General features: G+C 45.7%; 2 protein-coding genes across 4 annotated transcripts; both read right to left on the reverse strand.

Annotated features, from left to right (window-relative positions):
• Positions 1 to 40472: 40472 nt before the first annotated feature.
• On the reverse strand, positions 40473 to 97166 carry LOC147666257 (uncharacterized). Of its 3 annotated transcripts, none has more exons than XR_015304854.1 (3): positions 97052 to 97166; positions 41711 to 43329; positions 40473 to 41258 (listed from the first exon to the last, which is right to left on the reverse strand). XR_015304854.1 is itself a non-coding variant. In XM_086949189.1 (3 exons), the coding sequence occupies exon 3, from the start codon at positions 42624 to 42626 to the stop codon at positions 41877 to 41879; it is 750 nt and encodes a 249-aa protein (XP_086805315.1). In that variant the 5' UTR covers positions 42627 to 43329; positions 93570 to 93707; positions 97052 to 97146; the 3' UTR covers positions 40473 to 41876. The 3 variants fall into 3 exon arrangements, 2 of the variants coding, with proteins under 2 accessions (XP_086805315.1, XP_086805314.1); XM_086949189.1 differs by adding an exon at positions 93570 to 93707 and having other exon boundaries at positions 40473 to 43329; positions 97052 to 97146; XM_086949188.1 differs by having other exon boundaries at positions 40473 to 43329.
• Positions 97167 to 131142: 33976 nt separating this feature from the next.
• On the reverse strand, positions 131143 to 135362 carry LOC147666258 (uncharacterized). The gene is made up of 3 exons (XM_086949190.1): positions 134743 to 135362; positions 133991 to 134206; positions 131143 to 131427 (listed from the first exon to the last, which is right to left on the reverse strand). Exons 1-3 carry the CDS (start codon positions 135178 to 135180, stop codon positions 131143 to 131145), a joined length of 939 nt encoding a protein of 312 aa, XP_086805316.1. The 5' UTR covers positions 135181 to 135362.
• Between the last annotated feature and the right edge of the window lie 8817 nt (positions 135363 to 144179).

A 144179-nucleotide genomic window follows, 5' to 3' on the forward strand; every position in this document is an offset into this window, starting at 1 on the left:
GTAGAGAGATGGATCAGGGTGTTTAAAGAGGGTCTCCAATTAGCCTTACGCAGTGGTGGTGATTGTAAACAAACCATAAGTGAGATTCTGTGGTGCTACAGAAACACTCCTAGAAGCATGGGTGATCTCTCTCCTTTTGAAAAGATGAGAGGGAGGAGGAGTGTCTCCAACATGAGCCAACCTTGAATGAGATTGCTTGATTCAAAAAAGGCAATAGATAGTGATTGTTCCTCAAGCAATAATTCTTCACTGTTTAGTGTCAATGATTGGGTGCGTGTTAAGAAGAGCAGACTTGTCCGGTCAGGGGAGTCACGATGTTCAGATCCTTTGATGGTCAAGCGTGTTGGTCGTCAGGTTGTTGAACTTTCAGATGGTAATGTGTGGAATATGTCCAAGGTGGTAAAAATTCCCAAGTGGTTGTGGCCTAAGGAAGCAGCTCCAGACTCCAGTATTCCATCCAACTCAAGGTCCTCCAACAGTGCTAGCAATTGGAGGAAGTTCTCTGGTTTAACGTCACTTCACGATGTTCCTGAAAATAAGTTCGCCTGTATTCCTGTCTCTGATACTGTTCAACGAACACAGAGGAAATGTCTCACCCCTGTGCGGTTTAAGGATTATCATCTCTATAGATAATCTGTTTTGTTTCTCTTACAATGAATTTTCTTATGCTTGATGATTTTGTTTTCATATTCTGTAATCTAAATATGTTTTGTATATCAATTTCTGTTTTTCCATGTTTAGTTTAAGCTGTTTCTTTATTTCTCTTTACGAAGGGGAATGTGTGGTATTGCCGTGTCATGCCTGGAATCGGGAACTCTGCTGGGTTCCAGATTCCAGGAAGGACAGTTTAGACCCAGGCTCGTCGTAATGACTGCATCTCCTTTCTGTGAATAAACAACCCTTCTTTAAATGAATATTCTTCGATGAATCATCATTTCACTATCACTTTCGGAAGGCTCCTGTTGAGATGAACCACTGCTTGATTGTGATCTATTCTCTCTATTCTTTTGTTTTTTTATTAGCCCATTTCTTCTTGGCGGAATCAGGTGCTTGGTTAGAGTTGTCCATTTCAGGGCCACCAGGGCCGGACTGGGAACCAAAACCGGCCATGGCAAACTGCTCAGCCGGCCCCCAGTAGTGGGGGATGGGGGATGCGGCCGAGCTGTTTGCTAGGTCCAGTTTCAGCTGATTTTGTTACAGGCAGACGATATTGCCCGCCCCCAGTAACAAAAACGTCCCCCAGGGGCTCAAAATTGCCCCCCCCCCACCCTGGCGGCCCCCAGGGGAAATGCCCAGAGCCTGCTACGGTGAGTCCCACTCTGAGGACCACCAATGAGTTGAGATTTTGTTGCTCTACCTCCCAAACTATCTTGACCTAATTCGGCATAGGTATTTTCCATAATTTACAGTAATTCATGTGCCTGTTGTAAAGGAGTGAAATCCCTCAGGTATTGGCATATTGCCACTGCTGTTGCCTCCCCTTTTATGCTTGCTAATGTAAGAATTGATACCTGGGCACATTTTCCTAACAATTTCATCCCTAAGTTCAGAGCATGTTCTGTTCCATACTCATTCTGTATTTGTCTCAATACATCTGATATTACTTCTATTGAAGGGATACCATGGGTTCCGGTATATATGGCAGCAAAAACTGCACCCCAGGAGGTACAATCCTCTATCTGGGGAGCAATTCCCATTGGCAAGCAGATTGTTAGCATTCTGTGTTTTTCTTGGGGGCTTCTGTGTGGCAACACTGCCTCTAACTGTGTGATTTTCCAAGCTATCCAGAATGGCATTTGCTCATGTCAAGTGGGCATTTTACCCAGAACTGTGAGTAGCGTTCGTGGAGTTATTTTAGATGCAGACCCCGGAATTTATCCTGCTTGTGTAGCCCTTGTTGGCTGAAGTGTGAGTGTTCTCATCACGAATTGTGTCAGGTTTCTATAGATGTATTATTTCTTTGTGGAGCAGATGTAAGTCAGCTACGTGTAAGGTGCCAGGGCCAGCCAGGCCACTCCGTCTTTGCCGAGCGGATCAGGTCTTATTTTATCTCTTGTGAGTGGGAATGCGCCTTTAAACTAGTTTATGTGCTTCTGGTAGATGAGCGGAACTTCAATGTCCTTTTATGGACAGTATTCCTCTGGTGTTTCATCTTCAGTCTAAGATTGAAATGTATTTGTGATGCGCATCTGCTCGTGGGAATTTAACCCATTAATAGAATACCTCAATTCTATATGATGTGTGCCTCAATCATAAATGTTACTTCTGTCCCACCTCCAGCTGTGACTTCATAGTCTGCTAGTTTTAAAGTTAGTTAGTGACTCCGTCACTAGCCCCTGTCCGCACTACCGTTGGCAGAGATCCGTCCGCCTGCTTATAAACCAAAATTCAAATAATAATTATCAAATTTTCCAATTTTAGTAGATATTTTTCTTTTTATTATTCTTTTCAAAAGTTTTTGTTTTTCCTCATTTCAATGATGAATATTACATGATAATTTTTCCTTTTTACAGATAATTCATTCTCTGTTTAGAAGAACATCATACATTGTACTGCAGGGTACACATTTTTTCTGTCCCAATGCATTTCGGGAAGAATCCCTTCATCAGGGAAACTGTAAAAAGTAATAAAACATAATCATGAATATTTATGTCTTAATCAACACACGAAAGTTTCAACAGTTATTTCATAGTGAGATCATAGTGTCTTTCTACTATCATAAGACAATTACAAGCATACACATGATTGGTTCTGATAGTCTACCTTATGTACAAGAGACTCAGAATTAGAACTTGCTGTGGATAGCATCTGATTTTGGAACTCACCCTTAGATATGCTGCTTTATACGGTTAAATAGTGTCGATTCTGTTATACAATCAATGTATCAATAGGACCTTTAGGTGGAAAAAAGGATAGGATTATAAATATGTCTATGACTGATTACGTCTTAGTGAATGCGATGACGCTGATTCTGAATACCTTATTAGAAAATCTCATTGAATTTTCCAGATGTATACGTTTCAAACATAGGGAGCTTTCTCTGTTCAAAACGATGCTCCTATCAACAGACAATTGGATTGAATTTAGTACGTGGTAAATATATACATAAAAGATAGCTAATTCTAATCAATAGCTGCACTTGGTTTACCTTCACGGATGTTTCCGTGTGGGAGAGATACGAGATACTCTTTTGCGTGGGCCCAGGAGGTTGACAAAATAAGTAGCTAAAGAAGTGAATACAAAAAATATTCTGAAAAAATACTGTGACAATATATCCTGCTAAGATTCTGTATCTGTGTGAAGACAAACACCAATAAAGATTATGCGGAAAAATATTATTTAAAAAATGTGCTGGTTTAAACAGACGGATAACAAGACAGGAAACGTCACGGAATTCACACTCCAATGTTTAAGGAATTAACTAGCACTGACCAGTGACTTAGTGGGTTTGTATGGTTATATTTACCGATATGAAGAGGTCTAAGGTGGCGTGGTCTGGGCGGGTGCTCGTGTTTACAAACGCTGGATCCCTTAGTGAGTACGATTGTAATATCTATATGATAAACCGGAAGATTTCCGTTAGGCTGAATAATTTAACAGATGAAAAATGCAACTTTATAAGTTAATGATTAAATACTTTCCATAGAAAGTTGCCACGTGCTCTCGGCGTTCTCGGGCTCAGAGGCTGGAGAAGGTTTAACATCTGTGGTGATGACATGAATAAAGTTGAACAAATAGAACCTAACGGTGAAGCACGAATTAGTACGACGCAATGCTCGAGTTACCTGGAGAGACACCGATTGTGTTTTATCCGTTTAGAACAAGTAGCCACGGAGCTGGATGCGACGCAGGGTTTTTCCCAAAATAGAGGTTAAGATGGAAAAAGGAATGAGGAAGTTACTTAACGTACAGCGAGAATGGACATGGAAAAGTTACTTAATGGTTGCGTGCATACGAGTCGGGGTATGTAGCTAGAAAATCAATAAATGTAGATGCGAGCAATAGAGATCTATGCCTAATAATACTAATGGTGAAAAAACAAAGTGTTGGAAAAAAGAGTCGTGATCCATGGAAAAGTGGAACCATAGAAAGTGAAAAAATATACTGCTGGGTCTGCATGAATGGCCCGAAAGGTGCAACTTAGAGAATAAGTGCTTGTAAATGAAAACAAGGTACATGGAAGGAAGTACTCATTCTGACACTGAGTGTAAACTTAGAATGGATGAAAAAAGAGCTGTATGTGTATATAAATACCTCTAAATATATAGTAAATTCATCAATGAGAGTTCTAACTCAAAACCAATTAGACATATAAATGCATACCAAGTTATAAACATTTGACAAGGTATTTTGGTAACAGAAATCAAGACTTATCAATTTTATGCAACTATTTTTACAGAAAGCACGACATATCTATTTTGTCATTCAAACCTTTCGGTGTATGAGTTTGCAAAAAGTCTATCCACCATATTTCTCTTTGTGAGAGCCAAATTTCATTATTTCGATCTGGTTTAGTGTCTATTTGTTCTAGAACTTGGAATTTTTGTTGAGGAATGGTATGTTTCATTTCTGTCCAATGGGTGACTAAACTCGATGTTAGGCTTTTGTTCCGGATTCGACTCTTATGTTCTGTTATTCTGATTTATATTTTTCTCTCTGTTTTCCCTACATATAATTTCCTGCAGGGACATTTTATGCAGTATATCACATACATCGAGTTGCAATCAGTCCGTTGTCTGAGAGTGATTTTTTTGCCTGTTTGAGGATGTTGTATGTAAGGACCTTCCATTACGTTGTTACAATGGGTACAATTATAACATTTTTTCATTCCTTTGATGGTGCCAGTAATGCTTGTATCCTTCTTGGTGTGTGTAACTATATCATGAATGTTGTGGTGTCTGGTGTGAGCAAACAAAGGTTTATTCGCAATAATACCACGAAAATCTTCCTCTTTTTGTAATAGTTCCCATCCTGTATTGATGATTCTCTTGATCAAGTTTGTTTGTGTTGAGTATTTAGTTACAAACACTTGGCGATCTGTTTTGGATTTAGGTTTGGTTTGTAACAATTGTTCTCGTTGGATTTTAGCAATTTTCTTTTCTGCTTCTGATATGACTTCATTCGGATATCCTTTAGCTTCAAATCTATTTCTTTGAGTAATGATTTCTATACCCAAATTTTCTGTGGTGGATGCAATTCTTTTACAACGGATGAGTTGTGAATATGGTAGATTCCGCAGGAGATTTCTTGGATGAAAGCTATTGTAGGACAAAGTGTTATTTCGGTCTGTCGGTTTGTGATATACCGAGGTTTCTATGATGTTGTTTTTGATTTGTACTAGCACATCCAAATATGGTATTTCATGTTTATTGATTGTGTAAGTGAACTGTATTCTTGGGTTTCTATGGTTGAGCTCTGTGATTTTTTCAAGTAATATTGACTCTGGTCCATTCCACAGTAAAAAGATATCATCTATGAATCGCTTATAGAACATAGTATAGGTTTTCCAAATGTTTTCCGTTAAAATGAAATCGTTTTCAAATTTGGCCATGAAGGTATTGGCAAAAGACGGAGCTCCTGAAAAACCCATTGAGGTTCCACTAATTTGTAGATAATATTCGTTGTTCCATCTAAAGTAAGAATGTTGTAAACAAAATTGAAGAAGTTCAAGGATAAATACTTTGTTTGCTTTTAAGTTGGGTGATTGTAGTAGTGCCCATTTGCAAGCTTCCAAGCCTTCATCTAGAGGGATTGAAGTGTATAGTGATGTTACATCTATAGTACATAGTAGGATGTTGTTGTCTCCTGTTGCTGTATCATTCAGTAGTTGAAGAAAGTGACTTGTGTCTTTTATATAGGATTTCCATCCTTGTACGAAAATCCGGAGAAACTCATCAATGTATACTCCCAAGGGTTCAAACAATGCCCCACAGCCGCTGACTATGGCTCTCATTGGTGGATCCGTGGCATTTTTGTGTATCTTGGGAAGCATATAAAGTTCAGGACAACGTGGATGTTTGACAGTCAAATATTTTTTAGTATTCTCAGTTATCCATTCCATTTCCAATGCTTTGTCTAAGATTCCTTCTAGAGTTTTAGCAATTTCTTGCGTGGGATTCTGTTGTAGTTTTAAATAAGTGGTGTTGTCTTGGATGTGAGTTTCTACTTTGGCGTTATAGAAAGAAGTGTCCATGATAATTAAAGCTCCTCCTTTGTCTGCTCTTTTAAGTGTAATTGAGAGATCCTCTGACAACTTTTTTAAAATGTCAATTTCGTGTTTATTCAAGTTTGTTCTCTGATGTTGATGCCAATTATTTTGTTGTAGATCCTGTTTCACTAATGTTTCAAACATGTCCAAAACTTTATGTGACATTGGTGCCATATATGTGCTGGGTTCTTTAAATTCTTTGTACTCAGTTTCTTCTCTCGATTGACTAAATTCTGGCATGGATAGTACTATGTTTTCGAAGAAGTGTCTTAGTCTTAGTACTCTCATAAATTTGAAGAAAGCTACCTCTGTTTCTAATTTGGTGCTGTGGTAAGTTGGTACAAATCCTGTTCCTTTTTCCAAAACATTGAGTTGTTGTTTGGTGAATTTTTTAGATGATATATTTATCACTAAACTTTCGGGTTTTTGCTTCTCAAGTTCTGACTGATTGTGTCCTTTTCCACGGCGGGTCTTGCGTTTTCTGATGTTTCTGGAGGTTTCCCAGTTTGGGGTCCCTTGTTTAAAAAACTCTGTTGTTTAGTTGTTGTGCTTGTTGAAGCCAATTCAGATTGAGTTGTACTCCCTGAGACTGTTGTGGTTACTGGTTGCCGGGTTGTGGATAGATCTTTGTCTGAAACTACACTTTCCTGAGATGATGATACAAATTTTGATGGTGGTTTTCTCCTGGCGTATATTTCTGCCCAAGTGTAGACTTCATTTAATTTGTAATCTATCGTGTCCCTCTTGTATTTCCGTAATTTCATTTCTTGTGTGTCCTTTTCATATTTGTCTAGTTTGTCATTGAGGTCTTTCAAGGTTGCCGCTAGTTCTTCCTGTTCCATTTGTTTGGAGATTTCTTGTTTGAGAACATCAATCTCCTCCTCTAGCTCTTTGATGGTTTTTGCTAGTTCCTCTACCAAGAGTAGTATTAAATCCAGAGAACATTTGTTCAGTATAGAGTACCATTTATCCATGAAGTGCTTATTGTATTGAAACTTGTAGAGCATAGGTTTGATTGAAAGCCTTAATCCTCGGGGAATCCTCTGTACTTTATGATATTGTATTAGGGTTGAGGCATGAAGTTTTTGGTTAAGTACTCTCCTAGATATAAATTCCAATTGTCTCAATTGTTGAGTTACTGATCCTCTTCGTGTGTTGAAAGATCGGATATCTATAATCAAAGAATATATATCTGAGGCTTGTGCTGCGGTATATGTTTTGGTTTGTGCCTTGTTGTCCGTTATATTTGAGATCGCGTCAAAAGAAATTTTTTCTTGGGTGGTGGGTGCTGCTTCACCGTTGGCTTTGAGTAGTTGACAATTGTGGGTGGATGTGAAGTGCACACCTGTTTTTCAATTTTTCATCTGTCAGAAAAAGTTTTTCCTTTTGTTTAGGTTGTGGTGTGCTGGGTGGGAAGGAGCGGCCAGTCTCTTTGTTGATTCAACCAATAGTATGCTAGTGACTCCGTCACTAGCCCCTGTCCGCACTACCGTTGGCAGAGATCCGTCCGCCTGCTTATAAACCAAAATTCAAATAATAATTATCAAATTTTCCAATTTTAGTAGATATTTTTCTTTTTATTATTCTTTTCAAAAGTTTTTGTTTTTCCTCATTTCAATGATGAATATTACATGATAATTTTTCCTTTTTACAGATAATTCATTCTCTGTTTAGAAGAACATCATACATTGTACTGCAGGGTACAAATTTTTTCTGTCCCAATGCACTTCGGGAAGAATCCCTTCATCAGGGGAACTGTAAAAATTAATAAAACATAATCATGAATATTTATGTCTTAATCAACACACGAAAGTTTCAACAGTTATTTCATAGTGAGATCATAGTGTCTTTCTACTATCATAAGACAATTACAAGCATACACATGATTGGTTCTGATAGTATACCTTATGTACAAGAGACTCAGAATTAGAACTTACTGTGGATAGCATCTGATTTTGGAACTCACCCTTAGATATGCTGCTTTATACGGTTGAATAGTGTCGATTCTGTTATACAATCAATGTATCAATAGGACCTTTAGGTGGAAAAAAGGATAGGATTATAAATATGTCTATGACTGATTACGTCTTAGTGAATGCGATGATGCTGATTCTGAATACCTTATTAGAAATTCTCATTGAATTTTCCAGATGTATACGTTTCAAACATAGGGAGCTTTCTCTGTTCAAAACGATGCTCCTATCAACAGACAATTGGATTGAATTTAGTACGTGGTTAATATATACATAAAGATAGCTAATTCTAATCAATAGCTGCACTTGTTTTACCTTCACGGATGTTTCCGTGTGGGAGAGATACGGTATAATCTTTTGCGTGGGCCCAGGAGGTTGACAAAATAAGTAGCTAAAGAAGTGAATACAAAAAATATTCTGAAAAAATACTGTGACAATATATCCTGCTAAGATTCTGTATCTGTGTGAAGACAAACACCAATAAAGATTATGCGGAAAAATATTATTTAAAAAGTGTACTGGTTTAAACAGACGGATAACAAGACAGGAAACGTTACGGAATTCACACTCCAATGTTTAAGGAATTAACTAGCACTGACCAGTGACTTAGTGGGTTTGCATGGTTATATTTACCGATATGAAGAGGTCTAAGGTGGCGTGGTCTGGGCGGGATGACATCCGGGGGCAGAGTCAGCACAAGCGGCGAAGGTTCCGACACACGCGGCTCTGGGCCTCCCCGAGGAAAGTTTTAGACTCTGAAAACCGGGGTTATAGCCTAGAGTGGCTAATGTTGACCCTCCACCAAATCAACCCTCAAACACCACACAAATAGTGTGAGTAGATTCTCTTTGTTTGTTTGTCCTCTCCTGTCGAAAGCCCCACAGACTCCGTTGAGCCAAAGGGGGCTGAAACATGTCGACACCCCTTGGAAATACATACTTCTAGATCCAGTAACTCGATCTAGGACAAGTACTCACTTAATTTTAATATAAGTTCATCACCACTTTATTAAAAACTTTGCAGGTGCTGATCTTATTTTACTTGCTTTTCATTTTTTGCACTAATCCCACCTTTTCATCTCTGGACACTGCAACCTAGACCAGAGGAGCCTCTGGATGAGGCAGGCACCCACACTCTCTATGGTATCCGATGATAACTGCCGAAAACCACAATGTAGGGGCGGATGAAAGAAATATACCGCAACACCAACACACATTGGGTCTTTTGAGGATACCATAGTTTTTCTAACCAATGTTTAGTATTGTTACAAGTGTCCATTTCTCCCACTTGATTACCTCTGCTCATTTAGACACCATAGACTGTGGGATTGGTTTCCAGGCTGATTTGAGACGCCCCCACTGGGTACGTTTGGCTATATACCAGCTAGCTCACAGTGCTAATGTAAAACTCCTCTTACCAAGGAGAGAATAGTTCTTGAAAACTATCGAACATGACAACCCTTTCCCATCAGGGATCGTGGAAACAGTGCAGTACTTTTTGCTCGGTCACTTGTGCTTACTTTGTCTCGGAAAAATACACAGAATAAATGATGGGGACATTTTTCAATAAGCATTTATTGAACCAGCGTCATTCTAGTGTAAAATTAACATAGGTGGGCTAAAACAATCATACGACAGAAACAGATATAAATGTTTATAAGCACCAATAGGGTAAATGGATGGTATAGAGAAGAGAGATCAATGACTTTTGACATATTGTGCATCCTCCCCTACCCCAAAGTACTCACTGCAGAGAGACACACCCACCTACCTCCAGTTCTTCTCCAGGCATTGGCAGTGGCACACTATGACAGTTATCCTTCCCAGTTCTGGCCTTCTTCACTATTGGCAAGCAAGAGGATAACATTGCAATATGCTCTATTTGCCACGCTAGTGTTTGTTGAGGTAAGCCTGGTTCACGCTGTGGTACTGGAGGCTAAACAACCCATAAGAAAAAGCATCAAACAATCAAGTGGGAGGAACATCTTAAAAAGATTGCTGGTGTGGTAGTGTTGGTGAGAGAGGAATCAGCTTCGATCACAGTGGAGATGATGAAGAAGTAGTGTATGACAACTTTACAGCACCAAGCAGCCCAGCCCCCAGCAGTGCGCCAGCATCAGCTACCTCCAAATGATAAAAAACTCAGATGCAGACGCCAATGCATACAGTGATGATTCCCCAAGACGCACATTGAGTCTCCCACCTCCTGGTTCAACTTCTGTACAGAAGTCTCCTGTGCGAGTAGCACCATAAATGAAAAAAATATTCCAGGCTATTATTAAGGGCCTGTTCAGCCAGAAGGGACCCTATAAACGCAACCATCCAATGGCATGTTTGTACAAAAGGAAGCTGGCTAAAATGTTAGTGCTGCAGCTCCCCTCAATCTTACTTTTGTGGAAGGAGTTTGATTTTTAGACATTGCAACTGCCATCTGCCTGAAATGGAAGGTTCCCAGCTGCATCCATTTTGCAAGAGTTTCTGTTCCAGGGCTCCATCATGGCATGCTGCAATTTGCAGCAGAGTGCTGTTCACACTATCCACTTGACGAGAGAGCTGGGGAGCACTTGTCAAGCATCTGATTACATGTGTATTACTGCACACTTGAGCATTTTTGTGGGGGTCAGGCAACAGTTGTCTGCAGGTTTCAGCACTGAAGAACGTTTTAACCCCTTCGATGCTGGTGACGGAACCATTCCGTCATCAGTCACGGTTGAGCTGTGCTGATGACGGAATGGTTCCGTCACGACCACACCCTGTTCTGCATTGTCCAGCACAGGGGGGCAATTCAAGCAGCAGCCAAGGTGTTAAGGGCATTTGGTGGCATGCAACAGTAGCTAGGTTCGCCATGGAAAAATCCCTTACCACTGCAAACATCTTGGAGGACTTTAACCGCAAGGTGTTTGAATGGCTGTGACCCAGTGGTCTTAGAATTGGATTTGTTGGCATGGAAAATGGGAGTAATATAGTCAAGGCCATGGCTGATGGTGGATATTTCAGGGTCTGTGTTTGGCGCATTGTATCCACCTGATTGCTCAGGATTAAAAAAAAATGATGTAGTCAGCAACATACTGATGGTAACCTACAGCAGAATCTGCACTCATTTCAGAGCTTCTTTTAAAGCCCAAAAACATTTGAGGGTAATTCAGTGTGCTAATTGAGTACCAGTTAACGCCCTCATACAGGAGGTGCTAGCACTTGGGAACTCGACTGACTACTTGTTGCAACGTATGTTTGAGCAGCACACACCGATCAATGATGGTGTCCTTCAAAGAGGTGGGGATGCAACTGGGATAAGCATAACCATACAGGTGGACAAATGGGGGTTAGTCAAATGCCTGACACAAATGCTAATTCCATTTGAGGCTTTCACATGGGAAGTCGGCAAGGAGGATGGTATGGTGGGGCAAACTATTCTGTTGTTGCATCTCCTACAAGACCAGTTAAATAATATGTTGCAAAGGCTCGCCTGTGTGAACCAAGAAGCCTATTGGTTGGTTGATAGCTGAATCCATCGCTTGCCTGTTGATCCAAGAGAGATTGTGTCCTCCAAAGTGTACATCTGTGCCACAATACTTGATCCAAGATACACAAAACTTTTGCACACTTGTGTCCCTTTTTTTTTTTTAGAAGTGAATGTGTTAATCTACAAGAGGTGGATTGTTCAGCAATCGAGGGACCTGGAAGAAGAATGGCTGAACATTAGGGTCCTGGTCAGAAGTTCTGGGATGCAGCCTTCAATCTTTAAGTCCAGTAAGCGCAGTGCTGTTGTTGCTCATCAGCCAACACCAGGAACAACAACACAGGCAACAGCAATACCAGCAACAGAAGATTTGGACCCAAGCTTTGCAATGGCTTGGTTTAAGTAGCAGGGCTTAAATCAGTCGAGTTCAGAGGCAAAGGCAACAGAGGTGGTGCAAGTAGCAGAACCAACGACCATGCAGAGGATGGTCAAAGACTATCTGGATGACTCAAAAGAAGTCTAAGTGGACTGAAACAAATTGGTCTACAGGTATGAGACGATGCACCAATGACTAGAGATCAGCAGGCTGGCCATAACGTTTATATCTTGTCTGGTAGCCTGTGTATCTGTGAAGCATGTGGTCAGTGCAGCTGGAACAGTTGTCACAGTCTGAAGGACCAGTCTCTCTCCTCAAAACATAGAGTAATTGAACATGATTAAAATGAGCCAACATTTCATCCCACCCAATTACACTGCTCTTGAAACACCACAGGAGGAGGAAGATGAGGGTGATTGGTCAGACTCAAGTGCGTTAGGTGACCAACTTCTGGGTGAACTACCCCTGAGTATGAGGGCGAACTCTACTTCCCTGACTGAGTGGGCCACCCTAGACATTTTCAATTATAGTCAAACTACTTTGCCAAAAAAAATGGATCTACCCAGAAGGGTAATATATATTTTGTGTCTGACTTATGCAGCCCACCATTTATTCACATGTATGGCCGGATTGAGTTGGACCAGAGTGAAATGACGAAGCCTCCCCATTCCCTTCAAGGAAATTGGAGACAATGCCTGCCTCCGTCCCATGCTTATCCTTCTTTTTTCAATTCCTAGCAGGACTACCCCAGTAAAGATAATTTAATTTACAAAACTGCCAATGTGTTGCTTCAATGGAAAAAGAGGAGATACAATGCAATGATTGTGTACCACTGTACTTGGATTGGAACAGGTAACTGTTGCACCAATGAGTGACATATATTATTGAGTGAGTGTGAGTGATGAGTCATGATTGATGATTAAGTAGAGATCTATGTATTAAATTGCATAATTCTTTATATAGACCACATAAACTCCTCCCCAAGAGATACTCAAATAAAAATGGAATGAAGATGCCCTATTTTGACTTAAACACTCCAGATGTTTAGTAAGTTCAGGCATGTCTTGAGCCAGCCTAAGCACGTTGTGCTGCGGGAGTGGCTGTACAGCAGCTTGATTCGTTCCTATCACAAAATCCATAGGGAGGCAAAACGTGGCTCCTAAAGGGTTATGATCTTTAAAACCTGAAACCAGTATGTCACACTTTACCCAATACTGTGACAGACCACGGGTTACAAATGTATAATCAATTCTAGGAGCACACCCTCTCCAATGAAGCGTAGGAATTCAAGGCTCAATGTCATAACTAAACTCATGGGTATTTATGAGATCAAGAGTCTAGAGATAGAGGCCTAGTTCAACACCTCTACAATCAGAGAATATATTGAAAATGTATAAAAATGAGACGAGTAAAAGCCAACTTCATTTGTTGGAAGATTACGTTTAGCATTAAAATATCCACAAAGCAGAATATTCCACTTTCTGCCTTGTCACGAGTTATCAATTATCCTAAATAAGGGGAAAAATCTTATTAGTGGAACAAGAAAAGTTATTATTGAATGAATAATAAACAGCTCCAAACTGTGTGAACCAACCATGTACAGTACTTGAAACTCAGGACTATTGAAATCCAGGGAAACTTACTTTCGCTTTGGCCCCTCGCTTTATCCGGACGGATGCACTTCCTTTATGCTGCCCAGAAGTAAGATTGAGTGACAAGAGCAGCAAGTATACACAAGTGGGCAGTAGCACAATTTTCTTGCATAATTCCACATCAAACTGATCAGCCAGAGAGGGCGTGGCCTGGCAAGATGGCTGCCTATAAGAGAAGCACAGGTAGGTAGCAGTGTTCCCTATGAGGGAAAGAACCGCACATCAATAAGGACAACGTGTCTGTCACTGAAAACATTGAGCGTCAATAATTTTGTTGCTGTAATTACAGCGGGGTGCTAAAATAGCCTCGTACACCTACTACCTAAAGGTGCTATCAGCATGTTACGAAATAACAAGCATGTCAATACACAAAAAAAAGAAGCTAGTTCAGCACACGCATTACTATGTATACCAATCCAAAAACAATATTGGACAAATAATAAACTCAGTATGCAAACCAATATATTCTTAAGCAGACGTAGGCAGTTAAATTCGACAAGTAATATGTTGAGCATTCAAATTAGTCCAGAAACGTCAACAATTGATGAGTCCTTTTCTTTTTATTAATTGCTTAAGGTTTCCCAGCACACGATTTAGCCGGCACGTGTTTCATCTGTACTCAAACTTTTTCAAGGCAAAATGGGAATAATGAAGTATAGTAATCCAAATTAGCGCTGATAAACAGGTACGTCCAGTAGCATATTCCGAAGCCCAAAGATGGCTGCCTAGAAGTGTTTCCAAGAAGCTCCATGGGCACTCAAAAATACTCCAATATCCATAACTGCCAACGACACTGTTCGCAAGGACCCCCAGATCGGCCCCACATGTTAGTGGAGTAAGGAAACTGTGGGACCACAAGAGGAAGGAGTAGGGCGACAGCCGGTCCTGACGTCCAGAGCTCGACGGGCGACTTGATGGATGAGCCCCAGGTTGTCTCTGCAAGCTCCTGGATCACGAAGTAGTGTGAACTGGCGGGGCTGGAGAGTGGGCCGCTGTGGGCTGGCCACGCAGTTGTTCAGGAGGTGCAAGCAGCATCATCACGGAGGCCTGAGGGACAGGAGACATGCTGTCTGGGGCCTGCCTGGGACAAAGTGAGCTATAGCCCTGGATTGTGGGATAATATTGACACGCACATCTGCTCAGCAGAGGGAGCAGGGACCACAAGATTGGATGGTATTGGGTGAGTCCCCATGGTGATGCTCCTAAGCCATGAAGAGGGGCTCTGACGGTTCCCCATAGTCACCTAAGGTACTGTGCCTCTCGCCTCTGAGGTGCCTGACCCAGGGAGGCTGAATAGGGTCCCTTGAGAATGATTTCATTGATTGGTGGTAGAATTTGCACTGGGGCCATCGTCCTAGGAAGCCCACATGGCCAAGGACAAGGACAAACCATCAAAGCCAATCCAAACTAACAAAATTGATAATTATGCCCAGCCCCTGCTGGTGGTCATTCAAAGCCGCCCCCTTGGGAGAGCAGGGAGCACTCACAGTGGCAGAGATCAGGGATTCCAGAGTGATCACCCTTGCAAAAATCGATATGGTGGCGCTTGAAGTAGGTTTGCTGCCCGCGGATTTCCGCAAAATGTCAGAGAGGGTCTTCGAGGCAAAGGGTAATGTACAGTTGCTGCAAACTGAAGTGGTTACCAAGAAAAAGACAGTGTCTGAGCTACAGACTTTATCAACCTTGAATGGATGATAGCCTTGAAGATGCAGAATGGTGCTCCAGGAGGAACAGCCTTCACTTTGTGGGGTTCCCTGAGAGACAATAAGTGTTATCACGAACACCATGAGGCCAAAAAGACTTTCTAAATTCTTCACAATTAAACGGACTCATTGAGCACTGGCTAACCAATCCAAGCCGGGTGCACCACAGCGTGCCATTAAATCGCGCTTGTTCAATTTTAGAGATAGAGACAGGATCCTGCAACATGTTCGGGTCCACGGAGCTCCCTGATTTGAAGGCCTGAACATAATGGTATTTTTCGATTACACTCACAAGGTGCAGGACCTTTGCAGAGACTTTATGTCAAATATAAACGGGTATGCGACAAGGGTCTCCGCTGAAGTTTCATGTTTTCTATGAAACTCAGGGTGCAACATGAGGGGAAAGTGTATTTCTTTGTCACTCCTGCGAGGCCAATGACTGACTGCCCTAAGAGGACCCCCCCCGCACCGCATTAGAGCTGGAAATGGCGCCAAACATCGGAAACCTAGAACTCACAGGCACTCGCGGACTCCCTGCCACGCTCTGGCGTCCGTTGTACTTGGTGAATTTTGGTATTACCTGATGGAACTTTAATAGACTCGAACTGTGTGCATGACACCCATGAATCCTTCACTTCACACAGACGTCAGAGATTGCTGGAGGGATGCCTCAGATCAGGAGCGGGGATGATGGCGTGGGCATTGTGCACGTGCATGCACATGGATTCTCCAGTTGATTGAGCATATGTGTTGTTGCAAATCTTTCCCAGTATCTCCACAGCATTCATACCCGAGCTGGAGTGCACTGGTTTGGAAATTGCTCCTGCCATTCTATGGTTAGAGGTGTGATGTTGTTTTGATTTTCTTTTTCGCAATATGCCACAAGCCAATGTTGGGAGCATTGTAAATGTGCTAGCAGGAGGTCACAGTCGGCCAGGGTCCTATGGGGCAGGGTGGGAGCCTCCGGTCTCGCCGGCATGGTGGGATGCTTGGTCCTTTGCTCTAAGCGTGTTACTCAATTGACGCGGTTGCCTCTATATGGGGGGGGGGCATGAGTTTTATCCATGGTGGGATAGGCTATCAAAGTTTGGACTCAAAGCCTCTGTGTGGGGGGAGTTACTGGTTGTTATGGGCTCAAGTGTTCGTTTGGGGGATTGAGGGAGTCTGGCTCTACAATAAAACCTATACATATACGTCACACTGTATTTTTCGAGGGGGTGGGTGAGGTGAGTGTGGTGCGACATTGGTGCAACAGGTTTTAGCTCCATATGACTGGATGGAAATTTGTGACCTGGAATGTCCATGGACTGTGCCAACAAAGCAAACATCATAGGATCTACTCCTATCTCCTTCGATATTTGGTCTCCGAGACCCACACATTGGGAACTGGTATTCCCTACCTGGAATGCAGGTGGCAGAGACACATCTTTTCAACATCACACTCAAGCTATGCGAGATGGACTTTGATTTATGCCTGGTGCTCCTTTTGTGGCGAAGGAGGTGAAAATAGATCCCGAGGGTCGCTATGTGATAGTATCTGAATACTGGATGCTCAAGGTGGTTGATTGGTGAATGTATATGCTCCCAACATTTATCATTCCGATTTTTGGGGGGGCTGTATTGAATGAGGCCATTGAGCATATGGATTCAGCAATAATTCTGGCTGGCGCCCTTCATTGTGTTCTAATGGCGAGAGAGATAGTCTCCCCCCAAAGGTATACACAAAGCCAGCAATGACGAGCGCTCTTCGGGAATTGATGGGGGGACAGGCATTGCATGATGTATGCAGGGTGCACTACCCACAGACCAGAACGTACTATTGCTATGTACCTACTGCCAGGACGCACAACCGTATTGACTACTGTTTGCTATCAGGAGCTTTGCTGTAGTGTGTGTAAAATACTTCCTATTTGTCACACTATCTGTCGGACCATTCACCAATGCTGGTCTCGTTCTGAATGAATAAGGAGGCAACTTGGGTTCCGTTATGGGATGAGTGTGGTCGCGCGGTCAGACCAGTTGTTTGCAGGAATGGTGACAGAAGTCATTGATCACTATTTAGCTGAAAACTGGGGTAGCGTGACCACAAGAGCTTTGGAATGGGAAGCAATGAAGGTGGTGCTGTGTGGTGAATGTATGAAGGTCACAAATGATATCAAGAAAAAACAAACCTGGTCCTTGGATGAGCTTGAGCGGCACCTTGAAATCCTGGGACATGAGGTGTTGAGTGACCCCTTCGACTGCCTGAATGGAAGGAGTCTAAACAGGAGCTGCTAGACAGTTGGGACAGGTTGGTATATTTGGACGCTCCAATTATAGACAGTGTCTCTACGTGGAAGGGGACAAAGCCAGTAGGATGCTTTCCACTCTCACTCGATGCAAAACTCTCTGATCGCCCATACTGGGAGTACGCAACCCTCAGTGGCGCATGGTGAATTCACAGCAGAGCTTCAGAGAAGCATTTGCATCGCATCGCAGGGTGTATAGAGCACTTCTGGATGGTGGCACTCGGGCAAGGGTTAATTACTTAGCCAATATACAAATGATCACTCTATCCCGGGAGGAGAGGGACAGTTTGGTTATCCCCATCACTAAGAAAGAAATTATGGCAGCAATAAGGACTTTGAAGGCAGCCAAGGTTCTAGGAAGGGACGGCTTGCCAGATGAATTTTATCAAAGTTGGGTGGGGGAAATAGCAGATTGTAAGAAGTTGGGCTGGTATATGCTGTCCACTAATTAAAGTGGGCACCTTGCACCAGTCTAAACGACCCTTATGGTGACTAAGTTAAAGATAACCTTTATGAAATCTATCCTAGTGGTAGCTATGGAAAGCTGCCTTCAGGCTTAATCTTGAAAGAATGTAAAGCAGCTTGTTTTACCAATTGATAACCTCCTGAATGATGAAATGAAAGGAGAACCACACAGTATATATGTAAAATATGTATTTATTACTAAAACACTCTCTACTAATCTCGACACGAGATTAAAACATAGCATACAATATTTAATCAAAGGAACAGTTGTAAATAGCACAATACAAAGTGGGCTCCAGGGGGAGACCGAACAATATACTAAAAAAATGGTATAAGAACCACAACTTCAATAGTCACAGGGCCCGATTCACAGAATGAATTTAAGACTCAATCCTAAACTTACTACTATGTTGGTATTCACAGAATGCATTTACTACTTTTGGCATTCACAGAATGAATTTACTACTTTTGGTATTCACAGAAGTTAGGATTTTGTCTTAAGTCTGTCTTAAGTTTGTCTTAAGACAAACTTAAGACAAAATCCTAACTCGCTGAGAGGGCAGATCTACCTCGAGGACATTAGGGAACCTACCTCCTGTGTTGCAGGAATCTTCAGAGTCCACAGGAACACTGGAGATGCAAGCTGGTCAGTTGCACTTGGGGAGATTCTTCTGTCATCCAGCGAAGTGTATACCGTCAAAGTACTTGGTTTCTGAGCAGAGTCTTATCCAGGTATAATCTAAAGCCCAGGTTTCCCACTTTATACCCAAGGGAAAGGGTTGGACGGCCCTGTGGACCCTCCTAGGGGAGGTGGAGGACAGAAGGGGGCTAAACCTGTTATTTGTCCAGTTTTTCACCAGTGCAGGAGCCAAAGGCTCCCAGTACTGGTTCTAGCTGGACTATGCAGGGGGACACCAAATGTGCCCCCAGCGCAGACTTTCTGGCACTCTACGAGTGCACCCACCCAGCTGCCCCAATACACTAAAGCCTGTCTGGGAGGTGGTCTTCCCCCCCTGTGACAGGAAACCTATTGTCCGGCCTTCCTCAGCTCAATTTGGCTCAGCAGCAGGAGGGCAGACTAGTGTCTGTGGCTGGCAGCATCCATTTTGTGCTGCCCAGGTTGAGAAAGGTGCTACAGGGTAGACTGGTGACCCATAGTAGGTAGCTGTACAAGGGTGGAATCATACCTCCGCCGCCAGTACTGGTGGGGAGGTATGATTCCAAGGTGTTTGACACCAATCAGGACATGTTTCTAAGCAGCCATTTTAAAGTTAGCATTTACCGTGGGTTATACTGCACTTAAGTATATATGGTTTGGCTGCATCACAGACAACCCCGGAGAATGGATTCCGAAGGCTGCAGAGGGGCCTAAATCATGCAGGAGCACCCTCGCACATAAAACCCAGCACCCTGCCTTCAGAATTCCTACCATAGGGGTGACTTATAGGTTTATATGTGAAGTGAATTAGAACAAATGTAGTGAACCTATATCTGAAGTAATACCCAGGCTGCAGCAGCAGACCTGGTGTGTCATTTTGAATGGCCTCTCAGGGGTGGCATAATACACGTTTCAGCCCCTGGGAGGCCTCTGGGGTACCTATGCCCTTGGTACATAGTGTACCATATACTAGGGACTTATAAGCATACCCCAGTATCCAATCTGGAGTGTAGCTAAGTACATTAAACAACCAATTTAGGGAGAAAGCAGATAGACTGGGGTCCTGAATAGCAGGATCCTAGTCAGACTAGTCGAAAACAAGCAACACAGCAGGAAAAAAGCAGGGGTAACCATGTAGTCAGATTCCACCTCCTTAAATCGATTGGCTACTGGAGGTTTAGAACGAAGCCTATGGAAAGGGTATACTCCCAGCCTCCATGAGGGAGGTGCTTATAGTTAGGCTCCCCAAGCCTGACAGGGATAGTACAGTGGTGACCTTTTACTGCCCTTTGTCGATGCTCAATGTAGATGTGAAAATTTGAAGTAAATTTTAACCCCAGGATTATTAGAGTACCTGCCTCAATTGATTGCAGAAGATCAATGCAGGTTCATCCCACGCAGGAATACCCTTTTCTAACTTTTGGATACTATTGTTGGTGATGCACTCACCGTTCCTACAGGATGACCAGTTTGCGCTCACACTGCTGGACACTGAGCAAGCATTTGATTCCCTGTCATGGGAGTTTTTATGGGAGATGCTGTGGAAAGCTGGCATTGGAGGGACCTGCATTAAATGGGCGCAGCTGTTATATTGTACCTCCGACGATGGGTGCGGGTGGGGCGTATGGTCTTGACGAGCTTTGCTCTGAGTCGGGGGACCCAAAAGGTGTGCCCCCTGTCTATCCTGCTCTTTGTCTTGCCAATGGAGCCCTTGACTTGCTGATTGCAGGCTGTGTTGCAGGGATACGGATCGGGGACCACACAAGTGGTTTCTTTAAATGCCTATGATGCTTTGCTATACTTGTACAGTCCATCATATTCGGGCCATATCATGTTGGTGGTCCTGGTTGAGGTTGGCAAACTCACCGGGCTACATGTGAATCACACTAAATCCCAACTCTTCCCAATGGGGAGGCTGGCGGGAAGGCCGGTGCAGGACTTGCTGCAGCAGGACCTCCAGTGAGAGACCGATATGGTAAGATACATGGGGATATGGGTTACACATGGGGCTAGGGAGTTTGAAGCAGCGAATATAGGTAGAGTGATAGATGGATTAAAGCCCACAGTAAAATTTTAGAATACACTTCACCTCTCCTTGATGGGGAAGCTGGCATTGGTAAAGAGGATACTGCTACCTGCTCCCTGTATATTTTCCAAGGAATCCTTTTTGAAATCCCCAGGAAGTTCTTTCTGGACCGTGACAGGTTGATAATGGAATTACTATGGGTCAATGGGAGACAAAGAGTTAGCTTGGCCACTCTGAAGCACTCCTGGCGTAAGGGAGGGCTTTACTATTTTGCTGCACAACTGCAGCACATGGTCCACTGGTCGGATGGCCAAGAAAACTGGAAAAGCCTACTGCCAAGGGCTACCTGTACTGGGGTTCCCTTGTTGGAGTTGCTGATGATGGGGCTAGAGCCCCAGCAACCCTACCTTATGTGGGCAGGTAGGTGTGTGGGGCAGGGAGAGGGCGGTCAGGATAGTGGTGAAAGAGCTCTCTTTGCACCCCAAATGAACATCTGGGCAGAGAATCCCTTTAAATGTATTAAACAATCGATGTCCGTAGAGAAATGGCGGGCTAGCAGTGTAGACTAATACCCAAATGACAGGTATATTACCGTTGCAGATACCACGGATATGTTTCTGCTTGGAACAGAACAATTCCTTCGGCCTGCTACAATAGAGGCGCCTGAACACAGGATTTGGCCGTCTTTCCTGAGATCCCACAGACTTACCACTCCTTAGAGACTCAGTTGACTATGGCAGGTGGTAGGAGGCTGATCTCCCAAATATGCAGGGCTCTGAGGGAGGACGCTCATTTTGGCTGAGCTCTCAGTACAGCACAAATGGCAAGAGATTCTGGAGGCGCCCCTCTCGACAAAAGATTGAGAGAGAATACATCAGGGAGTGAAATCCATGTCACCCAACACGCGATTTAAAGTGCTGCAATATAACGTGATACATCAGGTTTACCACACCCTTAGTAGGTTACATGTTATATACCTGCTCATTTTCAATAGAGGAACATTTGCTACCAGTCAATATATCTAGATTTACGGATGTAATCCCACAAAATGTTTCACCTGCAATAACACCCTCCACTGAGCTAACTTCCTGAGCGCCCCTACTGGGCATATGCCTAGCCCCTCATTGATCTGGTAGTCATTCACATCCAGACACACCTTTCAAAGCAGCAAATTTATCAGCAAAAGGCAACCCAGCACAAGCAGACAAGGGATGTGTTGTAGGCCTGGAGGTGGGAGAAAATACAGTGTCTGCAATAAACGAGGATACATTGGGAGAGGGTTTATCATACTAAGTTGGTGGGGGAGTATTTGAGAGCGCCCAGAGGTGGAAAAGCTGGTCGGGCCAGAAGATGGCCCACAATACTTGGATCCTTAAGTTCACAACAGTCCAATCACAGGGCAATACTTTGGGGGAAGATCTAATCCAGTTGACCACTCTAGCCATAAGTATCTGATTGTTAAGCGTGGTGCGAAAACCCAAATAGCGCATTGAAGATGCGGCCCCTCCACCAGCAGACAAACCAATACTCTGGGACTTATAGTTCCTTTACTAGGCAGCTGCAGTGGTTTGGCGTCCAGCACTTCGGATCAAAGTCCAGCGCTATATAGCGTGTAGATGATGCAGCCCCTCTTCCTCCACCAGCAGACAAACAGATATCCTTGGATTAGTAGTCCTTTTAGCAGGCAGTCTGTTGACAGTGCAAGTAGCTCTTTGTTGATAATCAATGCTTTGCACAACAGGGTGCTCTCCAGGCCAGGCTGAACGGGGCTTATCATATGGTCAGTCATAGCTCCGATCCTGTGCTTTCCTGTCTCCTCTGATTCCGTACTCTTGCATGGACACGTACGGACTTGATTGTTACTACTTTGGCCCTTTACCATAGGAGAGCAGAGCCACAGAAAGCACAGTCCCTAGGGGCGATAGCCAGGCTAAGGCGTCAAGCACAGGAAATACATGCCTACTAAGAAACACTTTGCTTCGGGGGGCTTCCCACTACTGGTCCAAGGGTTCATTTGCTATCAGTCCACTCTCTCAACGCAGATGCATTTTACCGCACCTTTAGTACTACAGCTGCCTCCAGGCCTCCTTTCTGTCACGCTGGTTCTCTAATGTACCCACATAATACCCACCTAAGTGTCTTTTCAGAAACTAAAAGCCTCACTTATATTAGAGACAGCATTACTCCACCACTGTGACGTATAGTCATACTGCTGTCCTTGTTCAGAAATAAAGACTTGATAATAATATTGTGTTCGTTGGAAGACTGAGGACATTATCCTGAAAATAAATGTATATTTTAAATAAAGGTATACTTATCTACACTAATGGTAGGCTGAGAACTTAATGCAATATTTAATGATACACAATATTGAGACTCTCATTGATTCAGCACACATATTGTCAATTAAATGAATCTATTAGAAACAGGTATAGGATTTCTCTTTTAGCAGAGTTAAAACAAATTATCTAGAAGTTAGGAGTAGGAATTCATTTTTAAGACCCAAAGATCTCTTTATTTTCTGAGATAAAATAACAAAATTAAACAGTTCCGTTTAGTAGAACTAGTATCTTTACTCTACAGAGTTAGTGGATATTTAGGGATTGGGTAAATGTATATTATTGTTTAAGTAAATTGCTTTATGGAGAATTATTAAATATGAATGGCTATATATTTAACAGAGACAAATCCTGTGACTTAACTTTTAGTGTCATTTTTTACTCAGAAAATAATTAAATTAAATGTGCAGAGGTTTAAAAGAAAGTAAGTAAGTGAGCAATATAATCTTGTGGAAATGTATTGTGAATTTATACCATATATTTGCGATGTCATTTTTATTTACAATTGTTTTGATATCTCGAATGATTTATGTTCTTTTTTGAGTTATAATAGACATTTTGACTATAAAATGTTTTGCTTGTGTATTTATTATTGTCTTGAAGAGACAGTCTAATGAGAAGCAAGGTGAAACATATGATAAGTGTTTGTCTATATCTTTTTTGGATAGAAGATATTGCTTATGATAACCCAATAATCATGTAAACAATATTGTTGTATCGCATAAACTAGGGCTCTGGCCTAGCTCAGTAGGCTTTGGCTTTCCCACCCACAGGTTCCAGGAATAAGTTCAGTGCTCCATCGCTAAAACAGAATTCCAAGTTATTGTACCCCCACACAACCCCACTGGGCATACCCCAACATTTTTTCTTTAGAATAGCACTCACAAGTACAAGGAAAATACACCATCTATGTTTAAAAGTGTTTGATTCAACCGTCTAATCCTGTTGCTTAGTACAGGAGTAATAACCACACAGAATATAATTCAAACAGCACTCATGTATGTTACTAGCAGCAATAATAATAATATGAACATTTCTAACAAGAGTAGGATGTTCCTAGTCGCTTAGCAACTGGAAGACTACTTCTTTGTGCTACGCTATGAGGAGTTTGGAGTAGCTAACTTGCCTCTAGAGTTTCTTGGGACTTAGCACACTGCATACCTGTTCACATTGGAGAAGCTGTGACTGCCAGACTTAAGTTGAGAAAGAGTGTTCCCTTGGAAGAAAAACACACATCAGCTGGCTTAGCTCTGCTCCTCTCTAATCAGCTCTCAACATAGGAACAGATGCTGCAGCCATCTGGCAGGAGCTCTTGCGATAAACTGGGGCGAAGACCTCTCTAATTCAGTGGTCAAATCATGAGGTACATATAGTATTAACCAATGACTTTTACTCTACATTGCAGGACTTTCCATTAATCCCCTCCCATGCCTGGCCACGCTTCTCCTCCCTGCTCCTCGCCGTCTCATGTCCTCCTGAATCCTTCTCCATTGAAAAAACCACTACGTTGGAAGTCTTGCGAGTTAATTTCTATGGGGGACGCAAGAAGAGCAGAAAGGAGAGCGGCCAGGCAGGGAGGCAGCAGAAACACAGGTAAGTGTCTCTTTTTTAATCCTTTTACAGCATTTGGGAGGGAGCCGCTAACTCCGCTCTGCCACGAAAGTAGATTTTTTGCCTATTATGCATTCGAGATGGAACGTGGAGTAGGCAAATCTCGGCAAACTCCGCTGGCGGAGTGGAGTTACCCGTCCAGGGTTAGACAATACATATAAAAGATTTGAACCACTATCCACAAAATTAAAGATAGTAGACTTAGGGCCCGATGTAGGTAACCAAATACCGGTCGGTAATGGCCGAAAATACCGAATTTCAGCCGTTTCCGACCGGTATTAGGTGTTTGAGATGTAGGGGCGACAAAAACGTCAGATTCGGTAAATTTACCGATTGGGTAAATAAGAAATGGTAAAAAGGACTATTGAGATGTAAGTAACCTCTAAAATACCGAATTTGCTTGAAATGATGTATTTAAGAGTCTGTATTTACCATGGATTGAAATCAGGTGGTAACCAGGTGCAGGCAAAAAAAAAGGGCCCAAAATGCAACAGTTTGACCAGAATGGCGGCATTCTACGTGATTGTGAGGCGGCTACAGGCAGAAGGAGAGAGGGTCTGGAGAAGGGAGGAGCAGGTCTACAGGCAGAGAATCACCCTATTCCAACTGACTGAGCCAGAGATCCTACAAAGGTACAGGCTACACCCCTAAACCATCCTGGAGCTGATCAGGTACCTCCACCCACTTTTGGAGCACCCAACCCCAAGGGCGCACGCCATCCCACCCCATTTGCAGGTGCTGTGTAGCCTACACCTGCTTGCCTCTGGGAGTTACCAGATTGTGGTTGCTGCAGTAGGTGGGGTGTCCCAGAGGTGCCTGTCCCTTTTTTTAGGAAATTCCTAAAGGCCATGATGCAGATAATGCATTATTACATCAGCTTCCCTGCAACGCACGCATAACTGCTCAGGACCAAGACAGTTTTATCAAATGGCACATTTCCCCAATGGCATTGGCTGTATTGATGGCACCCACATACCAATAAGCCCACCTGCTGCCACAGAGTACATTTATAGGAACAGGAAGTCTACCCACACCATAATTGTACAGGTGATCTGTGATGCAAAGTACATCATCACGGACATAGTTGCCAAGTTTCCTGGAAGTACCCACGACTCATACATCTTTCAAAACAGTATGATCTACACACTCCTGATAGAGAAAGAATTTGGAGAAGGAAACCTGCTAGATAAAACACTGTGTGACACTCCCTTGATACATATTGCAGATCTATGTGTATGTGTGCATGTGAGTAATGTCTTTCTTTTACAAATACGGGGATAGTGCTTATGGGGTCGGGTCTTTCATCCTTACTCCCTACCTCAATCCTTCAACCCCCAGCCAGAGGAGAAACAACAGGGCACACAAATCTACCAGTAACATTGTGGAGCGCACCTTTGGGATGTGGAAAAGCAGGTTACGCTGCCTCCACAAAAGTGGAGGTGCACGCCAGTATACACCAGTCACCTGCTGCCAGATGATTGCAACCTGTGCAATGTTGCACAACCTTGCTATGAAGATGGGCACCGAGGTGGAATTATCTGATTATGAGGACCATGATGACGAACAAGCACTGCCTGAACCCAACACAGCTGGAGTTGCGACACCGACAGATGGCAGACACAGACGGGAAGAGATCACACGCAACTACTCTTAAGTAAGTAAGGAGACACAGACAGGTGGAGTATGCACCCAAAGTAGTTTAATATTTGTCACTACGCAGGTGGTCAAAAGCACAAATGTGCAACATAAATGTCATCCAGGCAATAATGGTAGTCCTGGATCACTTCCCCATTAACTGAACAAGTCATTTACGCCCACGCCTACTGTTAGAAATGGGATCCCTGGCTGGCCACGGCTTGCGCCAATGTCAATCAGAGACCACCACTTCCACGTCAGGGCAAGGGAGTTACACACCAAGATAACCCCTGCTCACCCCCTTGGTAACGTGACACGAGCAGTAAGGCTAAACTCGGAGGCAATGGGAGTTAAGTGTTTGCGCGCGCACCCAGCAACAACACCCAAGGCCCACCACAAAGGAAACTCCACACAAGGTTATGTATAAAAATAGCCTTTGTATTACACCAAAACACATTAGATAAAAACACACTTTACAATGTGCCAACAGGCACGGGCAGAATTTACAGGGGATATGTAGAAGACATGGCCACATGGATCACTGTCAGGAATATGCACTTTTAGACTTAGTACTTGGTATAATTAGCACTTGTAGGAATAGTAATTAGCACATAGAACACTTGTAGAACCAAATAGGAAATGTAGCACAAAATATAACAAAGTACACAACCAGTAACCACTGGTAACCGGTAGGTACCACCTACGCAACCCTAACCACCTTAGGAAAATAACACGCAGGGAACCAGGACCTCACTAGCAACACCTGTACTAGAAAGAAGAACCACCCAAGTATCACCAAACATTTAGGGGTATATTCATGAACATATTACACATGATGCATCACAACATTCAGAGGTGTAAGAACAAGGCTCATGACGCATCAAAACACATTCAGAGGAGCAGGGAAGGAAAACACATGATGCCTAAAAACATTTAGCGGTGTAAGAACAATTGCGCAGCACTCCCATAAGTCACCACCTGTGACTGTCCCTAGGCCGACTGGCCGCTCTGGGGCAAGGACGCCCTGTGTCCCAAAGTCAGGGGGGCCTAAACGTGGCAGCTGCCCACTAAGTGCTGGGCAGCTGTAGATAAAATGATGGGGCCAACGTTTGAGCCTCACAGGCTCTGAACAAAGTATGCCCCTGGAGCCCTCGTGGCTCTAATACAGTGTGGGTGTTAGACGGGACCTGGAGGGTCGGCCGAGGACAAGGGGAGAGGTCTCCGGGGAGAGCCGTCTCCAGCGATCGTACAGACAAGTAACTTCCCCCCCCCCACAGATGGACACCACACAAAGCTAAGGTTTAACGTTCTTTATAAGCAATCTTGAAGTACGGTAGAATGGTACAAGGAGGTCAGGACTCGGGGTCCCCTCGATTCTAGTCTCTTGGATGGGAAAGGGGGTAGCGGGACAGTCTTGTTACCAATCTGGTAGATGCGGTGAAAAGATGGTTAGCTCACAATCCTCGAGCTCGGCGTTCTAGGAGGACGGGCCGCGGCAGCGCCAGCAGGTCCCATGATGATCGTAGGTAGCAATGGTCCGCGGCAGCGCCAGCAGGTCCCGACGAAGGTGGTAGTTACAACGGTGCGCGGCAGCGCCAGCAGGTCCTGACGAGGATGAAGGTTGCAGAAGGCTGCGGCAGCGCCAGCAGGCAGGACGACAGTTCACAAGGCAGGGCTGCGGCAGCGCCAGCAGTCCGTCAAGGATGAGTTCTTCACGGTGTCTCTCGACTCCAGGATACAACTGCCTTCCTGCTCTGGAGCTGCCCCAGTTATAGGGCTGGTGCCCTTTGATGTCCGGACCCTCGCACTTGGAGGTCGGGAGGTCCGGGATGAGGGAGTCCAGACACCCAGCAGGGGGGTGGAGCCAGCGCCCGGGGGAGCTGGGGGCGATCGGCACCTGGAGGGGGAGAGCCATCGAAACTCCTCTCTCCCATTGACCTGCCAAGTGGTCCGCTCACCTCCCGGGTGGATGGTGTTGCCGGGCTGTCGGGGCCTGGCCAGGCCCAGGGTCGAGTTGAGGCCACGCGGCCTCGTGGTGCATGGTCCAAGATGGCGGCTGGGCCCGGGCGATGGTGTCGGTGGAGGCCCAGGCCGGTGTTACGGAGATGTTCAGGCCAGGTGTCCCGTGTGGGACGGGTTACGGGTTACTGCTGGGGGTGGCGTCTGGAGTGCCGGTGTCCGGGCTCTGTCATGCGGGGAGGGAGCGAGCCGCCTTCTGGGGCCTGTCCAACAGTGGGGCAAGGTGGGAGCGGCCTGCTGCCTTCCGGGGCCGCTCTACCACTGAAGAAAGGTGCCCCCTGAGCCTCTCGGGGCTCTGGAAACAACTGTGCCGCCTTGAGCCTCTTGGGGCTCTGGAAACAACTGTGGCGCTGAAATCGTAGGAGTCCCCCCTTGGGGACTCGGAGAAAGGATGCCCCTGGAACCCTGGTAGGCTCGGAATCGAAGCAAAGTTTTTAGGGGTGAACCTGCCAGAAGGGCCAAGTCCAACACAACCCCCTTCCAGCCAAAACGCAGGGCAGACCAATTACCACCGTGATGGGCTTCCCTGCTTGGGGCGACAGAACACAGACGTGGGCCGCAACTGCAGGGACACCCTCCTGTTCTACGCCACTGTGAACCCAGCGGGTTCCTTCTAGAAACACTATCTGGACCAACTGTGCTACCCCATTGGTACTCCCAAGCTGTCCGCGGCCAGGACAAGGCCCTGGGCCACCCAGGTGCCACCGGTCCTTGCCTATTCACAGAGTGGGGGGTAGGAACCCCTGGTACATAGTTTGCCATTCTTCACTCCTCCGGTCTGCAAGACAGGACTAGACTGCCACTGGTTCTCCAGCCTAGGGTCTACAACCTCAGGCGGACCAGGAGTCTCAGGGGAGGCTCTCCTCCCCCTACCTCTTCTTCTAGGGTTCTTCCACCTCCTGCGAGGGGTATTTATTTATTTATTTTATTAATGGAATTTTTATTGCGCATACAAATACCCGAAGGTGTCTCGGCGCATGTGGGGGCTAGCAGGACCGAAACAGCAGAATTCACTGGTTAAACAACCATGTCTTTAAGAGCCTACAGAAGCTCATCAAATTGGGGGCGTTTTTGATAGTAAGTGGCAGAAGGTTCCAAAGCTTTGGCGTAGCAACCAGAAAATGTCTGTCTCCCCAAGTTGCTGTTCTTGTGCGAGGTACCGATAGGAGGCAGGTGTTGGCAGATCTCAGCAGCCTCTTAGGGGTGTACAACTGAAATGCATCAGTCAGAAACTTGGGTCCGACGCCATGCACTGCCTTATAGGCAATGCAGAGGGCCTTGAATTTAATTCAGCCCTCTACTCTAAGCCAATGAAGCTGGCGAATGGCGAGAGTAGTAGGCTGGCGGCGAGGAATGTCTAAAAGAATTCTAGCAGCCGCGTTCTGTATGGACTGCAGCTTAGACAGAACGAGTTTGAGAGTTAAGAAATAGGGCATTTCCGTAATCAATTTTGGAAAACACTAGGGTGGTAACTAGGGTCTTCCCAGCTGAGATAGGGAGGTAAGGCAGCAATTTATTAATTTTCTTTAGAATAAAGAAGGCATATGACACAACCTTGTTGACGTGAAGGTTGAAAGTCAGCTTGCTGTCAAAAATAACTCCCAGGTTTCTCGCCTTTTCAACTGGGACAGGTGGAGAGCCCAGCTGGTTGGGCCACCAAATGGAGGACCATTCTGGGGAGAGTTTGCCAAAGGTCATAACCTCGGTTTTGTCCGAGTTGAGCCTCAGACAATTGGAAGACATCCAAGTACTGACGGCGAGCATGGCCCCTTGGAAATTGGCTGCCACCACTGGGCCGTCCTTGTGGATCGCCAGCACCAGTTGGGTGTCGTCTGCATAAGATGTCAATCGCACCCCGTGGGCCTTTATTACCCTCGCTAAGTCCGCTACGTAGATGTTAAATAGCGTAGGACTTCGCGAGGAGCCCTGTGGAACTCCACAAGGTAGTGCAGAGACGGGAGAGTAGAAATTACCCAACTTGACTGTCTGGGTACGGTCGGCCAGAAAGGATGAAATGAGATCTCTGGCCGTGCCGTTTATCCCCAGGGCTGTGACACGGTCGACCAAAATAGCATGGTCGACCGTGTCAAATGCTGCGGACAGGTCCAGAAGAATCAGAACGGCCACACCTCCCTGGTCCATAATGGCTCTGATCTCATCTGAGGCTTTAATTAAAGCGGTCTCGGTTCCATGCCCTTTCCCGAAGCCAAACTGTGTTTCGTCTAGAAGTTGGTGAGTATCGACGAACTCGATATTTTGGCAGGAAAGGGGAGACACGCAATAGGTCTATAACTGGCCAGAGCAGTGGGATCCAGGGAGGGTTTTTTCAAAAGGGGTTTAATCACTGCCTTCTTCCACGGGGCAGGATAGTGGCCAGTTTGAAATGCGGTGTTACAAATTTCCATAAGTGGGCAAGAGATCACCTCACTTAAATTGGCCATCACTGAGGGGGGGACAGGGGTCCAAGGGGGGGCCAGACTTGGTGGTGGAGATAAGTCTGCTGATTTGGTCTTGTGTGGTGGGGACAAACGAAGAGAAGGGATCATGGTCAGTGACAGGTTCTTCCTTACTGCTGACACCTAGAACGCCATTCCAAACCAGGGTTTAACCCCTCAGGTTGCACCGGGGTCAGAGGTGGGCTCTCCTACCGTCTGCACCCCCTTCCAGAGTCCTGCTCCCTACCAACTGGGGTGGTACCTCTGGACGAGGAACCGGTCAGGACACTGATTACAGTCGTCCTTCCCTCCAGGTCAGGCGGATCCTGAACCTGGCCTTCCAACCTCTGGTCTAGAACCTTTGGTGGAATAATTGCCTGGCCCTCCAGGACTTCTGGGGATTTACACACCATCCTCCTGAGGCTAACAAATGGCACATATGTTGTGTGACTGTCTGTCTGGCGCAGATTTCCCGTACCCTGTCCACCTGACTGTGCGCAAAGATACCCCAGAACAGAAGTGGTGTCACCATGGTCACTACAAGGGACCCTTGCCCAACAGGGTAGTCCCTGACCCACTGGTTCTTCCACTGGGGAACTCCTCCCCCAATCACTCCTCACGCTGGACTCCTGTACCATCCCTACCGGAGCGGTACTGCCAGACTCTAGAACCACAGGAGCTCTGTTTACAGACGCTCCAGGTCCTCTACTCACTAGGAGATCTTCCTCAAATGAAGTAACAGGACAGCCTAGGTCCCCAACCTGGTGTTCCCTACAGAAACCATCCAAGTCCTGAGGCAGGGCTTTGTGCGTCTGGGGACCCTCGGCCACCCACTTACTCCTGCTCCACTGAGCCAGGCAGTAGGCCCCTACACCCTCCTCGCTATCCTTTGACCTAGCTGGGCTACACTGAGCCTCTTCCACCATGCTGGGCTGGAAGATACCTGAACCACTACTTTTGGAATCACTCCCTAATGACTCTAGAGAACCTCTAGCACTTTCCCAGAGCTCTGCTTCCTCAGCAAGCTTCCAAGGGCAAAAGTATCCAAACTTCAATAGGTGCTGGCGCAACTCTGGACAACAAATACTGAGCAACTGCTCTTTGAGAAACATATTCACTACTCCGTCCCTCTCATCATCCGGGTTAGCCGCCAGCCATTCCTCCATTGAATCAGAACAGTCATCCACAAAATACCCCCACCCCTGGTAAGGTGGTTTCCTAAGGTTCCTGAACTTCAACCTGTTCCCTTCCTCTTGGGAAACATGTTCCATACTCGGGGAACTAGGAATGGGACTGCTCGCATGGGACTCTATATAGCTGCCACCACCGGACTCAACCCGCCCTGGGGAGTCCAGAAAAGTAAAACTGCGCGCAGGGGATAGTCTACCCTCTAGAGGTATTTTCTCTCTGGTGGAGGCCCTCCCTATCCTCTCCGTCGCTAAGACCCTCTCGGTCTCTGGCTGTTGCTTCCGAATGCCCAGCTGTGCCATAGCCTGGGCATGCTCTAACCTGAGCTTCTCTAAGGCCAGCTGGTGCTCCCCTTCTTTCCTCCTATCCTCCCACTCCTCTGGGGACAGGGAAAGGGATGAGGCGCTGCCTCCTACGCTGAACCCAGCAAGGGACTACCTACCTATGGGGTCTTCCCTCTCTACTGGCGTCCAGGTACTGACTTCTTCCTTCTCTTCTGAATCTTCAGGGCTCCCCACAGACCCACCACCCTCATGGTGTGAGGCCCAGGCCCTTTCCTCACTGCGCTCAAGATCCCATTGATCCTTTTGCCATTGGACCAGGAGATCCTTCAGTATGTAACCGTTTGACTCACCCCTCCCTAGGTCTCTCTTCACAGAACCTTACCAGCTCCCACGTACTGTATGTACATAGATCATTGAAATCAAAAGCAGGCTCCATTTGGCGGACGTTCTAGAGAAAAGATTACACAGGGAACCTAGGGGTCTGTGCTTAACACAGGAGTACACAATTCACAAAGGTATTCAGCAAGTTCCCTATCCCAGAGAACTCACCCTCACTTGTCCAGTGCAACACACCATTCATCCACACACAACCCCCCCTCGGACTGGTAAGGCAGTTTCTACCACCCCTGATTCCTCAACCTGACCACACGTGACACAGGTACCAACTCTGGGCGCAGGGCGGGGAACAAATGTACTGGACACAATTACACAATGATACCTTCAGGAGAAGAAATATGGAACTTCAAAAAAATAATAATCCCCAAAATGTGGTCATCTAAAATGCAGAGTTTTATAGTGCTGCCAGTTACCACACGGAAACACAAATCCAGATCCCTTACGCTGCCAGCCAATGTTAGAAATGGGATCCCTGGCTGGCCAGGGCTTGCGCCAAAATCAGTCAGAGACCACCACTTCCACGTCAGGGCAAGGGAGTTACACACCAAGATAACCCCTGCTCACCCCCTTGGTAACGTGACACGAGCAGTAAGACTAAACTCGGAGGCAATGTGAGTTAAGTGTTTGCGCGCGCACCCAGCAACAACACCCAAGGCCCACCACAAATGAAACTCCACACAAGGTTATGTATAAAAATAGCCTTTGTATTACACCAAAACACATTAGATAAAAACACACTTTACAATGTGCCAACAGGCACGGGCAGAATTTACAGGGGATATGTACAAGATAGGGCCACATGGATCACTGTCAGGAATATGCACTTTTAGAACTTAGCACTAGATAGAATTAGCACTTGTTGGAATAGTAATTAGCACATAGAACACTTGTAGAACCAAATAGGAAATGTAGCACAAAATATAACAAAGTACACAACCAGTAACCACTGGTAACCAGTAAGTACCACCTGCGCAACCCTAACCACCTTAGGAAAATATCACGCAGGGAACCAGGACCTCACTAGCAACACCTGTACTAGGAAGAAGAACTACCTAAGTATCACCATACATTTAGGGGTATAAGCATGAACATATTACAAATGATGCATCACAACATTCAGAAATGTAAAAACAAGGCTCATGACGCATCAAAACACATTGGGAGGTGCAGGGAAGGAAAACACATGATGCCTAAAAACATTCAGCGGTGTAAGAACAATTGCGCAGCACTCACATAAGTCACCACCTGTGACTGTCCCTAAGCCGACTGGCCTCTCTGGGGCAAGGATGCCCTGTGTCCCAAAGTCAGGGGGGCCTAAACGTGGCAGCTGCCCACTAAGTGCTTGTCAGCTGTAGATGAAATGATGGGGCCAACGTTGGAGCCTCACAGGCTCTGAACAAAGTATGCCCCTGGAACCCTCGTGGCTCTAATACAGTGTGGGGCAAGGTGGGAGTGGCCCGCTGCCTTCCGGGGCCGCTCTACCAATGAAGAACGGTGCCCCCTGAGCCTCTCGGGGCTCTGGAAACAACTGTGGCGCTGAAATCATAGGAGTCCCCCCTTGGGGACTCATAGAAAGGATGCCCCTGGAACTCTGGTAGGCTCGGAACCGCACCGCGCCCTCTGAGCCTTGTGGCTCCGTTTTCACAAATCGCCGCTACGATGGAGCCCCCCTCCTGGGGGCTCGAAATAGGTTTCTGGCACTGAGAGCCTCCGTGGCTCTAGAGAAGGATGGTGCCTGCGGGTGGAGTCCCCCCTCCCCGGGGGCTCGAGAGCACTCTCTTGCACTTGGGTGCGCTGTGCGTTGAGGCCGGAACGCCTCGTAGCGCTTCTGTGCGCCTAGTAGGATCACCGGCACAGGAGCCTACCGAGTCTCACGCATCCCGCGTGAGACGCGTACTCCGGTCACTGCAGGCTTTGTGCGCTGCCAAAGGACCAAGGCGGTACGTCTCACAAGGGAGAAAAGCAAAGGCTGGTGCGTTTTTGTACACCTCAGGCGTACGTTCGTGGCGTACTGGGGCCGTACCCTGGTGTACGCTTCTGGCGGCCGACGCCTTTGTTCGAGGCGTACCTCTGTCCCTGGAAGCGGCTTGAAAGCAGCAGAGTGCGGCATGGGCAGCCGGGGGAGAGCAATCCAGTGGGGCAAATGCCAGGTGGGCACAGGCTGAGAAAGTGCGGCAATGAGCAGAGTGGGCACCCGCGCTGCTCCGCTCCGCTCCGCTCCACCGCACAGCACGCAAGGAATGCCGGGTGGGCCCCGGCCTTAGCAAATAAAGCGCTAGCGGACAGAAAAGTGCTCCCAGGCGCTAGTGAAAAATAAGGCGCTCTCAAGTCAAGTGTTTCCAGGCGCTATAGGGCAACACAAAATCCAGCAAAATGCAGCAGGATTGGGGGGCAGGGGGTGGCAAGGCTGGGCCCAGGGCCAGCTCACTGGTCCCTCCAGGCAGGAAGGTGGTCCTAGTGGCGATCTCTCCTGGCACCCAGCAGCAGCAGGCCCCTCCTCCAGCCAAGATCAGGAACAGACATTTGTAAGGGGACACAGCCCCTTTTTATTCTATGAAATCCTTTGTCTGGCTTCAGGGTGAGGGGGAAAAACCAGCCGCAGCTGGTTTGTGAGCACTCTTGATGTGCTCAGCCCCTCACTCTATTCACTGGCAGGGCTAGGGTCATTAGATGCACCACAGGGGGCGGAGCCAGCATTGTGTGGGGAAAGCCCAGCCCTATTCAGGACCCAGGGGCACTCCTCCCTCACATCACTCAAGCTAATCTCCACACTCACCACCGGGGCAGACCCACCCAGACTACTGGAGCCTGGCTCACCAGCCAGCTCCAGCCAATCACGTGCCAGCACACTCACACCCATGTCCAGAAGTGGCACTTCCACACTAGGCACATTCACGCCGCACACATCATTGTGCAGCATTCAATCACACGAGTCCGCACATACCAAACTCGAGCCTGCACACCTCATGCATCAGGAACTACCAGGGACACAGACATTCCCCATGCATTCCTATGGCAGGGCAGGCCAACCTTACTCCACGCACTCAGAGTGCACACGCACTTTCCACTAGGACACAGTGAAAGTGCGCAGAAACCAAAAATCACTACCACCAATTCACATCCAGAAGCAAAACGTTTTAGGGGTGAACCAGCCTGAAGGGCCAAGTCCAACACTTACCAGTGCTAGATGTAAGGGGCTGGCTCTCTTCACTGTGCGTTTGGGCTGCTGGCTCACCATGGCACCTGCTGCTCCTCCGTGTCTCCACAACAAGGGGGCTTGTCATGCTGCTTCTACTGGTGCTTTCCTCACTTTCCGGTGCATCCAGAGCAGCAGTTTGTGCTGTCTGAGAATTAATCAGCACCTCTACAGCACTTGTCAAACTAGCAATGCTCCTAGACACCTCATTGTTGTTGTGTTAGAGTACATCCTGCATGTTAATGCATCTTCTGCATAGCAGGGAAGTGGCTGTGGCCAGGTGGTAAATAGCTTTATTTTGCTGCCTCTCCTTGCGCCTAGCTGCCATGTCCTGGTCCCGTTTGGTGGACAGAAGCTGCACCGACTCATCTCTTTGTTCACATCTACCAGTTCTCTAATGCCCTTCTCTATTCCTTCCATATGTGTGTTTAGGTTACTCATCTGGCGTTGCACAGACTGGATGGCCTTACCCATGGATCCTCTGGTTTTTGACCATGCTCCCCTCAAGGCCACGGAAGACACTGGGACCCTGAACATGTGCTGGTACAATGCTTTGTCTGTGCCTGCAGCGTCTGGTAGCTGTACGGGCATCCTCTGCAGTGGGCTGCTGTGTTGCAGGGCTACCTTCACCTGCCATGCTTTGTGTGTCATCCACCTCCATGTCACCTGCTGATAACTCCATTTAAACTAGTGGGGCAACTACATGCCTCCTGCTCTTTTGTGTCAGAGGCAGTGATGCAGGCAGTTCAGGTGAGGACAGTAGCAGAGGGGATCCTGAACATTCTGGGGACGCATGCAGTTGTGGAGCCATTTCTGTGTCTTGGGATGGTGGCTGTGTAGTTGGTGCACCTGTGTCCTCTGTGACATTCCCTGCACTTGGTCCTGGATCCTGGCTGTCATCCCTCTCTGGTGCCGTGCCTTCTGTCTCCCTGATGTACTTGCGAGATGTCTCGCCTGTGGACATCTAAACGAACATTAGCTCAGTGCTACTGCCTCACAACCACTACAATTACATTTTTCACACTTTAACACTTTATATGTTGCCTGCGCTTCCTTATGTCTGACATGACTTGCCTGACTTTTTGCTTGCTGGGCTGAATGACATGGTCTTTCATTTACGGACTACCTGTCCCATGATGCATTGCTCCTGTCTAGTGCAACCTCTACTGGACTGGGGTTAACTATGCCACATGGGGAAAAGGGAAGGCTGATGGGGTGGGGGTGATTGCTGTGCATGCATCTTACCTTTTTTGGTTGCAGCTCTGGCTGAGCTGTCTGCATCTCCCAGTCCACTCTCAGGTTCAATGGTGGCCCCACCAGCTCCTCCAGGTCAGTCAGGGGGGTGCACGGTTCTTCCCTCCTCCAGTTTTGTTTGCCTGTTTGTGGATTTCAGAGAGTTTTTTCTTGGTCAGGCTCCTGAGGTCATACCACCTCCTCTTCAGGTCCTCTATGTCCCTTGGAGTCACTCCAACAGCATTAACCTTTGTTTGAATGTGCAGCCAAATCTTTCTCTTGGCAGATTCAGGTACAGCTTGCCAAATACATTCTGTTGTTCCTTCACCACCACGTCCAGAAGGACCTGTAGCTCCATGGAGCTAAATTTTAGTTTCCTCTTACTCTCTGACTGCTCCTTTTCACTGCTGCTTGCCATTTTCACAATTTAAAAGTGCAAAACTCTTTCTGTGGCTCCTGCACTCAGCTCAGCTCCAACTGCCTCTCCAGAACCTTCGAATTACTTGCAGCTGCCTGTGTAGCCACTTCCTGGTAGGCAGGGGGAGGGTGGTAGCACCTGATTGGCTGCCTGATTCAGTTTCGGTTTTACTTGGTTTCCGATTCGGTAAATTCCGAATGACAGATACCGAATCGGTAAAAAATACTGATTTTTTATCTACATAGCATTTACCGATTCTAAAATACCGAATCGGTAAAATTCCGTATTTTAAAGTCGGTAAATTACATTTAAAGAAATTAGGACTTTCCATCATTGACACTGGGAACACCTGGATTTTGAAAGACTGGAGATTATCATTGTGCTATTTTAAAGCTGCTTATTAACAGAAGAAGCATGAACAATTGGTTTGCAATGGAAAGTTTTGAAAGTGGAAACTGAAAGCAATTAGCAGCTCTCAGAATGTTCTGTTATTGCAAACGCTTAGGAAGCCATGGCAGACCTAAGGAATGACCAAATGAAACAGGTTCTATCAATTCTAGATTGTTTCATGGACCACGTAACCCATCTGGAAACAGGAGCAGAGGATACAGGACAATGAAGTTTCCTATAGTAAATAAGGATTTGAGGATCAAGCGTTCTGAGACAGATGTTCAAACTTCCTATTCTTTAAGACATCTAGCTACATAGAGATTTGGCCACTCAGGAAAGGCAGGATAATCCACTGCTGTTAAAAATGTTTTGTACAGCTGGAAATTGAGAACAGAATTTTAGGAGAACACTGCCTAGCTGAAACATACATAAGACTGCGGTCTGAAACACAAAATCATAGTCATTTTTGCTAATAGACATATCAGAGAGAGATCGGGATTCTCAGGACAGGCTTTTAACCCAATAAAGACTATGTTACTATATCATAACATTTGATAATTCAACAAAGGAGGTCTACTTATCCTTATTCCTTTTTTAATAGTCAAATTAAGGGATGCTCCCCCACAGGTTTCCCATCAACAAAGTGAGGTGCATAGAATGGTCAACCTATATTTGCTCACTATTCTGCAAGATGTACATGAAGACGCTAGGTAGCTTAAGATAATTGCCACAATAGCGACAGAGCCACAGCATTTAATTTAACTTTTCATTGTGACCTGTAACATTTTAATAACACATTATTAGTGAATGCTCCAGCACCTCTGTATGCAGCTCCTGCGTCGCATAATGATGGCGACAAACAGAGAGAGTCCATGGTAGAAGGTGGACACTATGACGCTTGCAGTCAACAGCAAACAGATAGAATCTCAGATAGAAGGTGGACACTATGACACCGCAGTCGGCAGCAAGCTTATAGAGACACAATGGTTTTACATACGTCTTTATGCAGCCGAAGAGGGCTGCACACTATTTCTACACATAATCTGATTCAACAGCACAGCCACCAAAGGTGGCACACTGCTTTTATACAACATTTGATGCACAGTACAGCTTTGGAGAACGGCACACTAGTTTTACACAACATCAGACACAAAGTTGCAAACTTCCAACCAAGGTTTCTAAGGAAGAATGGATTATAAAAATAAATTGGAGAATTTTGGAAGTTGGTGAGAAGAATCTGTCACTATTCCCCTCTGTTTGAACTGAGGTCAGAACCTCAGGAACCCTCACAACAATGATCGACATAGCTGGGGCAGTTGGTGTACGTACATCAGACCATTCGTCCTACTTATGGTAGGCATTCTGACCTACTTGCTTTTCTTCAGGAACATTATGTAAAGACTAACTGTCTGAAACAGAAAAAAACTAGGAAAAAATGACCCAGACTTCCTTGTAGAAAGTTCTCAGTGTATCAAGTACATTATTATTGATTTTACAAAAAGCAAAAGCAAACTCTCACTTTAGGAGTAAAACAAAAAAGTCTGTTGGTCACCCATGTGAAATATGGCACTTAGCACACTTAGGTGCTTTTGGAGGAGCTCCTGTTGCTCCTCTGAAGACACAGGGATAGCCAGATTGGTGGAGATCGCTAAATATGGTGCACGGTAGTCCAACGTGGTAGTGGAAGCTGTTACGCCTGCTCCTCTGACAGACCGTGAACCATCTGTCAAACTATAAAGGAAAGGAACAGTCTTCAAATGTAACCCAAAATAGAAAAATCACTAAAGAAAGACGGGCTGGATTCAGGGTATGTTGGACAGGGCACTCTAACAAAAATGCAACAAAACATTATACCAGCCACACCAACGGTCGTCCCACCGGTCCTGTTTAGAGTTTGATAGATTGTCAGCCTTTCATAGGAATTCCCACTGGGTCTGTTGATGGCAAACTTCTTCGAAGGAGAAAGGGCTCTCGAAGAAAACCCATCAGACATTATTAGATATAGCAGAACTATATAAGAACCTTAAAAAAAAGTACATTTTGTATTTGACAAATTCATGTTTCAATCCTGGTGTTGCACACTGCTTTCAAGTGCTCAACCTTCTGTGGTATTTTCATGGATTATTAACAAGAGTAGTGCCAGGATACAGACATGTTTTTAGCTTTCCTAAACAAATCAGGTATGGATTGGGTAGAACTGAATTATGTAACCAAAACAGGAGTGAAGCCCAGATCTCAGTATTACAGGTAGCACTTCTCTCTTCATTAACACAGACGGAGAGGTATTACCATCTCAAGCAAAGAACCGCCTCTCACTCAGAGAAGGCACACTGGCGAGAAACGTCCACTCTGATTCCACCTGCGCCAGAATCACAGCTGAAAGCAGTCACGCTATTGAGATTTGACCCCTCTATTGCCAAATAAACTAGGCTCCTTGTTGACATCACAAATTATCTTTAAAATTTAGGGAGTAAATCACATTTAAGATCTCCTATACAATCAGCAGTCAAATACCATGAATTCAAATACATTTGTTGTTTTATTACATATCTAAAAACATACATTTCATATTAATATGTAAAATCTAGTCATCATTGTGTACATTTCATAGCCTCGTGATTGTTTCTGCTGTATCATAATTTAGTTCATGTTAATGTTAAAGTAAATAGAGTTTAAGCCTGATACACACCTCTGTAGTGTGGTTTTTAAAGGCTCTTGGATGTCCATACATGGGTGGTGTTTGGATGTTTGGTTATGTATCATTCATACAGATTTATAAAGTATGGGGTTTCAAATGTATTATGCCACAGATGGCTGTACAAACCACTTGTTCCTAAATATAATTTGTTCAGTTTAGAACTTGTAGCTGATAACGTGTAAGGCAAGTGAGTTTGACCCTGAAGCAAACCCCTGTAGTGTGTTAAGTATAAGGATGGGTGTGCTGAAGAGCAGGCTCGTTCCTGTTCCTGACTGGCAGTGTGGTTGGGTGGTGTGGTGATTATGATGATGGTCGGCAGCAGGAAGAACTTCCCGGACTCAGCACTTTGTTAAAATGAACTCGGTGGAAAGCATTAGTTTCTACTATCTTTGGCTACTGAAGATGTAGCCTTTCTTCTGATGTACATATTATATCGAACAACTCCTTCCTCTAGGCAAGGCTGGTGTATGAGAACACTGTTTATTTGGCCGCTCCAGCAACACAAAAGCACCTTACAGATCATTCAGAATACTATGATCTAGTGTGTGTTCACTGATGTCTCCGCAGAATTGATAACATACTAAAGCTCTTCATACATTCCTGGCACTCTAAAAACATACATTTCACATTAATATGTAAAATCTAGTCATCATTGTGTACATTTCATAGCCTCGTGATTGTTTCTGTTGTATCATAATTTGTGGAAAGGAGTGGTGTGGCTCACTGGTTAGAGGCGGCTGAATGGAAGCAGAGAACAGCCCAGGACCAGGGTTCAATTCCCGACGCGGCAGGGTCGTGGACCAGGGTCAGCGGACTCGATAATTCTTGCCTCGGTGCCTACTCTAACCAGGGATCACACTCGGCAACTCTGGGCATTAGCTTGCCTCATCTCTACAACGGCCCCCCATATTCGCCGGGGATGCCTGGTTTCACCTTGGAGATACCCAGAAGGGACCATCTCACAGGGATAGCCAGGACGGGTTCCCCAGCAGTCTATAGCGCCACAACGCCTCAGGGCAGCAGTGCGCTTTACAAGAACACATACATTACATTACATTACATGGCGTTTCCCCTATGTGTGTTCGCTGATGATTTCTGAGATTTGAGGAATCACTAAAACTGCTTCCACATTCATTGCAATGCTATGGTTTTTCCCCAGTGTGTGTTCGAATATGTTTTTGTATGTCTGATGACCCACTAAAGCGCTTCACACATTCTCTGCAATGCTATGGTTTTTCTTCTGAGTGTTTTAGCTGATGTATTGTGAAGTTTGAAAACTGACTGAAGCTCTTCTCACATTCAGTGCAATGATATGGTTTTTCCCCTGTGTGTGTTCGCAGATGTATTTTGAGGTGTGATAACCGTCTGAAGCTCTTCACACATTCAGTGCAATGGTATGGTTTTTCTCCTGTGTGTGTTTGCAGATGATTCCTGAGAGTTGAGGAATCACAAAAAATACTTCCACATTCATTGCAATGGTATGGTTTTTCCCCAGTGTGTGTTCGCTGATGTATTTTGAGGTGTGCTAACAGACTGAAGCTCTTCACACAGTCAGTGCAATGGTACGGTTTTTCCCCTGTGTGTGTTCGCTGATGTCTTTTGAGGTTTGGTAACTGACTGAAGCTCTTCATACAGTCAGTGCAATGGTATGGTTTTTCCCCTGTGTGTGTTCGCTGATGTATTTGGAGTAGTGATAAGCGACTGAAGCTCTTCACACATTCAGTGCAATGGTATGGTTTTCCCCCCACATGGGTTCGCTGATGATCTTTTAGGAGTGCTAACTGACTAAAGTTCTTCACACATTCATTGCAATTGCATGTTGCTTCTCCTGTGTGTGTGTGCTGATGGCTCTTTAGTAGTGATGATAAACTAAAGCTCTTGCTGCTTGTGTATGATTTCTCTTTCTTAGTTAGAGTCTCTGGGTCAGGTTTATAATTATCTGCATCCAATGACTGGGTTTCCCGAGGAGCTAACATGGTTGATAAAGCACTTGTGTTATTCTCACATTCCTTGTATGTGTGTGGTATTTTGGATGGTTGATTTCAGATTTCACAATGAAATACAAGACTCACCAACTACACATATGATAACTGTGGCAAGTAAAGCTTCTTTGTAGGTGGTTATGTCTTTAGATTGAGGAATGGTTTTGCATGTTTATAAGTGAAGATTAGTCTTCCTTCTGGTCGAAGCAAATTTGGACAGTCTCAGAGACCCGCTTTCCTTTGCCCTTAGTTGTCTGGCTCCACTCCCTTGGGCTTTTCTCTTGCTCCTGTGGTTTGGCCAGGAAGAGTTTACAATACACCTAGCATGCTCAATGGTGGGTCTGTCATCATCACAGGAAGTAGAGCAATGCTGTATCCACCTCATACCGAACACATTATCAAAGCTGGTGGTGGAGGCCTGTTAATACAGGAAGTGGTTTGTCAGTGTTGTTGCCTTAATTTTCTAGAGGTCATTTCTTAGTCCTGTTGCGTGGAGGTGCACAGCTCAGACTCTTACATCCACTGAATTGCTCTTGACTGCCTCTTCGAGGATCTATCAGTTTATGTTCAGGTTTCTCAGTCTCTGACTGTGCAGATCTTTTCCTGAATATTGGAGCTCATTTTTTTTTTACCACTTTTCAGATTTGCACGATTACGGTCATTATTCACGATCATTTGTGCATTCAAGGCTGGTTTCCTATTGGATGTAAAAGAGATTTAAAATCACTAAATGGAAATGTAAGAGCATGTGAATACACAATATTTAACTAGTTGTAAAAAACCATTTATGAAAGTCACCAAGAGATATTTCCCCATACACAGATATTTAACTAAATGTTCTATTGAACATGTACATCTTACTTAATTCAGAAAAGGAGGTGATTTTCCAGTGTTCACAGAGTAACTTAGTACAGAAAGAGCACACATGGAACGCCCACTTGCTAGAAGTACAGCTTTACGAAGACACACATGGTTAAGATTTCATTTAAACAAGAAGGTATTGTGTCAGAAGAGATGGACCAGGATGTGCTGCTGTCACTTCAGTTTCAGGAAGTGTATGACAACAGTAACCCTTTCAAGACTAAATGACCAAGAAAACTCTTCATGAAGTTTATAATAAATGTAACACATCAGGAAGTATATAATAAAGCTAATGCTCCAGGAAGTATATAATAAACGTAACGCTTCAGGAAGTATATAACAAATGTAGCTCCATTCACACTCTTCTTGACAGTACTTCACAGTTTATACTGGAGGAGCTGCAGTTCTAACTTCTGTCTTTACTTTTCTGTTTGTTGTTATTTTTGCCACATTCCTAGGGATGGTTAAAGCACTTGTTGGAAGATTGCACCATTTATTACAGTGATTCCATCACAACTAATAATATACCTGCGATATCTCTGCTGCCAGTACATGTCTGCTTTTTATCTTTTTCTGCCTTTACCGGGGTATCTAACTAAATGTCTTCCGTTTGGTGCCAGCATGCTTCTCGGTCAGTGGATGGAGCATTGGAAGAGTAAGACAAGATGTCCATTGCTTGAGGGTGAGTGCAGCACTTACACCTCTGGATATTTCTTACATTCAGCTCCCTTATGGCTGCATACTCGCTCAGCAGGGTTCATTGACCACTAAAGCAGGGGAGTGACACAATGAACACAGCAGACATCAGGTAATGAAGTAATAGACAAACGCCATGATAGCGTAGAAGGATCAAAAGCATCTTTAGAGAAGCTTGCCGGGGACATAAAAACGGAGGAAGTGCACAGGTAGCTACTTATGAGGTACAAACAGGGGAGACGAACATGTAGGTACATACTCCATTTTGGGTCTATTTCAGGCTTTTACTGAGCTGGGAATTGGGGTGCACTGTATCTTAATCCTGTGGCTGATAAAGGCACTTGCTGCAAGGGTGTTACCACTTTGACCCTTTACAAGAGGGGAGCCGAGCCTTAGAAAGCACAACACCTGAAGGTGAGGGTCCAGGTGTCAGAAAATATCAGCAAGAGACATGAAAGGATCCTAATAAACACAGCCCCAGAGAGGCGAAATCGTCAGCCTAGATGGAGAAGAGCTGGGTCCTCCACTGTTTCCGGAACAGTAAGCGATATTGAATCTTTCTAAGGTTAGGAGGCATAGAATTTCATTTGGGTTGGAGCTAAGACATGGAAGGAGAAACCTTTTGTTCTGTCTCTCCTGTGACGAGGGATGTGGGCAAGGTTTAGATTGGATGGAGCGTAGCGTTCTGGCGGGCATGTAAAGTTGCATCCAGGCAGCTAGGCTGGTTGCTCCTTAGAGCTCTGTTTGTTTAATTAAGTTTTAAACAGTTGTCATGCATACATTTGGCCAACGCTGATACAGTTTTTAGATTTGACACAAAAGCCAGTCGACTCTGCCGATAGTGAAATAATTAGCTGAGTGTCATCAGCACACAACACTAGTGAGATATTCCAAAATATTTCACTACCTCTGCCAGAGGTCTGATGTCAATATTAACAAGCATTTGCAATGCAAATAGGTCTCGCATTTGACAGTTAGAGCTATTGATGTTGTGAATGCCAATTATTTTTTACCTACACATTTTATTTTTAGAGTGAATGTATGTAGTGTGCAAAATACGTTCGAAAGGTCCTGCACTTCGTAATAAATATATTGAAAAAGACACAAGGTGTGTCAACAAATGCTTGGCAAGTACCTCATGGGTGAAGTGTCGCCACACATTTACACCGTGGTGCTTTACTAATGAGAAACTCATTAATAAAAGTAGTGCTTACAGACTAACCAACGCGATCGGAGCATGTGAATCCGTTTCCCGGCTTCTCTTTCATTTTCTAGACTATTTGACTCACTCTTTTGCGTCTTGGTTATCCCACAAACACTTGGAGGCAATGAGGTTTGCCAAGGGGATTGGGGTAGGGGGGTTTTGGGGGTACATGAAAATGTAGTCATTGCCTAGTTGTCAAAGTTAGCCCAGTGCTATTAGTTAAAAGTGTGCAGATATCATTAAGATTACTTTACTCGCATCTATGAGAAAATCAACATTATTTATACAAAATGCCAGAATGCGTGTCAGCTTTCACAGTGTTGGTTGATTAGTTTGATTGCATACATTTTTGTATTTAATCTTTTACATAGCATCCTAGGCAGGTTACCTAACCCCAAAGTCCCAAGTTGTTACATGACCCATAGTAGGGAGTGTTTTACAGTTGAGCAAATGTGTCCAAATGTAATTTTGGTAGTGCCATGGAATGATCAGCCAATGAGGTACTCTATGAGCAGGTATTTAACGACAAGTTCAAAATGTTCAAAATGTACGGTATTGTGGCTGTTTGTTTGTACACAACCACCTCTCTGAAGGTGTTTATTAACACAGAGCTCCATCTACCGGACATTGCTCACAGAGGGGCGACTAAAGCACAGAACAAAATGTATTCATTTATCCTGAGTGTGAAGGCACCCGGAATGTTTAGGTGCCCGCCCTGAGAGACTAGGGATCCCTGCGCTTCTACAGACTCTGCCGTGCTCCTCTGCAACAGCAGGGCACAGCTCAGAATCTGCTGCTTCTGCTAAGAATAGGTGAAGGGGATGAGGTTGGAGCTTGCAGGACTTTCCGGCAGATTTCCAGGTTCTTGAAAGTGATGATTCTGACGGGTGGCACCAGTCTACTTCTCTACCATCTCCCTTCCTAGTTTCGTGCACACGGTCTCGAAGGAGCATGCGCTGAATTTTGAGCTAAAGCCCTTGCGCCAGCTCTGTACCGTACACACTGTGGTTGGGATACATTTTCCCCACACCACGAGATTCCTTTACGGTCTATGCCACAGCCTCAACCTCAATATCCCATTGGACGCGAAGCGAAGGCTTCCGTTGCGGAAATCCTTTAACAATTGGAATATTAGGGAGGTGATTGAAACATGTGTGTCACCGATGAATAACTCTTTTTACTGTGACGAAGCCTGACGGATGGTATCATTTGGTATTGAATTACCGGCATTTAAACTAGCATTGCCATACCTGTGCAGTACAGAATACACACGGCTCTGCCTTAGTGGATAGTCTTGTGCGTAAGCGGTTTAAAACCACGCTTCACATATCAAACGGTTTTTATGCCCACTATTTGGATGGTCTAAGTTCCCAATGGACCAGTTTTACATGCTGGGGCGAACAAAAACAGTTCAAATGTTTACCAATGGGCTACAAGAATAGTCCAGGCGTATTTGCTGCCCGCATAGTCTCTCTCTTGGAGAGAGTAGACCCAGATGCGTGTTCGTATGTGGATGACATTTATCTCACAGACGAACTTTGGGCGCATCTGTGTCGCGTTGACCGCATAATTTGTAGCTTTGCAGACTTCGGCTACAAATTCAACTTTGCAAAGTCTCACATTGCAGAGTACACAGTGTTGTTCCTGGGCTACGAGCTCAACAATGAAGGACTAGGATTGGCTCCTCACTTCTTGGAGGAATGCGCACAACTGCGCGCTTCGACAACTCTGAAAAAATTACAGTCTTTGCTGGGATTTTTTAATTTCGGGCGAACTTACATTGCTAAATATGCCCAGCGTATCAAGCCTTTGTATGCTTTGATACAACCTACTTTTACCAAATCGTGCTGGATGCCAGAACACTCAGCTATTCTGCAATCTTTGCAGGCTGATCTGCTGGAATCTAAATTCTTACTGACTCGTGATAACCACACCAACCTGGTGATAAAAATCATCCCTGTGGCGGTGGGTTTCACATACCTGACTTTTAACGAAAGGGACACAGTACCTATTGCTTACAAGTCACACTTGTACACTTCCGCTGAAATGCAATTTTCCACTGTGGATAAAGTTGACAGCAGTGCAGATGGTGATTCTTAAAGAACATGCTCTGTCATAGGGAAAAAGTATGTTGGTTGTTACCCAGTTTCCTGCGTTCGAGGCAGTTACGAAAGCTAGTGTACCAAATTCTAAAGCTTTGCACCCCCGGTGGATACAATGGGCAGCATCATTGACATCTCCGGATGTCACCTTTATTTTTGATGCCTCCTTACAGTCGCAGGAGTTTTTGCAATATGAATGTGTTCATCCTGCAAATTTGGCTATGCGGCCTCTGGAGGATTTCCATTGCATCATATACACTGATGGTTCAGCGCAGGTTGCGCATGGTCTAAGCACACATGCGTTTCCGCTTGCGCCATTGTGGTAGGTCCATGGTGAATGATGAGTTCAAGTCCAGAGTTGTCCACACGCAGACTCTAGGGGACTGCACCGCACAATTGGCAGAGTTACGTGCTCTGATGCTTGCATTGGAGTACGCTGATCCTAGTGTGATGACTCTTATTGTAAGTGATTCGTATTACTGTGTCCAGTCTTACAATGAAAACCTGTTCTTTTGGATTCAGAATGATTTTCGTGATTCCAAGGGATAGCACAATAAAACATAACATTATCTGGGTCCGAGTGGCTGAGCTTAAGGAGTAGTTGCCACTCGTGTTTGTAATTCATACTCTTGGTCATCAGCGCGTGGGAGTCCACGCTGTTGGCAATTCGCTTGCCGAAGAGGCAGCAAAATCAGCAGTATCGACATATTTGGTTGCAGCAGTTACACGTTCCAAAAGTAAGATTGATGATGATATCTTGGCAGCTGTTGCTACGACTGAGAGGGGAGTGTAGGAAGGTGGATATCTGACTATGGTTACCCCCAAACTTTTTGCCTGGTGTTTAGCTGGTTTTTGACATAGTTGGCCTGGGAACCTGCTATTCAGGGCCCCAGGCTGATTGCTCTCTCCTTAAAATGGATTCCATGTACCTTAGGTGCATACACAATTGGAACTGGTTCACCTTATTGGCCCCTGCAACAGTGTACCCTAGGTACCCAGGGCATAGGTGTTTCCAAGGCCTACCAGGGGCTGCAGCATGTATTGTGCCACCCCTGGCCTGGCCTCCATCTTTGACACAACTGGCTGATCACTCAGCTGGGGTAAGTTGGTGTAATCACCTCTTGCTTAGATATAGTATCCCTATATCTAACCTTAACTGGACACATGTTAACCTATAAGCCATTCCTATGGAAGGCCCCTGCAATCCTGGGGGTAGAGTGCGTGGTTTCATGTGAGATGGTGCTCTAGCATGAGCTGAGCCTGTCTGCAGCTGTCGGGAACAACTCCCTTAGCTGTTCCGGGATATTGCCATACCATATACTCTTAAGTGCATTATAATCCTCGCAGTTATATGCTAACTTTGTTTTGGCTTTATCAAAACATGTCGAGTAAGGTGTCATACGATTTGGAATACTATCCCCTCGACAGTTATGTCGACGGGGATAGCATTCCACCCTTCTAGAGGGACACAACATGTACATAGCCTTAACCCCGGTTAAAGTTAACCAGAGCCTCAGCATCACAAAATGGATGCTGCCACCACAGACACGAGTCTGACCTCCTGCTGCTGGGAGTCCTTCCAGCGAGGGAGGCTTGGACAAAGGGTTTCCTGCCTTGGGAGGTGCGAGCACCACCCCAAACAGGGTTTTGTGTATTGGGTAGGACAGGGCTGGATAGAAACAGACATGCCCGGGGCACACAAGGTGTCCCCGTGCATAAGCCAGTCCAAACCGGTCCTGGGACTTTCCAGACCCAGGCCTGGCGAGGAGCTGGACAAAGGAAAGGGGGTGTAACCACCCCCCTTCCTGGTCCCACCCAGAGGAGGGACCCAGCAGGTGATCCACCCCTCAGATTGGGAATAAGAGTGGGAGCAGTGCCATAGCACCTCAGATCATCCTGAATCAACTTGAAACTAAGACGACGACTGGACTTCGACATTCTGCTGCACAGAAGACTGAAGAGCATCTCCCTTGTGGCCTAGGAGTGACCAGTGCCACCCTGTGAACACAGGCACCATCCAGCAACTCGACGTCTGCTTTGCCGCCGCCCGCCGGAGCCCGAGCCCAGAGCCTGACCAGACCCAGACTTCTCGCAGCCCGATCCACAGTCCCTGCAAAGAAGGGACCCGTGGAGGCACCGGGACACGTGGGACCGGACCTCTTAAAAGACCCCTGAAGAGCTGACTGCGCAGCATCCGAGGCACCCTCGACTTTGTGCTTTGGGGTCTGAGAAGCCCCACCACCGAGCAGCCCTTGCACCGAAGATCAGCCCCCCAGCATCTCCACGATCTGCGTGGGGCCCTTTTGCATTGTGCCACTCGACGCGCCATCCCGGCCACTTGCCACGTGGTCAGTGGCCATCTTGGCGACGAAACCTACAAACTACACTGCGAGTCTGGATGCTCCAGACTTGCCCTCGCTCCTATAAAAAGGGAGCACCCGCTCTGACCTTGCTGGTCCGAGTGATAAGCCTTTTTCGATTCCTGCGTGGCTTGCATTAGCCAAAGCCTGTTTGCTCCAATCAAGCTGCCGACACCGCCAACAGCGAGAAGCCTGCGTGGGACAGCTCGTGATCGACTCCTAGACGTCCTCGACCTCTTCGTGTCCACGTGGCTGCAGAGAGAAGCTACACCTCATCCCCTGTTTGCACCCGACATCGCCTGGTTCCAATCTGGTTCCACGGTAGTCACTGGCTAGTGACTTTGAACATTGTCCCCTCTGCTTTCAGGTCTTCACAACATCAGATCCACCCTTGGATCCACCGGAACTATTCACATCGAGCCGCCTGCAGCATCTTCAGCTCCAAGCACCATCGACCAGCGTGACGAAACCAGACACTACTTCGACCCTATGCACCCGCGTCCTGTGGGTGAGGTAACTCAGCAACGCCGGTGTTCCCACACTGGTACACACCTCTAGTGTCTGTGTCTTAAGTTTCACTCCTCTAGGTCACTCGGAAGGTTCCTAAATAACTAACGTTATAACTTTTATGCACCATAGACATTGCATTGGAGAGTGCGTGCACTTTAAACACTGCACCCGAGTCCGCGGGCCTTTCCCGACTTAGTCACTGCTAGTCCCGATCAGCTCCAGCGATTCCCAAGGCCCTAGGCCTATTTCCTTTTCAATTGGTATCTCTTATACCACTTTCTTAGTATATGGTTTAGGTGGCCCCTAGGGCTCATCCATATTGTGCAACTTTTGTGTATTTCAACTGTGTTTTGTTTTAACGCTTGTGCTTCTGTGCTCATAAAGAGTATAGGGGATATTTGTAGTTAATAAATATATATATATTTTCAATATATATCTGTGTGGTGTCCTTTCATTAGGTATTCAAGGAGGTTGTATATGGTAAAACAGCTTGCTTCACATGCCTTTCAGAGTTTAGCCTAAGACTGCTTTGTCCACGCTACCACTAGGATAGCTGGTCTATAAGGTTGACTTACAACCAATCATCATAAGGGTTGCTTGGCATGGTACAAGGTGATCACTAGAACTAGTGAGCATCATATACCAGGCCAACTTCTCACAGGGAGGTAAATATCCTAAGGGGTTCCCTTTGAAGTGTTCATACCACTTAAGTCCAGAGAAGGCTCCTTATGTGAAAATACCAGACGTTGGAGAGAGATTGATTCCCAACGTAGGTCGCAGGCACACATTGCTCACAGCGGCCCATGAAGGGGTTGCGTCTGAGCATGCTGGCCTTTCAGCCACTGTGGCTCAGTTACAACAGCGTTTCTGGTGGCGGGGACTGTACAAACAGACGCGTGATTATGTCCTTCAATGTGACATTTGCCAGCAGATTAAGCCTTCAACTGCTGCACGTCCGCCCCAGACACAATTATTCATTTCTAATAAACCACTTGGTTGTGTTAATTTAGATCACTGCTGTCCTTTTTTCTTCTGATATTGCGTATAAGTTTATCTTAGTAGCAGTTGATTCATGCACACGCTTTGTGTGGGTATGGCCTCACCACAGCGCTGATTCACGGACTGTCATAAGAGATTTGCGTGTCTTTGTAGGGATTTTTGCCTGTGGTACCTTCCATTCGGATCAGGGTCCTGCTTTCTCCTCTAAGGCGTATAAGGATGCCATGGCTCCGTTGGGGGTCCAAGTCAAGTTTTCGTCTCCATGCAGACCGGAGGGTAATAGTGTTGTGGAACGAATGAACCGTGACTTAAAGCAATCTTTGACAGCACGAGTTATAGGCACTGGCAGGAACTGGCTGGCCCACCTCAATGGCGTTCAGCGTGCACTTAATAACCTCCCTAGAAGGTCTCTGGGTAGGGGGACCCGATACGAAATGCTCTTTGGTATCAAGATGTATGTACCGGACCTTGACGGTCTAGACTTGCCGGCTGTTGCTGCCTCCTTTGACGTAGATGAACATTGCAATGTTTTACAGACTCTACAAGAGAGGAGAGACAGTCCTGCAAAGGAACACTTGCCCTCCACCTCGGATGATGCGTTCCAGATCCCGGTAGTTGGCTGGCTACCCCAAGTTGGAGAATTGGTTCAGGAGAAGATCGAAAACAAGAAAGAATTTGGTCCCTCTTATCGAGCTCCAGTTCCAGTGCTTGGTGTGAAGGGCACAAGAACAGTCATTTTACCACCACTTCCAGGTCGTAAGGAAAATAGGCATATCTCCATTGACAATGTCAAGATACACAGAGTGGCCGATTCTTCTTAGTAGGACACCGGCAGTCTCATGTCCTTAGATTGTGAGAAATTCTGTATTGGCCACGGCTTCGATTCCTGAGCCTGAGGTTGCCTTCGAGATGCCTGCAATTTCTAGTCCTTTATTGAGTACATTGCCTGGTACTCAACTTGATGAAACTGACTACACTTACCCAACTGACTTATCAATGCCTGAATTACAAACTCGCTTGGCCACAGAATCCAGATTTTCATTTGACACCGTTTCACACAAATCAAGAAAGCCTTCACAGATTACTGTTTATACAAGATTATTTAAATAACATTTTTGATTCCCCCGTGGACATATATTTGGCTAGTGCTTTTTTCGATTTACCTTTTTATGTCAATTGGTTTTGGGTTTTATTTTTTTCGTATCGTCAATGGACACTATGTCGAAGAGAGAACATGCATTCAACATCTTAATGGAACATTGGCACCTCATTCCTCCTCGCATACTGCACACAGATTGAAGAGAGACTTGGCTTTTGTTAACATCACAGCTTGGCCTGTCCTGGATGAGATTGTATGGAATGCTGTTAAATTTCAAATCCATGGCCCCACTGAGGTTATAAATGTCCCTAATGTGCTTACAGTTAACATGGGGGATGTAGTTAAACAAAATATACGTTCTGATGATTGGGATGTTCAGGCCGTAGAAGCATGGTTTTCTGATTTGAAATATTATGCTGCTTTTGATGCTGAAGATTTGTATTTAGAATCTGCTAATTACGGTGATTTATTTTGTTACCAACATTTTGGCAACCACTACCTACATAAAACTAATACTAGGAAGAGCAATGTGAATTACACACAATGGGAACATTGTCCAGCTCCTATACAAGGCAGTTCTAGTGCCTTTTTGAAAAAATACACTTATTTTACTGGTTTTAATCAGTCCAATCCCAAAGCATTTTATTTTAAAATGACCGAAAAGTCCATATCCAAGGTTAGACTTACTGATACTAAAGTTGCAAACTCTGTTGCTAAATTCTTCTTTTAACATATCCAGTTTGGATCCGAATGGCTAGTTGCTCTGGCACAGAAGTGCTGACTCGTACCAACATTGTTTTCTGGGTTTGGCCCAAGGCTTTACACAGGTCAGGGTGGATCCCTGTTTTGAAAGTGACCATTCTGTAACTACCTATTCTGTAGGCAAATTAAGTCAGAATTGGCTCAAACATTCCACCTTGGCGTCAGTTAAACAGCATTTATCTAAACTGACTGACGATGTTGATCTGAATGATTTTATAACAGGCCCGACTGACGATGTTGATCTGAATGATTTCATAAAGATTTCATTATAAACAGCATGGATATATGCTGTTTATAATGAATTCAGGAAAACATCCCAGATTGAGGCGGCTACCCGCCTTAGGGCTATAGATCAGGCTAATTTAGAAAAGGTGCTAGCAGTGGTAGATAATAGCATTAACACGCTTTCTTCCCGCATTTACACATTGGATAATATTGTGTCATCTGTTGTTGATATTGTGCAAGATGAAGTGCCTGTATAGTACCATGGTCAAAATCAATTGCGTTCTCTTATGCAATTTGCTTGGACCCTGCAGACGCTCAAGGCCGGAAAAGTGCCATGGCATTACATGAATACCTCTTCCCTATTTGCCCAGTTTAATTTGACTGATAAGCAACATTTACTTTCAATGAAGGATGCTTCTTTAGGTCTCGCCTGTCGATGCGCATGCGCATCGAGCAAGCGAGAGTATTGGCACTTATCCACTCTTTATCCGCACTGCAAGGAATCGTGGCGATTCCTTGCAGTGCCCGTGACTTTTAAGCTCAATGCGCATGCGCATTGAGCTTAAAAGCGCGTGCACGTCCGTCTTTGTTTACCCGCTCCGCCCCCTCCCCTTCCCGCCGTCTCGCATTTCCCCTGTCGCATTTCTCCTCCCCCCTCCCCTCTCTTCCCTCCGTCTTGTTTATTGTACCCGCTCCGCCCCCTCCCCTTCCCGCCGTGTCGCATTTCTCCTCCCCCCTCCGTCTTGTTGTGTTTGCAGCAAGAAGCTTCTTCCTGAGCGTTCAAAGTAGCGGTTTGTCCGTGGGTGTCAGAGGTATATTCTTCTTATGCGTTATCTTTGATTACATGTAATGTATGCCACCTGTCTTTGGATTGAGTGTGGGCCTTGTTAATTTGGTGTTTTCGTTTGTGTGTGGGCGGTAGGCATTGTTTTGAGTCATTAAGGCCAATCACTTCATTCCTTTGACTTTTGAACCTGGGATCATCTTCTATCTCTTGTTGAACTCCGGCCCTGGAGTTACCTACCACATTCTGTTGCATTCTGGGTGTTGTATTCCTGATTCACGTAGCCTTTGACATGTCACTCTGCACCAGCGGTTTGTTCGAATACACTTTGTTGTTGGCTCACATGGCCCTGTGGACTCACGTCAGTATCCAAGCATCGCATTCCATGTTGCGGTACTTGCCCACTGGGGCTGCCTGTATTTTTTTTAATGTGACGAGGCTATCGAGCTGTACGTCACGTGGGAAACTTCCCTGAATGCTGCGCACGATGCACGTGATAGGAATTGCATTTGGCTGCTTTAATGTAGCCCGGCAACATGTAATGCAATGTTTGGATATTGACACGAGTTTGCGCGAGCCGTGAACGGGAGGATTTTCTCTATGCCCTCTGATTCAGTGAGCCTCATGGCGGCAATTGATTCTTATGTATAATGTCTTCATTTTTCTTACATGTTTTATATATGGAATGATGAACATTTTTGTTTCGAGTGTTTGTTTGTTTTATTTTCGGATTTATACTTAAAACGGATGGACACGAGAAGAACGATGTTTTCTATGTCTATACCTTGCTGGGTATTTACTTTCTATTGTGATTGTTACCTTGAGAAAGGATCAATCCTGCAGAACCCCCCCCCGTGAAATTCAAGCTCAATGCGCATGCGCATTGAGCTTAAAAGCGCGTGCACATGCCCCCAGCTGCCTGCCTTGCATGTATTTTCCCTCAGGCGCACTCCTCCCACACCCCCGCTCTGCCCCCTCCCCTGCCTGCCGTGTCGCATTTCTCCTCCCCCTCCCCTTCTGTGCCTTCCCTCCGTCTTGTCTCTTTTGGCCCCCCTCCTCCTACTCTCCTCCCCCCTCCTCCTCCTACTCTCCTCCCCACTCTCTCTCTCACAGCCTCCCCAGCTCCGCCCCCTCACTTCTTGGTTGCACGGCCGCTAGGCCGTGCCTCCCCTACTCTCCTCCCCCCTCCTCCTCCTACTCTCCTCCCCCCTCCTCCTCCTACTCTCCTCCCCTCTCTCTCTCCCAGCACAACCTTGTTCTATCTCACTTTTTCTCACCCAAGATGGCGCCCCTTTACGCCTAGTTTGCGGTATAGTGCACAATCACGATCGTGTATAGACACAGACGGCACACACACACCCCGTCAGTCGGGTTGATCGCTTGAGGCATACTGCGGCTTATCTGGTAAGCGTTCGTTGTTGTTGGCCCCCGAGAATTCCGTGAGGTTTTAACCAGTAATTGACCCTTCCTTATATGGCTTGCTTGTTTTTGCAGTGTATCAGCACACTGCGTGTGACCGTCTAGCAACATGAAGCATACAGTTCAGAATGGCATTGTTACACCGCTCCATTGAGAACAGTAACTCCTTATCTTGAAGCTTTAAATTGAGCGCACACTCGCAATTCTTCTGCGTTCATTTTATTCACTTAACTTCCACAAGGTAAATGCCTAACCTTGAATTTTTACCCCCTTCTTAGTGCCTGCACTAGTCCTCACTTTGAATGTGGCGCAGCACTGATTGACGAGTGCTGTTTGTAATTCCCGCCACTTTTGCCTGATACCTCCAAGTAATTGCGTACCGGTCTTCAGGTCTCTGTGAAGACCGGTTCAGTGACACGTTTCCATTGTTTTGCGGTCCGCCCACTGCCCGAGGTTTGTGCTCCATCCAGAATCCTTTACGCATGGTTGTCTACCACAGCACTGCCCGAACTCTCCTTGACACCAGCTCTTGCACATTTGTAACAATTTCTTGGCGTTATAAAGCGAACATTAGATCACTATCCTTTCACCACTCGCAGCGGCAAGTTACCTTCACTCCTCATTCTACAGTTGTAAACAGTTTTTAAACCAACATCATCTCTTCACCACTCGCATCGGCTGGTTAACTACTGGCCTTGCAATTCGCGTATCACAGACTTGCCCAATTGAGCACTCAGTCTAACACTCTTCCCTAGACATTGTTGAGTCCTCACGCATGACACTAAGTGTGGCATGGCATAGATGTTTTTGTCGCCACAATGCCAATCTAACGTTGTCTTCCTTAACCTCTCCCTTCCCCCACCCACATCCACCACCACATCCACCACATCCACCGCATCCACCACCACCACCGCATCCACCACCACATCCACCACCACATCCACCATCACCTCCACATCCACCACCACATCCACCACCACATCCACCACCACCACATGCACCACCACCGCATCCACCACCACATCCACCACCACATCATCCACCACCACATCCACCACCAGGTGCAAATGCAATGTTCTTGGATTTTCGTCACAATAAAATACACTGAACATAATCTTCACAAAATTAATTTACAAACGTTTAAGCTATTGCCATTATAAATTACAATAAATTTTATTTAAGTATTAATTATTTACAAAATGAAAAGCCATTGTTATTTGCAATATCAATACATCTAAGTCACGTAAAGACAACACACATTGCATTACAAATGCTATAGGTGTCACATTTGCGAAAGTTAAAACTATTGACATTGTAACTGACAAAGCTATTATTTTTGCTATTTTCAAAACCAACACATAAATAAAAAAAGTGTCCTTTACAATACCAATTGCTCAAACTTTCCTATTGCGAGACCTATTGCATTTCCAATGCTTGTTTTCCATGTTACACATTGAACGATTAGAGTCCTTACCATTTTCTGTGGCAGAGGCCACTACTGAAACGTGGCTTATCCACGGATTAATAACTCTACCGTTTCCTCTGTTCGAGTTTAAAAATTGTATAAAGTATTTTGCCATTGGTAGATACGAGCCTCTTGGTAGTTCCTATCTCCATAAAGCCTGGTCGCTTCCATTTACATATAGATGCCTTAGGGAGGGCAAGGAAGTTTATCTGAATGGTGAAGAATGCACTGAAACACCGGATCACTCATTAATGTGTAGACATGGGAAACTGGATGTTTCCATCTGGCCGAGGATTCCGACCTTGAAAGCAGAGTTCAATAAGATGAGTCGCATAAGAGCTCTATTGTCCCTAAAATAAGTTGCCCTCACATCTGCTCGTGAAACATTTGTCCTTCACGTAGCTAACACCTGCCCAGAGGTGCATGCTTTGTAAATACTGACTTGCCATTACATTATGGTGAATTAATTAATTCAATCTTTAATGCATCCTCCACAACTGGGCTGGCGCACTTTTTCAAAGTTGTTAGCAGCGGCCTTGTGACATCGTTTGAAAGTATATTTGGGGTCTTTCCTGCTTTCTTTCATTCGATCTTTTCCAGCCTGTTTGGTGGATTTCCCATTTTACTGGCGCTGGCTGCCAGCTTTCTTTTGCTGTTTTGTTTCAATCAAAATTGATGCACATCCTGTGTTTCACGACGAGCAGTCACGACTGGCTCTGTTTCATAACAGAATGCTTGAATACTATGGAGTGCTGCCACTCGCCACCTTAAGTGCAGTTTATGGATTATCGTTTCGATTTTCCTATTTTACATGTGTGCAGCCTGTCTTTCATTGCCAGAGTTGTGATTTCGACTGGGTCCTGGATTTGTGTCTCTGCAATACGGTGTCTCCTGATGTGGATTATAACCAGCTCATGAGTCCCTCAGTTGCTCATGAATTGCTTTGTTCTGTCAGAGGGATTATGGCCTTTGCAGCGATGCATGGAATACTGTGTCGTTGGAATGTTTTCGCAGCGGCGCAAGATTTCTTGGCACACCGCTTCATTGAGAACCCACCGAGTTGCCCTCTGATGGTGCTAAACTCTCCGGTAATTGAAGAGCATGTATGTTCTTTCCCACTATTAAATTGGATGGCTGAACTATTTTCGGATGAGAACAGTCGGTTCCTATTGGAAGCTGTTGCTGAGTATTTAGCATATTCAATGTTAGAATGAAGTATTTCTTCACCATTAGTTGGACATTTAACTTTTTTTTATACATTATTTTTATTTTTTCTGGCATATGACAATTTTCTCTGCCCCAGGCCTATTGACTTTGCCCAAGCCAATGACTAAACTTTCTTGCTTATGAGATTTTTGTGAGTGAAAGTTTTTACTTTTTTCACATGCGCAAATTTGAGCTGACTGTCGTTCTTGGACTCTGCTTTCAAAAGTTTGCCCCTTATCTTATTTCTTCTTGTGTTATCCGTGCTCGGATCAAAGGGAGGGTGTTATATTGATATGCTTTGTCTTCGCACTGTGTTAAGTTAGCATGAGCTTATTAGGAGTTTAAACGCCATTTTACCTTTCTGCTGGTTCTGCACCCGGCACATATTGTTATTAGAGCCTTTAGCCTAGTAGGATATTTTGCTTCACACGAGAATAATATGTTTTGCTATTAGTACCAGCTTTGCTTGTTAAGCTATATCTGTACAGTGAGTGCCGAGGCCTTCAAGGTTAGTTCAACACAGTGGTTGTTGTGAGGTTTGATCTTCGCACGTTCTAGACATAACACATATGCAGCTGCAGCCAAATTCTGGCTTTAGGCGCGTTTAATATTGCACTACACAGAGCATTAACACACACTTGATAATGCTTTGCATGCAGAGAACTGGTGGAAGATGATGTGATCCCTTACCACTAGGATCAGAGGTATGGGGTCACCCTGCTAAAACCCAAAGAGACCTTCTTAGATATAATATAATATACTAGCAAGGGAGGGTGAGAAATAGGTGTCTTTTAGCCTTCTTCCCTCTAGCATTTTAACATGTTTTCACCCTTTGTATTCTATGGACTAGTAACTATGCTGATTACTTTGTTTCTTATAATATGTTTACTTGTATTAGCTAAAATACTGCGCTTGAGAACACTGCATTAGAAAATAAACATTTGAGAAACGTTGGGGCAGTAATGATTCTGTTGCTTATATTAATGTATGTATTACTGTGTACTTTGCTGTGGATGCTCTATAATTTATGAAGCTATAGCATATTTATTTTTGTATTTAGTTTTCATTGTCTGTCTGCTGGTGTAAAAACTCAATAAAAAAAAGAAAATAAACATTTCAAATGTGCACGCGTCCTCATTTACTCCTCGTTCTGGATTGATATGATTGTATAACGAAAGAGTGTTCATGTGTTCCACGTTACCTGAGGTGTTCTAAGTCCAAGTTCTGGGTTGTCTAAACATTGGGAGTTTGTAAGAACCAATGAGACACTGATTGCTAGTCTGGTAGGGGATTTTGGGTACTAAGCGGAGTTTTGGCACAGCCTAATTCACTGAGGTTCCAAGTCTCTATGCACAGTTCTGTGTAGGAGCAGAATCCCTGCGACAATCGCTGCCTGCTCCCTTCTATGCAGATGATGCAGTTTTGATGGCCAGGACACCCCTGGCCCTACACCGCTTGATTGGGTCTCATTCAACTTTCAATGCTGAACTGGGTCTGCTTGTTAACAAATCAACAACCTTCCTTATGATAGCGGGACTGGGAAGGAAAAAGTCTACTTCATTCCATCTAGATAGGTTTTCTCTGGAACGGGCACAGTCCTTTATTAGGTCGAGCCTGAGCCAGCATGAGGGCACTGCTCAGAGAAGATCTGTGGTAGTTCAGTACGGTACGGAGAGAAACTTTGCTCACTCCCCCGACCTTATTTTTGATTGGCTTGTGTCTTTGTCCTTCCTAAATGCTGACGTCTGATTCATTATGAGGCTTATTAGTCCCTCCTTAGAAAGGGCATATCCCCATTTGTATTCTGCCGTGGCTACCCGCACCATTTCATAGTTGTTACATGGTGTGTGCTCTATTTTCTGTAATGAGTTTTTCCTACAGCAAGCACGACGACATACCCAGCCGGGACAATGGCGTAGCCAATTTTCCAAGCGCTGCAATTACATTTTATTTGCAGTTTCAAAGCTGCTTCGGCTCCTCCTCCAGCCCCACCCACGTCTTCATCAGCGGCAAAAGCCTGTTCCGGTCATAGTGATCAGCCACTGAGCTGGGCTCAGAAAGGCCCGCCTCCCGTACTCCCCTGCAACAGCTGACCAGCAGCCCATGTGGCTGCAAGGAACGCAATGCACTCCAGTACTGATTTTGTTAAATGTAAAATATCAGCTTACTTCCTAGCATAGATTCGCAAATGGTACACTTATGCCATCTACACTGCGTGTACACGTTAGTTCTCCGAAATGCATCCCAACTAAAATGCTTCCAAGTTAGACATAAAAACATAATTATAAAGCTTCAGTTTTCAATAAAGGTTGTGGAAAACAATGGGCAAGAGCTCTCTTGCAACCAACCTTGTTAATCTCCCCCCACCTCTGAAGCTATTTTGGCCAATCAGCAAGAAGATTGTTGTCCTGCAACCAGCAATCGTGTTGCTCGTTCCACATGTGCAGGTCATGCTGGGAACATGAAAGTAATGGCTGCCTCCTATTGCTCCAACACATAACTGCAACAGCTCTGGACCCCGGGGCTCGTGGATTCCGGAGAACTGGTCGCTTTGCAATCTGGCCTCCCTCTCTCCCGTGCTGTTCCGAAGGGCTGTCAACATGATAGATAGCTGCAAAAACAACAGCAGCACCACCAGCAGCAGGACTTTCAGGACATCTGTACCTGCTGAGGATTTCGAAGCAGTCATGAAAGACAAGTAATGCCTTGATCTGAACAGCCAGAAAAGTCTGAAGGAGGGGCAGTGAGTCTGGACGGGGCGTGAGGGCAAGCCATGCAGATATGACTTAGGCTTGGGCTGAAAATCCTGTGCATGAGGCGGTGTCCGTCTGCCCCTGCTGCACATTCCTGTCCGCAGTGTACACATCCCACCCCTGCCCAGACCTATGCAGATCAACCAGCCACACCCGGGTCCTATGTCAGCAGCCAGGGGGCGCGTAAATGTTTTCTGTAAAACCACAGAAAAAACATGCCCTTCTCAAAACATTTCACATTATAGTTGCTCTTCTGTGCACACACACACACACACACACACACACACACACACGAATACACAAATCCGAGGGCTGTCCAAAAAATCTTTTGCTTTGTGAGGTAAAATCTATCCATACTATGAATTAATTACTATAGTCATCATCTGTTGTAAACAAAGTAGTCACCATATGACTGCCCATGTGATGAGAGAGAGCAGTCTGTGAACCATTTTAAACACACGCCGTATGGGGATTCACTGAATAGAGTTATTATAGCTAAAGATATGAAATATGCCCAAGACGTAAATGCGGTTACTTCTTCCCAGATTCCCAGATTCCAACATATGTGGGTCCTCAATTCTAGATCATATTTTAATTTGTAAAGATCTAGACCAATTCTTTAAGAACTATGTAGTGAGGGCAAGGTACATGAGTGACCACAATCCCTTTCATACCTCTACATTTGCCTTTGGCAAAAATACGGGATAAAAAAAACACAAAGTGTGAAGTTGTGTATAATAGGAGCAAGGGGATTAATATCAAATGGGTAAAGATCGATAAGTCTGCATTCCTGGAAGATCTTATGACAAACAATAAGCTGGAGATAGTCACAGTTCAGATACTGCCACCCCAGTGGACATTATATCTGCCTTCTCAAATATAAATGGCCTTATGGCAGACAAATTACCGAAATGCCATAGGAAATGCCAGTAAACCCGAGATGGTTCAATAAGAGTAGTTCTGAAGCCCATAAGTAGCTATGGGTGGCACTTAAAGAAACCAGAGGAACAAGGATGAAATAACTAGAGTAAGGAAAGACTATAAGAAGGTAATCGAGGATAGGAAACGGTCCCTGAAGGAAAAGGCCTGGGAAGATTTAAAAGCTGCATCAGCTCGGAAAGACTCTTGTGATTTCTGGGAGGTGGTTAATTCAGTTTCTACTTCCGGCACCAAGGTGCACAAAATTGATACTATAGTTCCAGCTGAAGCGTGGGTTACCCATTTCTCAAAAATGTTCTCCCCGCAGCCTAGGACAGTAAATTTACCCTTTGTAATGGAAGCTCCTTTTGACATGGGTTTAGCCCAGGGCTTAAGTAACTCCATAGAGGTGAGTGAGGTACTTTTAGCCATAGAACAAAGCCACCCAGAGAAAGCTCCTGGTCCAGAGAGAATCCCCGTGGATCTATACAAGCACTTACCATATTTCTGGGCACCACTGATTACAAATGTCTTAAAAGCTGTAATAGTAGGCCCATTAGTCAAGACCCGGCAGGAGGGAATTATAGTGCTGATTTAAAAAAAAAGGTGATAAAACGCAACCCTGCTGCTATCGCCCAATTTCCCTTCTTGATAGCTCAGTAAAAATATTTGGTGGGGTAATTCTGGCGAAATTGGAACTCTGGGCATCGAAATGTGGGGCACTCTCAATTTACCAGTTTGTTCCACAGTTCCAAGCCCAGGTCGGAACTCAATCTATTAATTCATCATTAATTTTTCAAAAGTATACTAAGGCTGTGTTCACCTAGCTTTTATGGACCTAACCTGCGCTTTTGACACAGTTAACCGTAGTCAGTTGTGGTCCATAATGTCAGAAATGGGGATTGACAAACCAATTATTATGTTGTTTAGTGGACTTCATGAACACGCCACAGCCATAGTCCGTTACAGCTGTGAGGGAGATCTGACGGAAGGCTTTCCCTCTGAAATGGGTATAAGGCAGGGGTGTGTCTTGGCCCCATTTCTCTTTTTATTATATATTAAAGGGCTGGGAGATCAACTGTGTAAGGTGGGAAAGGATATTCCAAGATGTAATAACGGTCCAATTCCCACGCTCTTATATGCGGACAATGCTGTCCTGATAGCCAGGAAAGCAAATGCACTAGAAATACTGCTAGATTCCTTTAATGTTTTTTATGAACAACCTGGGGTTAAAAGTGAATCGCACTAAATCATTTGTCATGAAATGTGCACCTAAAAACGTTAAAACCAGAACATTTTTATAGGGGGAGAAGTAATTGAGAAAGTTACTTGCTTTACCTACTTAGGGATACCATTCAATGTTAACTTTAATTGGAAACATGCCTTAGATATTAGGATTATGCAATTTCAAAAGTCGATTGATGCAATCTTTAGATTTGCTAAAAGGCTAGGAGGCTAACCAACTAAGGAGATTTATGTATCTACAAGAGCAAAAGCCTTTCTGTTGCAACTTTTAGGGCTGGGGATATGTAAATTGTAAATCATTGCAAATAGTAGAGAATAAGTTTCTATTTTATTCGGTCACGAGGAAGTAAGTCTGAATTATCTGAAAGACTGTTTTGCGATTCAACCCCTGTTGCTCTGACAAAAAAATTGGAAAAACCCTGAGGCTGCTCTTTGTAGAACAATATTGACAGACTGCATGAATTTGGACAATAGTTTAGACATACCTTGGCTTAAGTATGTCATAAGTGTTTTTTCCAAAATGGGTGTTCCAGAATATTATACAAACCCCGACACATTACAAAATGTATCCTCTGCTACTATAAAGTCACTGTTTCTCAAAAGCTACACCCAGGCTGGCCTCACAAGTAGAGAGACCAATCAGTTAGAGTGTCATGCGCAACCATGAAGAGAACCTGCCTTGTACCTTCGAATCGATCTAAATAAAAGGACATTTTTGTTGACAAGGCTGGGGCTAAAAATACACTTCTTAGTTGCCTTCCCTATTCAAGGCTTGTGGTTTCCCTCACTCCCAGTTTGTCCATGTGATAACTTCTCATTTCAAAGCAATATGCACTTTATTCTTTTCTGTAGATTTTCCCTCAGAGAAAGCAGTTTATTTGTCCATTATTACTTGCTGCAGGGATTGCGAATCATAATATGGCAGAGTTTTTATTTTGCCTAGGTACAGTTGAGCTAATGCACTGTATTTTAAATTATCTTTTTATTTCTTTTAAAATTCGAAGCAAATACTAATTGTTTTTAAAACTTTAATTATTGATCGCGTTGAAATAGTGTTTTATTATAAAAATGAAATTATGTGTGTACAAACTTTTATGGCTCTTTTGGAGTCTAAATAAAGTATTTCTGACTGACTGACTAGCAATGCTATATAAATTGGGTGGTTGCTTTATCCTTTCACAAACTTGTTGTGTTTTACATATAATGCTAAGGTGGCATAATTTGTCTTCCAGTTTCCACCACGTCTAATTAAATGGCTCCTTCATCTGAAGTGATTATTGTTTTGGGATTCTGTACTAGCAGCTGTGATTAAAAATCTGTCCCAAACAAGCGTAGTCTAATGTGCGCGAGTCAATAAATCAGCATTATATTCTGTTTTCTCCTGGTGAATATCCTTTTGCTAATTTGTAATATCGGTTACTTTGTTTTTGCAGGAAGTGTTATGCTGTATCCGGTGCCACCTTGCAGCACTCTAGTTTCTGTCGGTTCTCTGCTGTTGAAGAGCTTGGAAACACAAAAATCTGTACGGTGTGGTTAAGCATTAAAGGGGCCATTCGGTGAATTATGTTACACTGGATATCCACACCTAAACTGATTTCTTCGAACAAAGGAACATTCTGGAAGGCCTATTGATGAAGATGTAGAATTGGGCAAAGTGAACCTTTTTTAACTCACACTGGATGGCCTCTTTAAATACATTTAGAGTGAAGGCTCAAAGCTCGGTTCGAGTCTCAGCAGGGATGCTCAACATCCTGTGATTCTGGGCAAATCACTTGATCTCCCCATGCATAACAAAAACAACAACAATTAAGGTGTCTGTCTGTAAGCAACTGGTGCTCATGTAAGGGGCTCCGATACCTTCAGGTCTAGTTTGAGCTATATTGAGCTCCCCCAAAAAAGTCAAGCATATTTTTGAGAACCCGCAACTATCTGTTCTAGAAATTGGATATTTTACTTGGGCTACAGACTTTCAAAAACAACTTTCTTCTTGAAAAATTAGTATTTAAGAAGCAAACACTCTTAATCCTTTTCAATCTTGGCGGTATTTTATATAAAACTGCAAATAATATCATTATAAGTTCGTACACCCCACTCTGGGCTCTATGTCTGAATATCGTAATGAAAAATAATGTCTGACAAATATTTTGTCCTAAATATAGTTTACAAAAATATTGTCCCATTGGGGTAGACTTCATGTTATTACTCCAGTGTAGCAATGGATTTGAATCAACAGGGCACAATATTAACATCCGACAATATTACAACCAGTTTTCTGGCACCATACCCACTCGGGAAGAATAAAGGAATTCACAAATAGTGTTTTTTGTTAATTTAATTTTTTTGATAGTTTGTTAGTCTTCCTGCACCTTGCATTTCTGCTGGATTTTTGTTTTCGGTTTCCTCAAAATGTCCATACTTGTTTAAGAATAACAGTGTGTATCAAAATGCTTAGCAAAGGGTGCACTACTTCATACCCTCTGGGACTGCCCATTCATAACTGAATACTGGCGACAGGTGATGCGCACTATTTCACAAACACTTAAGGTCTCCCTGACACCAGAGCCACGCAAATGTATTTTGAATATTTTGGGATCCGAATGATTTATCCAGATGTGGCCAAATATGGGGTACATTGGCTATAATGGTAGCAAAGAGAGATATAGCGCAAAAGTGGGGCGCAGCAGAACTACCCACCTTGGCGCAGTGGAGCAGAAACATGGATCTACTAATGTTGACAGAACGGGCGGTGTATATCACTAGGGTGTGTCCTCGCAAATGGAACAAAGTGTGGACTTCGTGGAATGTATATAGAGGAGAAATATGTGACCCGTTGCCGGAGGAGGACGTTACAAGCTCCGACGAGGAAGAAGATCTAGAATAAGATACGTCTTGGGGGGCTAATGACCTGCATAAAATGAATAGTGGTATATCATGCTTGCTACAATACCTTGACATTTTGTAAATGTGTACCCGTGGATTTCAGTATACATACTACCGTGGTCGTATTAAATGTCAACGTGTATGTTTATTACGCTGAAAATAATAAAAATTGTTTAAAAAAAATGCTTAGCAAACACCCATGGCTTGCTTGTGGAATATGCTGTTATTAATTTCCTGTTGATCAGTAGCGGCCGGTGGTGGGAGTGCAGCCGGGTGCTGACGTGTGCCGGGGGAGGGACAGGGTGGGGGGTAGTAAACTGCGGATTATTGCCGATTACATGTAAGAAAACATAAATAAACACAAATTGTTTTGAGCACGCTTCTTCGCATTTGGCGTTGCAGCGTGCGCAATGAATTTTGTTTTATTTATTTAAATTCGTATTCAGTTGGGAAATCTGGTAACTTTCAACGTGATTGGTTTGTATGTAAATTGAATACTGGACATGCACTGAGCCCATATATAAGCATAGACTACTAATCTCCTGCATTTGGTTCAACTTCTGGATAGGAATGTGCTATTGACCACAAATAATATGGAGTTGGCAGTGCCTTTCCCAGTAAGTCCAAGAGCTCTTCCATTAATCTAACAATATACTTTTTCTGCTTCTTAACCTTGAAAAAAATGCCCCACCCTCCATATTCAGTCCAGGAAGCTGAAAATAGCAAATGTGTTACACGTCATCTGTATTAAAGCCACATAACCGTTTGTTTTCAAAAGCCGGTTTTATTTACAACACACACCACCACCACCACCACCACCAGTACCAATACCACCACTTCAGTGCCTCTCGCTCACTAGTAATAGCAGGGGCTCGGTACGAGGCCGGAGCTGTAGCAGATCCTTCCCTCCCTCCCTCCATACCTGCCATAAAGCACAGCCCGCCCTGCACCAGGAGGTGAAGCCAGGGCCCAGCTGGAGTGTTTTTTATTAGGCCAAAGATAGCAATGACATTACGCAATACCACACTGCACACTCAAATCACGGAGAGGTCAGGAAATAGCCACCCCCTGCTCTTCCTCCTGAGGCACGACAGTGTAATCATAGAGCGAAAGGCGTAGGAGCGCTTAGTTAGTGTTTATAGCTCGGACCATATGTAACTCTCACTTCACACTTTGTATGTGTAATTTACAACATTTACAAATCTTCTTCACTGCACTATTTATCACTACTTTGAAGACATCGCAGGTCGGTCGCATCCTCCGATATTTACAATCTAACAAGTGGCTGAAAAGGCCTTTATTGCAATGCAAAAGGTCTTGCTAGAGCTTAAGCTATTAGTATTGTAAATGACAATGCCTTTTATTTAGGTTTTATAACTCAAAACATAAATAAAAGGCATTGTCATTTACATTGCCAATAGCTTAAACTTGCATGAATGCAAAACCTATTGCATTGCAAATGCTTGTGTTCTAGTCCTTTTCTTCGATTCAAAACTTGACTGGTCTGCTATGGTAGGAAACAGAATTATTTATTGCAAAGAAGCATAGCTGCTCTGTGGAAATTTGCCTCTAAACTGGGTAAAAAATAAATTAGGGAAATGGTATAAGTTTATTTGGCAAACTCCTTAGCCATAGCCCCTTACAGAGCAGAAATATGGGGCACAGCTGAAGTGGGTGTTCTGCATTAAGTGGAGGCTATGTATGTTAACAAGCTGCTTTCAGTTACTCTGGCTTGCTCGAATCGGATTGCCCACAAAGAACTTGACCTCCCTTTTATTACTGACTTGATCAAAATGACCCGCGCCTCTTATGGCTGGAAACTTGGTTATGTTGAATCAAGCTGTAATAAAGATATAATCAACATGGAACGAGCCATTAGTATTCCTTGGCTAGGAAATGTCAAGAAGTCTTTCACAGATTTGGGCCTAGCTTTTGTGTACACAACACCCTCTAAATGCGTATCTTTCTCCAAAATTGAGTTAAGAGAGGCTTTAGTTAATAAATGTGAGTTAAAAGACTCGTACTCGCAAGCGTGAGGAAGTTGTGAAAGTTGCACATACCCTCACTTTACATAAAGTTACTAACTATCGCCAAGCAGACGGAGGTTACCTTTTTACTTGAGAAACCGATTGCGCATGGGGCGTTGCTTCAATCGGTGAAACGCCGTGAAACACCTTTTCCATAATACAGCGCGCGTTACGATTTGCCGCTGAGTACTTCTGATTACCAGAATGTTTTTAACAAACAGAGATTGGATGTACTTTCAGCACGAACAAAGCGCGATGTTTCACGCACCTCTTTGGTATCTTTTTCAGAAACATTTACAAAAACTGCATTAAAAGCCGCATTCTGTACAACGTTATCGGATCACAGTGGACCCAGGAGGCCGCTTTCAGAAGCAATTAAGTGAGTAACATAAAAAACGCCCTTCCTCTACCAAGGACATCTCACTTGATTATGACCACTTATAGCCCCCTTCTCCATCCTTCCTTCACAGCTCCCTGACAGACAAGGCTTCAGTAGAAGAAAAGGTACGATCTGAGTGTTTGCTGGACTGAATGTTTAAGTTGAGAGTTGCCCAAGAATATGACTGACAGTATGGTTTTTGAATTTATGTCTTTCAGATTGATTGTCACACGGTCCTGAGGAGAATCACATGATTCTAGGGGATTCGAAACGCGTGGACCTTGTTTACCTTAATGTTTAGGCCAATCACTTGTAACTTTGTTGTTCAAATGAAAAAATTGCTGATGGTCTAATTGTTGATTGTATAGAAAATATCTTTCCCAATTTAGTGGAGTTGGTTTCACCTGCCATTTTAAATAGGACCAGTGCAGGGCCATCACACTTCAACACACCTTCTTTTCTCTCTTTCCCTCACTTTTTGTTTGTCTGAATGTAATTTTGTGTGTATCAGTTGAATGTTTTGAATCGAGTCACGTCAACCTTCTTCCATTTCTAAAGTTCTCACTAAATTTCTCACTCACTTTCACTTCAAACAAACCTTTTTAAACTTTTAGCACCTAGGGCCCCTGTTCCCCTTTCCATGTATTTATGCAAGATATGTTGGACTGAGTAAAAAGCCAAATATCTATAGTTTCCTCTTTGGCAATACTAGAAAAATCTTTAAGAAAAAGAATAAGTTAAAATACAAAAAATAAAATCATTTGATTAGATGAAATCTTGACAAAGAGTGGTCTGTGAAAATGAGAGATTTATAACTCATTTTCTTGTGTATCTTTGTAGTAGTTGTGCAGTACTGGCATCTAATTTGTTGACTATGCGGTGCCAATGCGTCATCGTGAAGCCAATCGGGGCAGAGTGCGGTGCCCACAGCTTGCGGTGCGAGCAGCGGCTCGGTGGCGGCCTCAGCAGGCGTCGTCGGTGAGACCAGGGTCGCAGTGCAGCGTTGCTGTGTTGCCCTCTGCGCTGTGTTGCCCTCTGCGGTGCCTTCAGGACACGGAGTCGGCAGCGGCATCCTAGACGTCGTCAAGTTGTTTTTCTTCAGTTGCAGCACAAAACACATAGTTCCCAGTGCGAGGGCAGAGGCTCTACCTCCAGCCCTTGGAGAGACTCACAAAGTGGATTGCAGAAAGTTCAGTCCAGTCCTTTCACGCCCCAAGACAGAAGCAGCAACTGCAGGCCAACACAGCAAAGCACACAACAAAGTGGTAGTTCATCTTCACAGCTTCTCGGGCTCTTCTTGGCAGTCTTCTTGATCCAAAAGAGTTCTAAAGTTCAGTGTTCTAGGCCCCAATATTTATATCCCAAAATCCTTTGATTTATTAGGCAGAGAGTGTGCCCAGGCAGAACCAGTTCTGCATTTTCTGGTGTGATTTCCTGGCAGGAGGTTTAGAAGGTATTGTCAGAGGCAGACCAGGCCCTTGGAGGTGCAAGGAAATCTCATCCCTCTTCCCTCATTGCAGCCCAGGTCTATTCAGACCTTTCCTGACCCATCTAGACTATCTGGCACCAATCCTACTCCCCCAGTCTTCTGTCATCTAAAACCCAGACAGGCAATCCACATTCCAGCATAGGCACACAGGAAGACTGAGAAAGAAAATACCCACTTTCTAAAAGTGGTATTTTCAAACAAAGAATGTAAAAATCACCTTCAGTAAAAGATACACTTTATATTCTGAGTTCAGGCATACTAAACTTTATTTTCCTACCTAATTCCCCGGGCCAGTTATGTTTATAAGATATTATCTTACAAAGATGGCAGGTGGAGTTTAAAGCTGTTTGCCTAGTGCATAAAGCCCTCTACGGAGGAGGGGCGACATACCTACAATCTTTATTTCCCAGTTACGTCCCACTGCGTTGCCTGAGATCCACTGACACTGCACTAGTACTTCTTCCGAGGATAAAAAGAGTAAGACGGGGAGGAAAACGTTTTTCATTCCAAGCAGCTAAATTAAGTAACTCCCTCCCCGTCCAAATGAGACTCCAGTCTTGCCGCACGCTTTTTAGGAAAAGTATAAAAACTTGGCTCTTCACACAAATCTAATCTTTTTAGGCTGTTTTGGTTCCACATTATCCAGCGCCAAGACGCATCAGTAATAGTGCGCTCTACAAATATCTTCAGTCAGTCAGTTATAAACAAACTTCCCATCTGTCCTATTGGGGGGGCGGGGGGGGGGGGGGGGGGGGGGACAGGTAGCCTTGCAATAGTGAAAAATGAAATTGGCTGTAATTCATTATCAGGACACGCCACACACACCAGGGCATGTCCTACCTTTCACATACTCTGCACCCTGCCCAGAGGGGTACCTTGGGCCTACCTTAGGGGTGCCTGACATGTAAGAAAAGGGAAGTTTAGGGATCGGCCAGTGTGTGCACTGGCCAAGTGGACATGGCAGTTACAAACTGCGCGCAGACTCTGCAATGGCAGGTCTATGGTACCTTTTCAGGGCTACCCACATGGGTGGCACAGTCAGTGCTGCAGGCCCACGAGTGGCATTTGTTTCACAGGCCCTGGCACACTCAGTGCACTTTACTAAGGACTGACAAGTAAATCAAATATCCAATCCATAACACACTTTACCACAGGAGCACTTGCACTTTACCACTGATCAGCAGTGCAAAAGTGCGCAAAAACGCTACGCCAGCAAAAACAGAGTCAAAACCTGGAGGTCAGAAAGCAAAAACTCAGGGGAAACACGCCAAAAGATGCCAAGTCTAACACATGTCCCCTCCAGCTGAAAGTAGGGAGAACTAGGGAGAACTACCCACCCTCCTGGGAGTTCTCTTCACTGAGGCGGAAGAACCTGGACAGACCATCTGCATTGGTGTGTCCTGTGCCAGGAGGGTGTTCCACCGTAAAGTATATTCTTTGTAGGGAGATGGACCACCGCAGCAGCTCACCCCTCATTTACAGCAACCATCTGAGGGGCCAGTGGTCTGTCTGAACCTGGAAGTGAGTCCCAAAAAGATATTGCCTCAGCGTCTTCAGCGCCCAGACCACAGACCACAGCGAAAGCTTCCCTTTCTATGGCACTCCACCTCTGTTCTCTATGGAGTAGTTTCTGGCTAAGGAAGACTACAGGCTGGTCTAGGCCCTCTTCATTCAGTTGTGAGAGGACCGCTCCCACTCCATGCTCTGGAGCGTCAGTCTGCACAACAAATTCCTTGGAGAAGTCGGATGGCTTGAGCACGGGTGTCGTGCACATGGCGGCCTTCAGGGCATCGAAAGCCTTCTAGGAGGACTCAGTCCAGATCACTTTCTTGGGCTCTTCCTGGAAGTCAGCCCGGTTAAGGGGGCAACAATGGTTCTTCCTAGCTGGAACTGAACACTGCAATGTCATCCAGGTAGGCGGCACTGAAATCCTTCAGCCCAGCTAACACCTGGTTCACCAACCTCTGAAAGGTGACAGGGGCATTCTTCAAACCAAAGGGCATCACCCGGAACTGGTAATGTCCTTCTGGGGTTGAAAATGCTGACCTCTCCTTGGCCCACAGGTTAAGGCAATTTGCCAGTACCCAGACGTTAAATCAAATGTGCGGAGGAACTTGACAGCTCTCAACCAATCAATGAGCTCATCAGCTCTGGGGATGAGGTGTGCGTCAGTCCTGGTGACAGCACTGAGCCCACAGCAGTCCACACAAAACCGCAGTTCTAGAGTGGCACCGGTGCAGCAGCCTTTGGGACCAAGACCACTGGGCTGGCCCAAGGACTGTTGGAAGGCTCGATCACCCCTAACGCCAACATCTTCGAGACCTCCTCTTTAATTGGGTAACAGTGCGCTTGCCAGCCTGCGCCAATATTGTGCTCAGCATATTTTACATAACTTAAATAGTGTGATATCTGTGTCACTTGTTTTTTTAAATACCTGCACCTTGTGTGTTGCTCCTCGCACCAAATTAGTCAGTCCCCAGTCCACTGCAGTGTGTACTGTTTCTGTGGAGGGACGTGACTCCGCCCCCCCATTTCTGCTACCGGGGCATATTTAATCAGCATGCTTCATCGACCGTGCAGCGGGTGCGCCGGCGGCACGCCAAAGGCAAGCCCGCCTGCCCCAGGCCGTCGCCAGACATGCTGCCAATTTTGGGAAATCATATCACACTTATACCCAGAATGAGATGCTAGCAATCAGGACGATGTCCGGGAGGTACTTAGTCCACAGGTTGGGGGGGTCTAGAGGGCTCCTTTAGCTGCAAATGCTGTGGTTTTTCATCTGTCACTCCTGTAGTCTCTCAAGATTGCCCTAATTCCCCAGGCAAAAGTGTGGACTATTTTCCATCTGAATTGTCATTCTTTGGTCAAACATTGCTCTGATGTCTATGACCTTCTTGAAACCGAATCTCCCGATACTTTATTTTTAACTGAGACTTGGCTCTTTGAAGACTCGGTGGCGATTCCAGGGATGGCACTGCCGGAGGGTTATGTTATTTATACCCTGAACAGGGACACGAGAGGTGGGGGTATTGTGGCTATTGTTAAAACCGGCTACTCCTGCACCTTCACTAAACAGCCCATTCTGGGCTGTGAATGTGCTTGTTTTGAAATGAAATGAATGAGACTTATATAGCGCACGACTTACCCTGGGGCATCTCCGCGCTTGCTTAAGGAACCCGTCCTGGTATTCCCCTGTGAGATAACCCTGGCAAGGTATCCACAAGGTGAAAGCCAGGCATCCCACCGCGAGGGGCCGCTGAGGAGATTAAGCAAGCTATTGCCCAGAGTCGCAGAGTGTGAACCCGTGAGTCGAGAAGGCACCGGAGCGAGAATTAACGAGTCCGTGGAATTTTGAGCCCAAGACCCGCCGAGGCGGGGAATTGAACCCTGGTCCAGGGCCGAACTCAAGCTCCAGGTCTGCCGCCTCTAACCCCTGAGCCACTACTTTTAATTCTAACTACACTATGACTGGTATACCGGCCACCAGGCCCATACAAAGCTTTCAGGGAAGCGCTTGTTGAAACAGTCTGTACTTTGGCGGTTAATACTTCTAACTTTACGGTTCTGGGAGATCTTAATCTACATTTTGATAACCACCTGGATGTGGCCAATTTTATGGCAGATTTGGCGGCTTGGTGGTAAAAGGGGTGGTGATGGACGGAGCATCTGAACCAATCAAACACTCACACCCAGTCAACAGATCTGGGTTTAATCCATCACCGTTCTTTAGCCCACTCTGCCACCCCAGTTCAGACATGGCCATATGCAAATCAGTCTGACCCTGTGCCTCATGGGAACAGTCCAGCCCGAACTGCCAAGCCATGCCTTCCCTGGACCGGAAACAAGCTTACGAGGACCGGTTTCTGGCATTTCAGCCATCTTCAGCCCGGCTTGCAATTTGGCGGCTTGTCAGCTTGATCAGCGTGTCTCTGGCCCCACACACTTGGTTGGTCACTTGTTGGACCCTGTTTTTACTAACATTTTGTCTCTTGTGGTCCAACCGCTGGTCCCGATGGCTTGGTCTGACCACTTTTTGGTCCTTTTCTCTATTCAGGGCATTGCACCGTTGAGTAAATTGAACAACCCCCACTCTTCTAAACACTCATGGCATAAGCTAAACTGAGATTAATTCCGCTCCGTCAGACCCGGATGAGGCCAATTCTGCCTTTTCAGATTGGATTAATCTGCCGTTAGATAAGCTGATCCCAGCTAAGTGGTCTCCCACTAGTATGTCTAAATCAAATCCATGGTACAACGAAAAATTAGCGCTGCTAAGAAAAATTTGTAAAGAATGCAAGAAGAGACTTTGATCCTTTGCTTAGAGATCGCTATCGGGAGGCAGTAAGGATCTACCACAAAGCTATTCATACTGAACGCGCTGCTTTTTACACCAAGGAATTTAGTAACAGCACTAATCCCGCGAAGACCATCTTCCCCATTGCCTCACGCCTCAAAATACAGAAGGGGGTTGCTGGCCACTGATTACTTCAAGTAAGCAATGCGAGGAGCTTGCATTGTTCTTTTCAAAAAGGTGGAAGACATTTACAAAAGCTTTCCTACGGCCAAAACAGACTTCCTTGAGCCAATCAATAATGGTACGATGGCCACCTTAGAGATTTTTCCTCAGAATCAACAGGACCGCTTACTTGCCCTCTGTGTTAAAATCAAGTCAGGCTCACCGACTGACTCACTGGAACCTGACCAATTCAGGAAAATTCTACCAACTACCTCTCCTCTTCTTGGTCAGGTGATCAATAAATCGTTCAGTTCAGCTGTTTTGCCCATAGCATGGAAACAAGCCAGTGCGTTACCATTGCTCAAAAAACCATCTTTGGATGCCAAAAAACCTGAGAACTTCAGTCCAATTTCATTGCTCCCTTGGCCTGCTAAGATCGCGGAGGCATATATTAACTCCATCCTTTCAGAGCACCTGACCATTAACAACATGCTAGATCCCTCGCAAAACGGCTTTCGCCCCAGCAATGGCACTGAGTCCGCGCTTCTGGCGGTGACAGAAGACCTTTGGACAGCGTTGGACGCAGGACAGACATCGGCACTGATCCTTTTGGATCTCAGTTCCGAGTTCGATACTGTGTCCCATGCCGTCCTGCTGCACTGTCTGGAAGAGACTGGTATCGGTGGCCTTGCATTGAAGTGGCTAGCGTCAATCCTCTCTGATAGGTTCTATCAGGTGATTGCCCCCCGTTCTCCTCATCTACCTTTCCCATCAAGCACGGAGTACCACAGGGTTCCTCACTGAGCCTTCTGCTCTTTAATTTGTACGTACAACCTCTGGCTGCAATTGCCAGGAGCAGAGGACTGACGGTGGTCTCCTACGCCGACGACACTGGTGGTAGCCCTTTTGAGCAACACCAGGTACGACGCCGCTAAGTTTCAAGGTGATCTTGCGGTAGTTGCCGAATGGATGACAGCTACCTGCCTCCAGCAGAATGTCAGCATGTCGGAGGTGTTGCTGGTGGGAAGGGATCATGGGTTATGGAATGAATACTGGTGGCCTATGAATCTAGGCACCCACCTCCTCCTAAACAGGTGGTAAAGAATTTAGGGGTTTGGATGGACTCCTCTCTTAGTTTCCAGATTCAGAAGGTGGCGCGGCCCTGTTTCGGTTGATTACGCGGGCTGAAACGTATCTTAGGTTTCTTTGATGCCCCGACCAGACAGATCATTATTCAAGCCTTGATTATGCAAACTCTCTGTACCTAGGGGCTAACAAGGCTGAAATACATAGGTTACAGAGAGTACAGAATGCCGCAGCAAGAGCTCTTCCAGGCCTGAGTAAAGTCTGTTCGGTGACCAGCTCAATTTATCGCCTTCATTGGCTGCCTTTGGCTCAACAAATTGAGTTAAAGGCTCTTTGTAAAGCCTGCAAGGTCTTGAAACTGGCCTCCCCTAATATCCTGACAGAATTGCTCTCTTTTTATGTTCCTCCCAGTCAGCTTCGGTCCATGGGCCAACACGTGCTGGTGGTCCCTCGGGTTAGGAGAACCCGGGCCGGAGGCCGCTCCATCCGTAACAGAACAGCAATTCCTTGGAACTCTTTGCCACCCTATATTCGAGGTCTTGACAAATTGTCTGAATTTAGGAAAGCTGTTAAAACCTCTCTCTTTCCTACTGTGTAGACTGCTTCGTGAGCTGATGCTGCCTATTTTGCTGATAGCGCCGGGACGCCTCTTGGCTGGGGCGGCTGTTGCGCTCTATAAATGATTTAAATAGAAATAGAATTCTGGCCTTGACCTGGTCAGTCAACCTGTAAATCATTTTTTTGCCCTCATCTCACCATATAGCGACTGCAAATATAAGCTAGAAACCATCCTTCCGACCTGGGCGCCCATGGCTTCTGCGATTGCATTGGCTGTAGGCCTAGCCAGGCCAGCTTCTTCATGTGAAGCTTGGTGTAATCATAGGACTTAGGGGCATTGAATCAGTCTCATTTCTCTGCCCCATACTAAAAGCTGTGACCAGATATTACAACCATTATCATTCACATGTCCCAAATCCAATGAGGCCCTCAGCCAATTCTCGTGCAGCAGGGGCTGTGGATGCTTCCGTAGCTTGCAAATATCCCTCCTAGCAATAAGAATCAGATACATAAGCAAGCCTCTTTGTGTTGCCGACAATGAGTTCATCAGGTTGTTATCAATGCCAAATATTACTATTGACAAATTCAAATTAATCTTAAGTTTCAAAAAAGCACCAAGAGTGCCTTCCACATTCTGAAAAAACTCCTTTATCATGACACATTCATGAAATATATTTATATCATCGGCCATGGAAAAATCGCATCTTGGGAATTTTGAAGAGGAGAGAGGGGCAAATTTAGCTATTTTCATGGGGGTGTAGTATAATCTGATAACAAAAAAATAGTTCTTTTTTAACGAGGCAGGTTTGACTGACATAGAGAGTCTGGAAAGAGGATTCAAACAAATCTACAGCAGCAGCATCCAAGTCTGACGTGTTCCAGACTGCATGCTGTACGGGAAAATCTATATCCTCGGCATCCATAAGCTTCCTATACCAAAACCCAACCTCCTTTTTATGAGATTTGCGTTCGGATATCGAAACTCAATTTCCCAGTTTCAGCCAATAGAATCTTTCTCTGTTATAAACCAGGAGGCCAATTGTAAATATTTAAATCTTGAGAAAGAGTTCCCTATTTTTGATCTTAAAACCTCCCAGGGGAGTATTCAATCTGTAGATAAAAGATCAGACCAGATCGTTTTTGATAGGCAACGCGAGGCTATCTTCCAGACAGGCAGGTAGCCCAGGGGAATCCCAAATGGGGGCAAAATCAGAATAGTAACCAATCACCCATTGTTTCCTGACCATGTACCATACATTTAATGTGGATTTTAAAACTTTTAGGTGAACCTTTTTGAAGAACCTCGGGTTGCCGAACTTATATAGGAAGCCCACTCCTCTGCCCTCAAAGATAACCATCTCGTTTAACAGCTTCACCCCATTGGATTCCCCCCCCCCCCCCCGACGTGCCCGAATGATTTTAAACTGAAAAGCAAAAGAATACCAAAGTATATCAGGGAGTGCAAGACCTCCTTTCAGAAGCTTACGCCTTACTTTCTTCCATGAGAGCCTTGAGGTTTTATTAGACCAGATAAAACTGCTTATTTTACCTTGGATTATACTTAAATCTCTACATGGAAAGTCAAGAGGAATAGCACTGAAAAGGTAGGTCAGTTTTGGTAAGATGACCATCATTACCAAATTAACCCTGGCGTATATTGTCAGGGGCAGGTTTTTCCATCTTAGAAAGAGACGGTCGATCTTTTTAGATACCTTCTTTAAATTCATCTTGGGGATATCCTCCATGTTGTTAACTATAATTATCCCAAGATATCTGAATTATTTGCTTACTTTACCACACCAATTATCGACGTGCCAACACATTATCTCTGTCTTGGAGGAATGGGCAAGATATCCAGAATATGAACCGAATTCCTCCAATAGGGCTTCCACTCTAGGGAGAACCTCGGCTGGATTATCAGTATACAGCAGCATGTCGTTCGCATAGAGGGCTAACTTGCTGCTATATTGGTGAACAGTGAAAGGGGCAATTGATTCATCGAGTCTTATAGCTTGGGCAAGGGGCTCTATATATAGATCGAAAAGAAAGGGCGAGATGGGACAGCCCCGCCTCGTTTCTCTCGTTATATTGAAACTTGATGTTAACATGCCATTTAACAAAATCATTGCTGAGGCTCCCTGGTAGCAATTAATCAGTGTCTGTATAAAAATTGAGCCAAATCTCATTATCTTTAGGGTTTCCCACCAGAAGGCCCAGCTGACATGGTCGAACGCCTTAGCTGTGTCGAATGCCGCCACGGCAGGGGGCTCTGACCTAGAAATGGCCAAATCGATACTCCCAATTAACTGTAGGGTCTGTTCAGGAATAAACCTACCCGGATGAAACTCTTTTGGTCCGTGTTTATCAACTGTGGGACTAACTTGACCAATCTCCCTGCCAAAATACTCATAAAGATCTTGAAATCAGCATTGAGCAGGGAGATTGGTTTATGTGAATCAGCTTTGAGAGGATCCTTTCCTGGCTTTAAGATAAGGATGATCGTAGCCTCCTTCCAGGAGTTAGGGACTCTACCTTCTGGGCTATATACATAATTGAATAAATCACACAGCCTTGGAGGCAATTCATCCTGGAGGATTTTGTAAACCTCACCTGGGAGAGCACCAGTACCCGCAGCCTTGTTGTTTTTATTTCACTCTTTGTAATTGGAGCATCCAAGAAGCTCAGCTACCCTTGGTTAAAACTGGAAGCTCTTTAAGCCTCAGCCACTTTTGGATACTCTCTGGACAGGGGGCAGTCTCTTCCCTATAAAGGTCATAAAACAGAGAGAGTAGACACCTTTGCATGTCCACCTGTTTACATGAGGTCCCCCCGCTCTCATTGATAATTAATTCAATTATATTGTTCTTGGCTCGACCTATCCACGCCTTACAGGCTAAAAGAGCCCCCGCCCTTTTGCCATATTCAAAGTGTTGCATGTTATCCGAAAGGCTTTTACTTTTAGATCCAATTTGCCCCTATATTCTTGACGGAGGCGGTCAAGGTCTTTATTGACTTGTACCAACCTACTAATAGAGATCTGGCGACTACAGAGCCTATCATTTTCCAACTTTCCTATCTCTTTTTTCTAGGTTTTGAAATTCCAGTGACTCTTCCTTATTTTTTGAGCAGATCAGACTATGAATCTGACCGCGTAGATTTGCTTTATAGGCGTCCCAGACAAAGTCTGGGGATGTTGAGCCAATATTAAGGGTGAAATAATCTATTGTAGCAGCTTTAAGTGCTCTGATTATTTCGACATTAGAAAGCAATTGCCCTTTTCAAAGTCCATCTAGATCTAAGGCTTCGCCTACCCCCTTCATAGGAAAAAGAAATAGGAGCATGGTCAGAAAGAATACAAGGTAAAATAGAAATATCACCGACAATCTCTAAGCCCAACCTATCAGTTAAGATGTAGTCAATCCGCGAAGAATGACCATATTTTTTACTAAAAAAAGTAAAACCAGTTTTATCTCCCATCTTAGCCCTCCAAAGGTCTGCTTGCCCGAGATCGTGAATCATGTTGAATAGAATGAAACTATAGTTAACTCGGTCCCCCTTATTTCAGTCTGTGCTATAATCCATCTCCCAGATTGGTCCGAGGTGACTGATTTAATAGTGCCATTTTAATAATAATAATAATAATAATAATAATAATAAACTTCTTTATTCGGCTTATTCACAAAGGAAAAACCATAAAAGAGACATTAATAATACACATTACATTTTTACAAGAATAAGACTGTTGAAAAGTAAAAAAACACACAGTTTCAATAAAATTCATACAAAAGACTGGTTGAACATGAGGGAATTAATTAAAATCATTTCATCAGAAATCAGATCAGGATATAGTTATTATAGGTTTTTCCTGTGCTTCATGATGCATTTTAGAAAGTTGATCACAAAATAACAAACATTTTCGGTTTCCAACATTTGGAGTCTGAGAAAAGCGGGCCTACATGGTCTCAATCCCCAGCTGCTCAGTATTGGTAGTAGCCACATTTTTCTATGCGAGTGATGGAAATTGCAGAGCCTGATCACATGTAGGTTGGATTGTTTTGATGATCCATCACACGGGCAAGGTGGAAAAGTAGCTTCCCAGCCGTTTTTCAATGGAAACGCAACCAATCTAAAAAATGTGTTCAGCCTGAATCTAGTCATTAGCATTCTCTCGTATGTTGATATCTGAAGTGTTAGATACGGATGAATGCCATGGGCTATTTGTACCATATTCGCGTGGACTACCGCAGTTTTTAGTGATTCAGATGCCAGTCTTAGAGTCTCCAGGTGTCTTAGAGCTAATTGTTTAAGGTCTCTCTTCGAGATATCCATTATAGACTCTGGTTCAAGGAAATATTTCTCTAGCCCAAGATCTTTGAAAAAATTTCTTACATAGGAGAGCCATTTTACTTTAGAGGATTTATCAAGGGCCATCGAGTCAGCAATAATAGACTGGGTCAGCGCATTCCTATCAGATGTCCAAATGCGCCGCCACAGCATCACTGGTTCGGTTTTAATTAGATCCTCTATGTAGGGTATTCCTAGTTCCAAGTGCATGGCATAGGTTGAGGTGCCTTTCGGGGTAGCTAGGAGAAATCTAAGGAAAACATTTTCCGCCTTCTTGATGGAGCTGGTATCGGTGTATCCCCAGACTCCCGCACCATATAGAGCAATAGCCTGGCATTTAACGTTATAAATTTTCATTAGCTCCACTGGGGGCCTTTTTCCTAATCTCTGAGAGAAACTCGTTAGAGCCGCTATTGATCTCTTAAAGAGATTACCTCTTGTTTCTACTGCTGGCTTCCATGCCAGTAGTTCATCTATCATGATGCCCAGGTAAGGGTATTGGGGGGTGACCTCAAGCTTTTGGTTATCGAGGTAAATGTCCTATGTTCTTTTTTTCCCATTACCTGCTGTCATGACAAAAGTTTTTTTCACATTCACCCGTAAATCCAGATTACCCATAAAGGTCGTGTACCTATTCAGTGAGTGCTGAAGCTCGCGTGGTGTGCGCGCAAGAATGACAGCGTCGTCCGCGCAGAGCGGGAATCAGGCGCTGATTTATACGTGGGAGGTCCTGAGCCCCCCTCAACATCTCCCCCTCCAGGCTGTTAGTATAGAGTGAGAAGAGGAAGGGGGCCAGGACGCATCCCTGCCTGACTCCACGCTCTACACCAAACGGGGCTGTCAACTCGCCATTCAGGCCAAATCGCACTCTAGCCGATGCACCGGAATAGAGTTCCCTCAGAAAATCCAAAAGAGATGGCTCTACTCCCATTTGGCGTAAGACCGCCCACAGTTTTGCATGCGATACGCAGTCAAACGCTGCGGACAGGTCGACAAAGACCATGTATATCTTGGTTGCCTTGGCCTGTGTATATTTTCCCATTATTAAGGTGAGATTAAGGGCCTGTTCTACTGTTCCGAAACCCTCTCGGAAGCCAAATTGGAGATCGGAAATGATACCTCGATCCTCACTCCACTGCTGGAGACGCTCTAGGATTACTCTCCCCACTACTTTCCTGAGCGAGTCCAGCAGTGAGATGGGCCGATAACACTTCACATCTTGGCGGTCCCCTTTTTTAAAAATGGGGACAATTATTGACTTAGTCCAAGAATTTAAGACTCCCTCGTTTACCGCAGCTATGCACTCTTGTTATTATGGGGGCCCAGAGATCTAGGTTTTTTTTTTAAAAAGTCCACTGGGACCCCATCAGGGCCTGGAGCTTTACCCAATTTACTTTTCTGCAATGCTACCAAAAGGTCAGGGATGTCAAACAGGAGCGGGATTGGGTACTGTACTTTTGGGGGCAATAAGTCTATAGGTGAACTACTTTTAAAAATCTTGGAGAAATGTGCGACCCATGTATGCTCGTCTATAGCAACTTCTATCCTGGAGGTACCAGTGTCAGAGAGATATGGGGTTCTAACTGTTCGCCAGAAGAGCTCGCTATTTTTTGAAACAGCACTCTTATGGAGATCATCCCAGAGTTTCTGCTTCAATTCTGCAATTCTCGATTTTCGTTCCCCTATATATTGTCGCCTTAGAAGTTGAATTTGATCTGCGTCCCTTGGTTTGTTATGTAGCGCCGTTTTTAGTTTGGTAAGGGCAGTTGTACAGTTATGGTTGAACCACCCTTTCTTGGCTGAGTGATTTGATCTGGATTTTGACGAGAGTAATTCCTTGATCTGCTCTAAAATTTGTTTAAAGTTCGTTAGGACTTCCTCATGACTTGAGGAGAGGTCCAGACATTTTAATATATTTGGGTATGCCTGGTTGATCAGTTTTTTTGTGATTTCTGTGGGGTTGATTTTTCCCCATTTGATTGTGTATCCGTTCTGTTTGCCTATCTCTAGCTTGTTCTGCACAAGCGTGTTTGCTATAATCGAGTTTTGGGGCTTGTACTCAGGTAGATAAAGATGTATCCTTAGGGCTGAGTGGTCACTAAGTAAGTTACCAATGACCCGAAAGTCTTTAGCTATACCTAGCAGGCCAGGAGACAGGAAGATAAAGTCGACTGTTGTGTGGTAGCCTCTTCCCACATAGGTCGGATTAAGTGAGTTTGAATCTACACTTGGACGATTAGCAATTTGCAGGTCCAAGTCCAAGAGCACGGCATTTAGAGCATTCCCCGCTTTATTGTGCGTGAAGTGTACCAATGGGGCCTCGAATTCATCCAGCATCCCACAGCAGAGTGGATTGGTCGTTGGACATGGGTGGAGATTGAAATCTCCTCCCCATATTAAATGGGTTACCCCCTGACTAAGTCTCCATTGATAAAGTTGTTTTAGTCTCTCGTGTGCATTTCTAAGGCGGGTTATGAATTGGTCTTCATCTAGGTTATTTTATAGATTGATCAAGAAGATAGTCTCCTTGTTAGCAAAGGAGCAAAGGAGAGAGAAAGGATTTGATAATTAGGATCATGAAAAACTATAGCCACTTTTAGGTGGGGTAAGGTGTTCGCTATGTAAGTTACTAAACCACCTTTGGGTCTACCCAATATACTACTTACTGCTGGAACAAAGTAGGTTTTATAGCCTTGTAGATGAAGCTCTGCTGTTGACCATGTCTCCTGGAGACAAATTATTTGGTAAGGTTCTAAGAAGTTTTGTGCCGTCCCGTCCTCAATTTTGGAGCGCAGACCTGCTACGTTCCAATAGAGGATGGGAATAGGAGGTATCGCGTCTTTTAATTGTTCTGCGTAGAGTTCTGCTACGACCTCTGTGGATGCCGAGGAGATATTTAATTTCACAGGGCTAGGGAGTGCGTGCGAATTGGTGGGTTCACTTTCATTTAGTGGTCAATCGACCATTTCAAGTCCGCTTTACCTATTAAACAACGGGATGTTATGCCACGGATCCCACCGAGGCTGCTCTCTAGGGACCGGCCTTTGTATGTATGGCCTCCTATCTACCCAGCCTCCCCCCTGATAACGTGATCCCACTGTATGCCAGGAGTAATCTGGGTCATAGTGTCTGGGGGGGCCCATAATATCTGGGGTTCGGGAAATCATCCTGTCGGGAGACTGGAACGGCCCAAGGAGGGTCTTGTTCCTGGGGAAGTCCATTTAATTGCCTAAAAAAAAAAAAAAAAAAAAAAAAGAAAGTGGCTTGATTCTGATACCTCCGTTTGTAGCGATGTCTTCCCAGGAGCAAATATAGTCTGCTATACGTGGGTCCTCAAAGGTGATCACGATGCAGTCCCCTGGGATCGTTTTTCTAGTATTACCCACCCATGGAACCCTGGATACAGATCTAATCCTTCCGTGCCAAGTTGAAGGGATCGGTCGATTGGTCTGTAGCCAATGCTGTGCCTTGTTTTTTAATGACCAACCAGGTTCCGAGTTGTAATCTGCTAGCTCAGGGACGCCGGCCATGACCACTACATAAGGTGAAGCCTCAGGTGGGAAGTCTGCTGGAACTCTTGACTGCCCTGAACTTTTAGCAGTATTTCTTCTAGCCCTAACGGACGAGGAGTTAGGGACTGAGAACTGAGACACCGGGGTTTTAATAGAGGATTTATTTGTGGTTTTGTTGGCGGTTTTGTTAGGTGCCACAGCGTTTGGGGCGGGTGTAGTTAGTGATTGTGGATTTGTCTGTGAGCGAGTATTTGTTGGGATGTTAGGTATAGTCGGTGTAGTAAATGGGTTTGGTGTGTTGGCTAGATTCGGTGTATTGTTGGTGGTGGGTACAGTGGGGATTGCTATCTGGAGTGTCTTCTTTTGGGGATTTGGTAAGTTCAGGTTTGCGTTTGCTGTCTTTATAGGGAGTGGTTTTTTAATGTTGTTACCCCCTGTTTTTTGTGGCCCTGGAAAGTGATTGGGTTGTTGAATTTTTGCGAGTTTTAGAATCTGTGACTCCAACTGTGCTAATCGTTGTTCTAGGGGTTGCAAAGATTGTTTGAATATATTAGCGATCTTAGTTAGTAACAGCTGGGAGTCTTCCCCATCGAGTGAACCCTTATGAGACTGTGTAATGATTGGAGAGTCCAAAATTACCGGGATAGATGTTTCGTTCTCTGAGTGATGGACTAACACTGGCACTACTATTTGTTCTACTCTGTCAGATCGATCTTGTGGGGCGCTAGGTATATGGGTCGGCTTGTTTGATTTTGGATGATTAGGGACGTCCCTTCTCTTACGTATCGCCCCCTCCCTCCTTCCCCTTGCTAAGATTTTTTCTGAGGAGGAGTTTTGTGGTGGGGTTTGCGGGGCTAGATCCGGTGTTTTTTCTAAGTCGGAACTGAGCTGTGAGTCTGCAAGCTGGGACACTGATAAATCCACAGTATTAGGCAAACTACGTCTCTCTCGGCTCGGGATTACCTCAACATTTGGGTCTCCTACGGCTGGTGATCTAGCCCCCGCCAAATTACCTAATGAGGATCTTTTGGCGAATGCCAGGTCCAAGGAGACCCTTTCTTCTATTAGTGATATGCTTTGGTCTATGAACGTATTCGCCTTCGTGATGAACTCGTCCATAGGACCAAGCAGTTTGCCCACACTACCCGGAGCTTTGGTTTTGTTTCCCCTAGTAACTTCCATTGCAACTAAACAATAACACTGATAGTAACAATATAGAAGGAAGATAAAGGCAATGAGGGCGAAAGAAAAGTGGCCCAGTCCAGTCTCTTACGCCCTCGAACGGCCTCAAACAGCCCGCTCTTTGCCCGGTCTTCGCCCGGTCTTCGCCCCGAGCTCCGACCCACGCGCGTCTCGCGTCGCGGAAGGGCTTGTATCGCTATAGTACGTGGAGTCAGGGGGCGTGGCCGCCGGGGGAAGAGGCACCAGCTGCGAGGAATGGTGATTGCTGGGCATCGCCGTCCCCCGGTAAGGTCCTTAGGCGGTATCCCTCGTCAAAGTCCTCGACCTGGGCGGTGTCGCGCTGGGAGCGAGTTGGCTGACCGCCGACCGCGGAAGCGCTCCCACCAGCAGACACTGCCTCAGGGAGCACACAGGTAACAAGCGTCCTGAAATGGATCCTCTATGGCAGGCAAAAATCCAAGTAGTGAGCGGCACCTGCGGAGCGGGTGTTGCGAAAGGTAATGAGCAGTGAAGTTCGAGGGCGTGGCCGCCGGGGGAAGAGGCACCAGCTGCGAGGAATCTCGCAGTCCCCCGGTAGGCTCCTTAAGCGGTATCCCTCGTCAAAGTCCTCGACCTGGGCGGTGTCACGCTGGGAGCGAGTTGGCTGACCGCCGACCGCGGAAGCGCTCCCACCAGCAGACACTGCCTCAGGGAGCACACAGGTAACAAGCGTCCTGAAACGGATCCTCTATGGCAGGCAAAAATCCAAGTAGTGAGCGGTAGTGCCATTTGCCCCGTATCTAATTATGATCGCAACCCCCTTATTATGTGTGACCTGCTCAGAGGAACAAAAAAGACTCGATCCAACGATATTTACCAAAGATGGTCCTACACTCCGAATGACTCGGGTGCATCTTTTGAAGGAGGCAAACCTGAGCAGAGGACTGTTCAAGATACTTCATAACCAGCCCTTGCCTACGTGGACGTCTGAGCCCGTTAATATTCCAAGAGATACATTTAATTTTACTACTCATTGAGGCGGCCTATTTCTGCCGAATAACAGTGCAACATTCAAACATTGTAAGGATGGCTTTGATTCTAACACAGGTGTGAGATTGAGGATATTTTTATTGATTTTCTCCCGATGCAGCCCCACCCTGCTTCCCCTCCCTCCTGCCACTCATCCCTGATCCTGTGACCCCCCCCCCTTGCTACCGTGAGAAACCCCCCTTTTACTCCGGGCGAATGCCCTGTGGGCAATGTCTCCTAGAAGCTTTAAATAAAAGACAATTATACATATGATAAGCCAGACCCCTCTAAACAAACCAGCCAGGTGATTCTATGATGATTGCTACCTCAGGACACACCCACCCACCCAACCTATACCCCACCGCCGCACTTAATTTTGTCAATGAGGGTATCTACCTCCTCAATCTGTCGCATGTTATACATGTGGTTATTCCACATAATTCGAAGGGATGCCAGGAACCTTAATTATACCTTAGCAACCAATGAATTCAAGATTGTCATTCTTTTACCCAGCTCCCACTGTTTTGTTGCGGTAATGTGGGATACATCAGACCTGATCGAGAAAGATAATTGGCTGGAAAAGAAATTACATTTGACCACGCCTGCTCTCAATGCGAGGGATAGGATTTTCTCCTTTAGGGAGTATGTTAAAAAGGTCACTAAGATTTTCCTTGGCTTTAAATTTGCAGGATTCATCTTATATGGATCTCGATGGATACGCTGAATGTCCCGAGTCAGATCTAATTCCAAGGAGTCTTTAAGAATGATGTCTTTTAGAAAAGAAATCACAAATTTTTTAATATCTCCTCCCTCCAGGTCTTAAGGAAAATTTTATATTTTTAAGTAATTTTTCCTAGCATGGTTCTCAAGGCGCTCTATATCGTCTTTCAGGTCTCGGTTTTGGAGAGCTAGTTTGTCCATTTCCACTGAAGAACTATGCAACGCTTCCTTTATTTTGGGAATTCTGAGTTCCAAAGCATCGGTTCTTTGTGACACTTCTTCCATTTTTTGAGATAACACCTCACATGAGGATTTAATTGAGTCTTGGGAGAGAAAGAGAGAGAGAGAGAAAGAGAGAAAGAGAGAGAGAGAGAAAGAGAGAGAGAGAGAAAGAGAGAGAGAGAGAGAGAGGAGAGAAAGAGAGGAGAGAAAGAGAGGAGAGAAAGAGAGAAAGAGAAAGAGAGAGAGGGGAGAAAGAGAGGGGAGAAAGAGAGGGGAGAAAGAGGGGAGAAAGAGGGGAGAAAGAGAGGAGAAAGAGAGGAGAGAAAGAGAGGAGAAAGAGAGGAGAGAAAGAGAGGGGAGAAAGAGAGGAGAGAAAGAGAGGGGAGAAAGAGAGGAGAGAAAGAGAGAAAGAGAGAGAGGGGAGAAAGAGAGGAGAGAAAGAGAGGAGAGAAAGAGAGGAGAGAAAGAGAGGAGAGAGGAGAGAAAGAGAGGAGAGAAAGAGAGGAGAGACAGAGAGGAGAGAAAGAGAGGAGAGAAAGAGAGGAGAGAAAGAGAGAAAGAGAAAGAGAGAGAGGGGAGAAAGAGAGGAGAGAAAGAGAGGAGAGAAAGAGAGGAGAGAAAGAGAGGAGAGAGGAGAGAAAGAGAGGAGAGACAGAGAGGAGAGAAAGAGAGGAGAGAAAGAGAGGAGAGAAAGAGAGGAGAGAAAGAGAGGGGAGAAAGAGAGGGGAGAAAGAGAGGGGAGAAAGAGAGGGGAGAAAGAGAGGGGAGAAAGAGACAGAAGGAGAGAGAGAGAGAAGGAGAGAGAGAAGGAGAGAGAGAAGGAGAGAGAGAAGGAGAGAGAGAAGGAGAGAGAGAAGGAGAGAGAGAAGGAGAGAGAGAAGGAGAGAGAGAAGGAGAGAGAGAAGGAGAGAGAGAAGGAGAGAGAGAAGGAGAGAGAGAAGGAGCGAGAGAAGGAGCGAGAGAGAAGGAGAGAGAGAGAAGGAGAGAGAGAGAAGGAGAGAGAGAGAAGGAGAGAGAAGGAGGAGAGACAGAGAGGAGGAGAGAGAGGAGGAGAGAGAGAAGGAGAGAGAGAAGGAGAGAGAGAAGGAGAGAGAGAAGGAGAGAGAGAAGGAGAGAGAGAAGGAGAGAGAGAAGGAGAGAGAGAAGGAGAGAGAGAAGGAGAGACAGAGAGGAGAGACAGAGAGGAGAGACAGAGAGGAGAGACAGAGAGGAGAGACAGAGAGGAGAGACAGAGAGGAGAGACAGAGAGAAGAAGAGACAGAGAGAAGGAGAGACAGAGAGGAGAGACAGAGAGAAGGAGAGACAGAGAGAAGGAGAGACAAGAGAAGGAGAGACAGAGAGAAGGAGAGACAGAGAGAAGGAGAGACAGAGAGAAGGAGAGACAGAGAGAAGGAGAGACAGAGAGAAGGAGAGACAGAGAGAAGGAGAGACAGAGAGAAGGAGAGACAGAGAGAAGGAGAGACAGAGAGAAGGAGAGACAGAGAGAAGGAGAGACAGAGAGAAGGAGAGACAGAGAGAAGGAGAGACAGAGAGAAGGAGAGACAGAGAGAAGGAGAGACAGAGAGAAGGAGAGACAGAGAGAAGGAGAGACAGAGAGAAGGAGAGACAGAGAGAAGGAGAGACAGAGAGAAGGAGAGACAGAGAGAAGGAGAGACAGAGAGAAGGAGAGACAGAGAGAAGGAGAGACAGAGAGAAGGAGAGACAGAGAGAAGGAGAGACAGAGAGAAGGAGAGACAGAGAGAAGGAGAGACAGAGAGAAGGAGAGACAGAGAGAAGGAGAGACAGAGAGAAGGAGAGACAGAGAGAAGGAGAGACAGAGAGAAGGAGAGACAGAGAGAAGGAGAGACAGAGAGAAGGAGAGACAGAGAGGAGAGACAGAGAGGAGAGACAGAGAGGAGAGACAGAGAGGAGAGACAGAGAGTGGACACAGAGAGTGGACACAGAGAGTGGACACAGAGAGTGGACACAGAGAGTGGACACAGAGAGTGGACACAGAGAGTGGACACAGAGAGTGGACACAGAGAGTGGACACAGAGAGTGGACACAGAGAGTGGACACAGAGTGAGAGAGTGTGTGGAGAGACAGAGTGAGAGAGTGTGTGGAGAGAGAGAGTGGAGAGAGAGGAAGAGTGGAGAGAGAGGAAGAGTGGAGAGAGAGGAAGAGTGGAGAGAGAGGAAGAGTGGAGAGAGAGGAAGAGTGGAGAGAGAGGAAGAGTGGAGAGAGAGAGGAAGAGTGGAGAGAGAGGAAGAGTGGAGAGAGAGGAAGAGTGGAGAGAGAGGAAGAGTGGAGAGAGAGGAAGAGTGGAGAGAGAGGAAGAGTGGAGAGAGAGGAAGAGTGGAGAGAGAGGAAGAGTGGAGAGAAGGAAGAGTGGAGAGAAGGAAGAGTGGAGAGAGAGAGGGGGAGGGAGAGTGTGGAGAGAGAAAAAGGAGAGAGTGAGAGTAGAGAGAGTGGAGAAAGATTGGTGAGAGACTGACAAAGAGAGATAATGACTGACAAAGAGAGAGATAATGACTGACAGAGAGATAATGACTGACAGAGAGATAATGACTGACAGAGAGATAATGACTGACAGAGAGATAATGACTGACAGAGAGATAATGACTGACAGAGAGATAATGACTGACAGAGAGATAATGACTGACAGAGAGATAATGACTGACAGAGAGATAATGACTGACAGAGAGATAATGACTGACAGAGAGATAATGACTGACAGAGAGATAATGACTGACAGAGAGATAATGACTGACAGAGAGATAATGACTGACAGAGAGATAATGACTGACAGAGAGATAATGACTGACAGAGAGATAATGACTGACAGAGAGATAATGACTGACAGAGAGATAATGACTGACAGAGAGATAATGACTGACAGAGAGATAATGACTGACAGAGAGATAGTGACTGACAGAGAGATAGTGACTGACAGAGAGAGAGTGACTGACAGAGAGAGAGTGACTGACAGAGAGAGAGTGACTGACAGAGAGAGAGTGACTGACAGAGAGAGAGTGACTGACAGAGAGAGAGTGACTGACAGAGAGAGAGTGACTGACAGAGAGAGAGTGACTGACAGAGAGAGAGTGACTGACAGAGAGAGAGTGACTGACAGAGAGAGAGTGACTGACAGAGAGAGCCTGACTGACAGAGAGAGCCTGACTGGCAGAGAGACAGAGAGACAGAGAGACAGAGAGACAGAGAGACAGAGAGACAGAGAGACAGAGAGACAGAGAGACAGAGAGACAGAGAGACAGACGGACTTGGTGGGCCAGTCCGAAGGTTCCCCTGTTGGAATGGCTCACTGGGGAGCCAGCGCATCGCGGTGCCTGAGTAACTACTCTCCTACTGTCTCCTTTGCTTCCCCCTCCCCCAAGCAAACTTCAACTGACAGTGACCATCCACGGAGCCCATTTGAGATGGCCAGTTGGCCAAGGGGACTGGGAGGTTTGATGGGCGCCAGGCACTAATGTGAATATGTGGTGCCAGGAAATGTATTTAATGTAGTATGATTTACACACCCTGTCCTGGTTACCTCTAAATGTAGTTTTTATGATTATGAGACTATCTTGCATATTATGGTTTATGCTAGTGAGATTATGTTCCACCCTGTGCTTTATGCCCCTAATGTTAGTGATGGGCCAGGGGGACTGGGAGGTCAGGGGGCTGGGAGGTTTGTTGGGCACCAGGCCCTAATGTGATTATGTGGTGCCAGGAAATGTATTTCATGTAGTATGATCTATGCACCCAGTCCTAGTTACCTCTAAATGTGTTTTTTTATGATTATTAGATTATCTTGCATATTATGGTTTATGCTAGTGAGATTATGTTCAACCCTGTGCTTTACGCCCCTAATGTTAGTGATACCTAGGAGGTTAGGGTCTAATATTAGACTGCTAAGATTATGGGCATACAATGCGTTTGGCGCCTAATGTGGTTTTTGTTACAGGCTGATGCTAGGTACAATGATTACCAGTGGTTATTGGTTGTACGTTTATGATCTGTTTTACTCTTACTAAGTTTGCTCTGTGATGGTTCTGACAGTGGTCCAGTTAGCCCTGTCATGTGTAAACAATTCCCTTGAAAATATGATCTAGTGCCAGGTGGCACCATGGATATTATGTGATTACCTAGGTAAAGGGTCCATCATAATACTAACGGAATCATAGAGACTCCCAAGCAGTAACGCTTTCTCAACTACTGGAATCTGTTCCTCCATCTTCTCTTGCTCGGAAGTAACAACCTGTCCCTAATCACCTCACTTCCCAGACTGCACATTAGTTCAGATATCTTCACCTGACGTCTGGAATATGTGCCCCCTTTCTGTCCTTATACTTGTCCTCCCCACCGCCTTCCTGATAACACCCCTCTCTTATCCCTACCACCCTCCTCCTCCTCATTTTCCCAACATGGCCACCACTCAAGTCTGGAATTAATTGCTATAAAACCATTTATCCTCCTTACCCGACTAAAGCTGCAGCAAAACGATTCAAGCATAACACCATGGGATGTTTCCCTGATTCCCTTTTGTAAATCAATTTTACAATGGTCGTTATGGGAGGCTCAAAAACGATTTCATTTTCTTCACTCATGACATCCCCTTTTGGTCCACCAGCATACATAACTCCCTTAACGTCACCTCCTCCTCCTCCTCCTCCTCCTCTATCCCTCATGGGAAACAGCTAAAAATCTCCCCCTCTGCGTGTTTCAACAGCTCCATGACTATCTCACTCTATAACAATGGTACAGTCATGATCCAAGCCAAACACCCCCGTCTCTCTTTCCTGGACCACCTCTTCCCTACTCCTCTCCCCTGTGACCGGGTTGTCCCTTGACTCTTCATCTAGCTCCACCCATCACTCCCTCTCTCCGCCCCTGACCCCCCTACACTCCAATAGGCTGCACCCTTGGGAGGCACAGGTCGACCCTCTTCCCTCCCCATCCCCTGTGCCCTCCTCTCCCATTCTTCTCCTCTTACAGTATGCCCCCCATGCCCTTTCATCACCTCAGCCGGACCTCTAGCTAATCCGCTCCTCGGCTAAACTGCACCATCCAACCTCATCTTTTCCCACCTGCCACCCCCCTTTTTAGTCCACCTCTCCTCCAACCTTCCCCACTAGTTAACTTTCCTTAAGTCTCCCTTATTCCCTCCTCTTCTCTTACCCTTCCTCCCTTCGCTATGTACCCCGATTTCTCGACAAACCCATTGAATCTCTCTTTCTCCCATACTGTGCTATCCCCTTTCCCCCCTTGGTAACCCTTTCTCTTTTCCTCCCTCGGGCCTAGCAGAACCACTTCCTTTCTTCAACTTCCCTATCTCCCCACCCCCCTCACTCCGCCAGATGCCCGTTCCCTCACAGCCACTTCACCTGGCATACAGGACCTCTCGAACTCCCTCCCCTCCCTTCCTCCAAAACCTCCTTCATTCCTAGGTCTCCACACATTCCTCCCCTCTCCCTCCACCCCACTGCCTCGCTCCTCACCTACCTCCCCCTAATTATGTCCTTAATTCCTATCCTTCTTGCAACACCAACAAAGACAACTCTCCTTTCACCTCTGATGCACCACCGCCCACTCTCAACCACCACCTTTCCCCACCTCTGAACCCTATACCCCAACTCCCCTCCAGACCCCCGACTTCCCACTGCCTTTCACTGCCAATTGCACCCCCTCCCGTTTCCATCGAGCCACCCAACATGCCGTGTTTTGCCCTACTCTCTCTGGAAAATAAGCTAGGCTCTCTCATCACCTCCATCTCCCAACTTGAAGCGACCATTTCACTTCTAAGCTCCAAGATTTCCACTTTTCCGTACTCCTCAATTCCTTTGGAAAACGCTCTTTCCCCACAAGATGCACCTCGCCCCCATAATAGCCAAGCATAACCTGTCGTCTGCAAACACTGCTAACTCACACAAGCCCTCAACCGCCACAGTTCTTCAACTTTCATCTCCAAGTAGCCCTACTATCTACACTATTCCGACCATCTCCTCTGTCAGAACCACTCATCCACCTAAACCCTTCCGAGCACCCTCGTATAAGTACAATATCCCTCTCCCCTCATAGCCCAAGTGCCCCCGTCACCAAAACAGTCTCAACAGAGCTGCGCTGTCTACTCCACAACTGCAGATCTGCAATAAAACACAAACTTGAAATTTCCGACACCATCATACTTCACAATATTGACATGCTCTTCCTCCGAGACCTGGTTCAACGATACCGCTCACTCTATGTTTGATCTCCTAGTACCCAAAGGCTATTCTATATTTAGAAATTACAGAATGGACAACGTTGGGGGAGGTGTTGCAGTCATCTTTCGAAAATCCCTTCAACTTAAGGCTTTTCTCAACAGCTACTTCCTCACTTTTGAATGCCTATCCCTTGAACTTCAATTGCACCACCGCTCACCCCTCAGATTCCATGCCATTTACCGCCCGCCTTGTAGCAGCCCATCATTTATGGAGGAACTCACTGACTTCATTAGCGACCAATACTCGCAAAGTGACAATCAGATCTTCGTGGGTGACTTCAATCTCCACTGGGGCTCGTCTCAAGACTCTTCTGCGAATTTGCTGGCCACTTTCCTCTCTGCAAACGATCTTATCCAACACTGCACAGAAACAACACACTCTAAGGGCTCAATCCTGGACTAGGGTAATTTCGAAAACAGGCATGCTTACTACCGCTACCCCTATTCATGTAGACTGGTCTGACCAACTCATCCCATTCTCCCTTCACCTATCACACTCTCGGCCAACCTAAGGGCTACCTCCTGGTTCCGTTACACTAAAAATATTGACCTTGCTACCCTCTGTGAATCAGCTTTGCTATCACTTCCAAGGCTAGACCCGAACCTAGATGTTAACAAACTCACCTCCCAATGCCTCACAGTCCTTGCAGTCGACATCAATAACGTCGCTCCTCTCCAAAGCAAAAAGACAAGGCCCACTCCCTCAGCACCTTGGTTCAACAAATCCCTCTATGAAGAAAGGAAGTACCTAAGATTCCTGGAGAAACAATGGAGACAAGCGCCCTCCACCTATAATTTGGCCACGCTTCGTTCAGCAAGATCCGAGTACTACAAGCACATCTTCCTTGGCAAAGCGACGCACTTCGGAACCCTCCTCGGCTCAGCCAAAAATAGACCCAAAAAATTATTTGATTGCATCAAGAATCCAAACTGCTCTCCCCCAACATCCAAGTTGGAGGATTCTACAAAGAAAGCAGCGGAATTCGCTATATTCTTTGATGAAAAAGTGAAATCACTTGTGGATCAGGTCAGTCATTCTACCCCTCCAGAGGAACACAAATGCTTAGCCATTTGGCAGAACTTTGACCCCATCTCCGAAGATGCCCTCCTCAAATGCATCCTCGAAACAAGGCCCTCTAACCCTTCTCTTGACCCCGTCCCTAGTACCATTGAGTTCTATACCCATTCTCTGTGCTATTGGACCACTTTGGTTAACCTCTCCCTCTGTCAAGGCGCCCTTCTTGTTTCCTTCAAAACTGGGCAGGTCACCCCTCTGCTTAACAAACCCACTGCTGATGCGAACGACCTCACCTTCCGCCCCATCACTAACCTACCTTTTCTTGCGAAAATCACATAAAGCTGTGTAGCGAAACAACTCTCTCGTCATATCAAGGACAATGATCTTCTTGACAAGTTCCAGTCCAGCATCATTCAAAACTGCAGCGCTGAAACAGCCCTGCTGCAAGTGATTGATGACGCTCTGAGGATACTCGATTCTGGGGAGTCTTGTCTTCTTATTCTCCTTGACCTTTCTGCTGCCTTTGACACTGTCAATCACAACACTCTCCTTAACACTCTTCAACAGAGAATGGGCATGGAGGGCACTGTGCTTAAATGGTTTGCTTCTTTCCTCTCTGATAGATCCCAAATGATCAAAATAGCGAATAGTCTTTCATCTCCTTTGGCGGTAGGTCAAGGTATTCCTCAAGGTTCTATACTTGCACCCACATTGTTCAATCTCTATTTAGAACCATTGGGAAATCTCCTAATCAAATCCGGGATCCACTATCATCTCTATGCGGAAGACACTCAAATCTACCTCAAGGTTGCCTCCATTCAAGACCTCTCCATCCTAAGCTCTACTCTCGACTCCATTCAAAACTAATGTTAACTCATCAACTGATTCTGAATCCCTCAAACTGAATTCCACCTCCTCCCCTCCTCACTTTCTCCTCCCCCGGTTCAATCATGGATGGGTCAGATGAATCTACTTAACAATAAACCCATCATTGTCCACAGCGCAAAATCCCTTGGTGTTATACTCGACACAAAACTCAATATACTCTCCCACATAAATTCCATTGCAAAGTCTGCTTGATACCAACTACGCCTTCTTTGGGGGATATGTTGCTTCATCCCGGAGCGTGACCTTAAAACCCTGGTCCAATCGCTGGTCTTCTCCAGACTGGACTACTGCAAATCTCTTCTTACCCGCCTCCTCAAATCCCACCCGTCCACCTTTAAATCTGTTCTCCATTCAGCAGGTGGTTTCATATATGGGGTCAAAAGAAGCGACCATTTTATCCACCCTCCGTTGGCTTTCAATCAAGGCAAGATCTATCTATAAGACTGCCTGTATCACCCACAAAGCCTTGCACTCCTCTCCTCACTACCTGGCGAATAAACTGAATCTCTCTGGAGGCTCTAGACCATCAAGTAATGCGGAAAATCTATTGCTTGAACCTCCCACCTTCATGAAGGAAAGATCGATGACCCAATCCTTTTCAGGCAACGTGGTGAGATTCTGGAACTCACTTCCGCCTCAGCTCTGGACCACCACCTCCTCCCAGGCCTTCAAATCTGACCTCCAAAGCTCTCCTCCTTCAAAAACACTTCCAAATGTAATTCAGGCCCTCTCTATTATCTGAAGGAAGACCTATTATAGGAAATTCTGTTCTATAGAAGTGCCTTCCCAGTGTGTTCTTGTGGTTTGAGAATCTGCCATTTATTGCAGTATTATACTTCTACTTTTATTGTCTACTCTTTTGTAACATGCACATGTCACTTTTCCTCGTGCAATGTATCGTTTGCTACCTCTTGTATTTTCTTTTGTGTGCTTTTGATACTTGCACAAGTGCCACCATTGCCTCATGTAACGTAACGTTTGTTCTTGGGTTTTGAGTATCTGCCATTTATTGCAGTATTATACCTCTACTAGTATTTTGTATGCTTTTGAAACATACACACTCTTTTTTCCTCTTGTAACGTACCATTTGCTACCTCTTCTATTTTGTTTGCTCTTGATACCTGCACAATTGTCACTTTTGCCTCATGTAACTTAACGTTTGCTTTCGTAATTTGTTCACTTGTAATCTTCTCCTCATGATCAGTTCTGTTCCTTTGAGAAGCCTCTAACACCTTCGGGTAAAGTCTGCGCTATATAAAAACGCATAAAATAAAAGAAATACTTTGTGGAGTGATGGAGTATTGGCTCGGGCACGAGAAGGGGCGCGCACGTGCGTGTCTTTGTCGGACACTTTGTGCTGAAAAGCACCACCTCGCTCACTGTGCATTTTAAATCCTGTGTCCCAAACCCCTTCAGGCTCCATTCTCTCCTCCATCCCCACTTTTCTCGTCACACACTTCCATGCATGCCACCATTTTAGGACAGGGACGTGGGAGATTTAAAATAGAAAAATCGGGAGAATGAAAATTCCCCATTGACTTTCATTGTAGAAAATGCAATTTGAGGCGTGTATTGGCATGCACTTCAACCTCCCCTCCCAACAGCACCCTCCCTTGTTTCACCAGCCGCCCACAGCTCGGCTAATCTTGACCGTTCCCTCCTTTACATGATCTATTCATATCCCTCCGTCCCTCTCGCCTCCGGCTCTCGTCTTTCCTCCCTGTATCCCCCTCCGTCCCTCTCACCTCCGGCTCAAGCTCTCGTCTTTCCTCCCTGTATCCCCCTCCGTCCCTCTCACCTCCGGCTCAAGCTCTCGTCTTTCCTCCCTGAGTGCAGACTCCGCAGCCCGCTCTGTTGTTTGCTTCTCCGTCCCTTCCAGGCAGTTCGTGCGTTTCACGCCTCTCCTTTCTCCCGCCCGGAAATCCGGTTTCCGTGTCAGGCCTCGCTCTCGCTGTTCTAGGAGGCATGTTTAGAGTTCCTTTTGCGTTCTACGCCTCGCTCTCGCTGTCCACTGCTGCTCTTAGTGGAGCATGTGGCATGGTTAGTGTTAGTTTTGCGTTCCAGGCCTCGCTCTGGCTGTCCACTGTTGTTCTTAGTGGAGCGTGCGGCATGGATATTGTTAGTTTTGCGTTCCAGGTCTCGATCTCGCTGTTCATAGTGGAGTGTGCTGCATGTTTAGGGTTAGTTTTGCTGGAGGACCTGGTTTGCTCGGGTTTCAGAGACTCTGGTATTGTCCTCTTACGCAGCCTGTGTATGTGCTGTGTACATTTGCTATTTCCTAGGAATGTATGAAGTGTTTGCACAGTTATGGGTGTGGTATGGTCCTCCCAGGAGGATGGCACGTGCATGCCTCTAGAGAAGCAGGTGGAGCCATTACGGTTTTCTTTTCGATATTTTTTATTTATGCAAAAAAACTATACTTTTGAAAATCGTTGCCAACTCCTCCTGTGGATTTTGATATTTCCATTACGTAGGTGTTCAGAAAGTCTCCAGGCATTGCCAGTACTCTCAAAATCCAAGCCTGGGAAGTTACTTTGGGAAACCGGTTCAGGCGAAAATGTCAGAAATCATAGTTCAATGAGGATGATTTCAAGAAATATGTAAATGAGGAATAGTCTCATTGTCATGTAAATGAGACATGTATAACAGCACTTTTAAAGGGGTCACATTTCTTTCTATTCTGTCATCGAAGGGAAGGTAGGGGGGTGGGAGTGAGGCTTGGATACTGAAGGTCGAGTCTGATTGTAGTTACAAGGGCATTACCTCTAAGATGAGATGACTTTCTCTCTCAACATTTTGTCACAGGTTTGCAACCAGAAAAGTAGGTAATGGTGTTGCTACAGTACTGGGCCTTGGTAGAGATAACGGTAGTAAAGTGTAATCCTCCAAAACGAAATGGTAAAGACATTTTTTTCGGACGGCCCTATACAATCACCAATATCTGAATCAGACCTTAGCTCTGCAGGCTTGGGGGACGCACTGGCATGGCAGCTGCACGACTGTACAGATCAAAACTTTTTATCATTATCCTCAGTCAGAGAATAATACCTCATCCAAGTCTCCTTAGTTGTGTCATCATCAGGATTCAACATGGCACGCTCTGACTATGTAACACCAAGAAGAACAAAGCCCCAGATGACTGGTCTTCCCTTTCATGCTTAAGGCCACCAGCAGGGGCGGATTGGCAATGCGGGCATTCGGGCATCGGCCGAAGGGCCGGTATCTCTGTGCTCTCTGTCGGCCGTTTTTTTTTCTCCCCTTCCCCAGCCGCACAGTGAAGCTGCATTAATTTCTCTGTCTCTGTCTCCGTGATCTCTGTGGACTAGGAAAGGAGAGGAAAAAAACGGCCCACAGAGGGCACGGAGACAGAGGCAGAGAAATGAATGCAGCTTCACTCTGCAGTGATTATCCGCTGTGGCCTCTCCTTCACCCCCTGCCCAGCAAAGCAATCAGGCTGAGGGTGGCTGGGGAGGGGGTGATTGTTTGCAAAAATCGGCCTCCCTGGGGGCCAGGTGTTGCTCAGGCCTTTGAACCATTTTCACCTTCGGCCCCCCTGGGGCCCACCCAGCACATAAAACGTGTTAGGTTTTTTTTTGTTTGTTTTTAATTTAATGCAATTTTATATAGCGTGAACTTTACCAGAAGGTGTCAGAGCGCTTTACATAAGAATCAGTTGCGAAACATAAGGATTTAGGATTACATGCGTTACATAAAAGATACAAGCAGAAAAAATTGCAAATGTACAAGATGTAAAGACACACAAGGAAGAGATACAAACAGAAAGAAAAATTGCAAATGTACCAGTAGTAAAGTCACTCAAGGAAGAGAAACAAATGGATATACCCTAAGAGTCACATAGGAATGGTAGAGAGTACAAATGTCTACTGCATATTTATTATTTATTTATTTAAGAAGCTTATAGAGCGCACGGCTACCTCCAGCGGGGGTGTCCCGGCGCTAAGACTACTTGTTTATCACAGAGGGGGTTGCCTAGTTCATGAAAATCTGTCACATGAGCAGGTCTGCAAGAGCTTTGCTGGCTAGTGCTTAGAAAACAGCCATGTTTTCAGTTTGCGACGGAAGACTTGTTCGGATTCGGAAAACCTGAGATCCAAGGGTAGACTGTTCCAAAGCTTAGCGGCCGTAACGGTAAAAGTTCTGCCACCAGTACGCGTGAGTCTGAATCGAGGGACAATCATCAGGCGTAGACTATTAGATCTCAAATGCCTTACTGAAGAGGCTATCTTAAGCCTTTTGCTCAGATAGCCGGGGCCAGTGCCATTAATTGCCCTAAAGGCAAGGATCAGAACCTTAAAGTCAATGCGACGGGCTATTGGAAGCCAATGAAGCTCCACTCGGTAAGCTCTGACCGAGTTGCGGGGGGGATGTTGCCAATAAGCCTTGCAGCCGCGTTTTGTATAGTTTGAAGTCGATCAATGAGATATTGGGGGGCACCGGCATAGAGGCTGTTGGCATAGTCAAGGTGTGCCGTGATAAGTGCCTGGACCACTGTTTTACGGGAAGACTGGGGGAGATAGGGAAAGATCTTCCTGATCATGCGCAGTTTATTGAAACAAGCCGCCGCTACTTTATTGACCTGGGTTTTTCCGGACAAGGTGTTATCAAATATGAAGCCCAGGTTACTAGTGATTAAGAGTTATCTCTAAATACCTAAGGAAGGGATACAAATGGATATACTCTAAGAGTCACATAGGAATGGTAGATACTACAAAGGTCTACTTCATATACTAGTGATTAGAGTTCTCTATATACATATATATATACACACATAGTGGATTTTCTCAGGCAGAGTTCCATTAAGTGGGGTTGGAGGGGGGATGCAGTCACAGCACCAAGGGAGGGTGGGAGGGATACAAGGGTATGGAGAAAAGGCAAAATAGAAAAGGGAAGAAACATTTGAGGATCGTCGAGGGGGAAACGAGGGAGAAGGGTACAAGACGAGGGAATGGACAAGATGGCGGGCCGGGGTCCAGAGAAAAACGGCCGAGGGAATAGTGGGCGAGGAAGAATGGGTCTCGCTGTGGGGGCCAGGTGATCTTTGCAACTTGCACCATCTTCACCTCAGCCTCCCCCTGGCTACCATGGATGACGCAGCAGCTGTGTTTTGTGTTCCCCTGCCAGGACATTGCCCTGAGGCCTGGAGGGCTGGGGAGGGCTGATTAATTTACTAATTGCAGGGGCCTCACTGCTGTTCATGTGCTCCTGAGCTGAAGGTCTGGGGAGGGCTGAGTGGTTTGTAATAGCAGGGGCTTCGCTGCTTATTAGGTGCTCCTTCCCTGAAGGGCTTAAATAATTTTGTGACAGAAAGGGGCCTTGCTGTTTTTTTAGTTGCTCAGCATGGCGCCATTGCCACCTTTCCCCCGTGTCTCCTGTGCAAGAACAGTATCCTCTCACTTTAATTCATTTCTGTGCCAAACATCTTAAGGATTTTGGGTGTCCTCGGCCAAACATATTTTTGGGCCCCTGTTCGGAACAGATTTGAATTTATAATCCAATTTCTGATCTTTGATGCCCTCTTTCAGCTGGTCACTGGACAGTGCACTACCATACTTGTCCAAATTCCTAATGTATTTACATCTAATATTCAAGGACATTGACGTGTGTAACCAAATAGTGTTTCATGAAAGGGCACGCCCCTTGAATGTGGGCCACGCCCCTTAATTGAGGGCCATGCCCCTTGAATGTGGGCCACTTTTTTCGTCCCGGGCCAAATTGTGATCCCAATCCGACCCTGGCCACCAGGGGTGATTATTCCTGTAACTTGTGTGCTTATCAAACCAGCCTTGACGTCCAAAAGCCTACGAATTGGCCTTTCTAAAGTGTTAAGAGGGGATTATCCACAGGTAAATATCACAGGCTTTACCCAAATTCTTACAGGTTGGATTTAGGGCCTGGAACGTACAGAGAGGGGTGGGCTCGATTCCTAGCAGTTGAGATTAAGCCGGTGGAATGTCCTGAGTCCAATTATGCAGCGGAATGTCCAGGAATTTTGATTCATGTACATGTGATTGAGGCTGCAGAATATCCAGGCATCCCAGTTCTGACTGATAATTTGAGACTCTGGAATTTGTAAGGGAACCAGTACTAGCCAGTAGGGCGTAGGCGTCTGGATATTGGGTGTACGTGAGACTGACGTGTAATTTCCGGGGTTCTCTATTCTTATAAGAGAGACAGAGGCTTTGTTTGTTGTGGGGGTTTAGTGGCTAAGGATGAGATCGATGCAGTGTGGTGTTAAGGGATAGGTGCAAATGAGGCTATGTAACGTCTAAAAGCCTCTTGTTGTGCAAATGGAGAACAGTAGCCTCAGTAAGATTAAAAAATGGCTGAAATCCAAGCTGGAACAAGACATTCCATAGAAAGGCATGGGACCTTTTGGCTTGTGGGAGCACACTATACAAAACAATTGGCCTCTGTTTATTGTTTTATACCCTTGAATAACATGGAAAATCATTGGGTCCGCCGTTGTTTGGTCCCCAGTTCTCCCTTGAAGCTTATTTAGAAATCCTCTGCTTCAAATCCAGGGGAGATTTTGCAAAGGACTTTGCTCAGTGCACATCTGGACCTAGCATTCACGCCTCCACTGCAATCTGAAACCACTGAAAATACTGTACCATTAAATAGGCACTCAGTAGAAGTGAATTTGGGGAGATGGTTATTAAACACCAGCAAGAAGAGTAAATCTTGTTTAAACCTTGAGTGGTCTCCTTCCTTTAATGAACGAGAATGGTTTCTTCTGCAATATGTACAGTCACGGTTTGCCTCCATCTTAGACCGGGAGATGGGGCATCTTTACTTACACTGTTTAATTAAACTGTTTAAACTTTATTAATCTCTAGTTAAATTGGAATGACAGCTTACAGTACACAATGTGAACGTTCTTAAATGTTTGACAGACATACTTTCCAGTCAATAGCCATCTTTTTTTTCTCAGCGGGAAAAAGTAATGTTCAACACCTTTTACGTACACTTGTAAGAACGCAGCAGTTAGAGCTTTTTCTCCAATTGTACGGAAGCTGTTAGTACAAATGAGCATTGGTTAAGAGAGCTGGCAAGAACCGGGACGCCATATTGAACAATCATTTGCAATGCAATCGGTCTTGCATTTACTGCGAGTTTAAGCTATTGGCATTGTAAATGACAATGCGTTTTATTTACCAAAACATAAATAAATTTACAATGCCAATAGCTCAAACTCGCATAAATGCGAGACCTGTTGCATTGTAAATGCTTGTTAATCATAATATTGTTATCTAAGCACCAGAGGACAGTTAAAAGTGCTTTCTATTTCTATTTGCTGTTTGAAGTATGTACAGATAATGGGTAAAAATACCAACTTTCGGTGATGTTTCTTATTTTAGTACCAGGCGGTACCATTGGTGCTGGTAGAAAACTGGCCAGGTGGCAACACTAGCCTCAGCAGTCTTCCCCCTAGAACATTTCACCCGGCATGGGGTCTGCAAACACTTGAACCCTTCTCTTGCCCTTACATGTGTAGTGACAGTAGGGGCTGAGCTGCAGTACCCGGTGTCCAACCCAGGTGAATGGAACAGCCTTTCAAGGGCATTGAGGTGACCCAGCCGCTGTGGCTGACAACCATACCATCGTCGTCACCAGACAGGTCGATTGGGTTGACAACTTACTTACTAGCAGCAGCAGTGATTAAAGACCCCGAGAGCCTTGTCTCCCGCCCTGTTATCAGGCTAAATTGATGGGAAAATCCATTCTTTTTTTCTTATATGTTTCCCTTATGAGAACTCAGTTGCTTATGGCAATTACTGCGGATTGAGTGTATGGGTGTGTGTAACCAGAGAAAACAGAACTAAGCCCTATTTGGCACTGTGAGGGTCTAACTTATGTACTCATAGTGCCGTGAGGTCACATCTTGCAACTATGCAACAGTAATTCTTAGAAACCAATTTCAATAGTTTTGCAGCATTTTCAAGATCCCTTTTCAGCTTCTCATTTCTCAAAAGGGTGTCATTTCTGATATTGTTGGATTTCTGTTCACTTCATTGCTTGGTTTTACACCTGCAATCTGGAAACGTCTCGGATGATCATAATGCCTTAAATGAAACACTCACCAGGTAGAAGGCCTCCTCTTCTGAAGTCTGAAAGAACTTAGAAGTCTGGTCACAGAGCTGGTGGCACAACAAGGGATGTATGACGTTACAACGCATACTTTTACCACGCATGCCTTTACAACGTGGTTTTACATCGCAAACCTTTACAACGCATATCGCTTTGGGGTGTTGGATAGTTAAAAGTTTAATTTACTATTCCAACTCCAGTCCCCGTGGACACTAGGGAAGGTGTTGGATAGTAAATTAAACTTATTCCCTATCCTAGAGTGCCCCCCAGCGCAATTCGTTGTAATGGTTTGCGTTGTAATGGTTGTGTTGTAATGGTAGTGCGTTGTAAAAGTTTCGTTGTAAAGGTTGTTCACTCACAACAAGCTGGGTGAACAGTCTTGGCATCTATTCGGACAATTCCCTCATCTTCAATTTGCAGACCAAATATCCTTTTTGCTGCCTTTTGCCTCTCAATAACGTATCTTCCAAGCCCCATTAATGATGAGACTAGAGTACCTCGGTTGCCAAGGATTTAATGCGTAGGTACCGCTGATTCAGAACTTGGCTTTATCGCAATACTTCCGGTCCACACAGAAGGGCATTTCCGCCGTCAACGGCACAGGCTTTCTCTTGAGGGAAAGTCTTCTTTAAAGCTCTTCGCCTCTCCCTCTGGACCTTTTATTACATGGGTCTGAGCTGCCCCCAAATCATAGTGCCGATATTGGCAACACATTCCCCATCACACATGCGGAAAACTCCTGATGAAATAAACAGACAAGACATCTTTTTTCGTGGAGAAAATTGCTGCAGGTTTATGTGCATACCAAAATATGCCACCATGGTGGGTTAGCTTACGGGCGATCCAAGGGCAGGCAGCCCCTCTGCCGCCTGCCCACCTGATGAATCAAATTGCACCGTGGCCCTAGCCAATCAGTGCTTACCAATTTTGTGGGAGGGGGACCCCCTCCCACCGGTGGACTGCCCGTCCACCCCTCCACTCATTCCCCCTGAGGGGACGGAGCATTCCAGGCAACCCCTTGTTGCTCAGGTTTACAACCATCCATAGGACTAGCAGGGGGCCATCGCTCCTCCAGGGTCCACCACGAGGACTTCCTGGGGATATTTAGCATTTGCACCCTTGTGCTCCTGAAGAGGGTACCCCTGTATACTTTTCAGCCTTTGGATCGCCCTGTATTCCGCCTGCAACACAAAATAACAAGTTAAACGCCTCTCCCACCCCCTGAATGTATGCCAGGTAAGCAGTAGGGAGAGAAACGGCGTGAAGGGTATCGGCCAAAAGAAGATGCCAGGTAGGGGGGAGAGGTACTTATATCTATCTCCCCTCCCACCTGTGCCTGGAAATGAAGCGGGGCGCGCAGACCCAGTGGGGGTCCCTCAGCTCTAGGCTGTATCGTGTGCCCTCATGTGGCACTAAGGGTCCAACCAACCATAAGAAAGTGTAGCACTCATCTAGTGGGGCAGGACCGACCTTGGGGATGTCCCGGAAGTGTGAGAAATGGGCATGCAGGTATATTGAAGGTAACTGGCGGATGTAAGTAATTTGCCGGTCTTGTGCTATGCTGTGCCTTCATTAAACACGCATTAGACTTGTGCGCTGATTACAGCAAGGAGCTCTGCCCATGTGACTACCCCCCTCTTTTGAGACCTGAGCAGGAAAGGACACGCCCAAATATCGTTGATCTAACAGCGGCCCAGCTGTGCCCAATGACGTTACAGATTTCAAACGCTAAGTGCTTAATTTGTAGAAAAGTATAGCCAGGCTCACGTCAGGAGGCCACTTCAGTTTGCACCCCACATTGCTCCTGCCCTGCTGCCAATCCTAGTAACATCACAGAGTCTAACCATAACACTTGTGCAAGTGTGACAATTCAGACTATTCCAGGCCTCCACTGCTATAAGAATGTCTTGGGCGGCAGGCCATAGTCATTTTACTGTTTATTGAATTAATAATTGCCTGTTGTTGTGGTCATCTCTAAAATAGAGAGACAGCGCCAACTTGTGGTGAACTGTCACCATCGCTGGCGTTGACAATTAAGTGACGTTGCCGAGCACCGGAAACCACCTGGTCAAATTTAGCACAGGTAAACTTGATGCTGTAGTTTACCATTAGTAGTTCATTGCAGCGCTTTTTGGAAGTCCAGGGGTGACTTTCTCACATTGTGGATTTAAGCAAAAGGGGATTATTCCCCTGGACATTAGCTCCTAAATATATTCGGTTTAAGCCTTCTTGCAATCTACCCTCTTGCTTTCCCCTGGTCATCGCGTGCCTCTGGAGCGGATAATTTTTATTGTAATAGGTGCTGACTAAACTCTGTGCATGAAAGCCTTTTAAGCTGCATAATGTTGCACAACCTGGGACACTATTACTTCGTCACTTCATAATTTCAGGCATGGAAATACTGCCAAAGATATCCCCACCTTAGTACCTGTTTAACAACTAAATAAATACTGGATAAGGGAACAAAAGATTACCAGTGAGTTTTGCAAAGGACCTTCCACTGCATGTGAACCCATGTTGTTGCGTTTTAGTAACTGTTGATCTAATTGAGCTATAACATCTATGACTTCATTTAATTTCAACCTGCAATTCATGCTGGATATGAAAGATTATGTGGCAGGTGCATAGTGCTGACCATCAGAACGAGGCGCTTAACCCCTTGCATGATGTGCCGATTTTGCCACTATGCGGCACTTTTAAAGAGTGGGCGGGTTTATGACGGACCCCAGCCGTCATCAGCACACGAGCATCGTGATGCATGACGGCCGGGGGCCCTGAGTCCCGGTTCCCCGCGTGACCATAGGCAGCGGTCTAGTCGGGGGAGGGGCTTGGGCTATAAATAGCAATGCTCCTTCGGACGCGCAGCGGTCGTGCCGAAGGAGCGCCCGTCTGGGCCCGGACGTGCCTAGTGCGAGACTCCCTGCCCCTCTGGCTCGGATGCAACAGCCCACTAGAATAAGGTATTCACGCGAGGATCTTATAGCGCTCAATGCCCCAAGCTGTGGAGTTGGAAGTCTTTGGGGGGTCGCTGATAGCGTTTCTCGAGCATGCCCTGTGTGCAATTTTCGCTTCCATCCTACGCTCAGCTGTTTCGGCAGAGAAAGTACTGACTGCGCAGATAAGAACGGGGCTAATTAATGCTAGGTCTTTGGTTAAGCATGCAGCTGATGTTTTTGAGATTTTGGCGGAAAACCAGCTGGACCTTTTTTTTATTACTGAGACTTGGCTCAATGATACTTGCGCCCCAGTGGTGGAGCTAGCTATCCCCAGGGGTTTTAAGATCACGAGGACGGACTACCCGCTGGGCGGGGTTGCCGTGATTTTTAGGGATAAATGGGTCTTTTCCTGTGAACCCCAGGAAGATCAGGGGGACGCAGAGATGCTCCATTTTTCTCTTTTGCTTAATCCGCACTTTACTTTGGGAGGCACATTGGTGTACCGTCCTCCGGGATATGCCGGGCATTTTATTGAGACCTTGGAGGCGGTCATTATACCGCATGCCCTGAGATTTTCGAAGTTTCTTCTCTTAGGGGACTTAAACATCCATGTTGATGTTTTAGACTCCATAGAGACTAGACGCCTAGGTGAGGCCTTGACCTTAGCTCAACTCACACAACGGGTTGAATCTCCAACCCATGTGGGTGGTCACTGTTTAGACTTGGTATGTTTCAATTTTGATATTATAATGACCTACCCTGAGAGGGTGACGTGGTCGGACCATGAGTTGATCCAGTTCTCCTGGTCTTTGGAAAAATCGATAGGGGCGGGGGCGCCCTTTCAACCACCCATCCCCAGAGGATCAACGTAGTCACTTTGGCTGATTCCCTATCCCGAGACCGTCCTTTCTTGGCCTCTGAGGTAGGTGAGGCTGTTAACACTTTTAATACATGGGTGGAACAGGGGTCAGCAGCCTCTGTTAACCAGGACTGCATCCGCAGGATGCGTTTTTCCCCCTCGAAACCATGGTTTTCCCACACCCTACGGGAACTAAAATTAGGTTGCAAGAAACTCGAACGGGTGTGGAGGCAAGCGTCCCTGCCTAAGGCGAAGGTTGCTCTGCGAGCTGCCCAGAAGGACTACTATGCTACGATTAGTACAGCAAAGAGTCGCTATTACACAGGGAGGATTGAAAAGGCAAACAACAACAGCAAATACATTTTCTCCATCGTCCAGAGCTTTATTTCTCCATGTGAAGAGAAAATTGCTAAGATTCAGGAGGATTTGCGTGTTGTCAGTGATAGCCATAAGACTTCACCTGCACTTCCGTACCTACCTGTGTCTAAACCTGCTGATCAGTTCGCCGTCTTTTCTCCCTCTGCTGAATCAGATATCCTTGCAGTACTCGGGTCCCTGAAGTTGGGGTCTCCTGTGGATCCGTGTCCAGCCAGGGTGCTTGGGGGGGGTAGCTGCTACAGTATGTAGAGAGGTCACCCAGATTGTGAACCTCTCTTTTTTTTTCTGCGACCGTCCCGACCTGTAGGAAGCAGGGTAAACTCTTGCCACTTCTCAAAAAGGCCGGGTTGGATCCTGCTGACCCATCCAGCTACCGGCCTATATCTTTGCTGCCGGCACTGGCTAAAGTTTGCGAAAAAATTGCATTTCGCCAATTGGACCATTTTGTTCAGTCATCTCAGGTACTGCACCCCGCTCAATCAGGGTTCCGGGCTGCCTATAGCACCGAGACTGCTCTGGTGGAGATGTCAGAGGCGGTTCGGGAGTGCCTGGATGGAGGTGGCAGAGCGGTTCTGATTTTACTAGACCTCTCTGCCGCCTTCGATACGGTGCCCCATGGGCTTCTCCTCACCAGATTGGCATTGCCGGATCGGCTCTTGACTGGCTGACGTCATTCTTGAATAACAGGACGCAATAGGTCTGGATGCCACCACATGCCTCTTTGCCTAGGAAACTCATCACTGGAGTCCCGCAGGGGTCTACTCTCAGCCCCTTGCTTTTTAATGTGTATCTGACTCCTCTGATATACGTGGCGGAATATTTGGGGGCAAAAATAATGGCCTACGCCGATGATACCAACTTCTGTTCACTTGACCAGGGGACAATCTGGATACTTCGGCGGTTCAGCACTGCCTTTTATCAGTCTTCCGCTGGTTAGCACTTGCACAGCTTAAATGCAATGAAGATAAGTCTGAGGTACTTTTTTATGGATCCTTTCCCGACCACTTTAGAGACCTTCTTTGGCCAACGGACCTGCCTTGCCCCAAGTCTATGGGGGGCCCAGCTAAGAACCTGGGGGTCTGGTTTGACAGTGACCTGAAGTTTGAGGACCACATCAAAAGACTCACTGGGGCCTGTTTTGGCACGCTAAAAGCCTTACGTAGATTCTTTCCATTTCTCCCGAGAAAGACCAAAGAGACTTTGTCGCGTGCCCTCATTCTCTCTAGGCTCGATTACGCGAATGCTCTGTTCAGTGGCTTACCATCTTACCTGATTTAACGGCTGCAGGTGATTCAGAACGCGGTTGCGAGACTCCTGTTCAATGTGCCCAGGAGGGTTAGCGTCCGCCCCCACCTGCGCAGCCTCCACTGGCTTCTGGTGGCTCAGCGGATCATGTTCAAAGCACTGGTTCTTTCATTTCGAGCTATCCATCAGCTCGGGCCCTTGTACTTGAGAAAACGGTTCACTCTCTATGTTCCCAACCGCTGCCTACGATCTGCCAATCAGTGCAAGATGGTTATGTCCAGATTTAAGTTCTCCAGGTTGGGGGGCCAGTCTATCTCTGTGAGGGCTGCCAGAGCCTGGAATGCACTCCCGCTCCACCTCCGCGCAGCCCAGACTATCACCTGCTTTAAGAAAGGGTTAAAAACGTATCTATTTAATGTGGTCATGTAACTGCCTCTCTGCCTTCCCCGCTATCTCTCTTCCTTCCCCGCAGCCCGTCCCACATTCTCCGCCGCGCCAGGATACTAGTTAGTAACAGAGCGCGCTATAAAACCCTTTATAACATAACATAACATCAGCATGGAAGGGGTTAATGGTTAAAGGGGAGCACATACGACCAGACTAATATACCAACACCACACTGCCAGCACCACAAGCCAATCGAAAGTAACTTCCGGAATCACAGCGCCTAAGCTGGAAGCGCTTCCCAAACCATGGGCGAAACCAATTTAGTGAACAAAGACGCCCAGACTGCTAACCAATCCAGCAAGCCATATTGTAATGGTGGATATCCATGTATCCTGGCCCTTTCACCAACAATCGTGTAAGAGAGAAACAGTCCCCTGCACCATTTGATAAAACCTTGTTGAGGCTGCAGTGGGCTGCATATAAATGTGATACCAAATAAGCAAGTGTGCCGGTCACTAACTGTTCATTGGCTTACATGAGGAATCCGTTACCTCTGATACCCGGATTTTTGCAGCTCGCCTAATCCGTCACTCCTGCAATATATAGGTGCTGTAAATAGGCACGGGGAGATAGGCTGCGCTTCTCACCCTCACGGATGTTGAGCCGGCACTGAGGATTGAACCAGACTCCCCGCTCCAAAATTGGCACTTCTGGCCATTGTGCCACATCCTCTCCCTCACAAGTTTCACTAACCACTTAAAGGGTACCCTTACAGAGTGCCCATCATGCCTGCCAGTCCTCTGCCATATACCTATGGAAAGAGGTGAAACCATATTTCCCTGACACTTGAACCCTCCTGTGAATCCAGTCAGCTGGAGCCATCCGTGGAAAACCCAGGCTAACTTGCACTGAGCACATCTGCTTCCGCCGGTGCTGAGCAAGCATGCACGCCACCGAAAACACTGCGCTCCATGAACACGCCACCACCCGACCACTGCCCAACAACACCGCCTCTGAGCCATAACTCCCATGCGGAAAGTGAGCCGCTCATACACACAGCGTCAGGAACAAACTTTCCCAGACAGCCCACCAGCATGGTAGCCCCCATCTGAGGCGCGTTTCCAACAGGCCCCCAGATCTACCTCCTGGCCGGGGTGGCCCATCCTGTCAATGCACAGCGTCCCGCCCGCCAATCGCTTGGCACCCCACAACGCTCCGTTGTTTTCAAAATGTAGATGACATGACATCCGTTACCAGTCCAGTTCGCCGAAACGCTGGGTTCCGAGGCAGTGAACACACGCCTCAATTACTGACACATCCGGGAGAGGGGGAGGCTTCAACCCGTCTCTCCCCGCAGTGCATCAGCGCTAGCCGAGGACCATGAGCAGGCCAACAGGAGCACACAACTCACCACCCCATCAAGACCCTGCCTCAGCCTTCACCACCACCAAAACCCGATTCACGCCTCACCGGCCCGGAGACCGGAGCCTTCAGCCTCAAACGAAGAGGGTGGGGGAGCCGCAATGATACCAAAAAAGATTGCCCCAACGGGCCCCGGACTCCCTCCTGATACACCAACGCTGCCTAAACCACCAGAGTGCGGCAAGGAGCATTGACAAAGCGGGTGGCGAAGCCCTCCGACCCGCAACAGGGGCTATAGTTTTTAACTCCGGGACCACACCCTTGAAACCAGGATTTGACCGCTTAACTTCTAGAGTAAGAGTCAGAGACCTTAACCACAAGATCACAGTGACTCAACACTGAAACTGCACACCCAAAATCACCCGTAGCAAGACATGAGCAATCGCACCGGACTGGTAACATTAAATTATTGCTGTATATACTACCAGGTCGGGATCCGAACCCACAATCTCACCCTTGATATGACCGCGTTAAATAGGGGGAGGTCCATGGTAAATTGATGAGGACTCACCTCAACGAAGATCTCCAGAACCACCAACGGCACGACCAAACGGCGTGAAGGGTAGCGGGCAAAAAAGGATGCCACGTGGGCGGGAGAGGTACTTATACCTATCTCCTGCCCACCCGTGCCCGGAAATGACGCAGGGCGCGCGGACCCAGAGGGGGTCCCTCAGCACTAGGCTGTATCGTGTGTCCTCAGGTGGCACTAAGGCGGGCGCCCCCTCATGAGGGTCGCCTGCGTGGACCGCGGGCAGCCACAAATGTTCTAAACATCTACCCAACAGGATGCTGCGCTCTGTATCCACTGCTCGGCTCATTATTTAACTCTATAAGTGCGAACAAGTTTGGGGGCACTCATTTACGGTTCTCACAGTCAAACAGTGCAATGTACCCCCTCCTCTCCTAAGACAGAATCCTGACCAGCTGAGGGTCAAGACATCGCTTTAAACATATCTATTTTAATATGTGCAGGCTCTAACAGTCTCCTGCTCAAGTCCTGAAGATCCATGTGGGTAGCGGAGAGCACTTTAAGTGCCATTAACATTACATACCCTATCCCCCTCGAACCGTACCAACCACAGACCCTACCAGCACATCTATTCACTAGCACCTCCAGAGCCTAACCACCACATAATCCCAAAACACGACCTGGCACAGAGGCACCCCTGCCCAGACCCTACCTTCACCGAGACCCTACCCATTAGTACCCACCTTGGACCATGCCTGCCAGCAACCACCCTAGGCCCTACCTACTAACATCCCCAGGCCCTTCCTAACACCTATCCCAGACTCTATTAACTAACACTTACACAGACCATACCCTCTAATCCTTACTCTTGCCCCTATCCAGCTACTCCCCCAGACCGACATACTAAGATCAACATCAGACACTACACAGTTGCACCCACTCAAAGCACGAGCCACCTCAAACCCTACCCCATTTAGAGTGAAGTGGGAGTTCGAAACTCTCATATTTGATAACAGGAATTCTTTTTCACCTGACTTCATTTTTCTTAACGTTCTGCCTCTGGGAGCGGAATAGTGGTAATGTCAGAACCATTTTCAGAGGGCCATTGGACAAGCAGAAGCAACAGTGCCCAATGGCGGGGGCTGAGGCCTTTTACTCTTGATGTCTGTCGGCCTGACCTACTATGGATCTTGAGCAACTGGGCCATGTACCCCTTCAGCAAATGACTCTCAGTGGTAGCACGGGTTGAGCAGTCCTCTCAGTGGTAGCACGGGTCAAGCAGTCCTCTCAGTGGTAGCACTGGTCGAGCAGTCCTCTCAATGGTAGCACAGGTGGAGCAGTCCTCTCAGTGGTAGCACGGGTCGAGCAGTCCTCTCAGTGGTAGCACGGGTCGAGCAGTCCTCTCAGTGGTAGCACAGGTCGAGAAGTCCACGTCTTACCAGGGGTATGCAAGGGTTCATACCTCAAAATACCCCCAATATCACCAACAAGATGATTTTCCAGTCCAATACTATCCTTTAGTGTAAAAATCATAAGTATTTTTTATAAATATTAAAACTAGCTCACTAAAAACCTAGTTCTCAAAACTTTTTGAGAGGTTTTTTGAGAACCTCTCAAAAATAGCTCTCTAGCACTTCTCAGGGCAGTACTGACCCGCTTGGGTCCGCTCACTCTCTAACGCAATACACTGTGTCCCTGGGCGTATTCAAAGAGGTGGCCTCAGGTGCTGCACACAGTAGTGATGTGCATCAAAGTCTGGATTTCACCACGAAAGTATTTTCTCACAGTTGCAATTAAGAACAAACCGGTCCCTAATACATTTATCAGTCAACTTTACTAATACCAATTCCTTCAGTTTTGTCAAAAACTCTTCCTCAGATTCACTCTCAGCCCTGCCAGATACCACGCATTTTAGAGTTGTGTCCACATCACTGCACCAAAATGCATTTGTCAAGCAGTATAGCACAACCCAGATCACCCCACGATGAGGTGCGCTGAAGAGGAACTGCATAGTAAAAACTGCTCACATTATTGGTGCTGCGAAGTTGGGGGATTCAATTTAGCCAGGCCTTGCAGCCTTGGCCATTGTACTGTGTGGTCTGCCAGCATGTGCTTACGTGAACAAACACCCTGAATCAGGAGGAAGAACCGGCAGTGCCCTCATGTGAATCCAGGGGGTAGGGGTCAGCGTCTTGCCTGACGTTATTTCCCGTGCAAGGTGCCACCACACTATAATCACTCAGTGTATTTCTTGCCCCTGTAGACACTTAGGGCCCGAGGGCTCCTGTTGAGGAGACCTTCCTCTGGACTGAGAACGCTTCTCTCTAGGAAGTGTCTGTTTGGTGTTTTCCCACTTCTTTTTAGTAGTGGTGAGATTATTTTTAATAAAAACATTTTCAGGATTTTCAGTTAGATTTGGTTTCACTGGTTTCCCACCCAAACTATCTCTACCTAGTTCTTCATATGATTTTCCAATAATTCTGGCAAGTTCAAATGGTTGCTCTGTTATATCAGTTTCTTTTAGTTTTTGGCGGATTGCCCCAGATGCTGCTTCACCTTTAATGTTGGCTAGTAGTATAGCCGAGACCTGTTTGAAATCTTTCCGTAATTTCATACCCAGATTTAAGGCCGGTTCTAAACCGTATTCATTTTGAATCTGTCTTAGAACGTCTGGTATCACCGCCATAGACGGACACCATGGGTTTTTGTGTAGATTGAAGCAAAGACTGTACCCCAAGTCTCGGAGTCCTCTACGTGTGGTGCATTCCCCATTGGTAAACAGATTGTTAGAATCCTTTGTTTTTCAAGAGGTGTACTATCAGGAAATACTGCCTCTATTTAAGTAATTTTTTGAGCTAACCAGAATGGAATTTGTTCCCGTTTTGCTGGTAATTTACCAATTACTGACTGAATAGTCTGTGGTGTAATTTTATTTGTGTTCCCCTGATGTGGCGTGTGCTGTGGAATTCTTACAGCTGGTTGGACTGTTAAGGTCCGCAGGACATATTGAACTAAATGTCTATGTATTTTAATTAGCTGTTTTAGCTGAGCTAACAGTTCTGCACCGGTCATTCTTTCAATGTCAGGATGCGGTGTATAGCTGGCTAGTACCGGCCATGTAGCTCCTGGTCTACCTAGTGGACAGAGCCTGGTAATGTGATTTTGATGTTGTAGGGTGCCATTAAACCAGAGCTGATGCTCTTGGTAAGTTAGTAGAATTTCAATGGCCTTGAAAGGAACCTATTTCTCTGAAGGTTCCTCTACTTTATAGTAGTGGAACTCGTGTGTTACTGCGTTTGCTGCAGGAAACAGAATCCATGAATAGAATACCTCTGTCTGCCAATATTCATGTGCCTCTATAACAAATATTACTTTACCACCTCTCGATGATACTCCATTTTCTATAAGTTTTATAGTAATTGTTTTCCTTATATTTACAGGAATGAGTATTGCATCTGGGCCATTTTGTTGGATACTAAAACTGCCTGAGCTGCTGCTGCAGCTCTAGTCCTTTCGTCGTCACTATCCATTATTTTGGTGACCGAAAGTGTGAAGAGCAAGTTTCAAGGAAACAAAGATTAGGTGCACAGTATTTTTGGAACACTGTATCCTTCAACGTTGAGGAAAGCAAAAACTAATACATAGGATTTTCCTCCTATTTAGTTATAGCGGATATTATATCCTTTTACCCACTCCAGACGTCTATTGGAGTATTTTACAGAAAAAAGGGGTCTGTGTGAAAAAGCATGACTGAGTTACTCTAGTATCTAGCGTTAAATTATCGCCTTACCAAACGTTCGGCGCCATGTAGTGTAGTTCCTATATTCCCAATAGGCTCTGCGCATTGGAATACTATATCCTGTAGTTTTGACGTAGGAATGAGGTCGACTAGTTCTCTACCGAATATACTAGACTTAATTGTGTGTGCCAGCTAGCTCAGAGGTCAGTAGAAACTTTCTCGAATACACAAGAAGGGATTCGTTTCTGACAACCGCATAAACATGACAACTTAGTTTCCCAAGAATAAGAAATGAATCTCTAGAGTCGCGGAGACAATAGATAGTTATTTTACTCAGTCAATCGTGCATGCTTCGTTTCACCAGAGGTGCAGAGAAATAGAGACGGGCGTTTTCAATAACAGGTTATTTATTGAACAGTCTTCTTTCTCAAGCAGAGGAAAGGAACTGCTACAATAGTAATACTGGTTGTAAAGTACAATGCGTACAGTACGAAGTGTATTATAAAATAATACTGTAAAAGCATGATATGGTTTCTAAGCCATAAAATACATACATTAAATAAATAAAGACTAAAAGTGCTCAACTGGTGCTTCTAAAATACGCCTACCCAGGTGTATCTATCCTAGGTCTAGTACTAGGGAAGAAGTAAGTGAGGTGTAGCTTAGTTTCAGTATTCTTTTGCCAAGAATCTAATCCAAGAATTCTCTAAGGGTCTAATCAGCTCCGTACCTTGGTTTAGAATGAAGGAGGTCTGGTATCTCTCTCTCAGGACTCGATTTCCCAACAACTCGCAAGGGAAAGTTGGAAACACTGGAGCTGGATTTCTCTGCAAGAGAAAAGACAGCGTCTCTCTCAGTGCGTCTGCTAGAGGGTTGGCTTCCTTTGGCACTTGCTTCGGTGAGCTGTGTCGTGTAGGTAGATAGTCGAACTGCTCCACCCCACGTGTGTTTGCTTAGGCAAGTGTTGCCATATTTATACCTTGAAGGTGCCGAGTTTGACGTAAGATTGGACATAATAACGTCATCAAAGACTTAGTTCTCTGAAAACTCCATAGCTCTTGGAAAAATCAATATTCATGGAAGTCCCTGACTGCTGAAGGCGGGTTTTTCCAAGAAATCGTTGTAGATTTTCGGAACCAGTGGAAGTATGGAAGTGAGCTATTTCTTAATATGGGTATGATTTCTATGCCTATATAAGTATACAGTACTTTATACCTATATAAGGGCATGAATCGGGAAAATTACACTAGGGTCCTAAAAAGCTATACAACAATATCGTCCTTGGAAACACTGCTACCACCTGTACTCGAAATCTCTTTCACATGTAGTTTTGGGAATGTTCGCTACAATTATTTACAAAGTTTCTGCAGTCTCTACCGTACGTACACTGAAAAGGGTGCGAGGTTGAGGGATTCGTGCACTACATTAAAATACACGCTCAACATACGCAGTGACGCCCCGTATCCCCTCACTCAGTAGATATCGCCTCAGAAGGGACATACAGAGACAATTATCACTTCCTTCACGCCATGAGCTGGTTACCTGTACTTCCTGCACCGGTCAGCAAAGCCATAATTGGGTAACCGCGGCCGTTGGTAAGGAGCGAGGCTAGGTGATTGACACCCGCACGCGTGGCCAGTGATTGACAGTATAATTCCATGGCACAGGCTCTTGGGGTAATGCAGCATTGGCTTCTGCATGCTGAGAATTTTATAACGTTTCATTTCTGCGGTACAAAATACGCGTCACTGAAATTGATAACGGATATCATGTTTGCTTTCAACAGTTCTGCTCTATTAGGCATACCAGATAATTAGTACCTCATGCCTCAGTAGAAGCAGATATTCAGTTGCACGTGTCACTGCAACATATGTTTAGCGCACGTTTCTCCAGAAGCCACCACTGACCAATGCTTCCTGAAAGAACAAGCATTGGAAATGCAATAGGTCTCGCACCATTAGAGTTAGTGCTTTTAGAATTGTTTATGTTTTTTTTTTGTAAATGTTTAGCATTTTTGTTTCCTGTAGCCAATGCTAAAGAATTACAAATAAAAAAAAGCCATAAACATTTCTAAAAGCTCTAACTGAAATGGTCTGAGACTTATTGCACTGTGTGAGGGTGAGGTGTTGAGGGTGAGTGAGGGTGAGCGTGAGGGTGGGTGAGGGTGAGTGAGGGTGAGGTGTTGAGGGTGAGTGAGGGTGAGGGGTTGAGGGTGAGTGAGAGTGAGGGTGAGTGAGGGTGAGGGTGAGTGAGGGTGAGGTTGAGGGTGAGGTGTTGAGGGTGAGTGAGGGTGAGGGCGAGTGAGGTGTTGAGGGTGAGTGAGGGTGAGGGTGAGTTAGGGTGAGGGGTTGAGGGTGAGTGAGGGTGAGGGGGAGTAGTTGAGGCTGAGTGAGGGTGAGTGAGAGTGAGGGTGAGTGAGGAGTTGAGGGTGAAGGTTTGAGGGTGAGGATGTGTTTTTTTTTAAAATTGCGAAAATAAGTGCTTTGTTATTTACAATGCCAATAGTTTTATGTTTTGCAAATGTGACACCTATTGTAACACAATATGTGTTGTAGCACTGAGTGGTGTGAGGGTGAGTGGTGTGAGGGTGAAGGGTGTGAGGGTGAGGGGTGTGAGGGTGAGGGGTGTGAGGGTGAGGGGTGTGAGGGTGAGGGGTGTGAGGGTGAGGGGGGTGAGGGTGAGGGGGGTGAGGGGTGTGAGGGGTGTGAGGGTGAGGGTGAGGGGGGTGAGGGGGGTGAGGGTGAGGGGTGTGAGGGTGAGGGGTGCGAGGGGGGTGCGGGTGAGGGGGGGAGGGTGAGGGGGAGGGTGAGGGGGGTGAGGGTGAGGGTGAGTGGGGTGAGGGTGAGGGGGGTGAGGGTGAGGGGGGTGAGTGTGAGGGAGTTGAGGGTGAGGGGGGTGAGGGTGAGGGTGAGGGGAGGGGAGGGAGGGTGAGGGGGTGAGGGAGGGTGAGGGGGTGAGGGAGGGTGAGGGAGTGTGAGGGAGAGTGAGGGTGAGGGTGAGCGGGTGTGAGAGGGTCAGTGAGGGGGTGTGTGAGAGGGTGAGTGAGGGGGTGTGTGAGGGGGTGTGTGAGAGCGTGAGTGAGGGGGTGTTAGGGTGAATGAGGGTGAATGAGGGTGTGTGAGGGGGGTGAGGGTGGGGTGTTGAGGGAGTGAGTGTGAGGGTGTGAGGGTGAGGGGGTGAGTGTTAGGGGGTGACTGTTAGGCGGGTGTGAGTGTTAGGGGGTGTGAGCGTTAAGGGGTGTGATTATTGTTAGGGTGTGTGAGGGTGAGGGTGAGTGAGGGGGTGTGAGTTTTCGGGTGTGTGACGGTGCGTGAGTGTGAGTGAGGGTGAGTGAGGGTGTGCGAGGTGTTGTTACATAGAGGGTGTGTGATGGAGGGTGAGGGTGTGTGAGGGTGAGTGTGAGTCATTGGGAGTGAGTGTGAGTGAGGGGGTGTGAGGGTGTTGTTGTGAGTGTGAGGTGAGTGAGCGTGTGTGAGTGTGATGGGGTGTGAGGGTGAGGGGGTGTGAGTGTGTGTGAGTGTGAGGATGAGTGATGTTGTTTGCGTCTGAGAGTGTGTGAGGTGTAGTGAGTGTGAGAGTGTTGTGATGAGTTTTAGGGGAGCGTGTGTGTGTGAGGGTAAGGTTTTTGAGGATGAGGGTGTGTGTGTGTGAGGGTGAGTGAGGGTGTGTGAGGTGTTGTTAAGCAGAGGGTGTGTGACGGTGTGTGAGGGTGAGGGTGTGTGAGGGTGAGTGTGAGTCATTGGGAGTGAGTGTGAGTGAGTGTGAGTGAGGGGGTGTGAGGGTGTTGTTGTGAGTGTGAGGGGAGTGAGCGTGTGGGAGTGTGATGGGGTGTGAGGGTGAGGGGGTGTGAGTGTGTATGAGGATGAGGATGAGTGATGTTGTTTGTGTCTGAGAGTGTGTGAGGTGTAGTGAGTTTGATAGTGTTGTGATGAGTTTTAGGGGAGCGTGTGTGTGTGAGTGTAAGGTGTTTGAGGTTGAGGGGGTGTGTGTGTGAGGGTGAGTGAGGGGGTGTGACGTTTCAGGTGTGTGACGGTGTGTGAGTGTGAGTGTGTGTGAGGGTGATTGAGGGTGTGAGAGGTGTTGTTAGGCACAGGGTGTGTGACGGTGTGTGAGCGTGAGGGTGTGTGAGGCTGAGTGTGAGTTATTGTGAGTGAGTGTGAGTGAGGGGGTGTGAGGGTGATGGGGTGTGAGGGTGAGGGGGTGTGTGTGTGTGAGTGTGAGGGTGAGCGAGGGAGTGTGAGTGTGAGTGAGTTGTTGCGGGTGAGGGTTAGCGTGTGTGAGGGTAATGGTGTGAGGGTTATTGTGCGTGTGTGAGGGTGAGGGGATGAGGCTAAGGCTGTGTGAGGTGGAGGGGTGTTGATGGTGATAGAGTGTGAGGGGTGTGAGTGGGTGCGGCTGTCCGGTGTAGTGAGTGTGAGCTTGTTGTGAGGGGTGTTATTTTTTGAGGGGAGTGAGGGTGTGTGAGTGTGTGTGAGTGTGAGGGGGTGTGAGTGTGTGTGAGTGTGAGTGTGAGTGTGAGTAAGTGGGTGTGAGGCTGAAGGTGTGTGATGGTGTATGAGGGAGATGTTGTGTTAGGGTTATTGAGGGTGTGTGAAGGAGTGTGATAGTTTTGGTGTGTGAGGGTGATGTTATGAGTGTGTGTATGTTAATATTAATTATGTAATATGTGTTGTGTTTAAAAAATGTGATAGATGTTCCCTTTGTATTTCTCCTGTCTTATGTGTATATTTGTATGTAATGTAACTGTCTATTTTTTGTACTAACTGTGTGGTGTTATGTGTTTGTGGTTTCCCGTATTATTTTTTATTTTTTAAAAATGGCCGACGCAATGCGTCACCTTGACGTTGGCTACGTTTAGCGGTCTCGTTTTTTTGTGTTGTGAGTGTTTACGTTTTTTGACGTTTATTTCTAGCCAATCGGAGCGCGATGTTTTTGACGTTGCGTTCCGATTTGCTTACGTCAACGGTGGAATTCCCCAGAGATCGAGAATGTTGGTGCGCGGAAGGCGTGTTCTTGTTCCTGTGCTGTTGCTGCGTCGTTTGACAGGTAAGAATGTATTCCAATTTTTTTTTTATGTAATGTAATGTAGTATATATACTATGTTTAAGTTAAAGACTTGAGAAATGTATTTTTTTCGATCGTAATATTTGTAAATGTTTGTAATGTAATGTAAATTAAAGTTTTGTTTTTAATTGTTGATATGTAATGCATATGTTTTCTTAAACTGTAATGTAATGTATTTTTTGCTGTTTTTTGTTATTTGACGTACAAGAGCTGTTATTAGAACTTTGAAGTGCTATTTATTTTGTAATATATTGATGTAAGTTGTGTTTGCATTATTTTTTCTTGTGATGCTGAAGTAGCCGGATTATATGTTATTGACGTACTTGATGTATGAAAGGAAACTTTGTGTATTTGCTGACTTTATTATCCCTAGCAATGTATTAAGAGGATGTACAGTGATGTAATGTTTTTTTTTCGGTGTTTTGTGAAAGAATATTTTTATTTTCGTAATATGTTTCTTATATTAGATGTAATTCCGTGTGAATAACTGCTATTGTTCTATGCGTACGGCTTTTTGTGTAACTCTTGACTATTGTCTTTAATCCGTCCCATTCTCCGGATGAATAGTGCTTGTTTATTGCCCCAATAAAAAGTTGGCTGTTTCACTTTTGTCTTTGTACATCCTCGTCCTCGCTTCCTGCCACATATTTCTATTTGTTTTGTTGGTGTAATATTGGTGTAATATTGTACGAATGTTTTTTGCTTTTTGGCCTGAAGCCTGATCAACATCCTTGCATGCTGTAGCTCACTTTTGGGAAGTATATTTTGTGTATAACGTATCTGATGCACTACTCCGTAGACTCCCTTTTTTTCTGTCCTAAAAGTTTATGTGTATGAAAATGGCATAACATTCATCAATTTGCAGAGTGGGTGAATGATGCAGAGTGGGTGAATGATGCAGAGTGGGTGAATGATGGAGAGTGGGTGACTGAAGCAGAGTGGGTGACTGAAGCAGAGTGGGTGACTGAAGCAGAGTGGGTGACTGAAGCAGAGTGGGTGACTGAAGCAGAGTGGGTGAATGAAGCAGAGTGGGTGACTGCCGCTTGTGGATGTGTGTTGCAATAGGTTTTGCATTAGGAAAGTTTGAGCTATTGGTATTGTAAAGGACAGCTTTTTTTATTTATGTGCTTGTTTTGAAAATAGCGAATTAATATGTTTGTTATTTACAATGGCAATAGTTTTGCCAATGTGACACCAATTGTAACATAATATGTGTTGTGAGGGTGAGTGAGGGTGAGAGTGAGGGGTTGAGGGTGAGTTGTTGAGGGTGAGTGAGGGTGATGTGTTGAGGGTGAGTGAGGGTGAGGTGTTGAGGGTGAGTGAGTGTGAGTGAGGCTGAGTGAGGGTGAGGCGTTGAGGGGGAGGGGTGGAGGGTGAGGGTGAGTGAGGGTGAGGGTGAGTGAGGGTAAGGGTGAGTGAGGGTGAGGGGTTGAGGGTGAGTGAGGGTGAGGTGTTGAGGGTGACTGAGGGTGAGGGTGAGTGAGGGTGAGGGTGAGTGTGGGTGATGTTTTGAGGGTGAGTGTGGGTGAGTGAGGGTGAGGGTGAGTGAGGGTGAGGGTGAGGGGTTGAGGGTGAGTGAGGGTGAGTGAGGGTGAGGTTGAGTGAAGGTGAGGGTGAGGTGTTGAGGGTTATTGAGGGTGAGTGAGGGTGAGGGTGAGGTGTTGAGGGTGAGTGAGGGTGAGTGATGGTGAGGGTGAGTGAGGGAGGGTGATTGAGGGTGAGGTGTTGAGGGTGAGGGTGAGTGAGGGTGAGGTGTTGAGGGTGAGGGGGTGAGAGTGAGGTGTTGAGGGTGAGTGAGGGTGAGGTGTTGAGGGTGAGTGAGGGTGAGGTGTTGAGGGTGAGTGAGGATGAGTGAGAGTGAGGGTGAGTGAGGGGTTGAGGATGAGGTGTTGAGGGTGAGTGAGGGTGAGGGTGAGTGAAGGTGAGGGTGAGGTGTTGAGGGTGAGTGAGGGTGAGTGAGGGTGAGGGTATGGTGTTGTGGGTGAGTGAGGGTAAGGTGTTGAGGGTGAGTGAGGGTGAGGTGTTGAGGGTGAGTGAGGGTGAGTGAGGGTGAGTGTTTGAGGGTGAGTGTGGGTGATTGTGGGTGAGTGAGGGTGAGGGTGAGTGAGGGTGAGGTGTTGAGGGTGAGTGTGGGTGAGTGAGGGTGAGGGTGAGTGAGGGTGAGGGTGAGGGTGAGGGGTTGAGGGTGAGTGAGGGTGATGAGAGTTAAGGTGAGGGTGAGGTGTTGAGGGTGAGTGAGGGTGAGGGTGAGGTGTTGAGGGTGAGTGAGGGTGAGTGATGGTGAGGGTGAGTGAGGGAGGGTGATTGAGGGTGAGGTGTTGAGGGTGAGTGAGGGTGAGTGTGGGTAAGGTGTTGAGGGTGAGTGGCTAAGGGTGAGTGAGGGTGAGGTGTTGAGGGTGAGTGAGGGTGAGGTGTTGAGGGTGAGTGTGGGTGAGGCGTTGAGGGTGAGTGAGGATGAGTGAGAGTGAGGGTGAATGAGGAGTTGAGGGTGAGGTGTTGAGGGTGAGGTGTTGAGGGTGAGTGAGGGTGAAGGGTTAAGGGTGAGGTGTTGAGGGTGAGTGAAGGTGAGGGTGGGTGAGCGTTAGTGAGTGAGGGTGAGTGAGTTGTTGAGGGTGAGGTGTTGAGGGTGAGTGAGGTTGAGGGTGAGTGAGGGTGAGGGGATGATGGTGTGAGGGTGACGGTGTGAGGGTGAGGGTGAGTGAGGGTGGGCGAGGGTGAGGGTGTGAGGCTTATTGAGAATGTGTGTGGGTGTGTGAGGATGTGTGAGAGTTTGTGAGGGCGTGTGTGTGTGAGGGTGGGGGTGTGTGAGTGTGGGAGCATGTGAGGGTGTGTTGCTGAGGTCATGAAAGTGAGTGTGGGTGAGTGTGGGTGAGGGTGAATGAGGGTGAGGTGTTGAGGGTGAGTGAGGGTGAGGGTGAGTGAAGGTGAGGGTGAGGTGTTGAGGGTGAGTGAGGGTGAGGGTAAGGTGTTGTGGGTGAGTGAGGGTGAGGGGTTGAGAGTGAGTGAGGGTGAGGTGTTGCTGGTGAGTGAGGGTGAGTGCGGGTGAGAGTTTGAGGGTGAGTGTGGCTGACTGAGGGTGAGGTGTTGAGGGTGAGTGAGGGTGAGGTTGAGTGAAGGTGAGGGTGAGGTGTTGAGGGTGAGTGAAGGTGAGTGAGGGTGAGGGTGAGGTGTTGAGGGTGAGTGAGGGTGAGTGATGGTGAGGGTGAGTGAGGGAGGGTGATTGTGGGTGAGGTGTTGAGGGTGAGTGAGGGTGAGGTGTTGAGGGTGAGGGGCTGAGGGTGAATGAGGGTGAGGTGTTGAGGGTGAGTGAGGGTGAGGTGTTGAGGGTGAGTGAGGATGAGTGAGAGTGAGTGTGAGTGAGGGGTTGAGGGTGAGGTGTTGAGGGTGAGTGAGGGTGAGTGAAGGTGAGGGTGAGGTGTTGAGGGTGAGTGCGGGTGAGTGCGGGTGAGTGCGGGTGAGTGAGGGTGAGGGTAAGGTGTTGTGGGTGAGTGAGGGTAAGGTGTTGAGGGTGAGTGAGGATGAGTGAGAGTGAGGGTGAGTGAGGGGTTGAGGGTGAGGTGTTGAGGGTGAAGGGTTGAGGGTGAGGTGTTGTGGGTGAGTGAAGGTGAGGGTGGGTGAGCGTTAGTGAGTGAGGGTGAGTGAGTTGTTGAGGGTGAGGTGTTGAGGGTGAGTGAGGTTGAGGGTGAGTGAGGGTGAGGGGATGATGGTGTGAGTGTGACGGTGTGAGGGTGAGGGTGAGTGAGGGTGGGCGAGGGTGAGGGTGTGAGGCTTATTGAGAATGTGTGTGGGTGTGTGAGGATGTGTGAGAGTTTGTGAGGGCGTGTGTGTGTGAGGGTGGGGGTGTGTGAGTGTGGGGGCATGTGAGGGTGTGTTGCTGAGGTCATGAAGGTGAGTGTGGGTGAGTGTGGGTGAGGGTGAATGAGGGTGAGGTGTTGAGGGTGAGTGAGGGTGAGGGTGAGTGAAGGTGAGGGTGAGGTGTTGAGGGTGAGTGAGGGTGAGTGAGGGTGAGGGTAAGGTGTTGTGGGTGAGTGAGGGTGAGGGGTTGAGGGTGAGTGAGGGTGAGGTGTTGCGGGTGAGTGAGGGTGAGGGTGAGTGAGGTTGAGGGTGAGTGCGGGTGAGAGTTTGAGGGTGAGTGTGGCTGACTGAGGGTGAGGGGTTGAGGGTGAGTGAGGGTGAGGTTGAGTGAAGGTGAGGGTGAGGTGTTGAGGGTGAGTGAGGGTGAGGGTGAGGTGTTGAGGCTGAGTGAGTGTGAGTGATGGTGAGGGTGAGTGAGGGAGGGTGAGTGAGGCTGAGGTGTTGAGGGTGAGGTGTTGAGGGTGAGGTATTGAGGGTGAGTGAGGGTGAGGGGTTGAGGGTGAGTGAGGGTGAGGGGTTGAGGGTGAGTGAGGGTGAGGTGTTGAGGGTGAGTGAGGATGAGTGAAGGTGAGTGAGGGTGAGTGAGGGTGTGATTGGCATATGTGAGTCTTTAGCATGTGTTAATGTTTATTTTAATGTAATGTGTCTTTGTGTTTTTGTATGTGTATTGGTTTTATAAGTGTTTAGTGCATTTTGTTAAACTGTGTTTTATTTGTGTTCTGTTAAAGTGTAGTACGCTATGTATTCCCTTTACGTTTGTTACGTAAGGGATGTTAGCGTTCTAGTTTTTTTTGTGATGGTGATGTAATGTTTAGCGTGACGTAATTTTTAGCCAATCGCAGCGCTACGTTGTGTGACGTAGCGTTGCGTTTGACGTGCGTCAACGGGGCGTTTTCTAGATTGGTGTGAATGTTCGTGCGGTAAAGGTGTGTTATTCCTCCGTGGTTGTTGCTGCGTCGTTTGACAGGTAAGATGTAAATTTTTTAACATTGAGTACATGAATTTGAATGTATTATTACTTGTGTGTATATAGTTATTAGTAGTAATGTTTTATTAGGATGTATGAGTGTTTTATTTGTATTGCGACTTGTGTATTTTCGACCGTTGACTTAGAATATACTTTTGTACTGTTGTAAAAGATAGATGCTGTAATAATGGGAATGTTTATAAATGTTACATAAAGCAATGTATATTTTTATATGTGTTATGTGTTTTAAATTGCGAACGTTGTAAGATTTTTGGTATGTACTTGTTTATTATATTTGGCAATCCTAGAATGTTTTGATTGGGAAAGTTTTTATAATGTATATAAGTAGTCTATTTGTATGAGTATTCCTTTTATTATGTATTTTTTGTATGTATTGCTTTTTGATGTTTTGCATATGTGCGAGTTGGTGCAACATACTGTTTTTATTGGCTAAAATGCATTTTTGTATAGCTTTTGAGTGTATTGTATATTTTAATTGTTATTTTCCTTTATTTATGTTTTTTTATTAATATCCATTTGAAATGAATTTATTAAATATATTATTTGTCGAAAGTGCTGAAACACAAATTGTTATCGTCGAATATTTGAATGTAATACGTCATTCTTGTGGCACGTTTTTGACGCTAAAGTCAGTTACGTATATCTTCCGTGTGTATTTGCAGGTAAGACCAAATATTGTTTGTATATGTACTGTTTTATTTGTGAATTTTATTTCTTATATATATATATGTTTAAAATTTTTTTTGCTGAAAATGTTGTCTCGCCGTTACTATGTAGCCAAATTGCAGTGCTACGTTTTGTTTTCAACGTATTATGTATGCACTGTGGCGGTTTGTGTGTAGTTTGTCGGATTTCTATACTTTAGTCACTGATGTGGTACGCGCGCCAGCTAATTCCCTTTTTAGTAAAAATATATATAAAGAGTGACTTTGTAATTTGGTCCTTAAAATTGTATAAGGTTTTATTTCTGTGAATGTAATGTGTTTTTGGATTTTCTAATTATTTCGCTCGCACTTGCCTTGTGTTTGGCATTTTTCTTGTTATTTATGCGAATGCTGGCTCGTCTTTAAGTTGATTGTTCGCCATGCATTGACTAATCTTTGCTAGTGTCTTCCTGGTATGTAGTTCCTGTAGTTTCGTTTCGCCTGAGGTCGCACTCTGATGTTTATTTTTTCTCCGACTTGGCTTTTTTTTTTGTGGTTTGGACCCGTATGTGACTTGTGTCGCCGCTATGCTTTGTTTTTTTTGTTTGTTGATTGTTGTAGTTAAAAGTATTATGTATGCACTGTTTATGTTCTCTTTGTGTGTGTTTTTTTTTTATTTTCTACATTTCAGTGAATGAGCTGCTACGATCGACAGGTAATTACTATTTTATTTTCATATTATTAAAGAGTGCCTTTGTGAGTTGTTACACTTTTGTTTATGCATTTCCTTTTTGTGATGTTAATCTAATTATTGTTTTCGGTCTTGCTTTGCTCGCACTTATGGGGTCATTAGGATCGCGGACGGACTTGAGTCTGTCCGCGACCCCAGAGCATGAGGGAACGTCCGCATGGGCTGCGGCGTTCCCTCTGTGCAGATTAGGATGTGACCGCCAGGGTGGCGGTCACATCCACTATTTTTAACATTGCTGCGGGTGGAGCTTCAAGCTGCACCCGCAGCAATGTTAAAAATGCATGCACAGCATTTGCGTGCACAAAGCGGCAGGCACCGCGCGGTGCCTGCTGCATTGTGCACGCAAATGCAGGGGGGTACCATAGGTACCCCCCATGTGCATCCCCCCACCCCCCACTACACCTAGGGGGCCCGCAATGGGCCCCTGCAGTGCAGTTACACATGCTTTTCCACGTCCGAAAAGCCGCCGCGGAAAAGCATGTTCCCAAGCACATCCTAATCTGGCTGACGGTGTCTAAGAGACACCTTCACCATTTTAGTGCTTTTCCGCCGCGGTTGTAAGCCAGCCGCGGCGGAAAAGCTGCGGACCTAAACCATGACCCACCAGCCATCCTAATGTGGCGGTGGGTCCTGGTGGGTCCGCAGAGGATTTTCCGCCTCCTTCGGGCCGGCGGTGGCTTCCGCCGGCCCGGAGGATGCGGAAAATCCTCCATCCTAATGACCCCCTTAGTTTCTGTCCGGCTCCTTTCTTTAGAGTGTGTTTTGTATGTTATCAATGGCTGCTATTTAGTTTTATTTTTTGCCATGGATTGAGTTCCGTTTTGCCGTACGTGTTTTTCGGTCGCACTTGCCTTGTGTCTGGTATTTTTCTTGTTATTTATGCTATTAGTGGCTCGTCTTTAAGTTGATTGTTCGCCATGCATTGACTAATGTTTGCTAGTGTCTTCCTGGTATGCAGTTCCTGTAGTTTCGTTTCGCCTGAGCTCGCACTCTGATGTTTTTTTTCCTCTGACTTGGCTTTTTTTGTGTGGTTTTGACCAGTATGTGACTTGTTTCGCTGCTATGCTATGGCCTTTTTTTTTTCTATAGTTTTAGTTAAAGGTATGATGTATGCACTTTTTATGTTCTCTTTGTGTGGTTTTTTTTTGTTCTCTACATTTCAGTGAATGAGCTGCTACGATCGACAGCTAATTACTATTTTATTTTTATATTATTAAAGAGTGCCTTTGTGAGTTGTTACACTTTTGTTTATGAATTTGTTTTTTGTGATATGAATCTAATTATTGTTTGGGGTCTTGCTTTGCTCGCACTTTGGTTCTGTCCGGCTCCTTTCTTTAGAGTTTGTTTTTTGATGTTACCAATGGCTGCTATTTAGTTTGTTTTTTTGCCATTCATTGAGTTATGTTTGCGCGTGTCGTTTTGGTATGCGGGTCCTGTAGTGTACTTCCGTCTGAACTCGCCTCCTGTACCCAAAAAAGTTTTAGATTGCTGTTAGCTATTTTTGTTTTGCGTTTCGCCGTACGTGTTTTGTTTCGCAGCTTTGCATTGTCCTTTTGTTGTTCACATTGAAGTATTTTTATTGGTAGTATGTATGCACTGTTTAAGTTTTTTTTTTGCGACGTTTGTCTGGTGAGTAATGTTGTAGTGCTGATGAGTGTTGGGGATGAGTGGTGCAGTGTCGTTGTAGATTGTTGTCCAATGATTACCACCACAGTTTAACTCTGCACCACAACAGTAGCACTGATCCTAACAACGGCATCACTGATGTCCATTTATGCAGCACGCAGCAATAGCACATTATCATTCTGCACCCCCACTGTACCATTGAGCAACATCAGATCATCACTCTGCCCCACTAGAGCCGTATTTAGCACACCCACAGTCTCATTTATACATACTACTGCAGTACTGTACAGCACCAAAGCATGCTTGTATAGCTGTAATTGTGTGTGCTACGTTAAAAAAGTGGTTAGAAAGCGTGCACTTACGGCCGGTGGTGTGTGTGACTGTTGAAAGCGTGGACTGATGCCTGTTTGTGTGGGTGTATGCATGGTGAAAGGATGCACTGATGACTGTTGTGTGTGTACGCCTGGTGAAAGCGTCCATTGCTAGCTGTTGGTGTGTGTGCCTGTTAAAAGCGTACATGTTTGGATTGTATGACGTTTGTCTGCTGAGTAATGCTGTAGTGGTGATGAGTGGTGCTGTGGTGGTAAGTGTTTGTGTGTGGTTGTAGTGTGATAGTGTGTTGTTGTTGAATGATGCTGTTGTGGTGGTGCAGAGTGATGTTGGTGTGTTGCTGAGTGATGTTAGTGTGGTGCTTAGTAATGCTGTTGTTGTGATGTGTTGTTCTGTGCTAGTGATGAGTGGTGCTGTGTTGGTGTTCAATAATTACCACCACAGCATAACTCAGCACCACAACAGTTGCACTTCTCCCAACAACGGCATCACTGATGTCCACGAATGCAACACGCAGCAATACCACTTTATCATTCTGCACCCCCACAGTACCATTGAGCAACAACACAGCATCACTCTGCACCACCACATCCGTATTTGGCACACCAACAGTCTCATTCATACATACTACTGCAGTACTGATGACTGTTGTGTGTGTATGCCTGGTGAAAGTGCCCATTGATAGCTGCTGGTCTGTGTGTGCCTGTTAAAAGCGTACATGTTTTGATTGTATGACCTTTGTCTGCTGAGTAATGCTGTAGTGGTGATGAGTGGTGCTGTGGTGGTAAGTGTTTGTGTGTGGTTGTAGTGTGATAGTGTGTTGATGGTGAGTGAGGGTGAGGGGTTGAGGGTGAGGGAGGGTGAGTGAGGGTGAGGGTGAGGTGTTGAGGGTGAGTGAGGGTGAGTGAGGGTGAGTGAGGGTGAGGGGTTGAGGGTGAGTGAGGTTGAGGGTGAGTGAGGGTGAGGGGTTGAGGGTGAGGGGCTGAGGGTGAGTGAGGGATTGAGGGTGAGTGAGGGTGAGGGGTTGAGGGTGAGTGAGGGTGAGGAGTTGAGGGTGAGTGAGGATGAGTGAGAGTGAGGTGTTGAGGGTGAGGTGTTGAGGGTGAGGAGTTGAGGGTGAGTGAGGCTGAGGTGTTGAGGGTGAGTGAGGGTGAGGTGTTGAGGGTGAGTGAGGGTGGGTGAGCGTGAGGGTGAGTGAGGGGTTGAGGGTGAGGCGTTGAGGGTGAGTGAGGGTGAGGTAGTGAGTGTGAGTGAGGGTGAGTCAGGGTGAGGGGTAGAGGGTGAGTGAGGGTGAGTGAGGGTGTGATTGGCATATGTGAGTGTTTTGCATGTGTTAATGTTTATTTTAAAGTAATGTGTGTTTGTGTTTTTGTATGTTGTTGTTGTTGAATGATGCTGTTGTGGTGGTGTAGAGTGATGTTGGTGTGTTGCTGAGTGATGTTAGTGTGGTGCTTAGTAATGATGTTGTTGTGATGTGTTGTTCTGTGCTGGTGATGAGTGGTGCTGTGTTGGTGTTCAATGATTACCACCACAGCATAACTCAGCACCACAACAGTTGCATTTTTCCCAACAACGTCATCACTGATGTCCACCAATGCAACACGCAGCAATACCACTTTATCATTCTGCACCCACACAGTACCATTAAGCAACAACACAGCATCACTCTGCACCCCCACATCTGTATTTCGCACACCAACAGTGTCCTTCATACATACAACTGCAGTACTGATGACTGTTGTGTGTGTATGCCTGGTGAAAGCGTCCATTGATAGCTGTTGGTGTGTGTGCCTGTTAAAAGCGTACATGTTTTTATTGTATGACCTTTGTCTGCTGAGTAATGCTATAGTGGTGATGAGTGGTGCTGTGGTGGTAAGTGTTTGTGTGTGGTTGTAGTGTGACAGTGTGTTGAGGGTGAGTGGGGGTGAGTGAGGGTGAGGGTGAGGTGTTGAGGGTGAGTGAGGGTGAGGTGTTGAGGGTGAGTGAGGGTGAGTGAGGGTGAGGGGTTGAGGGTGAGGGTGAGTGAGGGTGAGGGGTTGAGGGTGAGTGAGGGTGAGGGGCTGAGGGTGAGTGAGGGGTTGAGGGTGAGTGAGGGTGAGGCGTTGAGGGTGAGTGAGGGTGAGGGGGTTGAGGGTGATTGAGGATGAGTGAGAGTGAGGGTGAGTGAGGTGTTGAGGGTGAGGGGTTGAGGGTGAGTGAGGGTGAGGTGTTGAGGGTGAGTGAGGGTGAGGTGTTGAGGGTGAGTGAGGGTGGGTGAGCGTGAGGGTGAGTGAGGGCTTGAGGGTGAGGTGTTGAGGGTGAGTGAGGGTGAGGGGTTGAGGGAGAGTGAGGGTGAGGGGTTGAGGGTGAGTGAGTGTGATTGAGGGTGAGTGAGGGTGAGGGGTTGAGGGTGAGTGAGGGTGAGTGAGGGTGTGATTGGCATATGTGAGTGTTTTGCATGTGTTAATGTTTATTTTAATGTAATGTGTGTTTGTGTTTTTGTATGTTGTTGTTGTTGAATGATGCTGTTGTGGTGGTGTAGAGTGATGTTGGTGTGTTGCGGAGTGATGTTAGTGTGGTGCTTAGTAATGCTGTTGTTGCGATGTGTTGTTCTGTGCTGATGATGAGTGGTGCTGTGTTGGTGTTCAATGATTACCACCACAGCATAACTCAGCACCACAACAGTTGCACTTCTCCCAACAACGTCATCACTGATGTCCACCAATGCAACACGCAGCAATACCACCTTATCATTCAGCACCCCCACAGTAACATTGAGCAACAACACAGCATCACTCTGCACCAGCACAGGCGTATTTAGCACACCAACAGTCTCATTCATACATACTACTGCAGTGCGTGCAAGCTACAGAGTGTGTGTATTTTGTATTTTTTTTTAATGTGAGATGGATTGGCTGAATGTTGTATGTGGGTGTGACTATGTTGTATGAATTGAGTGTATTAGTAGTTATAATTTCCCTTCTGTAGTGAAAAAATTGCCATAGAGGTTTATAATTTGTATTCCACACCTTTTTATTTTTGTAAAACACACAAATATTTATTTTTTAACTTTGTACAAAAATATGATAGCCTGCCAACATGCGAATTTTAGTCTGAACATATGTCATCGTCTTTTTCTTTAAGAATATTTATGATTTTTCCATTACAAAAGAGCACTTCAAAAGTTTGCGGCAAAAAATGTACTAGGGCATCTCCGATGTTGTCAACTTCATCATCTAACATAAACCATTTAATTAGTATCTCATTGTCTATGGGCATTGATTGATATTCGTCTGTGTTTGTCACCCTAATTGTGATAACACTAGTTTCATCTTTGGTGCTTTCGACGCCATAAATTTGAATGTCCATCTTTTCCTGTGGTGGGGCTGTTACCTGTTGAGAGAAAACAAATGCAACAATTAGTTAGTACATTTTTATACTTTATGTTTTGTGTAAGGCCCAGAGTGGGTGAAAGGGACAGAGTGGGTGAAAGGGACAGAGTGGGTGAAATGGACAGAGTGGGTGAAAGGCTCAGAGTGGGTGATAGGGCCAGAGTGGGTGATAGGGCCAGAGTGGGTGAAAGGGCCAGAGTGGGTGAAAGGGCCAGAGTTGGTGAAAGGGCCAGAGTGGGTGAAAGGGCCAGAGTGGGTGAAAGGTCCAGAGTGGGTGAAAGGTCCAGAGTGGGTGAAAGGTCCAGAGTGAAAGGCTCAGAGTGGGTGCAAGGCCCAGAGTGGGTGCAAGGCCCAGAGTGGGTGAAAGGCCCAGAGTGGGTGAAAGGGCCAGAGTGGGTGAAAGGGCCAGAGTGGGTGAAAGGGCCAGAGTGGGTGAAAGAGCCAGAGTGGGTGAAAGGGCCAGAGTGGGTGAAAGGGCCAGAGTTGGTGAAAGGGCCAGAGTGGGTGAAAGGGCCAGAGTGGGTGAAAGGGCCAGAGTGTGTGAAAGGGCCAGAGTGTGTGAAAGGGCCAGAGTGGGTGAAAGGGCCAGAGTGTGTGAAAGGGCCAGAGTGGGTGAAAGGGCCAGAGTGGGTGAAAGGGCCAGAGTGGGTGAAAGGGCCAGAGTGGGTGGAAGGGCCAGAGTGGGTGAAAGGCCCAGAGTGGGTGAAAGGCCCAGAGTGGGTGAAAGGGACAGAGTGGGTGAAAGGGACAGAGTGGGTGAAAGGCCCAGAGTGGGTGAAAGGGCTAGAGTGGGTGAAAGGGCCAGAGTGGGTGAAAGGGCCAGAGTGGGTGAAAGGGCCAGAGTGGGTGAAAGGGCCAGAGTGAAAGGGCCAGAGTGGGTGAAAGGGCCAGAGTGGGTGAAAGGGCCAGAGTGGGTGAAAGGGCCAGCGTGGGTGAATGGGCCAGAGTGGGTGAAAGGTCCAGAGTGAAAGGCTCAGAGTGGGTGCAAGGCCCAGAGTGGGTGAAAGGCCCAGAGTGGGTGAAAGGCCCAGAGTGGGTGAAAGGCCCAGAGTGGGTGAAAGGGCCAGAGTGGGTGAAAGGGCCAGAGTGGGTGAAAGGGCCAGAGTGGGTGAAAGGGCCAGAGTGGGTGAAAGGGCCAGAGTGGGTGAAAGGGACAGAGTGGGTGAAAGGGACAGAGTGGGTGAAAGGCCCAGAGTGGGTGAAAGGCCCAGAGTGGGTGAAAGGGACAGAGTGGGTGAAAGGGACAGAGTGGGTGAAAGGGACAGAGTGGGTGAAAGGCCCAGAGTGGGTGAAAGCGCCAGAGTGGGTGAAAGGGCCAGAGTGGGTGAAAGGGCCAGAGTGGGTGAAAGGTCCAGAGTGAAAGGCTCAGAGTGGGTGCAAGGCCCAGAGTGGGTGAAAGGGCCAGAGTGGGTGAAAGGGCCAGAGTGGGTGAAAGGGCCAGAGTGGGTGAAAGGGCCAGAGTGGGTGATAGGGCCAGAGTGGGTGATAGGGCCAGAGTGGGTGATAGGGCCAGCGTTGTTGAAAGGGCCAGAGTTGGTGAAAGGGCCAGAGTGGGTGAAAGGGCCAGAGTGGGTGAAAGGGCCAGAGTGGGTGAAAGGGCCAGAGTGGGTGAAAGGGCCAGAGTGGGTGAAAGGGCCAGAGTGGGTGAAAGGGCCAGAGTGTGTGAAAGGGCCAGAGTGGGTGAAAGGGCCAGAGTGGGTGAAAGGGCCAGAGTGGGTTAAAGGCCCAGAGTGGGTGAAAGGCCCAGAGTGGGTGAAAGGGCCAGAGTGGGTGAAAGGGCCAGAGTGGGTGAAAGGGCCAGAGTGGGTGAAAGGGCCAGAGTGGGTGAAAGGCCCAGAGTGGGTGAAAGGCCCAGAGTGGGTGAAAGGGACAGAGTGGGTGAAAGGGACAGAGTGGGTGAAAGGCCCAGAGTGGGTGAAAGGGCCAGAGTGGGTGAAAGGGCCAGAGTGGGTGAAAGGGCCAGAGTGGGTGAAAGGTCCAGAGTGAAAGGCTCAGAGTGGGTGCAAGGCCCAGAGTGGGTGAAAGGCCCAGAGTGGGTGAAAGGGCCAGAGTGGGTGAAAGGGCCAGAGTGGGTGAAAGGGCCAGAGTGGGTGATAGGGCCAGAGTGGGTGATAGGGCCAGAGTTGTTGAAAGGGCCAGAGTTGGTGAAAGGGCCAGAGTGGGTGAAAGGGCCAGAGTGGGTGAAAGGGCCAGAGTGGGTGAAAGGGCCAGAGTGGGTGAAAGGGCCAGAGTGGGTGAAAGGGACATAGTGGGTGAAAGGCCCAGAGTGGGTGAAAGGCCCAGAGTGGGTGAAAGGCCCAGAGTGGGTGAAAGGGACAGAGTGGGTGAAAGGCCCAGAGTGGGTGAAAGGCCCAGAGTGGGTGAAAGGCCCAGAGTGGGTGAAAGGGCCAGAGTGGGTGAAAGGGCCAGAGTGGGTGAAAGGGCCAGAGTGGGTGAAAGGGCCAGAGTGGGTGCAAGGCCCAGAGTGGGTGCAAGTCCCAGAGTGGGTGCAAGGGCCAGAGTGGGTGAAAGGCCCAGAGTGGCTGAAAGAGATATTCCCAAAATGTTTGGTTTGTTGTGCTTACCTCCATTTTGCTATGGCGCGTTGTATTCAATATTTTCTGTGCATTGAATTCATGGACAGTTACGTGAGTGAGGGTAACATATTCTCCAAGATGTATTTTAAATAGTGATGCTTCTCTCCACAGTGTCACTTTTATGTCATCTGTTGCATCTTTTAAAGTAATCGATTTCAGTGGGGTATCTTGCCCATTAATAAAGACAGTCTTTGCGTCCTCTTCCTACACAAAAAGTAAGCATTGTATTAAATAGCGACTGTAAAAACACATAGTACTAGTGCGTTGTATGAATGGCAATATAATGTATCATATTTAAGGACCCAAATGAACATCCTTTCTAAAAGATTGCATTATTTATTTCTAAAAATGGCTTTGTAGAGAGTACTTGTATTTGTAGTATACACCAAAGCACTGGCATATTATAGTTTTCAAAACTCGTACTTTCTACATAGTGTGAAAGAGTGTATAATGCTATGTTTTTTTAGCTTGTTAGTGAAGTTACTAAAGGTGTAATGTGTGTGTAAGCCAACTATGCATTTTTTTAGTAGACATGATGACATGTTTGCGTTCATACTTCCGGCACATATTGTCCCTGAAACAGTCATAAGACTTTTTAGACTTGCAATTTTAAAAACAAACAAATAAAAAAGATATGTCATTTACAATACCAATAAGTCCAACTTTTCTAATGCGAGACCTATTGCATTTCCAATGTTTTTTTTTAGTTGACATGATGACATGTTTGCGTTCATACTTACGGCAATTATTGTCCCTGAAACGGTCATAAGACTTTTTAGACTTGCACGTTTTATTTCCTTAATGGGAGAAGCCGATGGTGCAGGCGGATGCAAATTGTTCTTTGCTTGTTGGATCAGGCCCTCCTCAATTTTCATAGCGGGAAATTTTGTTACTTTAGTTTGCTTAGTAATTAAAATTGTTTTGTTTTTGATGATAAAGTTGCGTATTAGTAGTCCACAGTTACTTTTAGTTTGCTCATATAAATTTTCTTGATAACAAGTACATTTCATGGTTCCAGTTTTATCTGCTAGAGCCAAATGACATAGAATTTTCTGTTCTTGTTTTGCATTTTTGTAAGTAGTTTTTCCAGAGCAGTTGATGACATTAACTCGTATGGGTTTCTGATATGGTTTGTTGTCATCGGTATTAATGTTCATGATTTCTTCAATAGACATCATCTGAAATAGAAAATGTGTTATAACATGTTAAATACAAACCCATATTGCTTTATGATCACTGTAATAGCATTCTAAAGTACCATAGTTGTGTAGTTGTTCATTTGTATATATATGATCTAAAATGGATTGGTAGTTAGTTGTGTAACTGTTAATGAGTTGTTGACATTGTAATTTTGCTTCAAAGAATCCAAGTAATTGCTTGGTGTTTGCATTTTGTTGAGATACATCCACATTGAAATCCCCTATAATGATCAATTTGTGTGTGGGGTAAAAATCCGTAATATTTGTGATAAAATCCAAAAGAGAAGTTATACTTTTTTGGGGTGGTTTGTATAAAATAATAATAAGGTAATCCGTGTTATAAATATGTAGAGTAAAATGTAAAATGTCTATCCCTTCATGTGTCTCATAAATAGGCAATATAAATAAATCTTTTTTGTAGTACATAATCATTCCATGGTTTGTGTTGTATGTATGAAATTTATCAAATATAATGTGATGGTATTGTTCTATCGTAAAATCAGTAGCTGTAGCCTTTCTTGTAGTGTTGATCTCAGTTAAGCAAATAATGTCTGCTTCTAATCAATCAATCAATCAATCAGTGACACTTATATAGCGCGCTACATACCCTTAGGGTCTCAAGGCGCTGGGGGGGGGGGGGGGGGGGGGGGTGCCGCTACTGCTCGAACAGCCAGGTCTTCAGCTTCTTCCTGAAGGAGAGGTGGTCTTGGGTCAGGCGCAGGTCGGTCGGGAGGGAGTTCCAGGTCTTGGCGGCCAGGTAGGAGAAGGACCTTCCTCCCGTAGTCGCTCTTCGGATGCGGGGGACGGCGGCGAGGGTGTGGTTGGCTGATCGGAGGTGGCGTTTGGGAGCGTAGAAGTTGATTCGGCTGTTGAGGTAGCTCGGGCCTTGGTCGTGTAGGGCTTTGTGTGCGTGGGTGAGGAGGCGGAAGGTGATTCTTTTGTTGACGGGGAGCCAGTGAAGGTCTCTCAGATGTCCGGTGATGTGGCTGGTTCGTGGGATGTCGAGGATGAGTCTGGCTGAGGCGTTCTGGATCCGCTGGAGTCTCTTCTGGAGCTTGGCGGTGGTACCGGCGTAGAGGGCGTTGCCGTAGTCCAGTCGGCTGGTGACGAGGGCCTGGGTGACGGTCTTCCTGGTCTCGGTGGGGATCCACCAGAAGATCTTCCGTAGCATGCGTAGGATGTTGAAGCACGCCGAGGAGACGTTGTTGACTTGCCTGGTCATGGAGAGGGAGGAGTATATATATATAATATATATATTCCTATCCGCTATCATAGATGTAAAATTTTTCTGTAGTGATCTTATATTGTGTGCAATGATATTGAAATGTGCACTGTATGTATGTAACTCTGGGATATGTACTTCAAGTGGCATTTCTGTCCTTAATCTGTGCATTTCCTCATTAACTTGTGGATGTGCTAAAATTTTACCTTCATCAAAATTGTGTACATATACATTTTGTATTGATTTTGCCCTGCTAATAGCAACATAATGCAAATGATGAATCTTGCTGTTATTAAAGTGTATATAAAGTGGTTCGAGAGTTGCACCTTGTGTGCGATGTATAGTGCGTGCTGATGCTTGGCGTAAAGGAAATTGCTTCCGTATAATGGTAATAAATTTCTGTGTATTGAAAATGTCTAGCTATAGCATGTATTGGTGTCCATGTATTTTGTATTTGTGAATGATATAAGTGTTTATATTGTTGTCTGGTTGTTTGTCCTATACTCTGATTGTCAAATAACAACCAAACAATAATAGGTGTATTGTTAATCAATTCAACTAATTGTACCACACCAGTTGCGCCATTTGTTAAACCATCATTGACATCCACATTGCAACTTAAATCATAACGAAGTTGTAAGGCAATGTGTAATGTATGTGAAAGGCCCATTGTTTTCTGTGGATCTTTGGGCAGTTGCTTAAGAATAGTTTTTTTCACATTTTCAGACAAATCAGAACTGACGGTATCGCTTGCTACTGTTATGTAGACTGGATAATCTTTGCAATGTTTTTCCAAAACCTTTTTGTTAATTTCATTAACTTCTATATTAGTTGACATGATATATGGAATTGTTTCTAATAAACTCTCATCAGGTTGTATTTCCCTTTGCTTAATTTGTGAAATATCTTCTTCAGTATGCTTGCCTTCTCTCAACCGGTTTAGTAATTGAGCAAATTGAAGATCTTCTTTTTGGCGCATAATTTTTGTTAATTCAAAATTTTTAAAATGTTCTTTCCATAAGTTAGCACTTAAAGGACCATACAACTGTGTAGAATCCTGAAAAATGTATCTGTCAAATACAGGTTTTAATTGGTAAAAGTCACCAATGGCTAAAATTGAAATTCCTCCAAATGGTTCATTAGATGATTTTATTTCTTGAAGCCTGTTATGTATAAAATTTAACATATTGTGTCCTACCATTGAAATTTCATCAATAATAACAACTCTAACATGCATCATTTCCATTTGTAGAGCAGTTCTATGTTCATGACTCAGTTGTTTATAAGTCAAACTTTGCGACACAGGTATTTTGAAAGTGCTATGCAGTGTTTTGCCATTAATATTATGGGCAGCCTTTCCTGTTGGAGCAGTAAGTAAGATATAAACATTATCAGGATTTTCACCTGCCTTAGTGTTATAGTACCGTAGTAAAGTTTGATATAGTGCAGATATTACAAAACTTTTCCCAACACCAGCCCCTCCGGTGCAAAAAGTATAGCATGGAGTGCTTGTAGTTTTAAACCAATGCAAGTGATGGTAAACAAATTTAAGTTGTTCTTTCGTTAAGTTTTGCATAAGTTGTTGGTATTTATCATTGGGTAAAATAACGTTAGTTGAGCTTTGTTCTTCGGTTGTAGTTCTAATTCCTAAATCTAGAGCCAAATCATATCTATTATTATTTTCAGGATTTTGGTCTTCTGTCTGTATATTAACAGTTGTTGATAGAGGAGGTGAAATTAAATTTTCATGACACTGTTCATGAATAATGTTTGTAACTTCGCCATGCTGTTTGTTATAGATTTTTAGTTGTGTGTCAACAAATGTTTTAACTTCCAGATACCTATCATAGTAAGTTTCCTTGTTGATTAGTATTTTCTGTTCTTCCCTCCATGGATAGTGCAACATTAATATTTCTCTATAATACTCTTCTGGTTCATTATTTTTGCTAAATCTGCAAAAGCTTATTATTTTTCCTTGTCTGCGCTTATTTAAAGCATAATCATAATTCTGTTTCTGTTGTTCTTTATTTCCGTTACTACATTCTATTTCTAATTCTTCCTCATCTGAGCTGTAAAAGTTTTGTTCTGCAAGTAAATCTTCGCAATCATTGATTTCTCTCCCATGTGTTTTTTTCTTCACATAGTTGAAATTAGCAGCATAGTCTGCTAACGTGCACATCTCTAATGATTGTGGCCGTTTGCAGTACTTAATAATAATATTTTCACATTGAATGTCAGTTGAATTTTTTTATTAATCGTTTCGATATCACGCATTAAATAAGTTCTTTTCTCTGGACGGCTAGTATTAATAAATACAAATGATCGTGAGCTTTTCCGTAATGGTATTTGAAGAATTAGATATGCTGCTTCTTGAGCACTAATTTCTGTGCAGTTGAGGAATTTGTTTCCTATGTGTTTAAGTTGATCTTTGATATTACTATTGCTTGTTACCTCTTTAGCAGCTTGCGCTAGAAGTTTGCTAATTCCTCTTTGCGATTTACTGATATATGAGATAATGTAGACAGCACAAGCATAAGGGTCCAGTATAAACTGCAAGTCTATGTTTGCTCGCCAAGCTTCTAAAAGAGTACTATTGTAGTTATTGATGAAGCATTCGACTGGTGTTCTTTTAAAAAAAATAGTTGTTTTTTGTAAGCTAGTTTGTATTGAAGTAATATATTCTTTATCATCCATTTTAATGAAGTCTAAAAATTCCTCAAAAGAAAGTGTATTAAAAGTAGTATTATTCATAGCTTCATGTATTATTTTAATATTATCTTGCCATTGCTTATTTGTCTCCTCAAGTGTTAATGGCTCTAATATGAGCGTTCTTGACATTGGATATTTTGGATATTGATATTTGCATGTCCGTTGCTGTTTACGTCTGCAATTTCTTGTGTGACCATGCCTTTGTAGATTTATTAACGGTTGTAAAACAGAGTTCTCAGACTTATGACAAGTGATATATTTGTCAATGAAGCTATTGACTTCTTCCACTGGTGAAACACCATACAGTGGTGCTTTGTTTACCCAGAGTAATGCATGTATATGTGGAGAACCTCTTTGTTGGAATTCGACTCTGTAAAAGTAGTCTACTATTTCCCCAATTGGATTAGTGCCATTCAGCAAAACACAATTAAAGAATTTCCTAACTTGATAGTCAAACTGTCTTGCACATGTTATTGGATCTTCTTGTATTAATTTACTTTTAGTTTCCCAAGACATGTTTAAGAATTCTTCCTCTGTACATTCCTTTAAGTTTCTAACTCTCAATAGTATATTTATTAAATGGTGCCATTTTGTTTCGGCAGCAGATAAAGTCAAAAAGAAAGTGCGTATGCCAAGTTGCCTTATCATTGCAAAAATATCTTTTTTGCAACCTTCCCAATATGGAGGTGAACTGCGTATAGTTTTTAATACTTTGTAACCCTCATTAAACTGTAAAACATTGCCAATATTATATTTAATGTCTTTAGCAGTTATTTTATTCCCATCTGTAAAATGTTTCCTGATGGAAATGTTGATTTTACCCTGGATCTGCTTAATATGTAATTTCTTCAGTTTAAAAAACACATTAGTAATAGATTTAGCGACTCTTCTATCATAACTCCTTAACTCAGCTTGGCAAATAGTACTATAATGTACCGGTATGTGTCTTTCCTTGGTCTGTTTTTATCAATAGCAATTAGTTGACTGTTGGTAATTTCTTCTTCAGCTGCATGATTTTTTTTTCTTTTTACAACTTTAGTTGGACATGTACTTGAATCCCTTTTTCTTTTCAGAGACTGTTTATTTGTTCCCTGTATAGATTTACTATTCCCTGGTAATTGTGATAAATGATTAGTATTGCTATTCCCTCCCTTACTTTGATTCTGTAAATCATCTGAAGACATTGTTGTTGATGTTATAGTCTGATTAGGAGTACATTCAGTAGTATGTACCCAAATTTTTCTTTCTTGCGGTAGGTGACTATTTTTCTTGTGCACTGTAAGTGCTTTTGTAAATGATTTCCTCTTAATGACTTTTATATCTATTGGTGTTAATTCAAATTGGACACATTGCTCAGCCTGATGTGTAAAGTTATATGCTAGTTTCACAACATATTGAATCAGCCCTTCAAAAGAATGAAATGCAATTGTAACACATGTTCCGTTTGAATGAGGCATGCCTTCATGGTCCCTACTATGTGAATCAAATACAAAGTATGATTGCATATGTTTGAAAATAGCTATAACATAAACATTCATACAAAGTATAACACCACAGTGCTTATTAAGAGTAACATTTAATGCTGTGCTAATATCTGGGTAGGCTTTATCAAAACGTTTAAGGACATCACCGTAGTAAGCGTTCCGTAGCAAAAGTGAATATATCTCTTGATTGTGGTCTATATACCTTGGCAGGTCATCTGGATGCATAAGTGTTTCTTTGTTAATAGAATGCATTTGTAGATATAAAGCGTCCCCACGGTCCATTATATAATGCAGATCATTAGAGTTCCAAGTAGTTACTGGCTTGCATAAATTGTGCAAGACAGCAAAAACACTATTTGGTAAGCATTGCTTACCTTGTGATTTGCTATTAAATTTGCTATTCCCTTGATGGTAACTTGCTTTCAAGCATCTCTGCATCTTATATGTTATACTAAAATGTTCTTAGCAACAAATGTAAATTAATAACCTTTCCCAAGTACCTATTTTTTGGGGGGACTGTAAGGTATGAACTTTTGACAATTTTTCCGCTAACTGGCAAAGTAGTATTTACCTTAACTTGTGTTTCTTTTGTTGTTGTTTTAATAATCTGAAAGGAGAAAAAAAAAATGATGGTTATAATATATCTTTTCTAATTTTTCCCGTAAAGGCCACATTAGCATGTAAATGGTCTTTTAAAGACCTGTTAAGAACTCTGGTGCTGCTGTGAGTGTGTGCGCCACGGCTGGCACACAGGCAGGGTGAGATGATAGAGGGAGAGAGAGGGAGTGGGAGGAAAAGGGAGGGGAGGGGGACGGAGAGGGAGTGAGTGTGTGCGTGAAAAGTTAATACTGAGAGACGTAAAAAAAGGTGTGTGTGTGTCATCTTGTAACTTGGACTGGTTACTGTGTTGCATTGAATCTGAGAATGAATGCGGTGTGCGTGTAATATTGAAAGTGTACCCAGTTAGTGTGCAAGTAATGTACAGAGACAGAAAGGGAGTGAAGGGGAGGGAAATGGAGAGGAGTAAATGGGAGGGAGAGTGAGGGAGATGGAGAGGGAGGGAGAGGGAGGGAAAGTGAGGGAAAGGAAGGGAAATGGAGTGAGAGGAAGGGAAAGGGAGTGAGACGGAGAGTGATAGGGAGGGAGACGGAGAGGGAGGGAGAGAGGGAGGGAGAGAGAGGGGTAGGGAGACGGAGGGAGTAACACAGTTAGAGTGAGAAAGAGGAAGGCAGGAGAGAGGGAGGGGGAGCTAGAGAGAGGGAGAGAGAGGGTGAGTGTGTGTGAGGGTGAGGGAGGGTGAGGGGTTGAGGGTGAGTGAGGGTCAGGGTGAGTGAGTGTGAGGGGTTGAGGGTGACTGAGAGTGAGAGTGAGGGTGAGGGTGAGTGAGGGTGAGGGAGGGTGAGTGAGGGTGAAGGGTTGAGGGTGTGAGGGTGAGGGTGAGGGGTTGAGGGTTAGTGAGGGTGAGGTGTTGAGGGTGAGTGTGAGTGAGGGGGAGGGGGAGGGGTTGAGGGTGAGTGAGGGTGAGTGAGGGGTTGAGGGTGAAGGGTTGAGGGTGAGGGGTTGAGGGTGAGGTGTTGAGGGTGAGGTGTTGAGGGTGAGTGAGGGTGAGGCGTTGAGGTTGAGTGAGGATGAGAGTGAGTGTGGATGAGGGTGAGTGAGGGTGAGGGGTTGAGGGTGAGTGAGGGTGAGGGGTTGAGGGTGAGGGTGAGTGAGGGTGAGGCTGAGGTGTTGAGGGTGAGTGAGGGTGAGTGAGAGTGAGGGTGAGTGAGGTGTTGAGGGTGAAGGGTTGAGGGTGTGAGGGTGAGAGGGTGAGTGAGGGTGAGGGTGAGTGAGGGTGAGTGAGATTGAGGGTGAGTGAGGTGTTGAGGGTGAAGGGTTGATGGTGAGGGGTTGAGGGTGAGTGAGGGTGAGGGGTTGAGAGTGAGTGAGGGTGAGTGAGGGTGAGGGATTGAGGGTGAGTGAGGGTGAGGCATTGAGGGTGAGTAAGGATGAGGGTGAGTGTGGGTGAGTGAGGGTGAGGGGTTGAGGGTGAGTGAGGGTGAGGGTGAGTGAGGGTGAGGCTGAGGTGTTGAGGTGTTGAGTGAGAGTGAGGGTGAGTGAGGGGTTGTGGGAGAAGGGTTGAGGGTGTGAGGGTGAGGGGTTGAGGGCTAGTGAGGGTGAGGTGTTGAGGGTGAGTGAGGGTGAGGGGTTGAGGGTGAGTGAGGGTGAGTGAGATTGAGGGTGAGTGAGGGGTTGAGGGTGAAGGGTTGAGGGTGAGTGAGGATGAGGGTGAGTGAGGGTGAGGGGTTGAGGGTGAGTGTGGGTGAGTGTGGGTGAGGGTGAGGGAGGGTGAGGGAGGGCAAGGGGTTGAGGGTGAGTGAGGGTGAGGGGTTGAGGGTGAGTGAGGGTGAGGCATTGAGGGTGAGTGAGGATGAGGGTGAGTGTGGGTGAGGGTGAGTGAGGGTGAGGCGTTGAGGGTGAGTGAGGGTGAGTGTGGGTGAGGGTGAGGGAGGGTGAGGGGTTGAGGGTGAGTGAGGGTGAGGGTGAGTGAGGGTGAGGTGTTGAGGGTGAGTGAGGGTGAGGCGTTGAGGGTAAGTGTGGGTGAGGTTGAGTGTGGGTGAGGGTGAGTGAGGGTGAGGGGTTGAGGGTGAGTGAGGGTGAGTGAGGGTGAGGGTGAGGTGTTGAGGGTGAGTGAGGGTGAGGCGTTGAGGGTAAGTGAGGGTGAGGGTGAGTGTGGGTGAGGGTGCAAAAATAACGACACCCTTAAAGTAGTGTCGTAATTTTTATTAGGAAAATCGTGAGCATTGCTGAGGATGCGGGCCTTGAATGTGTCTGTGGGTAGTTTTAAATGCTGGAATTGTTGTTGGGGACGGAGAGGGAGTGAGTGTGTGCGTGAAAAGTTAATAGTGAGAGACGTAAAACAAGCATTGGAAATGCAATAGGTCTCGCATTAGAAAAGTTGGAGTTATTGGTATTGTAAATGACATATGTTATTTATTTGTTGGTTTTTAAAATTGCTAAATTGATGGCTTTGTCATTTACAATGCCAATAGTTATAACTTTTGCGAATGTGACACCTATAGCATTTGGAATGCAACATATTTTGTATTTACGTGACTTAGATGGCAGCTCTTGTCGTTAGGCCACATCTCTAGAGAGCAGGAGAGTGCAGCAGGGGAGAGAAGCACAGCAATGCAATAGGTCTTGCATTAGGAAAGTTTGAGCTATTGGTATTGTAAAGGACACATTTTTTATTTATGTGCTTGTTTTGAAAATAGCGAATTAATAGCTTTGTTATTTACAATGCCAATAGTTTTATCTTTTGCAAATGTGACACCTATTGTAACACAATATGTGTTGTGAGGGTGAGTGAGGGTGAGAGTGAGGGGTTGAGGGTGAGGTGTTGAGGGTGAGTGAGGGTGAGGTGTTGAGGGTGAGTGAGGCTGAGTGAGGGTGAGGGGTTAAGGGGGAGGGGTCGAGGGTGAGGGGTTGAGGGTGAGGGAGGGTGAGGGGTTGAGGGTGAGGGAGGGTGAGGGGTTGAGGGTGAGTGAGGGTGAGGTGAGGTGTTGAGGGTGGGTGAGGGT

The sequence above is a fragment of the Lissotriton vulgaris genome, unplaced genomic scaffold, assembly GCF_964263255.1.
Source record: "Lissotriton vulgaris unplaced genomic scaffold, aLisVul1.2 SCAFFOLD_1976, whole genome shotgun sequence".
Taxonomy (NCBI): Eukaryota; Metazoa; Chordata; class Amphibia; order Caudata; family Salamandridae; genus Lissotriton; species Lissotriton vulgaris.

Excerpts from the sequence above, each read along its gene's own strand:
- LOC147666257 (XM_086949188.1), bottom strand. The coding sequence starts at position 42,626 with ATGTTAGCTCCTCGGGAAACCCAGTCATTGGATGCAGATAATTATAAA.
- LOC147666258 (XM_086949190.1), bottom strand. The coding sequence starts at position 135,180 with ATGATGTCTATTGAAGAAATCATGAACATTAATACCGATGACAACAAA. Across the intron at positions 134,207-134,742 it reads TTTCAGGGACAATAATTGCC|GAAGAGGACGCAAAGACTGT; the intron begins GTAAGTATGAAC and ends CTTTTTGTGTAG. Across the intron at positions 131,428-133,990 it reads CGCGCCATAGCAAAATGGAG|GTAACAGCCCCACCACAGGA; the intron begins GTAAGCACAACA and ends TTCTCTCAACAG.